Here is a 144,179-nt window from a genome sequence, read left to right on the forward strand (position 1 = left end):
TCAGATTAGGGTCCAGTCACATTACCACATTTTACTCTATTCTCTTTAAATATCTTGCTTCCGAATTCTGTCATGTTCTGAGTTATCTGAGTTATAGAATCACTGTGTATACCTGTGACAAAGCTATTTGAGAATAGTTCCACAAAACTCCAATAATGTGGCTATCATATTTGATTTCATGTGTCTTTTGCTCCCCTTGGGCTACTTTATCAACATTGAATCTCAAATAATGCGTAGGACACAATGATATGTTAGAACTGAAAACAACCTAAGTCTTTTATCACTTCAACCTCTCCTCCATAAGTTTCTCTGACTCTTGAACCTGACATTCCTAAAGCTTTTCATCTTCCGATGACTAAAATTTACTTTAGGGCCGAGTCATTTAGGCTGACTTTTATAGCAGGGACAGCTCATTTTCAGAGAGTATATTAAAGGTCATGGAAATGCAAAGTATCAGAGACAGGATCTGACTGAACTAGTTTTAGTGCTAAGACATTATAGTTCTAGAATGCTGTTTTTGCAATCCCAATATTTTGGTCCTAGTTTTAAAATATTTTGTGCAATCATATGTGTCAAGACTTGAACTTAAGATCAGAAAGTAAACACTGACTTTATAATGAAGCTGTATAATTGCAGACCAGTGTGGGAAACTTCCTGAGGATATGATTTTATTTTCTGTCCTGTTGATATCCTGCAGTTATATGAACATTACTAAATATATATAGAACATGACAATTGTTAATTTCTAGAAATGTTATATTGTAAATATCAGATGCTTCACCTACAATTTGACAAATAGGGACTTAGAACTATCTATGTGAATAGAAGTATTACTTTTCTAAAATGACATTCACATTACATATAGTTTCCTTTAATGTAGTCTATAACTTCTAACATAAGTCAACTACCCAGGAATACTTCTCTTTTATTTTTATTTTTTTTCCAAGAATACTTTTCTTTCCCATTTTCTGTTTAATTTATTTAAAAATGCCAAATGTAAAGTCACCTTGAGATTTGTAATTTGTCTTTAGAGATCTGAAACAATATATTTACCAATTATGCAAATAAAAATTTGGCCAGGAATTTTAGAAAATGTAAAGATGCAGTTTATTTTCTGACTATTTTCTGCTGGAGAAATTTGATACAAATGTAAAGGTGAAATTATTATTTTATTTATTTTATTTTATTTTTATTTTTATTTTCATTATTATTTTAATTTTTTAAAACATCAAACACACAACTTCATGCCTACTAGGAAGGCGCCGTGCCTCTGAGCTACATCCAATCCTAATATTTTAAATATAACCAGAAAAATAATCTGATAGGAGAGATTTTTAAACAATATTGATGGTACTGGTGACTCACCATCAGTCAGGCAAACTCCCAAGTTTCTTACATGTATTTACAGTATGTACTTATAAGAGAGTGATATTCCATATTATAGAGTGGATAAAACTCAGAATGATAAATCAGTAAGTTCTTCAAAATAACATTGTAATTAAATGGCGGACTTCTATTAAAAAAGTCACTTGTAAATATAGGTTAATATTCAGATGAAAACCATCTCCTGTTGCTTTCTTAATTCTGTATTTGAATGAAGTAAATATCATGTCTATTGTTCTACTTATTACTAAACAATAATTTATAAAATCGTCACATATATCTGGAAGTTGAACACAACCTACCTCTCAACGTTAGCATATTTCTATCTCGTCAAGTTTATTTGGCAGCTTCTTGGATTGGTTTTCATTGAGGAAATTGTTAAAGCTCAGGATGGGTCTGCATGGGTGATGGAAACATCACCTTAGTATCCATATCTGGATCTTCACCGTTTCCTCCTACAATGATGTCTGCCCAGCAACTTTGCTCCATCATTCCTGCTTTGGAGTTAATCAATATGGGCTGAGTGAAGAAAACAATAAATGTAATATTACTGTAATAACCTGTTTTGAAACTGTTCTATTTTATTTTTATATTTTCCCTTTAAAAACAAATACTTTGCCTAAAACAAAACAAAACAAGTAGTTTATGTGGCTAGACTTTATTATATACTAGATCCTTATGCAAAATAGACACCCCCCCCCCCCCCCGCGCAGCCTCTCTAGCATTTGTTGTTGGTAGTTTTCTGTATCCTGGACTTCCTTTCTGGAGTGAGATGGAATCTCTGTGTGGTTTTAATTTGCATTTCTCTAATGACCAATGATGGTGAACATTTTTTTCATGTATTTATTTGCCATTTGTAATTCTACAGAGAACTCTGTATTCATATCAGATGCCATTTTTGCATTGGGTCTTTGAATTTCAGGGGTCTGATTTTTTAAAATTCTTTATATGTTCTAGACAGAAGTCCTTTGAGGGAGAGTTCCTTAAGATTTTCCCAAATTTGTGGGTTTTCTTTTCATTATGCTGGAGATTTATTTTGACATGCAAAAATTCTTTAATAAGACATCATCCTAGTTATTTATTCTGTGAAGTATTTCACATGCGGTTTGATTCTTGTTCATGAATTCTCTATATACCCCTATGTCTTCAAGATTTCTACCTACTTTGTTTTCCAAAGGTGTAGTCTTTCTGTTTTAATGTTTAAAGCTTTGATCCATTTAGACTTTAGTTTAGTACATGGTGATAGATATGGGTCTAGTTTTAATTTTCAGTATATGGATAGTCATTTTCCCAGCACCATTTATTAAAAAGAATACCCTTTTTCCAGTCCCTTTATCAAAGACAAGGTGACTGAGTGTGCTTGTAGTTGTAATCGTATCATCTAATCTATTCCATTGATCTTCAGGTCTCTTTTTATTCCAGTGCCATGCTGATTTTATTACAATAGCTTTGTAATACAACTTCAAATCAGGGATAGTGATGCCTCCTGCCTTGCCTTTGTTGCTTAGAATTGCCTTTGCTATTCTAGATCTCTTCTGGTTCCAGATGAACGTTAGGACTGATTTCTCTAGATCTGTAAGGTATACAGATGGCATTTTGATTGGAATTGTATTAAATCTGTATAACAATTTTGGGAGAACTGCCTTTTTCACAATGTTTGTCCTTCCTATCCATGAACAAGGAATGCCTTTCCATTTTCTGAGGTCCTCTTCAATTTTTTTTTTCAGAGCACTAATAACTTTCCCTGGATAGATCTTTTGCTTCTTTTATTAGATTAATTCCTAAGTACTTCATTTTGTTGGTTACTATTGTAAAGGGTGTGGCTTTTATTTGTCTCTCAGTGGATTTGTTGTTTAGTGTATAGAAATGATATTGATTTTGAGTGCTAACTTTGTATCCAGCTATACTACTGAATTTATTTATTATACCTAGAAGTCTTTCAATGGAGTTTTGTGGGTCTTCTAGGTAGAGTAACATGTCATCTGTAAATAATGATAATCTAACTTCTTGTTTTCCTATCCTTACTACTTTTATTTCTCTGTCTCATTTAATTGCTCTGGTCAGTTTTTCCAGCACTATATTGAATAAGAGTGGTGATAATGGACATCCTGGTCTTGTTCCTGGTTTGGGGGTAAAGGCTGTCAGTTTTTGGCCACTTAATATATTGCTGGCTGTTGGTTTGTCATAGATGCCTTTTATCATATTGAGATAAAGACCATCTATTCTAATTTCCTGATAGGTTCTTATCATGAATAAGTGTTGGATCTTATCAAAAGCTTTTTTTGCATTTATAGAAATGATCATGTGATTCTTATTTTTGGCTCCATTGATACAGTGGGTTACATTTATTGATTTGTATATTTTGAACCATCCCGGCATTCCTGGGATGAATCCCACTTGATAATGGTATATAATCGTCTTGATGATTTGCTGCTTCTGTTTGCCAATATTTTATTGAAAAGTTTTGATGTATGTTTGTTAGGGAGATTGGCTTATAGTTCTCTTTTTTGGTTGGGTCTTTCTCAGGTTTTGGTATAACAGTTATATTTGCTTCCAGGAATGAGTTAGGAAGAACTGCTTCTCTTTCGATTTCATTGAAGAGTTTGAGGAGTGTAGGCATTAAATCTTTTTATAGAATTCCAAAGTGAATCCATCTGGACATGGGCTTTTCTTTATTGGTAAGAATTTAATTATTCAATTTCATTAATTGAAATTGGGTTATTCAGCAGATTTACATCTTCTTGATCCAGCTTTGGAAATTCATATGTTTCTAGCAATCTGTCCATTTCTTCTGTGTTGTCAAGGCTATGAAAATATAGGTTTTTGAAATAGGTATTAATCCTCTGTATTCCCTAGGGTCTGTAGTGATTTCACCCTTTTCATTCTTTATTGCATGAATTTAAGTTTTTTCTTTCATTTTTAAAATAAGATTGGCTAGGGGTTTATCAATTTGATTTATTCTTTCACAGATCCAATTCTTTGATTCATTGATTCTGTGTATTGTTTCCTTAGTCTCTAATGCATTGATTTCTGTTCTGACTTATAGTTTCCTTCCTTCTTTTGGCTTTGGCCTGACTTGCTTTTCTTTTTCTAGATGTTTGAGGTGTGGCATCAGGTCGTTCATTTGTGTTCATTCTGTTTTCTGATGTGGGTATTCACTGTGATAAATTTTCTTTTGAGGACTGCTTTCATTGTGTTCCACAGGTTCCAGTAACATGTATTTGTATTCTAGTTTACTTGCAGATGTTGTTTAATTTTTTCTTTAATTTCCTCTGTGACCCAATGATTGCTCAGGATAGCATAATTCAATTACCATATGTTTGTATGATTTCTACAGTTTCTTTTGTCATCAATTTCTAATTTCCTGGCACTACGATTTACATGCATGGGATAATTTCAATTCTTTTGCATTTACTGAAGCATGTTCTGTGATTAACATATGGTCTATTTTAAAGAAAATTCCATGTAATGCTGAGAAAAGTGAATATCCTGATGTTGTTGGGTGGAACACTCTTTATAGGTCCACCAAGTCCATTTGTTCACAGGTGTGATTCAGTTCTTTTTTGCTAATTTTCTGTCTAGTTGATGTGTGTCTTTGTGATAATGGCATGTTAAGATCTCCTGTTATAATTGTGTTATTGCTTCTTTAATTTTTCATTCTGTTAATATTTGTTTTATATAGCTGAATCCTCTCAAATTTGGTGCATATATATTTAAGATAGTTATCTCTTCTTGAAGTTTCCCCTAACTGGTATGTAGTGACCTTCTTTATCTCTTTGGATCATTATTGGTTTGAAGTTCACATTGTCTGCAAACAGAATAGCTACCCCTGCTTTTTTTGGGGGGATCCTGTTACATGGCGTATGACTTTCAGTCTATGAGTTCCCTTTTGGATTAGACAGTTTCTTGTATACAGCACATGGTTGGATGTTGTTTCTTGATCTGTTCTGCCAGTCTGTTTAATTTAATTGGTGAATTGAGGCCATTTACATTACTGGCTATAACTGATACAGATTGGTTTACTTTGACATGCTGTCTTTCTGCTGTTATTTACCTTTCACTCTGTTTACTTGTTTAGTAGTTTTTTACTTGTTTTTTACTTGTTTAGTAGTTTACTTGTTTTACTTGTTTAGTAGTTTTTTTCCCATGTCTGTCTAGAATGTATTTCAGTATTCTTTGCAAGATTGGTTTGGTGATCATGAAGTTTTTCAGCTGTTCTTTTTCATGGAAGTATCTTATTTCTCCATCTATTTTGTAGGACAGGTTTTCTGGGTACATCAGTTTGGGTTGGCAGTCGTTTTCATTTAGAATCTGAAATACTTCACTCCATGCTCTTCTTCTTCTTCTTCTTTCTTTTTTTGTCCTTTTCTTTTTTATCGGTACCAGGGATTGAACTCACGACTGCCTGCTTGCAAGGCAGGTGCTTATGCCACTGAGCTAAATCCCCAGCCTCTCCATGCTCTTCTTAACTTCATTGTTTGTGTTGAGATGTCTGCTGTGATACTGACAGGCTTTCCTTTATAAACGATCTGTGTCTTCTCTCTAACAGCTTTTAATATTTTATTCTTATGTTGGATTTCTGGGGTAGTAATCATTATATGTCTGGGTGTAATTTTATTTTGGTTATGGCTATTTGGGGTTCTATATGCTTCACTAATTCATATGTCAGTTTCCATTGTCATGTTTAAGAAATTTTCAGCTATTACTTTTGTAAATAACCTCAATAATATTTATGTTTTCCCCTTCTTTTTCATTTATTCCTATTAATTTTACATTGTTTTTCTTTGCATCATTTTGTAGCTGTTGAATTGTTATTTCCTGGTTCCTTTCTTTCTTTCTTTCTTTCTTTCTTTCTTTTTTTTTTAAGATCTTTCCTTTCCTATTCACTAACTACAATCAGGTCTTTGGTGTATGAAATTTTATCTTCTCTTTAATTGAGCAATTTTGACAACTTTCAATGGAATTTTTGATTTCTTATATAGCTGTGAATCTGCTTCATGAATTCTGTTTGTTTCTTACATTGTTCATTCAGAGTGTCCTCTTTCTGCATTGTTCCTCTAATTTTTTAACTATGTCTTCTTTAGATGTGTTCAGCATTTCTTTCGTTACATTTATCATTTCTTCTTTTACTTAGGAGATTATTTCTGATCTGAATTATTTTATAGCTTCCCGGAGTTCTTTCTTTACTTCAGTGAATTTCAGGTGTATGGCTTACATTTTCTTCTGTATCCATGTCTCCTAGGCTTACTTGGGTTGGGCTGGAAGTTTGAGACTTCATTTTGCTCTTTTATATGGTCATTTTCCTATATTTCTGTGTTTTGAGTGATATTGCAAATCTTTCACCATGCAGTGGGAATCACCTGACCACTTTTGGCTCCTGGGGCAGACTGTAGGCAACTGCTAGCCACTTGGAGGTTAGGCCACTGGGGAACTCCCATGTGTCTTCCTGTGATTTGAGATGTTGGGCATGGTCTTACCAGATAGGAGTGACATTCCAAAACTTCCCCATATGGTGACGTTCAACTTGCCCATGTTCAGGCCCTGGGACTGAATTCAAGCCCCTGCTACCTGATTGCAGGTCACTGGGCATGGCACAGTTAGACCAGTGGGGACCTCCTATGTGTTCTGGTTATTTGGAACACTGGGCATGGTCTTACTGGGTTGTAGCAATGTTACAAAGCTTTCCTGTGTGCTGGAACTCAACTTGCTCACTTTTGTCTCCCAGGTAATATTTATTTACTAAATCAAAATATTCAAAAATTATGTAGAAAACAGTAAAATATTGGTAGTTTATATTTTAGTTTTTTGAGATTTTTGCCATTAAAAGACAATTAGTAAGCTACATCATCACATCTTTTTAAAAATATTTTATTTTGTGACAAGTTTGGATTAAATTACCCAGGATGCACTCAAACTGGTAGAACTTGAACTTGTAGTCTTTCTACCTCAGCCTCCCCAATAATTGATTAATTATAGTTGTTTGATTTTGTTTCCTTTTTTAAAAAATCCTTGACTCTTGGTCACATTCAAATACTCCTAGACTCAAATATCATTCAAAGAAATATAACAAAATATTATAATTTATGCTTTGTTGAACATTATTTGCATTATAAACAAAAATAAATAAATAATTGTAACAGTGCAAGCACTTTTTCTATAAAACTATTGCTATTTAATAAATATTTATTTAGAATATTTGTGGCGCTGTTCAAAAATTGACTCACCATATGTCATTGTATTCCTTCTTAAATAGAATTGATAGATTCCCCAATCTGAGAGACAGCACAACCATCATGGTGGTTCAAAACTGTACCATGATAATGCATAATGCCTTCTTACCAGAAGCCCCTATGGTTTTTTTCTTCCAAAAGTCTCTGTCAAAGCTCATACATGTAAGGATTTGCCCAATCCCCTGCACTCTCACAAAATAAATCAGCTCACATCAGTACCTATAGCTCTTCCCCCATCAGAGCCTATAACAGTCAGAACCTGCCCTTTGTCTGCAGAGAGCTGTCATAGCCTTTGTGGTGACTCCCTCTGTGCCTTCATTAAACTCTTTTTCTATCTAATTATCTCCTCTTTTAATATTCAGTGCCACTTTAAATTGAGTACAAAGTTTTAAGTTAATAAGAATAAACATATAATTTTTGTAGATGGGGGATACATGCATTAAAGTAACTGGAAGATAGTGAAGTAGAAATTGAGACTAGATTGCTAGTTATTTTATGATCAGGATACCATACCTTATATTTAGAAGCTATAATAGGGCTGACAGCAATTCTGAGAAAATGGCTCATTAGAGTTTTCCAAAGGGATATCATTGCATAGATGGAAAAGCTAGAAAAATATTAGAGCTGTCTGCAATTACAGATTTTATATTGAAATCTAAATAAGCTAAATTAAATTCTTAGAGAAAAATCAGAAGAACATTGAATAGTATGAACAAATGAGAATGTGTTTCTAGTATTTTGTTTTGCTAAATAGAATAATCATAATTCATATAATTTTGAAATTAATATTATTTTTAAAAATATCACTGCAGAGGTGAAATTGATTTAATTATATGAAAGTGGACTAATATCGTCCATAATTTTGCATCAACCTTGAATTTCCATATTTTTATTTTTCACCATTTATCTCAACTGCTTGGGGCTGGGGAGTTAGCTCAGCAAAATAAGCACTTGCCTGGCAAGCGTGAGTTCGATTCTTGGTATCGATTAAAAAAAAAAAAGAAATAAAGAAAGAAATCTCAATTGTTTAAGTGTATTCTGCTGCACTATCCACTATTTTTCTTTCTTTCTTTCTTCCTTTTGTTTTCTTTGTGCTGGTGATCAAACTCAGGACCTTGTGCTTTCCAGGCAGGCACTTATTCTGTACTTAAAAAAAAAAAAAAATCTGATATCATTCTGCTTGCAGAAATTATTCCCACTATTATTGCATAAAGTTAATTTGAACACCTTTGATAAAATATACTTAAATCTAATTTTAGCTGTTTAAGCTATACACTATAGGCCAGATATGAATCACTGCAACACATGAGGCCACAATAAATTCGTTCAAAGACTACTAAAAATACGCACTACAGCATCAAATTTGCAGGTTTCATAGTTTGCAGAAGCCATTTTATTTTCTCACCACTTGTGTTAACTATTTCTCTCTTATACAAAATCTGGGCTAAATTTTAAAACTTGTTTTAAAGAGGGATTATGAACAGTTGACTTCATCAGAACCTCAACAAAACAGTTATTTGCAATTACTCAATGATACTCATATCATTGCCCTCACAACATTTCTGGGTTAAATTCTTATAGTCAGAAAATGTCAAGCTAACTCAGTTTCCATCAGTAATCCCTTTGGATCTTAGCAGCCACCTGAGCCCAGGCTGGGTCAGATAAATCAACAGGAAATCAGCAACATACAAGTTTTTGAACCAAAAAAATGTTTATGGAATGTAATCAGTAATACTGGCTTCAATACACAATAAAACTGAACATATTAAGATAAACAACTGCTAAAAGAAATGATTTGTCACTTTTATTTCATATTTGTTTTAAAGTTCTAAAATATTTAAACATTTTAGCAAAATACATGTATTGTTCATTCATATCATGAAGAAAATAAATACAAATTACCCTATATAAGTACCTTTTATTAAATCATTAGTAAATGTGATTTTAAAAATCTTTGTGACAATTAGTGCTGCTAAAAATATTAATAAAATAATACATTATATACATTCAGTGTCATGTAAACCATCATATTCTTTCTAAACAATTAAATTTCAAAATGCTTATAAATTTTAGACTGAAGATAAGATGATGTATGTCAGTATTTGATTGCTTTCAACAGAAACAGAAATTATTTTTACCGAAGTAAAGAATGTATATCTAAATTATATTGCACATTTGTTCAACCAAGGACAAAACCCTGACAAAAACAAACTGAAAAATGATCTTCAAACTCATTTAATAGATATGAGACAATCAAAAGAAGTCAGCATAACTTTAGAAAATCAGAATATTCTACATTAGCTTCCTTTCTTTTTCCAGTACAAGCAGTCATTTACTGGTAGATTAGACAGAATGTGACTGTTTTCAGGATGTTTTAAGCCCTGCCACTTTGTTCGTTAATGACATCTGATCACAAGCCTCGTGGTTCCTGGGCAAGTCTTGGTCAAAACAGGGAATATACCTATTTAATTTCAGTTAAACTTCACAGATTTCAGGTTGTAAAGTTAACCACAATTTTTGTGTTTTCAGTCATCCTCTACAGGTAATAATCTTAACATTTTGTTTTCCAGATACAAACCTCCATACAATTCCTAATATAGTATAAATTAAATTCAGAATTAGATACAAGTGTGTATGGGAATTTATTATCTGGTGTGTCATTTAATCCACTGGACAAAAGGTGAGCTAGCCTCTTAATGATTGTCACTTTTTAAATGAAGTAAAAGTGGGGACTTTCTTTCTTTTCAATGTTACTGCCAAACCCCATTATAGTTTTGCTCTGGTATGTGTAATATCTATTAAACTATATCTATACCTAAATGTATTCAGTTTACACAGACTGGATCGGTTAAACAATAAGAGCACATTTCCTGGGGGAAGAGCATCAAGGAGAAAGCTGTTCCATCCATGGTAGCCCGAAAACAGAAAGACTGGGGACAAGAATCCTGTCTTCCAGGTCACAGTAGTGCATGGGACTTTGGGGCACATTTTTAATCTAGATCCGAGTCTCACATCAAGATGTTAATGAGGCTCCTGTCTTCAGAAACCTGTCTGTTGAGCTCATAGGAAGCCACCTTCCATATTTTCATACATTCTTCCTCATGTAGGTGGGTGCCTGTGTCTCGGTCTCCTACTCTGAATGCTAATCAGATGGCATCAGGATCGCTATTAGTCATTATTTTGCCTCCTTGAAGGCCCTGTTTTCAGTCACTGTCATACTTGCTGGTACTGATAGCTAGGATCTTAACATATGAGTTTTGAGGAGGTAAGATTTAGCTCATGAAATATAATAAGATATATGAGGAAATACAACAAAACGTCTGACTTTGAAAGAATAAAGAGAGCCTAGATTTTACAGACTGAAATATTCATATTTTATTTATTTATTTATCTTTTATTTAGAGAAAAATAGCAAAACAGAAAAAAGGGTAGAATTAGTACAGAATTTAAGAAAAACAGTAAGAAATCACTGGTTGATAAACTACATATTGTTATCTTAGAAGTAGCTGCTCAAGTCAAGTGTACAAGAAAGAAATATTCATATTTTTAACTTAAAGGTAAAAGGAAAAATCTTTTCATGGCAAAATATTTTAATATAAAATGGCTTAAATGCAGTAAGATTAATACAGAAATTTTATATATCACCTAATTAATGTTTGTTTCCCTAAAAGCCTTCTAAGACTAATATGAAGAAAACAAAGATTATTGTTAAAAAAAAAAAAAGTTGGTGATACAATGCAAAAGGAAAGTGGATGTATTAAAACATTTATTTTCTGGTCAGCCATACCTGCACAAGTTTCTATTTCCTTGGGATATTGTACGAAATAATACCGAGCGTCTATATTACCAAGGTCATTTTATCTTATGCTTTCTTGGATGCAACATTTCATTCTGTAGAGATGAGATGCTGACTTTTTCCTTTTCTATCCAGTCGCCAGTATTTAAACTTCTGGAGTGTTTTTCTTGACATCTGCAAGGTGGATGCTAGTATTGTTAGAGGAAGAAATCTCAGGTTGGCATAGGTTAGTTTACATTAATTCTATGGCTGTTATGCCTGCTTTCTCAGATGCTTGAGATTGTTATATCACTGATCTGTGTACATACACCAAGAAATACAGGAGTCCTTTGTGGAGTCTTTGTGAAAAGGCTATGAGTCATCATACTTTTTTTTTGTTTTTTTGTTTGTCTTTTTTTTTCCTTTTTATCGGTACCAGGGATCTACCCCACGACTGCCTGCTTGCAAGGCAGGCGCTTATGCCGCTGAGCTAAATCCCCAGCCCCAAGTCATCATACTTTTAATTGTGCACAAATATTTCATTACCATTTGAGGTACATCCTTGAATTGCCACCACAGCCATAGATGGGATGATGAAACTGATGTCTTACCATTACTTTGTTCTCCTTCATGAATCTGTAAGTTTTAATTTTCTTAAAACCTTGTGATCTTATGAGCTCTTTATATTATAGTGTAGGCACATGCAGAATTCTCTCCCACTTCATAGCAAGAAGAACAGAGTTACTGTTCAGCAGTGTGAAATTAGGCACTAAAAGGAATGTTACTCAAGTTGTTTCAAGGATTATTGATATTGATAGATCATAGTCATGAAAGAACTGTATATAAGTCTTTTAGGATATAAATGTAGAGAGTGTGAAGCCTACAAACATGTTAAATTTGTATGCTAATATCCTACATCACCTGCAAAGTTATGACCTTTTTCACTATCATATTTTTAACAGTTTAGGTTGAAGTATAGGTAATTCTTTCTTAAATATTGTATTATTTTCTTCATGGTTTAGTCTGTGACACAATTTTTAAAACCTAATAAGATTCTTCTGTACATAATATAAACATATATAAATATCAACCTTCTCAAAGAAATGGAGAATTAAATATAAAAGCACTAAGTAAGTTTTGTCTGATAATATTTCATATTAAATAAATGTTTAAAAAATTCATTTTGTGTGTCATTGTGTGCCCAGAGTCCCAACAGAAATACAAAAAAAAAAGTATAAAGCAGTTGATAGAATTCTAGTAAGAATGGTTTCATTCCAAATCATTCAGACTTCTGAATCAGCCAGAAATTTTATTTTTTTCAATTCACTTTATGTAAGCTCTTAGTGAACACATTAGTTAATGACCTAGAGGCAAATCTCTGACAATGTGATTTTGTGCTAGTTGTGTGGAAAAATATTTCTAGCTTTTAAAAATGTGACTGTCTCAGTTGCTATAGGGAATTCATCTTCCCTTTTTGAGCTATTCTATTCAATCTTTCTCAAGGGCACTAAATCATATTGAATGAGTCATTCGGCATTCACATCATATCTGAAATCAAGGAAAACTGCAGAGGCAATGCTGGGGATTAAACATTGTTATTCTGTTTACATTTGACTGGCATTAAAATGAAACATGAAGTTACAAAATTAGCTTGGTTACTGTATGGACATTTTAACATCTCATTTTTATGCAGTATTGTTCATTCCTATTCTTAAAACACTCTGCATTTTAAATGCATCATCTTTAAATATTTTCTTGATTATAAATTGCAAAAAAATGTTACACATACTGTACATTAAAATACATGTATAATCCATAAGTATGCTTCTTAAAAAATAAGACTACTTCTTTAACAGCTTTACACTGTAAAATATTTAGCTGAAATACAATAAAGCATTATGTTTAAAGGTATTATAAATATTTGAGCAATATCTGCTGCTGACATTAATACAATTTTAAACATATTTCACAAATGTTGGATCTTCAAATTCATAGCACAGGATGGGTTTGAAAAGTTATATATTAAAAATGAGTGTGGTTTTATTTTCAGTTAGCTAGATATAAATAAAAACTCTCCAAACATAGAGAGATTAAACTACTTTGTAAGTTAAAATTTTTTCCATTTTGCATTTCATTTCTTTCAAGACAATAATTTCTGAAATTTGTCTCTCATTCAAATAAACCCAGAGCACTATATCTAATTTAAGTTTATTTGTTAACAATGCATCTAAAATATATTGATAGATAATAAACATGCTTTTGAAAATTCACATAAGTTTTTGTGTAGTATGAGTTTATTTTTGTAAGTAGAAATGCCTGCAAATCATATTGTTTTTGCTTATAGCTTTCAAAATGCTTTCAACTATATAATGATTACATTTTAGAACTACTCATATTCTTCAATGTAAAGAATGACATGCATACACTCTAAAGATATGTATATGAATACTTGCAAAACTTATGTTTGCAAATGTATCTCTCCAGTAATAGACTTATGAATTTCCAACACCTCTTTGCTACAAGGATCATAACATTATGATGAATATCTTTACTAGTACTGCCTTATTAGGAATATGCACAGCTATGAGACTAACTGCTGGGCATGAGATATCTTTGTATACATTTTTGCTAGATAATACTAAATATTTCTAAAATGTCTGTACAGGTTTGTTTCGTCTTTGAAACAAATGGAAAAATGTACTTTTCCATTTCTCCATGTGCTTTCGCTTCATAACAAGCTATTTCTAAACTTTTACCAAGCAGCTACTTGCAAGAAGCTATGCTATATTTGTGTCAATATATATTTCCATATTTACTATTAAGGCGATCTTGCATATTTTAGGTTTGTAGATATTTCAAAAGGAATGTAGTAAATTAGTATAAAACATAGATGCTACACCAGTAGTTTAGGATCAAATGCTACCTCCATGACTCAGAGAAACAGGAACACATTTGGGTGTATTATTTAACTCTTTACTCCTCAGATTCATTCTCCTCAACTGTAAAATGATGCCCACAATGTTTACTTCATAGACTCAATGAGTAAAATTAATACATATTCAACACATAAAACAATTCAAAGCAGGGTAATTGCTAAGTTAATATTGGCAATTATTAAGCATTTCAGACTAGTTTTGTAAATATTTTATTGCTGAGTAGAATGAGTTGTTTTTACAATGTAGAGTACAATCCTTTGTGTTTGACAAAAATAGCATAACTTCTTGCAAATACTAGATTGATAAAAGTTTAAGTGTAGGTTGCTATTAAATGTAAGCATATGGACAAACTGAAAACTTTATTGATCCCCTTCTTACTGAAGCTAAAATACAAAAAAAAAAAAAAAAAAAAAAACCTCGAGAATAGTCAAATTACCATATTAATGGGCAGATAAAAAGCATTTCACAAAAGACAACATTCACTCATGCCAAAAAAAAAAAAAACACTAGGCAGAGTGGGTGTGGTACTATAGATCTATAATCCCAGTAAACTGGAATGCTGAAGCAGGATTACAAGTTTGCAGATTCAAGCCCAAACTAGGCAATTTAGTGATTTAGAAAACTTTGTCCTAAAACAAAATTAGTAAAATGGCTGGAAATATAGCTCAGTGCAGAAGAACTTAAGTACAATCCCTGTTACTACTAAAAAATAAAATTCAAAATCGATTATAAAATATAAATGTGAAATCTGAAACTAATACATCTGTTAGACACAATTAAATGAAATAGAAAAAAATTTTGGTGCAATGATGACATTTTAGATAATGAGAAGTCAAATACACGAAAGGACTAATGAATGAGTTGCACTTTTTTTGAGTTGCATTTAATTAAAGACCAAAAGTGTGTTTTGTAACAGGCAGTATCAAAAAAAGAGAAGACAATGAACAAAATCAGAGTCAATAGGTTTAAATATGTAAGACAAAAACCACATGAACAGTATAAAAAGGACACTTCACAATAAACATTAAGAAAATAGCTTAATTAAAAAGGGCAAAGTTAAAAGGATGAATGACCCCAACAAATATATTTGTGACAGATATGAGAACAGACAAAAAAGCATATGGACAATGCTCAAAATAATATCTTATTAAATCATTGGAAGTTAAAAACAGTGAGATACAACAGCATACCTAGTAGAATGGCCAGGTTTTAAGAGACAAATAACACCAGTGCTGATGGGAAGTGCAGGCCTTTGGAAAAGAGTTTTGCCTTATAAAAAGTTGAATATACTCTTATATAATCAAATAGCCTTGTACCTTAGTATCCACCCAAATAAGCTGAAAATATGTCAACACAAAATCATTCATTATTGTTGTGTATAGCAGCTTTTTTTATAATTGTTAGTACTTGGAAGTAAACGAATCATTCTTTCATAGGTGAATGTAGAAATAAAATGGGTGTGAACATACAGTGGAATATAACTAAGCAGTGCTCAAAATGCATTATAGAGCTGTAAGGAAATACATAAGAAACTTAAATGCATGCTACTACTTTTTAAAAATTCAAGTATAATAATACATACTGTGTGATTCTAAATGTATCTAAGATATAAAGTAATGTGATAGTAGAAATTAATTTACTTAAAAATACAATTCCTCTATTTTATAAAAAACATAGTTTTTTCTGTAAAACATAATTGAAATAGTATAAAACAGTTTTAAACATTGACAATTTTATAGAGTTTGGGAACACAGTGTGATGTTGTGATAAATGTATACTTTGTGTAAATTAAGTCAAATTCACGAACATGAATTTTATTTAATCTATACTTTTCATTCCTACTTTTCAGTACTTTTACCTCTAGATGTTAGTGTTAAGAAAGACATTTTGTGTCTATATCACAGATTGTGTCACTGGCTGTACATTACATTAACTCTCTAAAATAGAAGAACTGGGAGGGAAAAAGAGTGGGTCTTTGGGGAAAGAAGGCCAGAGAGTTGTGCAGATGAAAAGTGGTTTCCCTAAGAGCAACTGTGCTCTTATCTGGACAAACACAGTTTACTTCTCTTTGAGTTTTAGCTGCCTAAGGCTTGAAAGTCATTTGTCTGAAGCTCTGCGTTCTTTGTGATGACTGTAAAAATGTGTAATTCCATTGTCCCTAGAAAGTATTTGACCTCAAGGTGTCATGTACTAAGTCACTTGTCATTGCTGTCAAGCCACTGTGTAATGCACAGTGGTATGACTCAACAAAAATAAGTGTTTATGTTCTGCTCTTTGTCATAGTTTTAAACTTTTGTATTCATCAAATCAGTTTAGACTTTTGCATCTATATTTTAATAGGTGAAAGTACATAATACAATAAAAAATTGTTAAAAATATGTTAGGTCATTGGTATTCCTTGAAGAGTAATTTTTTTTTACTTTAAAAATTTCATTTTAGGGGTTGGGGATTTAGCTCAGCGGCATAAGTACCTGCCTTGCAAGCAGGCAGTCGTGAGTTCGATCCCTGGTACCGATAAAAACGAAAAAGACCAAAAAAAAAAAAATTTTGATTTTAATTCTACAAATTTATAGGGTACAGTGTGATGATTTGATTCATATGTAGTAATAAATATTAAATTGGAATAGTTAACATAAATTTCCTTAAATGATTTAAAACATCTTTAATAGATAATAATCTTATATATTTATGGAGTACACTGTAATAGGAATTCACAAACTCTTTTTTTGACCTTTTTTTAAATTTGAAGATAATAAAACTAAATGAGACAAAACAAAATAGAGTCAGCCAAAACAAAAGGATGGACATAGTACATGACTTAACCATAAAATAAAATACAAGATCAAAATAAAAATAAAATTTGTTATTTTCAGAAGAATTGCCCAAATTATCAGGCATGATAAAATTGAACACAATAGTACAGAACAAAACCAATAAAAACAAAACAATTGAGACATTATAGGACTTCAAAAAAAGATAATAGTCAAACTAGAATGGGTATCATAGTGAATCTTACTGTCTTCAAAGTAGCTGCCTATATACTTCGTCTCGATACTAGCAAACAAAACAGATTCAAATAAAATCAGTCAAAACAAGACAGTGAAAGCAATACAGGGCTTCAGATCAAGTTAATAGGAAATCAAAAATGGTTACCATATTATATCCTATTATCTTTGGAATAGCTGTCATTGCCATCAAATCTAGTACAAATAGACAAACTGGATCAGAATAAAACCAAACTAAACAGAACAATGAAAATATGGGTTTCACATCATGATACAAGATTAACAATGGTCACTGCATTCCCTTTTTAAACAATTCCCCCTCTTTCACTTTCACAGGTTGTATTGTACATTTGTATCCCACTAACTCCTTTAGTTTTTAAATTAGGGAGACAACTCACTATTCACCTAAGTGATTGTCAACCTTTTTATCTGTAAGCACGATCTCAAGTTGTATCCATTTACCTACAAGAGCCTCAAGGGTTTCTTTCTTTATAGCTGAGTAGTATTTCATGTATAAAAGTGTCATGGCTAGAAACCAATCTTCAGCTGATGGATGAGCTGCTTCTACTTATTTTCTGGTTCCCTGTCACAAACAGCATTGTTTTCTGGTCTTTAACTTTCAGTCTACTAACCCACTTTTGAGTTAAATGTATTTCTTATATAAACCATATTGTTGGACCCTATTTCTTGATCTACTCTGCCTGTGTTTCTTTTTATGGTGAATCTGGACCACTGTGTTAGTAATTATGGCCGATCTTCTCTGCCTCATCTCTGCCCTGCTATTTTTCTGCTATTGGTTGTGTACTTTCCCCTTCATTTCAATGTCTTCCCCATTCAGTGAGCCCACTCTGCCACTGTTCCTGAAACCATGGTCTTTTTCCTCTATTTCTAGAATGTCCTTCAGCATTTTTTAGGATTGGTTTGATAGTCATGAATTCCCATAGTTCCTCTTTGTCATGGAAGCATCCTGTTTCTCCTTAATTTTGAGAGATAGTTTTGCAGGGTACATCAATCTGGCTTGGAGGTTATTTTCTTTCTTTCAGGACTTGGAATATTTTGCTTCAAACTCTTCCTTTTTTTTTTTGGTGCTGATTATTAAACTCATGACCTTGTACTTGCCAAACAGGCACTGAGCTAAACCCCCAGCCCTCCAAGATTTTCTTGATTTGTGGTTTGTATTGAGAAGTCTGTCGTGATTCTGAGGGCTTTTCCTTTATAGGTGATCTGTTTCTTTTCTCTGACAGCATTTAATATTCTGTTCTTGTGTTGAATTTCTGGGATCTTGATTATTATATGTCTGTATGTAGATCTGTTCATGTTACAGCTATCTGGAGTTTTATATTCCTTGTTTATCTGAATATCATTTCCTTTTCCTATGCTTGGGAAGTTTTAATTATTTCTGTAAATAGCCTTTGTATTTCATATGTGTTTGCCCCTGCTTCTTCACTCACATTTTTTATTCTTAAGTTATAGATTCTCTTGTCGTTTTCTAGCCTTTGTATTGTTACTTCCTGGTCCTTATTAATTTTTAAGAGATCTTTCCTTGCATGATCGCAAGCTGCAAACCTGTTTTCAAGGTGTGATAGCGTATGCTCAGTTTATTTTAAGCAGTTTTTTCAGCTTTCAATGGAGTTTGTAATCCCATAGTAATGTCTTTGAATCTATTGGATGTATTCCAAATAGTTTTTTTTTTTTTATATTCTTCATTTAAGGTCCCTTCCTTTTTCTATGCCCCTCTATTCTTCCTTCTGTGTCTTCTTTAGACATGCTTAGCAATTCTTTTATTACGTTTCTTATATCTTGTTTTACCTGTAATAGTAGTTCTGTTCTAAGTTCTTTTATAGCTTCATGGAGTTGTTTCATTATTTCATTTGCTGTTACTTCAGAAACTGCAGGTGTGTGACTTTCAATCTCTTGCATGTTTGCATCTCCATTACTGCATGGTTTGGAGGCCAGAGACTGCCTTTTGCTTCTTCCTCTTGTCATGTTCCTGGTTTCTTCTGGACACGTGGATTTTGGGGTCTCTGGTACCTCCTGTATTGTTTATAATTACTCTGAAGAATGTTGGCTAGGGATTTCTGCTGTTTGCTATTTTCCCAATCTGCTGGTGATTACTGGAGTGAAGTACGGGCAGACCAAGCTGACTCCTCCCTTCTAAGATGGTTAACCACAGGGAGTCTTCACCACAATGGCATGTGCTGGGTCAAGCAGGGTTGGTTAGGGATAGTTTTATGGAAATCTGGGTAGTGGCTACTGGACCACGCTCAGTGGCAGGACTCAGTCCAAGCAATTTCCTTCAGTCTGCTCTGCACTAAGAGTGGCTGAAGAAAGCTAGCTGCAGTTCTGGTTCCGTGCTTATACAGTCCAACTCCCAAATGGAGCCTGGCTAATTGCCCACTCCCATGGGAGGACTGAGTCCCTCACACTCGCCACCAGCCAGTGCAGTTCTTTCGTCAACCACTTCTCTTTGCCATTGCATCTCCCCACCAAGGCTTTTGGGCTTGCCAGCTACCAGCTTCACTGTGACCATGCATCTCCAGATTCCAACAGAACTTTCTGCATAGTGAGATCGGCTATGGTTAAAGCACCACTGGCTACCATCTTCTGTTTACATTTTTTTAACTCCCTCTGTGGGCTTCAATTCTATCTATAGTTTTTTCCTATGTCAAAGGGATCCACTTCTTTCCTTTTTATCTTCTGCAGAATGCTATATTTCAGCATCTGGGCTATTTCTCTCAGAGAGGCTGTTTACTCTGCTGCTTGCTGTTCTGCCATCTTCCCAGACTCACCTGCAAGGTAAATATTAATGACAAGGTCAGCCCAAAGAATGGAGAAGAGAAATCCATCAAATGAAAATGGATTCTTAATTCAAATATATATATATATATATATATATATATATATATATACATATATATTTTCTCTTTTTGTCAGTACTGGGGATCCAACTCATGACCACCTGCTTGCAAGGTAGGTGCTTATGCAACTGAGCTGAACCCCCAGCCCCTAAATATAGATTTTTAAGTAATACTCTTTTTTTTTTGTCAGAGAAAAAAGCAAAAAAAAAGCCCTTTAAATCCCTTGGAAAAAGGACTTGATAAGATAAATATGTTTGAACCCTTGGTCAATCACCTTGTGTGTGGGTGACTTGTATTATTATTGGGCAGCTCTTTCTAAAAGTGGCTCCACAACCAAGCATTCCTGGTTCTAGAGTTAGATTCCAGGTTCATCTCATCTCAAATAAAGAACTGCATGAAATAGTAAAAAGCAGTGGCAAAGTTTATTTGCAACAGTAAAAGTGAAGAATGAGAAAGAAACTGGTTCTTCTTAATAAACTTGGGCCAGGTAAAGAGGAAGATAAAATTATACCTTGCAGGAAACAGGGCAGCATAGTATGAGGAAAGGGTAGCCTTATGTAATACTCTGTAGCATTTACTAGAAAATGCAAAATTTGTGTTACTACGCTGAATTTTCCCTGTTTCTTTATGTCTACCTTGAAAACCATTATATCATTAATTTAGTTAAATTTTGTTGTGTTTTATCATTGGCACAAAAATTTATATCAAGGAATCAGGAAGATAAAATATAGCAATGCTTATTACGTTCTTGTCAAGGGAAAGATACATTTTAGCATATATCAAACTGTAGCATATCAATTACAAGACTATGAATAGAAGTCAAAATTTATCATTTTTATACAATAAATGGATACATATATTTTTATATTTATAATTTTATAGCTGTGATTGGCTACTACCTGTGAAAATTATAAAATTCAGGATAGACTTTGATTATACTTATAGTATATTACAGTACTTTTAAGTCTACTTCTAAAATAAAGTATATTTAGTACACTGATGAAAATACATGAGTGCCGTTCAGGATTTCTTTAAACTTTTTTTCATTTTAGAGTACTGAAAAATAGTAGAATAATTGTACCTAACTATATGAATAGATAATATCATTTTTGTATTAGTTTGGCTCATACTATGTCGTAACGGTTCCATGATGGGGCATTTTTACTCTAAATGAAATGGACAGAAAACAAAAATTGTTATCTCCTTTACAAACATAAAAATAGCACCATTCATAATATATTTCTTTAGGTTGTTCTGGTTTTAGATGTCTGCAGTGAAGTTTGTTATTCCCAAATGTGATCTCCATGCTAATAGAAAGAGAATTACCTCTCAGTTGGGAGGAGAACATTCTGAATCTGTGTGATCAGTCTCTTTCTCTTTCTTATCTGTGCCCCTAGTTTCACTATTAGAGGGGAGTGCTAAAACTTCATTGTTTGATTTACTCATTTTCAGCTGGAAATATCTGCATATCTATCACAGCTATAAGAATTCAAATTATGTCACAGAATCAAATTGCAGTATTTAACTAATTATATTGAAATTAATAAAGAATTACATATCCAACTTCTTGAAAAAAGTATGGTAATTTTAAAGCTATCCATTTACTATATAGTACTATGCTGGCCTTCATCGTCATCTATATTTTTTAGAATATAAAATAAAATTATATCATTCTATGTGTCTATTTGAAACAATGCACAGCCATCCCACTTCCCTTTGCTCATTCCTGAAATACAACATAAATATACACACATACACCCCTAGTAAAGCAGCCAAATAATCAGGCGACAGATGGGAAATTCAGAGCCCATGTGTTCACATTTCTGCTATGCCAATAACTTGCTGGGTGATCTTGGGCAAGCTACATATCTTCAGCTAATTGCCTTCTCTCTAAATGAACAGAACCATAGGACCTGAATATTAGCACTCAAAAGCCAAGCAATGAATTTGTCCCACCATCCTTTTTAATATGGAAAACATATTCAAGTAATAAAGAGCTGGAATTGATCTTATTATTATTGCATAATCTCATTAGGTCTTCCCTGCTGTTCTAAAGGATATAATAAAATGCTTTCTAATATGCATTAAAAAAAGAACTTTTTGTAGTGCTGAAACAAATAACAAAAGAAAAACTACACACTTCTGTCTTCTACAAAGAAGATACACAGTTGGACAAGAAATACATAAAATAATTGTGAATATAAGTCACTAAAAATGAAAATCAAAAATACAATGAGGTCTCATTTCATGCCACTAGGATAAAATAAAAAAGAAAGATGGAAAATAGCAAGAATAAGCAAAAATGCTGGAAAATTGCTGGTGGGATTGTAAAATGATGCAGCTACAAAGAGTAGTATTTGAATCACTAACCATAGAGGTAACAGGAATTTCATGATCTGTTATATATACAGAACATTAAAAATATATTTTAACAGCCTATCTACCTATCTATGCACACAAAAACACACACAGTAATTCAGAGCAAAATAGCAAAATTATTCAGAATAATCACAAAATGGAAAATAAATCCAATTACTCATCAACATAACTCAGCCATAGAAAGAAATGGACTACTAAAATGTGCCACAGTATGAATTGGTATAACTTGGATTTACAATATAACTTAAAGGCCAACGCATTAAAAACTGTTACTGGGAGAATATGATAGACTGGTATTGGGGTGCTGTTATTTGGAGGTTGTAGAAATTTTAAGAGTTGGAACTGAGTGATAGATCTTTAGATAACAGGCGACATCCCTGTTAAGGCGATTATGGGATCCTAATGTCCTTTCCTGTTCGCTGCAGCTTTCTGACTACAAGATGAGCACTTTTGCTTCCACCAGATGTACTGCCTCATTGTTGCTTTAAGGCAGTGGGGTTAAGCTGAAGACTCAAAACTTAGAAAATTGTTATATGCTCTTTATAAGTTAATTATTGCAAGCACATCAATGGAAAACAAATACTACAGTAGGTATTAAAAAGTAGTCAGAAAATGTCACGTAGTATGTGATCCCATTAATATGTAATTTTCAAGATACAGAAATCTATAGATTTCTATAGGGTCACTATAGCCGACCCAGTGAGCTTCAATGTTACCACTGTTTAACCTTGTGGATGTCAACAAGTAAATTTCAGCAAGATATTAGAATGTATGAGGCTGTGTTTTCCAGAATTCAAAGACTGAGTCTTTTGTTCAGACTGCTAATGTAATAAAAATGAAGAATGTAATATCAACTAATAACAGACTGCATTACCAATCAGTTAACCTTGTAGACCACCTTCACTTATTTTTGGTAAGGACATGAACACTTTATCTCTCACGTAGAGTTCTAGGTGAATTGTAACTCAAAATTAAGTTTGTGGAAAGAAAGGCTCTTTATGTGTCAATTTCCACTACAAATTGATGAAAGGTTAACATATTGCATGTTACTATGCACATTATTCAGCCTTTGGGTACTCAAGGAATTAGCACTTCTCACAGCACAATAAATTATTGCTCCAGAGAACAAGAGATGCAAGCTACAGATGTGGATGCATGCTACGACTTTACACATCCTTGTTACACTGTACAGTAGTGCCTAGAGAAAAGTTATGTTAAGAGACTATCTGGTAAGCATAAGAAATATATAACATAGAATTTCTATCCATTTGTTACCAGTTATGTCCTGTGGTGTGTGGAAACCATCTATACTAATTCATGAGGCCTAACTATCTATGTCTATATCTATATCTATATCTATATCTAGATCTATATCTATATCTATATATGTTTCCAGTTCATGAGTTTGTAACATCCTATTGATAGCTCTAAACTGGCCATGGTGGTAATACTTACACAGTGGACTCAGGTAAACACTACTAACAGGCTCTTATTTTCCTTGTTAACTGGATACTTAATATTTGCCAGTACATCCTCTATCCATTGCGCTTCCTAATTTTTATGAACTAAATATTAAACTAAAGAAACAATGTACTAATACATGCCTAGAAATAAACACATTCTAGACCTTCTTTGGTCTTTTTGAGACCAAAATCTGAGGACCATGAGGGAGAGGAAGACTTCTCAAAGATATGAATTTCAACCATGACCTCATTGCAGTTTAAAATCATACTTTTATGTATCATGGTAACCTTTTTTGGCCATTGGTACTATTTTTTAGACATTTATTAAATGATACAATAGTCATGCAACAATAGCAAACTATCTGTGTTATTCCCGTTATTGCTATCAGAAATAAATTTAGAATTTTACTAGATGGATTTTTTTTATATTTTTATAGATGATTATATAGAGTCTATTTCCTTTTTAGGGAATTTGATAAATTCCACTGTTAAGTTCAGTCATATCAATCACATTGATATTTATGAATTATTATTTGGTCAGCAAGAATAAAGATTTAGAGGAGTAATCATAATTATCCTGTTGTCTCAAAAGAAATATGAACATTGATAACTCACACTTTCGAGTTCTAACTCTTTTATCACCCAGGTTATGTTATTGTTCTGTCTTTAGAGGTCAGAACAATCAGCAGTGAATATTTGCCAGTAGGTAGAACTGTTGTAGAATTGTGATGTAGTGAATACAAGCTGATATTATTACTGCTTTTCAACTTCCTTGTTCCCAAGTTTGTTGTTCCAAATAAGAGAATGGCCAGTGTGTGTACAATAATAATTATTCTTTTCCTAACCATGTTGATAGTAAGTTTAACTATTTTCAAGCTCCAAACTAAATAAATGAGGTCCGAGCTGAGCATGGTGGCTTACACCTGTAATCCCAGCACTCGGGAGGCTGAGGCAGGATGATTGTTGCGAGTTCGAGACCAGCCTGGGCTACAAAGTGAGTTCAAGGCCAGCCTGAACTGCATAGTGAGACCCTATCTCAAAAAGACAAAATAATAATAATAATAATAATAATAATAATAATGATAATAATAATAAAATGAGGCTCATGGTTCAGGGATCAGTCTGTCTTAGACAATTTTATTGCCTAAGTGTGAAGAAATATGCCTATATTATTATAAACTTTATTACTGGGGATGTACACAGATCAGCTTTTACATTAATTGCATTATGCATAAATTTATCTGAAATTTAAATGCAAGGATGCAAAAATAAAAAGAATGAAAAAAGGAGTTTTCTATTAGCTAAATTATACTTCAATTAGCCCAGAGTATCAAGAAACTGGGTGGGAAAGGGGAGAAAAGAAAAGGTATCAAAAGTATACAAAACCCACAAAAATGATAGTTTATTTTACACTGGGCATAGAAGAAAGGCAATTTCCCAAATCTAGGCATTACATTCGTAGAACCACTTCCATGCTGACGTTAATCAGAGATCAAATGAGTACCTATAAAAGGAGCAAGGCCTTGTGAGAAGAACTCAAGACTCTTGAGTGGCAGAACTGATATTCCGCAAAAACCTGTTGCTGTATTCCTCCTAACCCTAACCCTAACCCTCCAGAAAGCATTTTTATTGCAGTAAACTTCCTTCACCTAAGAAGATAGAAATATATATAGGCAGATTCTGTGACATTCATTAATAAAACAATTTTTGCTATTCTGTTTCTAGTTTTGTGCCCAGTTACACAAAATGAGACATTACAATAAAAACAAACACTGCAAAGATTTCCTCTAGTTTGCTATGCTGGGAAGAGAGAAAGGTTAAGACGTTGCCTGGCAGCAGCTTGGGCTTGGCTTCCTCCACATTGCTTTCCTCTGTATCTTGCCTGAACAGCATTCATGACCCAGAGAACAGCTGCTGAAGGGTCATCTCTGCACACCTTGTTGCATAGCTAGAAACTCTGGAGTCATCCTCCCACACAGTGTTTTCAAACTGCCTTTGACATTCCTCCAGATTACAATGTGGATTTCAGGAACCCCATAGTCTGAGGGTAAATCAACAGCAAGGTGGGGGGGGGATTGTTCAATGAACAAATGAGAAACATAGATTTCACTCCTTGAGATTTTATCATCAGCTAAGCTGAGCAGAAGAAAAAATTGTAATTGTTATCAATCCAAGGGTGAAGTGATAATTTAAAAGTGCTGTTCTTATAACTTTTTGTCAGCAGGATTTCAGGTAGCACAAAGACAGTGGAGAATAAATGAGTTTTAAAGGCACTCTTTTTTCATTTCCTTTTTACTCTACTGAAAGAAAAAGAAAAAGAGGAATGTTAACTTAGTTACAGAAGAAAAGAGACTTCTTCAGAAAATGATGAAAGACAAGTAGAAATTTGTAAAATAGAAAAGAAGAAAGATAATGTGCTATGTAACTGTTTTAAAAGTCAAAACTAGCAAAAGTTGGACTACTTTTCTTCTGGACTATAGCTTGAAGACATTTAATGAAATTAAAAAAAATAGTCAAAATCTTAGGAGAATAGAATAGAATAGATAGAATAGAAAATAGAATAGAATAGAATTCAGAAGTGCACAATAGGAAGTCTGAGAGACAAACAGATTTATTGTATCACCCAATAGTGTTCTTTGATTCCTGGTACAATTTCTTTATTTAATTAGGCTAGATTGGACACAATTTAGAGAAGAGGATTTAGAATATCAGCATAAAATTTAAGATTTTATTGATTTCCTAGTTTAGGAAATATAAGAATGTATATTACAAAGTGTATTTATTGTGCTACAACAAAATACAGATTATGAGCAGGACTTTTGGAAGATGAAATACCAAGTTAGGCTCAATATGAATTAATAAATTGTGTCTAACTTTTGGAATTCTGTGTGTCAGGTGATGATTTTTCCACTTGAATTATCCTATTTCTAAAGGCAAGAATTCTTTTCAAAGAAATGAACTGTTTTTCACATTCCAAAATTGAAAACTGTATTTTTTTCTCCAAGAGGTGCATAGGTAGAATCAGAAAAAAATTCACATTAAATAAGCATGTCAACACAAGTCAGAGTGAAAATAAATGCAAAGATGGTCATTATTATAAGTAGTTTTTCCTGCATCAAGTAGAAAAAATGAAACTTAAGTTAAAGTTAAATTCAACAATTAAAAAATTGCCACGCCCTACTTGAGAGGTAAAGGAAACTAATAAATAAGAAGTAAAATAACCAATTCTAGTTTTGTACCCAGTTGCATAAAACGAGACATTACAATGAAAACAAACAGATTTCCACTAGTATGCTACTCTGGGAAGAGAGAGAGTTTAGGACATTCAGTGACAACTGAATGGAGCTTGGTTTCCTCCACATTGTTTTTCTCTGTTTCTTGTCTGAACAGCATTCTAGTTATTCTCAGTTGTTATATTAGTATTATATTGTTGCCCTAATAAACTATTAAAACTCAGAAGCTTAAACAACAAAAAAATATTATCTCAAAATTCTGGATGCTAGAAAATTCAATTTAAGATGTCTGCAGGATTGATTTGTTCTGACAATGATGAGTACAGTTGATACATGCTTCTGTCCCAAGATTTGATAACCTTCAATATTTCATGGCATGTAGATGATGGTTTTTCTATAACTTCACATAGTGACTTTTCTATCCATTTCTCTCTTGCATCCTTTGCATAAAGATATTCAGTCATTTTTTATTAGAGCCTACCCTAATGGCCTTTCATCAGAATGATATCATAATGATCCTATTTCAAATAGTCACTCGTTCACAGTAACCTTGGTTAAATCTTTAATAACTACTTAGATGGTAAAAATAGAAATAAGAAGTATCAAAACCAAGAGAAAAAATGTAAACTAGCAAGAAATGTTATATAAGAAAGAATGTAATAGCAGTATTTCTGGTACCTCAAAAAATTAGTTTATCAGTATATATATTTTACTACAGACAATGATTTCTTTCATTACGTTATTTGGTACATACACGTAACATATTAATCCCTTCTACAACACATTCCCTTCTCCTCAAATCTCTTGGTCCTCTTCCTATTTGCACAGACCTATATCCTATGTCCTTGTTTTTTTCAATCTGTCTTTTATTCTGGTTCTTAATTTATTATAATTTAGATTTCTCATATGAAACCATATAGTATTGAAGCTTTTGAGTCTGATTTACTTCATTCAACATTATAGTATCAAGGTGCATTCATTTCCCTGAAAATAAATCAAATTTACACTTTTTACAGCAGAGTAGTGCTCTATTGTATATAAATACCAGATTATGTCCTTTGATGGGCATATATGCTCCTTGCTATAATTAACTATTATGAATTGTGCTGCTATAAACACGGGTGTGCATGTTACTATAATATGCTATCTTTAATATTTTAGGTCTTCTACAAATCTGTAAATAATGATAATTTGATTCCTTTTATACATATATTAATTTTATTTCTGTCTTTTGCTTAATTGAATGGCTAATACTTTGAGTACTGAATTGAACAAGACTAGTGAAGTAGACATCCTTGTTCTTGATTTTCAGCTTCTTCACAATTAATGATGTTAGCCATTCATTTGTCATAAATGGTTTTTATCAAATAGAGGGAAAGCGCTTCTATATTTGTTTTCTTCAGAACTCTTTAAAAATCATGTTAAATTTTGTTAAAACGGCTTCTTTATCTGTTGATATGGTCGTGTGATGTTTTTGCTTAATTCTGTTATGTGGTAGATTAAATTTGTTGACCTTTGTCTGTTGAACCATTATTAAAACTCTGGGACAAAACCTGATTCGTTACGTTGTATGATCATTTTGAAGACCCTTCATTCTATTTGCTAGTGTCTTACTGGAGATTTTTGCTTCTACCTCATTAAAAAGATTGATTTGTAGATTTTTTCCAGTAGGCTTCTTGCTTTTTTTGGAAGTGATTTGATGCTGAATTCCAGGGATGAGTTTGCAAGACCTCCTTCTCTTTCCATTTCCTTAAATATAAGAGGAATACTGGCATTAGATCATCCATACAGTTCTTGTAGAATTCAGCTATAAATACAACAGTTCTTGGGATTTTTCTTAGTTTGTAAGGTTTTTTTTTTAAATTTTAAAAAAAGCAAAACAGAAAGAAGCATAGAAATGATACAAAATTTCAAAAAGATAACATTAGGAAATCAGCACTAGTTGATATTTTACATATTGTTATTTTAAAAATAGTAGTTCAAGATACAAAATCAAACCATAAAAAATGAACACTCAATGACAGCACAAACTGTTTTATTTGATGAATTAATTTTTTTCTTATTTCTACCTTAATTTCATTATTTAACATTAGATTGTTTGGAATTTTCCTATTTTCTTGCTTCATTTTGGCAATTCATATGTCCATTCTAGGAACTCTTTCAAGATTCTCCAATTTGTTTCAGTAAATTTTTTTTAGTAGTTCCTAATGATTTTCTTGATTTTGTTTGTGGTCATTCAGATTTTACCTTTTCGTTGGATTGATGCTAGTCTTTTGTTCACTTTTGGTAAATTTGACTATGGATTTGTCCATTTTGTTATTTTTCTTTGATTCATTGATTTTTGTATTTTTAAATTTATTCCACTCAGATTTTTATGATTTATCTTCCTAGGTAGCACAAAATCTATATACCTCCTAAAAATATTAAAAGAGAGGGAAGATTTTGCCATGCATATCATACTGTCTATAGAGGCTCTCATTAGACTGATGAATAATGAGCTACTGAATCTCAATTTTAATTTTGTTTTTCAGTTTTTTGGTGGGTATTCAGTGCTAGGAATGATTTTCAGTGGGAAAAATGATAATATGAAGGGGAGATACATTAGAATGTAAGAATAATAGAGCTTAAATTACTCTCTACACACAGTATCTGCAGTATTTTCATGTATACACGCAAACACGTACACACAAAAAAAGTGATTTTGGATTCACTCTGGAGAATAAAATCCCTCAGGGAAAAAAAAATAAAAAGAAGGTTTTGGAACTCTGAGGAGCATTCTGTGCATACCCATATATTTTTGTGTTCCAGGTTCAGGCCTCTTCATGATAGAATTAAACGCAGCCTGTTTCTCCAACTCATTCTTCGTATTCACTTGAATTGAGGAAGCTATTGAAATAAGTGTATAAAGAAATATTAAATAGTGCATGTTTGTAAATAAATGAGGTGGTAATCAAGGAACGCAGGGACCTCAGGGAAGGAACTAAAAAAAGAATAATCATCCTTGAAAATTCTCCATCTGAGCCAAAGTGAAACCATTTCCATGCTGAGAGGGTAATCAGACTAGCATGACATTTTAAGAAAGGCGAGACAGTTAACATTTTGCTAGGTGATTTTTATCAAGCAGATTGTAAATTTTGAACAGTTTGTGAAGTGCTGACTCACATTGAATAAAAGCTGAATGCTAATTGATAGTCTCTCCTCTCATGTTTTTCTTGTAAACTTATTTCTTCAAACATGTAAACATTGCTTTACGCTGGAAATGTTATTAACTGAGGTCACACTGTAATTTTTTAGGTAATGAAGCTTACCTGTTAGAATTGGTGAACTATGAAAGATATGAGGAGTTCAAAGGTGGACTATTTTGATTTTTGAGGTATTATTCCTTTGATAAAAATTGCCAAAAAAGTGCTTGTAAATCTAATAGGCACCAAGCAAGATCTTTATGATTAGTCAAGGAGAAACTTTCAGTTAAAATATTCACCTGTGTTTTCTCCTACAAAATTATTCATTTTACTTACATGAGTCGAATTTGCTACAGCAGTTCTTCATAACCAATTACCTTGGAGCTATGTATACTACCAGCATTTATTTTCTTGCACGTGGTTCTGCATTTGAAGTGGAACAGTTTTGTTTCACGTAGAAGATAATTTATGCTTGTCACAATTTGGATTAGGACTGTGCTTGCTCTGTGTGTCTCCACATTTATAGTGCTTTAGCTCTTATCCAGATATATTTTTCTCGTGGTTAATCTCTCACACATGAGGGAACATAATAATCATGTTTAAGCCTCTGATATCAATACATTTCTCCATCTTTGCAAGCGAAAACAATTTACATGACAAATTCAATGGGACAGAGAAGTACATAGCAATTTACAGTGTTCCTTTAATATGTCACAAATGGCATTATTGTGGATATTCAGGCTGAAAGCAAATAGTGCATTGAACGTGTGGATGCGTATGTTCCTGTGGATTGAACTCACAACTTTTGTACTGACTATATCTAAAGCCTTTTTTTTTATTTTATGTTTTTGACAGGATTGCAATAATTTGCTCTTCTTCCCATTCTGAGCTGAAATTTTCACAGTCCTAGGATTACAGCCCGCTCCCTACTTGGCTAAACAGCTTTATTTGTAATTAATTGTAATTATTCTGCATTTTCAAAACTATGTTCTATAACACTTTCCTTATTTTCATTCTAGTCCTATTACAAGTTACTTGTTGTTTTCAGTTGTGTATTTAACAATAAATATGCTTTATCATCTTTAAAGCTTTACTTTCTAGAATTTCTTACTCCTTTGTGATTCTTACTCCTTTTTTGTGCTTTCCTAGTTCAGTTTTTACAGTTCACATTGGTTCACATCTTATGCTTTAGAATTTTAGAACATAAATGTTCGAATTTTATTCTCCTCAAATATCTGTCATACTGTGTTTATTTACTCATCCTATTCTCCTCTTTGAATATTTTTCATTTCATTCTACATTCTATTTATAGAAATTCCATTATAAAAAAGCTTTTCCTACAAAAATGCTGCCTTATTCATCTGAACTGACTTTTTTTTCATTTTATTTTATTGATCATATTTTTCCTTGAAGTGTTATATAAGACAGTTAATTAAGTTTGGGTCTGTGCCAATAATAATAAAAACAATAATAAATTAGAATTAATATATATACAAAACATAAAGACTCACTGATTAAAGTATTTTCTGAAAAATTCTTATGATATTCAATATTGAAATCACTCAAGATATTTTCCAGAAATAGAAAGTGTATTGATTAGTTTAACAGAGAATATATTGACAATTTATTGACCAGCATAATATCCTTAGATTCAGGGATTGACTGCCAATAAATCAAGAAATTATTTGTTATGTTAAGCCATGACTCTCCAAAGTTACTGTAAGAATATATTAAGACAAATATATTACATTTATGTGGAAAATTATACCTGAAATTGACATAACTTACTTTAAGAAAGTAGAGAATTAAGAGGGCTGCATGGCCTGTACTGGACTCAGACTCCATGAGTTATCATTAAATATCCCAATCCAACAAAATGCCTCTTAACATAAGAAATGACGTCAAGTGATTTGCACAAAACCTCCATTATAAACAGATATAAATGTGGTCAGGTCAATGTTACACTTAAAGGATTTTAAGAGTAAAGCAGTACTTTCCTGAAAAAGTTCCATTAGTTCGTCTTGAATGAAGTATAATGATTTCACATTAAATAATTTCAAAGTACTGGAAAATTTTGAGTACCAATCATAATGCAAAGCTAAATTTAATATTAGATAATTAAAGAGCTCTAAACATCATTTTACTGCATAAAAATTCTATAATGAAGAGCTATAACATTAAAGGCACTGAAGAAGAAATAAAAGAGCTAGAAAATAATACACCTTCAAAGTACTTAAAAAATGGAATGAATTCGTATGAATGCAGACATTAAGTAAAAATTGTTAATAGAATACAAGCTAATAAATATGACAATTGTGTATTCTTCAGTGTATCATTTTCTTCTATAGGCTTTCAAGACAGTAGAATTCTTTCAAAATGACTTTAATTACTGATCTTTTATTAGAAAATTTTTCTTGTTACATTCGACATTTTGGAAAGATTATTATATTTAAAAAATAATTCAGTGTTTCATTTTCAAACATCAACTATGGAGTTTTAAAAGTTAATTTAAAAAATAATCTTTAATAATTGGAGAATACTCACATATTATTATGAAATACTAGATGCTATGATAACCACTATTATATATTAAATTTCAAGTGCTTTCTTACAAGCTAGAGATTACAACTTTGCTTAAAAAGAAAGCTTGAAAGCAAATTATATAAAGCAAAAAATATAAAAATTTATTATTGTTTTAAAGAAATATACAAAATTAGATTCCTGGTATCACAAGATATTTATACTTACTGGTAATCTTAAATCTCTATAGTGTAAACTCTCCAAAAATATTAAGAAATTACAGAATTAGCTGCTATAATTATCTCAGTCCCTTAGAGCAAAAAAAAAGGAAAATTTTAAATGAGAATATTTATAATTAAATGACATTGAATTCAATCTAGCTTTTGTAAACATATCAAATCAGAATGTAAAGGAACATGTTAAGCTATGCATAGGAACAAAAACCATATCAACTTCACAGTCAGTGTGGTTCAGTTTTCTGTAATTAAATCATAATTATGATTTCAGTATGCACAATAATTCTTTTACAATAGAAAATATTTGTAAAACCTTTTAACAAATAATTTAATTCTAATTCATCAAAGAAACTGCCCAATTCAAATAACAACCCAACATTATCATTTTCTTTAATTGTGAAAAACTTAAAGTATGAGTCATTTTAAAATTAAATTATAAAAACATAATTTATAATAATTTGAGATTTCTTCACAAACATATACAAAGAATTAAAAAGAAGGTGAACCATGAGTTAGAGAAAAGAGTTTAAAAATTTGGAAAACCTAGAATTAGAAGAAATGAGTTGAGACCATTAGCCAATGATGTGATGAATGTTTTCTTATCAAAATTAGAATATATTGTTAGAGACTAGGAACCTTTAAATTTAGTACATTGAAATTTGGCCAAATGATCACATCAGACAATCTTGCTTGCAGTTAGATGTGGTCATGTATCCTCTTTATCACCAACGTCATTTGAGTGTTGAGTAGAACTCACACTTACTATGTGAGATTGAAAAGATGGAAATACCTTGCTTGTATTCTCTTTGCCACGCTACATAGAAGGTGGATACAAAGTCCTAAATATATGAAACCATTCTAAAAATAACTTGTCAGTTACATAAAATACTTTGAAAGACAAATTTAGAGATTGATTGTGAACAAGAATTCTAGATATCTATATTAAGTTCAGAATAGATACTTAAAAATCACTTCTGTTGGGATTTTTTGCCTTTTTATGTTCTAAGGCTCATTTCCCATGGCATACACTGCATTGGGTTAAAATGCATTAGGACCAATAAGAATACAGACATAGATATAGATAGATATACTACTAGATTTGGACCCAGAGTTGGTTAGTCTACTGGCATCAAAGTAGCATAGTAACTCAGGTTTACATTTAAACATTATTAATGTATTGAATTTCTGGAATTTTTATTATTATATGCCTGGGTGTTGCTCTGTTTGGATTGTAGGTAGCTGGGGTCCTGTATGCCTCATACATCTGAGTATCTTTACCTTTTGCTAAATTAGGAAAATTCTCCGGGATTATTTCTGTGAGTAGCTTTTGTAGTTCACTTGTTTGTGTCCCTACTTCTTCTTTTATGTTCTTAATCCTTAAGTTATGGATCCTCTTATCATCTTCTTGTCTTTGTATTATTGCTGTTTGTTTCTTTGTTATTTTTAAGAAGTTTTTCATTTCATTCTCCCATATTACAAGTCTGCCCTCCAGTTCAGATAGTCTGTCCTTAGTTTCTTTCAAGCTGTTATGCCAGTCTTCTATAGACTTTTTAGTATCTTGGTAGTCCCTTTGAATCTGCTTCACGTATTCTATGCTTTCTCTGTTTTCTCCATCAAACAATTCTCCCCTTTTTTTCTGTTCTTCCATTCCACCGCCTGTTTTTTCTTGGGTGGTACTTAGCATTTCTCTAACTATTCTGCATACTTCTAGCTTCAGGTCATTGATAACTTCATTCCTGAATTGGTCTATGAGGCTCTCTATATGGTGCCTTATGTGTATTGGTGCGGTGTCTGCTATTGCCTGTTAAAAGCTGTAAGAGACAAGAAACAGACCACTTACAAGGGAACACCCATCAGAATTACAGCAGATTTCTCAGCACAAACCATCAAATCACGAAGAGCGTGGGGGGAAATAATTCAAGCTTTGAAAGATAATAATCTCCAGCCAAGATTGAGATATCCTGCACAACTGTCCCTGGAAATTGATGGAAAAACAAGGTGCTTCCAGGATAAAGAGGAACTGGGGGAATTTGCAACCACCAATTCAACTCTACAAAGAGTATTGCAGCATATTCTAAAAAAAGAAAAATACAAAGAATCCAGAAATAATGGCAGAGAGGCCACAACGAATGGAGCGGAGAACAAAATGAAGAAGACAAACTGACAGCTACTGACAGAAAAAGAGCTCAACAGAAATGAGGCAGAGAAGATTGGATGATAGGAACAGCTATTTTGGAGAAAATGACATCTTAATAGGTAATACTGATTTAGTATCATCTTGTTTTGAAGTCTCATCTAGCTTTTGTCCTTCTGTCTCCAATGGTCTAAATAGGCTGTATCTTATTGGATTTTATTATGTACGATAGTATAAGCAAAAACCTTTTAAAGACAAGGAGATTATACAGAAACCATTGTTCATTTTCTGTTAGTCGATTCTAAATACTCTGTAATGCTGTCATTCTCTTGAATGGTTTTACATTGTTTTGATATACTTAATGCTACAGTATACGAAGTTGTACTCAAGGATTTCAAAGAAAGAGACAATATGGTAACTACTTTTAGGTTAGGATTATCTGGTGGTGAAACACTATTCTGCTTAAATGGTTATGTTTTGATCTGCGCTGTTTTGTTGTTATGCCCTCTTTTATCTCAATCTCCACTCCATTAATTACTTTTTTATCTTTATCCTTTTAATTAAAGGAAAAAAATAGCAGGATATATTATAGTAACCCACTTTGACTTTTCATTACCTTGATTTAAAGCCCTGTATTACTCTCACCATCTGGTTTTTAACTGATGTTCCCCTATTCTGTTTTGCTGGATAGTATCAGCAAAAAACTTTCATTCGAAAGTTTAGGCATCAGCTGTGAAGATAATGAGATTCATTATGACGCCCATTCTTGTTGACTTTTATCTACTTTTGAAGACCTACAATGTCTCCAATGTTTTGGTTTTGTTGGTTTTATTCTTTACTGTTTTGTTCAATTGTATTATAACTAATGATATAGGCAATTCTATTAGAGATAGCGGGAGGCATTATGGTAACCATTGTTGATCACCTTGTATTATGTTTTTACATTATCTATTATGTCCATCCTTTTGACTTGACCGATTCTGTTCTGTTATGTCACATTTGGTTTTACTCTCTTCCAAAAAAGTAATAAGAACCGTGGGAGCAATGAAACCCAAAATGTGTAATAGTCATGGTACAAAAGAGAGGAAAAGAAAGTGCTCCAAACTATATAAATGCATGTATATTTAAGTGTATAAGATAGAAAATGATATCACAGAGTTTTATTGGATCAATGAACAGAACTGTTTGCAGTATCATTGATGGAATGTCCACTTTACAAGCTTTAATTTTGTGACTTGAACAATTATTTCTAAGATGACAATATGTAATCCATTAACTAGTGATTTCCTACTGTTCAATTTTTTTCTGTAAATCTGTATAACTTGTACCCTTTCCCTGCTTTTTTTTCTTTTCTCCTTAAATAAAATTTTAAAAAAATAAACATTATTAATGGCCATATATATCTTATTCTGTTACAACAGTAAATATTATGATTATATATACATTAAATAGGAATACAGGAATTACAGTATTATCTAAAACTGAGAAAATGTACAACAGAGAAGATCAATGAATAATGAAATAATACTGACAATTTTGAGAAATAAGTTTCCTCCTTTCAAATGCTTTTCATAGTACAACAGTTTAAAAATAACCATATGCATATAATTTTCATGAATGTACAAATAAAATTTGTCAGGTTTAGAGCATATATTAAAACTATTTTAGAAATAAACTGTCAGTGTTATGGTTGATACATCATTGTGTCAACTTGAGAAGTTTAACTGAAAGACTCAGCAGGGAGCCGAGGTTCTTACTTTGTAAACATTCTCATCCTGTGCAAGAGGAGGGCGAGGGGATTTTGTGAGTGCTGTACCCGCCATGGGGTAGTGGGTGGCCTATGTACAGTTCAAGCCAGAAGAGTTTTGTTTTCTCCTTTTGCTCTGCTGCAGCCCTAAAGTGCTGCTCCTGTGTGGTTCCGTCCTTCCTTGGAGGCAACAGATTACAGACTGAAACCTCCAAACTGTAATATAAACAAACCTTTCCTTTCCTAATTTAGGATGTCAGGTATTTTGTCTCAAAAAGGAGAGAAAGCAACCAAAATAATCAGTAACCATAAAAACAGTGTAAGGTATGTGGAACAGTACTTAATCCAAAATATTATGATAAATTATTATTTATATTATAGTTATTACTTTCATTGATACTTTTAAATTATAGTATCAATGACAAATATTTTAAAAAGCAATTAAGCGGAAAAGAACTCCTGAATCACACAGAGGAAAGAAAGTTAGAAGCCTGAGTCAGTTGTCTCCAAAATAAAGAAAATAGACTGTTCAAATGATGACAAACTGAGAAAAAGTGAGAAATAAAATGCAAGAAATATGAATGACAGCTAAGAGATAAATATCATGTGTCAAATTTACTACTATCATTTTAACCTCACAAATTTACAGTCATTAACTTCACTAAGAAATTTATTAGCTTTAATTTTCTCTTTGACTCTCTTTTAAGGCTGTGAGTTCATATTTTCTTTTAGTCAGATCTTCCTACGTAGGTAATTTAAAATTTTTATTTAAAAATAATTATACATTAAGTATTTGTACCATCTAGCACTTGTGTGGTATTTTTGTATTATGCTAATATGATTGTATGTCACTTTGACACTTAATAAATAAAATGGGATCTATATTCAAATAGTCTCCTTAATCTATTGATGTAATTCACTAAAAGTATAGACATCAAAAAGTCTAAATGTTAGTAAGCAGCAAATCAGGACAAAGAATATTCTTTTAACTTAAATAATTTTTTCTCTGAACTAAATCTTTGTATCATTTATTAATGACAATCCTAGAAATACTACATCTATTTAGTCTTAGGAAAAATAAAAATTGTTTATAAATCCTACTGAAACTCATGCAAAAAAAAGTATTTTTAGAACCATATTCCTCCAAGATAGTTTCAAATTGAATTTTGAATAAACCTCAGGATTAATAATGAACTTTGAAAAATAAGAATGTGGCACTAAAAATAAGGATAGCCATTCACAATAGCCATTAATTTATCATTTAATGATTTAAAAATACAAAAATCACTTCTACAGACATTTTGAAAAATGCCCTCATGATGTAACAATGGTATTTTAAGATTATTTGGTGATGACTAAATTTAACCTATACTGTATAAAAAATTTTTATTTTCGGTTTTTAGAAGTCCTATAGTGATTGGAACATTTTTTCCTCGTTAGAAAATGTTGAAGCTTGGTGGGCAGTTGGGAAATAACTATATAAATTCTAGAACTATAGATATTTTTATCAGTACACAATATACACATTTTTTGAGTGGGTTATTGCTCTAGATCTCAAATATACCAGTAACCTAGGAAAAGTAGTATCTGTATCTTTCTCCAGTTTAGATGAGTATAAAGACATTTGACCATAGCAACACGTATTGCTTATCGATACTAGTTTGAGATATATAGGAATGCAACATGCCAATTATAAAGTACAGCAGTAAAGTGATAATTTAACACATCTGGCAAATGAATATATCTTTCAACTGGGTAAAACAACTCATATATATACATATACTATATATATATACATATACATATATATATATACATATACATATATATATACATATACATATATATATATATATATATATATGAACAACTGACCATATATTGATGTTATTATCCATACCCGTTAACATCGGAACATCTGTGAAAAAGGCATTTTGGAAGTATCTAGATGAATGTTCAAGTATTACTGCTGTTGCTTAGAATAAAGAAATGCCAGTTTTGGGGTTGTATGCATTGTTTGTGGGAAAATTAATAATAATTAGTGACAAATTTCTCCTCATATCATGTCATAAATTAATCAAATGAACCCTTCCAGGTGGTACAATTAGTGTCCCATCTGTGCTTATTTTCATGTTTTACAACTAGCAAGAAGAACAAAGCTAAATAGTTTCACACATTAAAAATGTTTCTAAGTGCATTTACTTACACAAACATACATATGTTTATGATAAAGACAAGTATGGTTCGATAATTGATTTAGGTATATATGTTTATATAGAAAGACTATTATAAACTTGATTAATTCTTATTAATAACATTAAGATTGTCCTTTTTATATACTAGTTATCTCAGATTTATTTTTCTCATTTATATATTTATTGATTTATTTACTTATATATTTACTTTTCAGTACCGGGAATTGAACTCATGACCTTGCACTTGCCAGTCAGGAGCTGTGCCACTAAGCTATATTCCCAACCCCTATATTACCTTTAATTTAGATTGACCTTTTTCAGTTTTAATAATATATAAAGAGCTTATATTTAAATGCACTCATGTAAAAGAATCAATTACAATCCTATAAAAAAACCAACAGTAATTGCTAAAATTTTTGTTCTTTCTTTTTATTAGTTCAGTTTTATCATTAATAAAAAATATTAAAATAATACTTAATATATAATTTTATATCATGTATATAAATTGCATTGCTATAGACTATTTTCATGAATATCATTTTACAAAATGTACACATCCATTCATAAAAAACATTTCATAAATTTGCAAAAAATATTTTTTTATTTTACTGACAAGCATAAATCTCAAAACTCAATTTTAATTTTGTGCTCTAAATGACTTTACAAGATCTCCCTCCTCTGGCTGAAATAGTTATTACATTACTTTTTTCTATACTCTTAAAATGTATTGCAAAATCTATTGTAATTTATACTAATCTAGCATCAAGAAGATAAATAGGCAATACTAAACGTGAAAAACAGGGCACTGTCTTCAGTATCTGTAATATACATACTGCTCTATAAAAGCCTGTTTATCTAATTTCATTTAAGTTTCTGCCTCACTGAGAATTCATATGCCAGGCTTGGTAATAAGTTAATAAATGAACTGAATGCTTGAGGTGTTCCAGATGGGCTTAAATTGCAAACATTGTCATTCACAAGAGAGACTGAAGTCACACATCTGGAATGCAAGTTTCTAAATGCAGACTTACCTGTGCACCTCCAGACAGAGTCAACAACAAGCTCTCTTCAAAACTTATTCCCTCTCAGTTTTGCAACTTGGGTAAACATAATACCTAAGAAATATTCAACAACAAAGGACAGAAAATGTTTTCATAAAATGTGGCACAAAAATACCTCATTCAAAGTAATTGTATCTATGTGTTCTTAAATAAAAAACATGATAGATTTTAAAACAATAAAAAAAATTCTTTAGAGATTTTGGGGGGGCTTAATTCATCATTTCAGCCTCTATCCTACAATTGTAGAAATTTATCGTATGTATGCTTCCTTTTACTTTTCATTGCAAGTAGTTTATTTTTAGTGAATGAACATAATCAGATTTGTGCGTTACACTGAGTAAAATTTAATTACATACAAGATCTTGGAAAATTTTGAGACAGCATAAATTAATATATTAAGTTTGGAGGAACAATGAAAAAGTTATTAATTTTCAAGTATTTAGGAGAAGCAATTAGAGGTTTAGATACAAATAAATAAATAGACAAAGGAGTTGTTGAAAATGATTACCAGAGTTTTAGTTCGGCGATTGTGAAGACAGTTACTCAAGATTTCAAAAAATGATGAAAAGCAAAGCATATGTGGGTAATGACAAGAAACACGCAATAAATTTTGCAGTGATGTGGGCATATAAATCCAAAAGGTAAAAAGATTATATAATAATACAAATTATTAAATATTTTAGTAAAAATAATGGATTTGATGGATATATATGATAGAGATAAAATCTTAAAAATGTCCCATTACTAATATGACATTAAAAGTTGGTTGAAAATCTGGCAAATTTCTCGTACATCTGTTATATAACCAGAAGTCTGGGTGTTTAGCACATACATTATATATAAGAATAAACAAAGGAAATATCACATGAAATTATCTCTGCTCTCTGTTTTGTAATATTTTAGGAAGAATTGTTCTCTCAGAATGTTTCTTTCTCTTTTCATGTGAAGAATATATCATTTTGGTGATTGTTTGCCAGATTTCTCACTTAAACTTTTCCCTCATAATAGATTTATTGAGAAGAAATAAGGACATGATACATGTAAACCACAGAGTGCAATGTGTGGCGTGTAATTGTACACATCATCAAGAAAAGTCTACATAATTTTAAGTACACATTGATATACCTAAATTTCATATATACAGCACATGTTTAATCAGTTATCAAACAATTTATGCCACAAAAGTTATAGAAAGATTTTTTTTCTGTGTCATCTGAAAAATCAGCTTAAGGATTATTTTGTAACTAATATTACACTGAGTACACTGGAAAAAAATAAGTAGTAGAAGATATCACTGTTCATTTTTGTTTCATATGAATACAGCATTAGCATATTCATGTAAGTTTTTATAAGGAAACTAATATTTATACCTCCTGCTGATGTAACCAAATCAGCAATCACATGGGTAATTAGGATTTCAGAGTCATATTAACAACTTATTTCTTAGCAATCGATCAAATTAACTACACTATATTTCTAAGAGCCAAAAATAACTGAAATTTGGTTATTTTCATTATCTAGCTTCCACACATAATTGATCATTTTGTTGCAGCTGCTGGATATAGGATGGGTGAGGGGACAGAGCAGACCTCAGAGTGGAGATTAAATTTGGGAAAAGGCTAAGTATGTTTCAAGATGCATGATTTCAATCTATCCAGATTTCAAGGTGCAGAGTTAGGTTGTGTATGATTTTGTAAAAAATGCTGAGTTTCTATTCACCAGCAATTCAAGAAGCCCATTGGCTGTGAACACAACTGTCAGCACCTTTTTGCTGAATTTACAGCCCTACTTCATGGCAAGGAAAAACCACTTTCCTAACCTTTAGTGGATTCTATATGTTCATTACGACCTCTCTGTTGCATTTATTTTCTACAGCAATTTTTTACTCTGCATGTCACCTGATGTCTCTTTTTACAATTCTGTGTTCCTTCATTTGCAGCACCAATTATACCAGGTATAGTTTGATTTAATTGTAACCTTAAGGGTCTGAGAAAACTCACATAATCTTCCCTTAATCAATACCTAAACACCCTTTGGATTCCAACTAGAGTGAATGCTATAATGAAACTTTCTCCAAAAATGATTTCAGGAATTTCTAATTTTAACATAAAAACACTGTTGAATTTTCAATATGAGACAAAATTATGAAATGGAGCTGTACTTAAAGATCCAAAATAACTTTTCTTCCTCAGACTACTTGACAATGTAAGTGGATTAAGCCTTATATGCATGTAATAAAGATTGGAAAATAGTGACTTTGTAAAAAAACCTGTGGAAATGTTACATTTACACTAGTACTAACCTTAAAATAATAACCAGATGGTTTAAATAGTTATGTAAATATGCATGTTATTAATGCATCCATTAAGCCTAGAAACTTTAAAGTTAATGGGTTATTTCTGAATGATCTGCCTTCCAGTAAGAAATATTAAAGCTTTCTTAAAATAAAACATTAACTTTGCCTATAGTAAAAGACCTGTATTTAATAATAAAAAAAATTACTCATAATCATGTCTAATTTCTTCAAATATATATTATGCTTAGAAGTTTCAAGATTATTTCCATCAGTCTTCATTTTTTTGATTTATTGAGTTTTTTTCATACTGGAATTATAACTTCGGACCTTGCCCCTGCCAACCATGTGCTATGACACTGAGCTATACACTCAGGCCTTTCTACCTGTCTTTGAATATAATATCTATTCTCCATAATTAATGTCATCAACAAAATACTTTAGAATAAATGTTGACCTATTTTTATCACTAGTTGATTAATATCTGGATCTTCATTTTCTTGTAGACATAATCAATTTTGAATTATCCACACATAAGGAATATCAACTGTTTGCATATTAGTAATAGATTAAATTCAGTATATTTGTTTACAAGCTTATTTTTCTTTAAAATATTTGTTTAGGTCTACAAAAAATCCTTAAATTTCTGTTAATATTCATTTCTGGTAAATTATTTTATTTATTCCATCTAGGGAAATATTAAAGGTAATTGTTGGAACCATTAGAATTTGGTCACTGGGGGGCTGGGGATTTAGCTCAGTGGCATAAGCGCTTGCCTCCCAAGCACATGGTTGTGAGTTCAATCCCCGGTACCGAAAAAACAAACAAACAAAAGAATTTGATCACTGGGTAGAAGAAGTAGTAACTAACTAAATAGTAATAGTGTACAGTGGTTCTTCATCACTATTTGGACCCTAAAATCTTCAAAATTAGATACATATTAACAAAAGTACTATACTGCAAGCAATGTCCTCATTATATATATATTAATATATATATATATGTTGCATTTTTGACTTAAGTTTGCTATTTATCAGTCAAGAATATTAAGCTAACAAACACAAAAGCTTTGAATTTTGGTTTGATACTCAGATTTAGAAGTAGAATCCAAATGCCTAAAGAATAATAGAAAAACTAATAGCATTCTAAAAAGATAAGCAAGTTTCAATACACATCATTATTGTATACTGGGAATTAAGTGAAGAATAATTCACTGCCTTTTTTCATATATGCATCTTGCCTCTCTAATTATATGATAAATCTAATGCAAACATAAATTACTAGTTGCTCCATGCACAAAAGGCTTCAGTAATGTTTGGTTTTATTACATTCTCAGACATATAGCCAAATTTCTGCAGTGTTTTTTAATCCTTTAAGAAGGAAAAAAATCCTTTAAATAAATTTATCACATGGATAAATCATAACAGATATTCCAAACATCTCTTTCCTGTGTTAACACATCATAATTTTCATGCTAACTTCAAAGTGAATTTATTTACTAAAATTTTTCTCTATAAAATTTGTCTAAATTACATAATTTAAGAATTGGAAGAATAACTAAGCAAAGCTAAGTCAATTCTTTAATATATTTATAATAATAAATGTTGTACTTTAAAGGCTATGGGAACTGTGGTGAACAAATGACATAAAATTCTAATTTTCATAGGAATTGAACTTTGGTAAACTGATGAGGGGCCTAACTGAAGTGCAGCACTTAATATACATCAGGCTACATTATGTTATGAGCAAAATAGAAAAGGAAAAAGAAAACTTCTGGGTTGCTAAAAAGTTTACTGATGTGTTAAAATTTAAATAAAACATAGAAAGAAGTGAAGGCACAAGTCAAGCAAGTTCTGGTGAAGATGTTTGACACTAGAAAAGTTAAATTCTTATAAACTGAAAAAAAGGAATGTAAGTGTAATCTGAGTATACACTGTCGTATCATAAGAAGTTAGCAGAGGGTATTAAAAATCATATATATATATATGTAATATAACATGTTTATCTCAGTCAATTAACAGTCTAAGTGAAATGCTACTATTAGAATATTTTCATGGAATTTTTCACTGCTTATCTTACATGATGAGTTATCTTTTTATATTACATGCCAATCTTCATATATTTTATATTATATTGGAAGCATGAGAAAGGCATGAGAGCAAAGGGAAATGTTGATTATAATGCATGATAGAGGTAGTCAAGACAGTCATGTAGAGAGAATGTAGGAAATTACAGAAGAATGACTCCAGCCAAACATGAATATCAATTTAGACTTCTTGGTAGATACAGAAATTTTTGTTTGCTTGTTTTTGGAGACAGAGTCTCACTGTGTAGTTTAGGCCGGCATTAAATTTATTAAGTAGCTCAGGCTAACCTGAAAATCTTCTATTTAAATATCCAGAGTACTAAAATTACAGGCATGCATTCCAACAGTTGCTTTGGACATAGGAATTTATGAAAAGCAATGAGAAAAGTGAAGCATATACATTGAAAAGCATCTTAATCTACATCTGTGTTGCATACAACCTGTATTTGATATTAAAGGAAATCATCATTATTGTATTTGTCTCAATTATTTTTTTCTCATTGCTGACACAAACTATCCATCACCAAAACTTATGGGAGGAAAGGTTTATTTAGCTCACAGCTTGTAGAAGTTTCAGTTCATAACTGACTGGGTCCAAGGCAGAGAGGCTAATTGCAGAGGACAAAGGTTCTTGGCAGTGGAATGCAACAAAAACAACATGCGAAGAGGAAAGGGGAGTAAACCTCTTCCCATTCCTTATATTGTGTGCAGACTACCCACCCTAGGGCCAATGTAGCACTCATACTCTTTTTTTTTTTTTTTTTGGTCTTTTTCCTTTTTTTTTTTTTTTTAATCGATACCGGGAATCAAACTCAGGACTGCCTGCTTGCAAGGCAGGCGCTTGTGCCGGTGAGCTAAATCCCCAGCCCCAGCACTCATACTCTTAATGTCAGCACTAGATCATGAATGAATCGCAAATTCTAGATGGGGCCTCTTCTGAAAAGTCTTCCACCCCCCAACTGTGACCACATGAGACTTCAGGGTGTGGGGTGCATCCAGACACAATCCATAACAGTATTGTAATATATAGGCATTGGTTTGTAAAAGATTGCATGTTGTATATGTCTGGTTGAGGAAAATAGGATTTATGTCAATAACGTGGAGCCATTCAAAATATTTATATATATTTTTACACTTTGCATTTGTAGATCATTCTGACATATGTGAGGAAAAATGTAAAAAGAACAAGAAAGGATGCAAAATAATATCATACAGTTATTATGGAGTTTCCATTTGTATTTGTTTTTTTGTGATAAGATAAACAGAGTCTAAATGAAAGCAAAAGTAATAAGGATGGAAAAGATAATTTGCTAACAAAAGTAAACGGGGAATCAAATCAGGAAAACTGATTATAAATCAAGAGAATACAGGAGGAAAAATATGAAAACTAACTTCCAGAGCCTTGAGTTAATAGAGTGAACACAGTATTTACAGTACATATTGCAAACAAAGAAATAAGCATGGGGAATAGAATATCTGTTCAAATCTAATATTTTCTAAGACTCTGATGTGCCTGTTTGTATAGCATACAAACAGTTCAGTTAATTAAATCCTAACTACAAAAAGGAGTCTAGAAAGACAAACAAATTTGGAAGGAAGGATAAAATTAGAAGTTGAAATCATCAACAGCTAGTACATATATGGGTAAGGAAAGTAAGAGATAAAGTAAGTAAAGAAAGAAATAAAAAGTTGGGGTGGTTATTAATAATAATTACTCAAAGAAAAATAGGGACTATGAGACTTTAAAAATGGAAAGAATAAAAAAGAGAAGCTGAGTGCGAAGTGGCAGGAAGAAGAGACATTGTAAACTGCACTGTGATAGTTGAAGAGCAAGAATTTGCATATGTTTTGTATCTGTCAAGTCCTAGCAAACAGAATGGCAAAAAGAAAGTGCTTAACATAAATATGGTAGCATGAATGAGAAAAAGAAAGCAATGTTTGTAAATCTCTTTGTCATAATGGGGAAAAATACTGACATTTGCAACTTAAAATAGGACAGGTTTACTTTAACTTGTGGTTTCACAGGGTTCAAACTGAGTTTGCCCTGGTCTAAGACATAAATATGCTTGTAGAGAGACATGATGAAAGAAAGGTGCTCACTTCCTAGCAGCAAAAGAGAAAGAAAGGAGAGATGGAAATAAATATAGTCTTCCAGGTTATGTATACCAGTAACCCCATCTTTTGTGACCAGAACCCATCTCCTGATCACACATTCAGCTATGAATTCCTCAGTGAAGTAACTCCATGATACAATCCAGTCTACCGAAAGCTACATGTGAACAACGTGGAACTTGTGGTGGACATTTCAGATTTAAACCATAAGAACTCCACTCACAAAAAGGTTTCTACACATCTAATCACGCAAAATACATTAGTTCATCTCCAAGATGATCAAAGTTGAAGCAGTTCTACCACTGCTGAAAAATCCAAGCCCAAAGTCTCCTTTGAGATTCAAGAAAAAACTCTATCATGAGCTCCTATAAAAATCAAAGCTGGGGTTTGTGGCACATGTCTGTAAAATCAGCAAGCCAAAGCACTGCTACAAGTTTAAAGACTGCTACCTACTGAATTCAGGTCATTATTGAACCACATAGTGAGATCCTGTCTCAAGCAAAAAATCAGGAAAAAAGTTAAAAACTTCCAAAATACAATGGTACAATGTGAAGTTTGCATTGAAAATGGGAGAAATAAAAGAACAGAAAGAAATCAAAATAAAGCAAAACAGAACACAAGCAGGGGTATTACAATGCCCTACAGCTTCATGATCAGCCTGTGGAATAGGTCAGGGTGAAGTATGAATTTCAAAGGACGTGGGAAGTACTGCACCTCTTATCCTGTTGGCTGTAACCCACAAGGCTTTCCCCTTGGAATGGCTGTGCTCACTGACTAGCGCATTTCTCAGTGCGTGTCGTGTTACTGATATCTCTAACTCCTTGGGTTCTTTATTGCATCTCTATTTTTATTTTTACACCTTCATACATGACTATCTCCGGTGCACATTGTCCATCTTCCAAGGTTTCACACTGAAATTTACTTGGAAGCCTCTACGATACTATAACTATTATATTCTTCATACCTGGAAAACCATATCAAATGAATAATGTGAATATCTGTAACCAGGTGATACTGTGACCAGGTCCCCTTGGATGGTGCCTGCAATGATTTCTAAGCACTAGAATGGTTGAACTCAGGGATATTCTTCTCTAGGGAATACGGAGTTACCAAGGTGCCCTGGTGTTCTCTACTCAAAGCCATGTCTTGCAAAGAAGTTGGTCTACATACACATTCGCGCCTCTGATAAGTGGGCTTTGACTTATTCCTGAGATGTCCTTGGCCATTTTTCTTATTGTCTGTTCCAAGTTATTTGTCTTCCCTTTAATCAAGCTAATCTTTTCAGAAATGATATTTTACTGGCTTAAGTTTAAACAGGCTTCCTTTCTGAACAGTTTATAAAATCTTCACATTTTTGGCTCTGCTTTTTTCTTCTGAATATCACTATCAAACTTGCTGTAATCTTCAAGCAGTACTCAAACTGAAGTCTAAATTTTGGGCTTCCGTGAATATTACTCAACCACATCAGTGAGTCTGGGCTATAGTTAAAACACATGACAACGAAACACACAAAATGAATAAACAAAATGTCTATCCTTGATAAAATTTTTGTCTCCTATTACGTCAAGTCTCACGTTAAATCGTGCATGAAAACAATTGTTTAGAGCACAAAGAAAGTGTTACCTGATAACTCACCACAGGTGTAGTAGCTAGGAGATTATTGTGTAAATAGAAAACACTACTTGACAAATTAATCAGGTAAATTCAGTTCCAGATAAATTTTTCCAGGTACGCCTTTATTAAACACCATTATGTGTTTGCATATGTGTCTTGATTAATATAACAAATAAGAAAATAAACTGTGTAGATTTTATCATGGTTTTAATTATTGAAATTGATGATTTAAAAATCATAACTGTGGCCAACATTTCATATGTAATTTTTCTTAAACTCCTATCTGCCATTTGCAATAATGCTGTTTACAAAAGAGAAAAGTAAGCTGTGGGTTTGAAATGGTTAGAGATAACTATGAAAAGGCAGAAGGAAAGAAAGGGAAGAAAACAACACAGAAGAAAAAAATTTTAAAATGTTCAAAAAATACACAAGTAAATTCTGAAAAGAATATAAAAATGTACCTTACAAGATGTTTAAAGACAGATAAATTAATTTAATAACTAGGGAGTACTATATTGGCTCTACACCCAGTTCTGGATAGTGTGAAATTGAAATATAGATAAAGAAATGCTTGAATAGATGATTTGTGAGTTTTCTTATATTGGGAAACTATCATAATTATTGAACTTGATCACAATTTGATCATATTGGACCAAAATTAAGAGGTTTTATACGCTAATGAAATTTTTATCCATTGCAAACCATACCCCGAGGCACAAAATCACTTCATATTTGGAAATGGGTGTGAATTGTGAATTAAGTTTCAGATTTTTTTTTCAGAACTCACAAACAAAACTGTGATAAACACCAAGGATCAAGAAATATTAAGATGTGTGTATTCTGAAAGTTATATGCTGGGGAATGCAAGAGGTTGTCTAAAACCAGCATTTTTCTTTTGTTGGCTGAGGAAACAGGAGTCACTGTGGGCCTTTAGATTGCATGTTTTTCTTTTTTAATCATAAGTAGATGAAACTAAATCTTGTCTTATAAGCATAATTCCAGCCTTCATCTTAATAAATACACTACTTCCTATGTCACATTGCCAACACAGAAATAAGTAACTGTCTTAGTTATTTTTTATTGTTGTTGAAACAAAATCCCTGATGACCAAAGTTAGGGAAGGAAAGATTTATTTCTTAAAGTTCTTGGAGGCTTCAGTCCACACTTAGTTGGCTCCAAGGCAGCTTGGCATGAGGCAGCCTTTCATGCTTTTGCAATCTGCAAAGCACAAATCGGCAAGATAGACATGCCTTCTTACTGTTATATCATGTCCTGGCTCCACCCCTGGGTGGGTGAAACACTCACACCACCAATCCTAGTGCTAGACAAAGAACCAATCATAATGCTAGATTTGGTCCCATCCATAATTCCATGAGGCTTGGGGGTCACTGACCTAAACCATTACAGTAGTGTTACAAAATATTACATTCATTAGTTATCTTTTGGTTACTTCTTGAGGTCTGCATGAAGCAGATCAAGCCACTCAAAAGTGAATTCATTGTTTGAATATTCTCCTTGTTCAAAGATACAAAAAAATTTTGTGTTCAAAACATTAACTAGTAAATTTCCATAAGAATATAAAAATGTACTTCAAAAGACATTTACTAGTTTAGAAATTAATTTAATAACTGGGAGGCAACCCTTAAGAACATGTTACGTTGATTTTTACTTTTATTGTATATTGTGAAACTCTGTCATCTGACTTCTCCTCTACTTTCCAAGGTTTTCCTAATTTAACAAAACACTCCTAAAAAAGAGAATTGATATTTTCTTACTCAATTTAGAAATACTTAAAAACTTTAATACTATAAATGTATCATTTGGGTTGGCCATTTAGCTCTGAGGCATAAGCACCTGCCTTGCAAGCAGGCAGTCATGAGTTTGAACCTCAGTACCGGAAAAAAAGAAAGGAAAAACAAAAAGACGGAAATATATCATTTATACCAGTTTATGAAAATATCACAAATGCAAACATCTGCAATGTACAAATCACTGTATTAGACACTAAGATATAATCATTTGTATGTGATGACTTTAAGCATGCTACAAATAGAAAACAAACTTCATAGTAAATTTTTGAAGAGATTCAATGCTGGGCATGGCGCACATGCCTGTCATTGCAGTATATTACTGTAATCCTAGAACAAGGTGGGCTGAGGCAGAAGAACTACTGTAGATTTTGAGGTCAGTCTGAGCAACAAAGTTTGTGTAAGGCCAGCTGGACTACATAACATGACCTATCTAAAAAAATGAAATAAAATAAAGAGCAACTAGCATAATTGTTATAATTTTATATTTAGTTTCCCATGATAAGTCAAATATACCTTTTTCTTAGTTTAATACATTTAAATAAAATTCATTACTGTATATTTTATTTTCCTTCGGAGTACTTTGGAGATACTATACTGAATATCCACCAGATGTCAGTACATGCCTGTGCACTTTTTACATTGAAGCACACACTAGAAAAGCTTGTATAAAAGGTACAATTGAAAGATATGTAAAGAAAAACTATGTAACAGAAAACTTAAAAATCAAAATCCTTACATATGTAATTCTATATTATTACTAAAAATCATCTCTAAAACCATACTTCTTAATATCAGTTTTGAAAAATTTAAAGATCTTTATCAATAATAGTATTTACTTAGAAAATTATAGGAAAGCTTACTTTAAAAAGCAATACTCCTGTTCTCATTTCCATTTTGTGTACACTGCTACCCTATTTATCCATCATCCACCTGTCATCTACCTATATATCCATCAGTCGATTTCCTAGCTTTCTCTCATCTGTTTAGTGGTACTAAGATTAAGCCCAAGGCCCTTTTCCTGGCCTGAATTGTTTGTTTAAGATTGTTTTCACCAAGTTGCAGGTTGGGGTCTTACTTGCAGTCTCCTTGCCTCCGCCTCCAAAAGTGCTGGCACTGCAGGCAAGTGTCTAGCTTGTACTAGCCCTGTTATAAACAAAAGTAGGCGGAAACATCCCTGGGTTTAATAGTCAAATCTGGACCACCTTCTTTAACAATTTCCAAAACTGAGATTTCAGGAATTTTTCCTCTTCACAGCTTTGTACTCATTCTACACTAGCAATTTACTGTGACTGAACCTACCGTTATGCAACATTTATGATTCAAATAGGTCGTATCAAAACCTCAGTAAATATTTTTGCTCAAAAGAAGCATTCCTGCCTTGGAATGTTTAATATTTTCACAACACACATTCCAGAAGGAAAATTACACACAACTGGTAACTAAAATTTTTCTTTCAAAATTTAAATTTTAAATCGCATTTAATGGAAATATTTTTATTAAATATATTCCCTAGTTTTTAGTCTTACTGTTACCCTGATATCTGCATAGGACATAGTCTAGACAGTTATGCAGGGATTCTACCCTCTGTAATATTTTTACTATTTCTACCTTTTCCATCCTGCCTCTGTCTTGTCTTTCATTATCTCCTCTATGAGACTATTCTTTTTCTTTGTTAAAGCATCATTTGCCATGTCATAGATTTAAAATTCTTCCAGAGTGTCTAGAAAACTATTTGATTAATTTAAATTTAATCTTTATTTTTTTCTTTATATTCCTAACCATAAGATATATGTCCTTACAATAAAAAAATTGCTATTTTTAATTTTAAAAACTCCAAAATATACCATATAGGAAAACAACAATCCCTGTCATACTTTGAATATTAACTCTCCAAACACTCTTATGCTGAAGCGGTCTCTAGGTCAATGAGGATGTGCCCTTGAAAGTGACCTTGGAATGTTGGCTCCTGCTTTTCTCTCTTTGCAACCTGCTGTCAGGAGGTGAGGAGCTTTCTTCCACCAGGATATTTCACTTTAATACAGGCCCCAAGACAGAGGGGCCAAGCAACCATGGACTGAAACCTCTGAATCTGTATGCCAAAACCAATGTTCAAACCTTTAAGTTGGTTTTCTTGGGTATTTTCTTACCAAAACTGAATGCTAAACAGCAAACTAACCAATATACTTTATTTTCTTGTAAACTTCATATGTTTATTTCCATATAATGTTTTTAACCAAATAGCTGTTTCTGTACTCACACAGAAAAACTATTTCCCCAAGGCAAACTGGAGAATAAAAATGTATTCTTTATATTTCTACTAAGCAGAGAAATTTTTTAAAATTTCATTGAGTACTAGCATGTTTTTTCTACTATAAAATAACTGCTTTTGCATTTGTCATCATTTTATTTGGGAGAAATAGTTTGAGATTCTCAAGGTATTCTGTGCACATTTAAGTTTGATGACTTAAATTCTGCACCCAAATTCCTTTGCCCACAGGAAGTATTTCTTCATGATTGTATTTTATTTCTTTTTTTTTTTTTTACTTTTTAATTAATTTTATTTATTTATTTTTTTGGTGTCAGATATCAAACACATGACCTCATGCTTGCCAGGAAGGCATTTCTGCCACTGAGCTAAATCCCCAGCCCTATATTTTTTTTCTTTTATATTTATATTTGATAATTGGATTTCTGTAATGAACAGTACTTTTTTGTATTCAATTATTTAACAATAATAGCATGACTTATAGCATGTATTACTTGATTATAATTCATTGTTATTTACTAATTTCTTTGTTGATGATACTGTTCATATTTGGCCACTGGGAGCTCTTCTGGGTTTACTTCTGTGCCCTTTCAGTATGCTGAAATGTTGTCTTTATTGTTTGACTCTGCTTTTATCATAGGTGCTCTAAGATCATAACACATAGTCTCTAATTCCCTGGGGACTATCAATGATCCTCTTTAATTTTTTAAAGAATTGTTCTTGACATCAAAATGTGAGAACTTATTTCTCTCATTGAGATAAAACTATATTTAAGCACTTTCAGTGGGTAAGGCTGGGCATCTGTGTATACTATCCATGCATACAAATTTGTATTTTCTTGTATCTAGTATCTGCTAAGGTAGCAGTAGTTTATAAAATGAGTACATAATGATACTTTCTGACATCAATTCAGCACAAGTTTCATTCAGCACTCTGCCCATTCCCATTCTTTATTTAAATATCTTTTAATGGGGAGAAATCTGCTTCCTTCATTATCTCTACATTTATACTTATTTATTCAGTGCATGCTAAATTTAGAGTCAATCACAAAATGGAAAGGGTTGTTGTGTGGGTAATGTTTACCATGGCCTGATTTACTCTTCTTCACCAGTGTGTCAAAATGGGGAGAAGGACATGATTCAGTATGTACAATATTACACAACTCCTGTACAAAATAAACATTAATTGTGAAATTCTAAGCAATTCTGTTTTAGGAGAAAACAGTTTAAGTGTTTTGTTTATAAATCATTTATGTATTTAATCTCATGGATAGCTTAGCCTTTTTGTTTAAGAGTAAGATTTAAAGATAATTAGGTGCTAGGACTTCAGGGTGATCATTTGGTTGTTGGGCTGCTGGTGGCTTGAATTTTAAATTTTCAGTACAGAAACCAAAAAAAAAAAAGTCCCAATAAATTAAAAACTAATGCCTTTATTATTATTAAAAGGTACTTTTCCATTTTATCAAGTTTTATCAAGATTTTGTCTCTGCACAGTAAATTTTTCCAATCAAATGTAACTTAATTACAAATTTTATTTGAAATTAAAGAAAATTATCCAATCTCTGTAAATATCTTCTTATCATTTCTTTGTAAGTGCTCTATAACAACAAACATGGAATATTATTTAAAAATATGCATAGAAAATTATATATAATCTAACAGCTTCTGTTCTATATTATTCTTGAAAGTCAATCTATTTGGTGATACAAATCTGCATTTGGGGTGCAAACATTTCAAATTAAAATTCTATATCCATTACAGAAATACATAATATTATTTCTGTTCTACAACTGTGTGTGGAACAATATGCATTAACTATATTTTCTATAATTATCTATTTCGATGATTATGGATACCTATATCCGTATCTATCTATATCAAGCGAAAGAAATTAGTAGTTTGTATAAACCGAAAAGAAAACAAAGAAAAAAAAAAACTCAAAGAAAGATTTTTTTACCTTACAGAATGAACTCAGTTTGATTATTCATTTTATAATTGTAGGATTCAGAATTTTGAAATAATAAATTGATATTATTTTATGAGAGTAAGTTTGTGGCTTTTTTTACAGAAGCACTGTAAAAATGATACAGGCATCTTAAACATACCCTCCACATCATATATGAAACATTACTATTTCTTTTCTCCTCTGAGCTGATCTTACAATTTTCAAGAACCTGGCAAATATTGACAAATAAAGGAAAACCTGTCAAACAATTTTAAGGTATGAAAGACCAACATGCTGCTTGTATGAATGTTTAGGCTTTTTTTCTCTTTTAAAAGTTATTTTGATATAATTGATAAGAATTGTCCCGAGATTTCAGCAACACTTTTATTTTAAACATCTAAAGAGTTGTTTTATTTTCTGTTTTTATTTATTTTTTACTGTTTGATGTTTTATAACATCTGTTTTTCTTTATATGCTAAAGATATTACAGGTTTCTTTTGTTTGAAGATTTTGTATTGTTTTGAGACAGGATTTCACTATATGATTCAGGCTACTCTTGTACTTTGCAGCCCAGGCTGGCTTTGAACTCTCAGTGATCCTTCTGCCTCAGCCTCGCAAGTGCTGGAATTACAGGCAAGCACCCTCGTGCCTGGATTTGTTTGAAGAACTTTTAAATGAAAAGTGTAAATGTTATGAAGTTTAACAGTTGCTAAAGCATTCATTGAATAGTAATCTGATTAAAATATTAATTGTCAAAAAGATACCCATTGATGATAAAGAAAAATATATTATAGAGACCACAGTACATATTTATAGTAAGAAAATGTTACAGAAATATATATATATATATATATATATATATATATATTTAAAATAGTTACTCTCAAAATATTCTTTTTTTGAACACATTTGTCTGTGATTCTTGCCATTTTCTGAAACAGTTCTGGAATTCTACTCTGAGTATAGCTAGTTGTATTACCATGATTGCCTTGATGTCCTGAGTCATTTTAAATCATTTACTTTTGAGGTTATTTTGTTTTTGCAGAATAGTTAGAAGTTGTATGTTACCATACCCAGTTAAAGAGATCGTTAAAGACACATCATAAAGTTTTTACTACCATACTTGGTTTGACTGGTATTCAGCAGTAGTATTCACTGTATATCTAAACAAAACTTGTAAAGACACAAAGGAAGACTGCTGAATAAATTCAAGAAATGAAAGAATAGGGTATTTTGAAGCAATTGAGAATATTTGAATAGTAAATGCCCATGTGGTTTCAATGTAACAATTTGTTTAAATTTAAGCATTCACCGTGTACATAGATCATGCTACACACACATGATGGAACTCTATTCAGCCATAAGAGAACATAATTCTGCCACTTGTGAGATGGAGAGTACTGAAAGACATTATATTCAGTGAAATAAATCTGAAACAAAGCAATAGATACTGTATTCTTATTCAGTTATAAAAACAGCAAAGTTTTATTTCACAGACATTATAACAGAATACTGACCAGTAAGGGACAAATAGAACCACGCATTGGGGGAAACAATCAAATTTGGGTTATTGTTATGATACTAAAAGGCGCTTAGTTGAATTCTAATTATTTAATTTTTTCTTGCCACTGTTGTAAATAGCACTGTTTTTCTAATTTTTTGGCAACTTTATTTTTGGTATACCATTGATTTTTATGTGCTGACTTAATTTTGATATATTCCTTCATTTGGTTATTAGGAGTTTTTTTGGTGGAAACTGTTGGATCTTTTACACATAGGATCATGTCTTTAACAAATAGTGGTATTTTCTGTATGCATGACTTTTTTTTGCTTCTTTTGGTTTGGTTTCTCTGGCTAATGCTTCAAACACTACGTTGAAGAACTAAGGAGTAATAAAACCCCAAATGTGTAAATTTTGTTGTAAAAAAGAGAGGGAAAAAAAGAGCTCTAAAGGATACAACAGCAAGAGTGTTTAGGGGTGTTAAATAGGTGACCATATTAATGTTTTTGGTTGGATCATTGACACAACTGTTTGCAGTCTCATTGTTTGAATGTCCACTTTGTGTGATTTGATACTGTGATTTGAGCAACTATCTCTAAGATGATAATATGTAATCTATTAACTGGTGATTTCTTACTGTTTTTTTTTTTTTTTTGTAGTTCTGTATTACTTGTACCCTTACACTGCTTTGTTTTGCTTTGTTTTTTTCTCTTTTTCCTTTTAAATAAAATTAAAAAAAAAAAAAAAACACTACGTTGACCAGGAATGGATCTTGTTCCTGATTTTAAAGGAGAAGGTTTCACCTTTTCCTCATTGGATAATATTGGCCATTGGTTTGTTATAAACAGCTTTTATCAGACTGAGATAAAGTCATTCTATCACTGTGCTTTTCAAGGTTTAATCATGAGCAGCTATTGGGATTGTTCAAGATTTTTTCTGCATCTAGCGAGATGACCATAGGAGTTTTTGTCCTTTCTTCTTTCATGTGATGTATTACATTTTGTGTTTTGCATGTGTTCAACCATCCTTTTGTCCTCTGAATGAAGCCCACTTAGTCATGATGTATATTTTTGATGATTTTTTGCATTCTGTTCGACAGTATCTTTCTGAGAATTTCAGAGTCTATGTCATCATTAAATAGATTGAAAAAGTTTTCTTTTTTTTTAAGGTATGACTCCACCGGGTTTTGAAAGTCCAAGAAAGACTTTCAAACATTCTTTCCTTTTTGGTTTCATTGAAAAGTTTGAGGAGGATTAATACCAGGTCTTACCTGAGGTATATTTTATCCTTTATGCTCAGGACTCTTCGTTTTATAGTTGGGTCTATGCATATATTCAACTGCTGAATTAACAAGGAAGTAAAAGACCTATACAACAAAAATTTCAGTATTACAAAAGAGAGAGAGAGAGAGAGAGAGAGAGAGAGAGAGAGAGAGAGAGAGAACAAAGAGGGCATCCAAGAATAGAAAGATATCTATTACTGACCGTGCAGAATCAATATTGTTAAGGCTGTCATGCTTCCAAAACTGGTATTTAGGTTTCTTGCAATAACAATCAAAATACCAAGAGCATTACTAACATTTATATGGAACCAGAAGAGATCCAGAATAGCAAAAGAAAGATACAAAAAAGAAGCAGACAGTGTCACAACCTGGATTTCCAGTGACATTCCAGTGCTATAGCGGTAAAAACACCATGATACCAACATAAAACCTGACCTGCAGACTCATAGAGGAAAATAGAAGATGAAGAAACAATTCCAGCCACATGAACTCATTGGGTCTTTGATACAGAATCCAAAAGCATATGCTGGATGAAAAATAACCTCTTTAACAAACAGCGGTGAGAAAACTGGTTATAAACATGCAGAAGAGTGAATGTAGAATATATACTAAATTCCCCATCCAGTGTGACCCTCTAATTTCCCAGAGGAAGGACAGTGGAGGATAAAAAATAGAGATCAGAGTCGGAATGTGGAAAGATGAGGTCAGGGGAAGTCTCGGGTGAAAATGATCACCCAGTGACAACACTGTGTTTGTTTATACACTCAGGAGGTGATGCCAATTGAGACCCCTCCCGACTTGCTTGTCTGCTTGTCTCAGGTGCTTCATGCTCTTGGAGCTGGAGCAGCTTGTTCACATGGTCACCTCTGGTGCTAATTGTTCATGGGTCTGACCGTGTTTAAGCCCTGCACGTGTGATTGATCTCCAGCTTCAGCTGCTCCCCACAGTTAAACAAAAACAATTCTCTGCAAAATAAATTAGTAAAACTCTATGAAAGACAGGCACATGGAATGACTCTCCAAACAAAAGCAATTGAACAAAAGGTAGTATTAAGATTAAGAAATGGGATTGTATGAAAAATGTTCTGCATGGCAAAGGAAATGACTGAGTAAAGAGACATCTACAGGATGGAAAAATCTTTGCTAAGCAATCCTCTGCAGAAGAGTATGATATAAAATTTAGAAAGAACTCAAAAAAGCAGACCCTTAAAAATAAGAAACCTACTTAAAAATAGGCGATTGAAAACAAGTATTTTTCAGAAGAATAAGTGGACAATAAACATGAGAAAAATGTTTAACGTGGCCAGAGGACAATCAAATTAGTGAAAATTTTTAAAAATGGAAACTCCATCTTACTTCAAAAAGAATGGCTAGAATCAAATAATCAAACAATAATAAATATTGGAAATAATGGGAGTGTAGGGGAGTGATATATTTCTATATTATTCCAACCACTATGGAAATCAGTATGGAAATTTTTCACAAAACCAGAACAAAATCTCCATTTGACCCAAGCATTGTCCAGATAGGTATCTTCCCAAAACAGTTATATTTCATATTTCAGTGATACATGCATACACATATTTATAGCATCACAATTCACATTAACTAAATCTTGGTAATAGCCCATATTCATCAGCAGATGAATGGCTAAAGAAATATGATATTTATATGTAATGGATTACCAATCTGCCATGAAAAATAGAAATAGGATCATTTTTTTTTATTTTATTTTATTTTAATTTATTTTATTTTATTTAAGAGGAAAAAGAGAAAAACACAAAACAAAACAAAGCGGTGTAAGGGTACATGTAATACAGAACTACAAAAAAAACATAACAGTAAGAAATCACCTGTTAATAGATTACATATTATCATCTTGAAAATAGTTGCTCAAATCACAGTATCAAAGAATACAAAGTGGACATTCAAACAGGGAGACTGCAAACAGCTGTGTTCAATGATCCAAAAACATTGATATAGTCAGCTATTTAACACCCCTAAACATACTTGCTGTTATATCCGTTAGAGTTCTTTTTTTTTTTCCCCTCTCTTTTTTACAACAAAATTTACCCATTTTGGATTTTATTACTCCTTAGTTCTTATTACTTTTTTGGGGGGGAGAGAATACAGTCAAATATGGCAAAACAAAGCTGTCAGTCAAAACCAAGGATAGACATAGCACATGGTGTAGAACAGAGTACAAGGTTATCAACAATGGTTATCAACGTTGTCTCTTGTTTCCTTAAAAAGAATAGTCTATCTCATTAGATATTATAAAGTTGGACAAAACAGTAGAGAACAAGACCAACAAAACTTAGGCATTGTAAACATTACAGGACTTCCCAAGAAGACAATAGTCAAACCAGAATGGGCATCTTAGTGAATCTTATTGCCTTCAAAGTAGTTGCCTATATCCTCAAACTTGATACTATCATACAGAATGGAACAGAGTCTAATCAGTCAAAACAAGATCGTGGGAGTATTACAGGACTTCAAAACAAGTTAATAGGAAATCAAAAAGAGTTACTATTATATATCCTAATTTTTAAAATTTTTTCCCTTAATTAAGACAAACATAAGAAATAACTAAAATTTTTTAAAGAATAAGGGGGAGATTGAGATAAAACAGGACATAACAATATAACAATAGAGGTCAAAGCATGACTGTTTCAGCAACCTAGTACTTCACCACCATATAACCCAACTTAATAGTAGTTACCATAGTGTCTGTCTTTTTCCTTGAAATATTTGGATAAAACTTCATATACTCTAGCTTCAAATATTTCCATATCAAGAAGCCTAGAATAAAGCCTTTCCAATTAATAAGTGAAAACTTTATAAGGCTTCAAGGCCACATAATAGGGAATCATGATTACCATGTATTTTTATATATTTGAATCATTATTTACATTAGGGAAACTATTCAGTATTCACACATGCGAGATTGATTTATTTCACTTATGAGTATGGTCTCAAGCTGCACTCATTTATTGATAAATATCTCAATGTGATCCTTCTTTATAGCTGAATAATACTCCATTGTATAGAAATACCACAGCTTTTTTATCCATTCCTCAGTTGATGGACACTTGGGTTGTTTCCAAGATCTGGCGATTACAAATTGTGCTGCTATAAACATAGGTGCACATATATCACTGTGGTATGATGCTTTCAGTTCTTCTGGGAATATGCCTAGAAGTGGAATAGCTGGAATAAATGGGACTTCCAATCCCAGCTTTTTGAGAAATCTCCAGACAGATCTCCACAAGGCTGTATCAGTCTACACTCCCACCAACAGTGCAGGAGAGGTCCTTTTTCCCCACAGCCTCTCCAGCATTTGTTGTTGGTTTTCTTGATCCTGGCCATTCTTTCAGGTGTGAGATGGTATCTCAGTGTGGTTTTAATTTGCATTTCTCTAATGACCAATGATGATGAGCATTTTTTCATGTATTTATTTGCCATTTGCCTTTCTTCATCTGAGAATTGCGTATTCATCTCAGTGCCGATTTTTGGATTGGATCTTTGAATTTTGGAGGTCTGAGTTTTTTTAATTCTTTATATGTTTTAGACAAGAGTCCCTTGTCTGAGAGAGAGTTCACTAAAATATTTTCCCAGTTTGTGGGTTTTCTTTTCACTATGCTGGAGATTTCTTTTGACATGCAGAAACTTTTTAATAAGAAGTGGTCCCAGTTATTGATTCTGGGAAGTATTTCCTGTGCGGTTTGAGTCCTGTTCATGAATTATTTACCTACTCCTATGTCTCCAAGGTTTCTACCTAATTTGTCTTCCAATAGATTTAGTGTTTCTGTTTTAATATTCAGATCTTTGACCCATTTAGATTTTAATTTAGTACATGGTGATAGACATGGGTCTAGCTTTAGTTTTCGGCAAATGGAGAGCCAGTTTTTCCAGCACCATTTATTAAAGAGACTGTCGTTCTTCCAGTGAACCTGCTTGGCTCCTTTATCAAAGATAAGGTGGTTGAGTGTGTTTGTAGTTGTGGTTGTATCTTCTAATCTATTCCATTGATCTTCGGTTCTGTTTTGATTCCAATACCATGTTGATTTTACTACTGTTGCTTTGTAGTATAACTTCAAGTCAGGGATTGTGATGCCTCCTGCTTTGTCTTTGCTGCTTAGAATTGCCTTTGCGATTCTAGGTCTCTTCTGGTTCCAGATGAAATTTAAGAGTGATTTCTCTAGATCTATAAGGTATGTTGATATTATTTCTATTGGGATTGCATTGACTCTGTATAACAGTTTTGGGAGAAGGGCCATTTTCACAATGTTTGTTCTTCCTATCCATGAGCAAGGGATGTCTTTAAATTTTCTGAGATCATCTTCAATTTCTTTTTTCAGTGTATTATAATTTTCACTGTATAAGTCTTACACTTCTTTCATAAGAGTAATTCCTAAATATTTCATTTTTTTGCTTGCTAATGTGAATAGTCCACTTTCTCTTATTTCCATCTCTGTGATTTTGTTGTTTGTGTATAGGAATGCTGTTGATTTCTGAGTATTGATTTTGTATACAGCCACATTACTGAATTTATTTATTGTATCTAAGAGTCTTTCAATGGAGTTTAGGGGGTCTTCTATGTAGAGTATCATGTCATCTGCAAACAATGATAATTTAACTTCTTTTCCTATCTTTACCCCTTTTATTTCTCTTTCTTGCCTAATTGCTCTGGCTAGTACTTCCAGTACTATATTAAATAGGAGTGGTGATAAAGGACATCCTTGTCTTGTGCCCGATTTTAAAGTAAAGGCTTTCAATTTTTGACCATTTACTATGATGCTGGCTGTTGGTTTGTCATAAATGGAATCGGATCATTTTGTAAGAAAATGAAGGCACATTAAAATCATTACATTGAGTGAAATAAATCAGACACAAGCTTAAACATCACATAACTTTTCTTATGTTAGAAAAACGAAAGTTCAAATAAATTTTATGACTGGAAGGTTATAGGAATCAAGGGTATAGATCTTTTACAATAGAGGGGAGATTTAGAACTCCTCTAAATGGGTAGATGAAACTAGGGCAGAGGGGAGTGAGAGGAAGTAAAGTGGAAAGAATTCAGATGTAGTTTGCACATGTATTTATTCCCTAAGAGAGATGCACACATTGTACATTGCAATCGTGTGTAACACAAAACTAAAGAAACATAAAATAGAATGTAAATTTTGGGGGTAAATATTCTCTATTTTAGAAACTTAGATTGGATACTTAAATAGCATGATTTTTCTTATATGAAACATCTAAATTATAAATAATTGGAAAAACAAAATAAAACATACATAATAGTAAAGAGAAAAGATACGAGCTTTGTAAATGGGAAAGAGATTTAGTGATGGAGGGAAAAAGAAGACAAGTTGAGTGGCAGATCTATACACATATTAACTCCCTATCATGAATGTAACCATTATGTATCACACAAATGTAATAACATATCTTTTAAAAATAAAAACTGTCAGGAAGGACTAACTCTAGAACCCTACAGCCCAACAGCGTTACCATAGTCTACAGATCATTGTTAGATATTTTTGAGATAACTAGAAGAGTTCAAAGGTTCCCAATCTATAAAAAAGTGAATGAGGTGGAAATGCTAATTAGCCTGAAGTGTTCATTAATCATTATATATAGCAAATTATTATAATATACCCACAAACATGATATGTCATTTCATACTTTAAGAAAAGAGTAGTTGGCGTTAATTTCCAAGAGTTAATAATCTCAATAAAAAGATTATCTTTGAAATGTATCTATTATTGATGATTTGTCAAAAAAGGAAAAAGAAACACACGTTGAGATTGGACAATAGGAAAAAATTATCTAACCTAGAATGCCAGAGAGAAGATATCCCTGTGTTTCAGCTCATAAAGTACAGAGACAAACTGCTCCATTCATGAAAAGTATCTTAATAAGGGTGATTAAACTCTATAAACAACAGCAGATTATTGAAGCATGTTAAACAGTGAAATGGTATACACATCATTGAAGAGATTAGTCTATTAGTTTATATTCATCTTAGAATATAAAATACTGATATTGGAACTTAGGAGCCTGGGAAACCAAGCAAGCAGCTCGCCTCCCTGGTAAGCAATAGTGAACCTCCTGGTGCACTGCCTAGAATCAAACATCCCAGTTCCCCTACCCTCCTTCCATTGCCCCCCCCCCATTAGCAAATGGGAACCAGAAACCTGAGCATCTCTCGGGAGGTTGACCATAGGAAATAAGGGGGATTTCCTTCTACCATCTCTTTGAAGGCAAATATTTTTATTACTGTTTTGCTTTTTTCTGATTAATGGTACTTCTCTATTCAATATGTTTTGATAAGTTCTGTAATGTTCTGTATCTCACTTTATTTTGATATACATGAATGAAAGGACAACTATTGTAAAGATAACAAAATATACTGTGATACCTATTACTGATTTTAAAAAAGTAAATAAAAGTACTGAATCATAATGCCTTCCATTCATTGCTTCACTAAAACTACTACATTTCTCCTACTCTTGGATTTTAACTGATGTTTTTAATCGAAATAGTATCTGTGTGTGAGTGTGCGTCCATGATAATTTAGAGATTTTAAAATATTTCTTTTCACCCATAATCACATCTCAGTTTTTGCAGAGCTCTTGTCCTCATTCCATTGGTAACTTTTTCCAGAAATACTCTGCAATGCAAATGGAAACCAGAAAATTAACGTCTTCAGTCAACAGTGGCGTCCCAGTTCACACACTTAATTCATTACAGTATTCTAAGGAAGACAACAGTAATTGAGTTCTTCACTGGATGTGGAATGCCTAAATAGAAGCAAAATTTTTCCAAATGTTTCTGTTTGCAAACTGAATTATTCAGGAACAATAGTGTTCATGAATTCACATATTACTGCATTACAAACGTGGGTAGAACAAGTGTGAGTAGATGACAAGCAAACACTCCTGTGCCAGGTATATGGAATTAGGGAAACCTACTCTTCTTCTTGATCAAATATATTACCGGTCTATGAATCAAGCTTTTGTAGAGTTTGAACTTGTTGAAATTCTTTTATATGAATGACTAGATATGAAATTACATATTTCCTTCCATCTATCCATAAAATACACATTCCTAGCCATTGCACTCTCAAACTAATATATAGATAATGCATGATATATTCCTATTTGTATATTTAGCTTGTTTCTATGGAAATTATATATTAGCTTGTAAACATAGATAGATGTGCTAAATAGTAACAGCTTTATAATCCTAAATCTTAAACTAATTGCAATGTTATAGTCAGAATGTAAAAATCATTTCTTCTGAATAGGCAGCTATTATAATCAGAATGCATGAAATTAGAAATGACTTTGATGATGCAAATAAAGATGATCTATGTAAATGACTATGAAATGATATGATTTTTGTATTTATTATAATGAAATTCTCCAGTATTAAGCATGTGCATTTTCTTTTGTATTTCTAGAAAATTTGGACTTGATGAATTTTTATTTTTTTAATATATAAAGTTTAACATGTGTTATTTTTCCAATGGGAAGTTCAAATAAAGTGTGTATTCCATGGCGAGCTACATTTCTTTCTTATGTTAAAGAAATATGAGTGACCTGGCAATCTTTTCAGCTTTTCTTCTATTGAAACGTTTTTCACCCTGGGAGTAGTAGTATTAGCTCAAAATTTCTACTACACAAGAGGCACAGGCAGGAGGATCACGTTTCAAATTAGGAAGACCTAATCTAACTAAGCACACACACACACACACACACATACACACACACACACACACACACACACACACACACAGAGGCGCGCACAAATGCACTATTTTTATCCTTCTAGAAATGCAACTTTTAGGGTTTTTAAATCAAATTTTCTTTATTATTTGATTCTTATCTTTACCCTGTAAAATCATTTTTTCCATATTATTTGGCCAAGAAATAACCCCTGATTGTCTTTTCAAATGCAGTAATACTTGAATAAATTTACAATTTTTTGTGGGGGTGAGTTAAGAAAGGGATCACTATGTGTAATTCAGGCAGGCCTTAAGCTCACTATGTAGTCCAGGCTGGCCTTGAACTCCAGGTGATCCTCCCATATCAGTCTCCTGAGGGCTGGAATTACAGATCTGTGACACCACTCCATTGGTTGAGTAAGAACCAATGTCTTACTCAAAATTCTGAAATAAAACCTCTATTCTTTAATATGCTCTGTATATGCATAGTCATACATTAACACTTGTTAATGTTACATTAACAATTGGTGCACCTAAGTTCACAACTATTTCTCATTAAACACTGGAAAACAGTCTCTATATCTTTGTCTTTGAAACTCTCAGACATGTAGAGTACATTTAAATCATTAGGTAATATTTAGAGCTTGAATTTCATTTCATGTTTAAAATAAGTAATGCTGATCTCAATATAAATTACATAAATATACAGAAATAAAATATTATAAAGTTTTAGATGACTTAAGAACAAAAATTTCATGCTACCTAGTATGAAATGAATATTGCTATATGTTTTATGTTTGCTAATACTCACATTATATAATAAATCATTACATATCAAAACTAGACTCTAATTTGGTGAACAACATTGTATGCCTTCCCTGTATAACCTAGGGTGGAATGTTCATGAGTGTACATGGATATTTGTATATACGCATGTACATCATTTTTCTATGACTGGGCTCTAATAATGCTGTCAGCATTTATAAAGCATTTATAAAATGAAGATATGCATAAGTTTTAAAATAGTTTTATTAATTTGTACTATCACCAATAAAGTATAAGAATTTCCTTTCCTTTATGCTTTTAACAACCCCTTTGAAAAGATATCCATCTTTTCCAATAGGTCCAAAGGCCCTATCTTGTGTGGGAAATGCATTAAAAAGACCAATTTTTTTTTTTTTTTTATTTAAGAGGAAAAAGAGAAAAACACAAAACAAACCAAAGCGGCGTAAGGGTACACGCAATACAGAACTACAAAACAAAACAAAACAAAACAAAACAAAAAAACATAGCAGTAAGAAATTACCTGCTAGTAGATTACACACTATTTTCTTGAAAATAGTTCCTCAAATCACAGTATCAAAGAACACAAGGTGGACATTCAAACAGGGAGACTGCAAACAGCTGTGTTCAATGTTCCAAAAACATTGATAAAGTCAGCTATTTAACACCCCCAAACACACTTGCTGTTATATCCGTTAGAGCTCTTTTTTAAAAAGACCAATTTTGGCCTTATGCACAAGTTATCACAAGAGTGATAACATATTATATTTGTATCTTTATCTAATTTCATAATTACTCCCTAATTATTTGAAAACTGGAATTTTAGGTGTCTGAAAATTATCACATTCAGCTCAACACATGGGGCCTTGGCAAGGAAACTTGAGAAATTGGCCAAAGGACTGGCATTTGAGTATTAAAATTCTCCAAGGAAAGCATAAGCCTCTTGTTGCAGCTGTCAGCGCAGCTGTGTTCAGGCAGGTAAATGTTTGTAACAGGTGCGGGTTGAGCAAGGCAAACTGCACGGCTTCAGTGAACAGATTGTTCAGAACTCGGTGTCCAATGAGCCCCAGCTCTTGGTGCAAACAGCTGGTGCCGAAGGCTTGGAGGATGCATAAAGCAGCGTTCTGATGATCATATAAAAGAAAGTTTTTATGCAAAGCTAAACTTACCTTAAAAGTGACGAGTGTATGAATATATGTGAAGTTTAGGTGGGTTGAACAATTATTATTTATTTCCTTGTAGTTAGCATGGGTCTTGAAATAATTTAGATTATGTATATGGATAAACAACACCAGGCTGTATAGTTTTTATTCTACTTAGTTTTATTTTTAATATTTTTCTTATGCAACATTGTTATATAAAGTATGTAGTGCTGAAATAACAAATCTATTTACATTTATTATGGCATAATTATAAAATCACTCACTTTAAAACATTGCTAAATTTTAAAATATTGCATATGTGCACAGCAACAATCTTAGGTTGGTATTTGAATTTCACGTGTGTTACCATCTTGCCTTCTTTCTGTATTTCATAATGTATATGTGGCTATATATATATTTATACATATCTAACACATCAATCCTTTTTGCATTTTAGAACCTAATAAAATAGAATCACACGGAAAGTACCATTTTGTGAATTGTTTCTTAAATTTCTTTTATCAACTGGCACAATTCTATGTGTTTATGAAGTTCGGTGCATACAACATGGACTGATCAAATCAAGGCAGATAGCCTCAATATCATCTCAAATGCCTGTCATTTCTTCATATTGAGAACAATCAAAATTATTTCCCTATATATTTTGAAAGGGACAACACACTATTTCTAACTGTAATCGCACTTCTGTGTGATAGACCAGAACTCACTCCTCCTATGAACAGTACGTTCATTCCTATTAACCAGTCACGACACATGCTCTTTACCCCTGTCCTCAAACTCTCCTAGCCAGGATTTGACTGCATTTCTGTGAGATCAACCATTTTGTAATCTACACGAGTAAAATTACGCAGTTTAAATTTTTTGTAAAATCAACTTATAATCCTCAAAACATTAGTTCATTTATTTCCACTCTTTATATGGTTCCTTTTTTCTGAAAATATCACATTTTTTGTACTTTCTTGTTCACAGATAGTGTTTCTAGACTTTTTCTATTGTGAATAATTTTGATTACTACTGTTGTTACATATTGCTTTTTAAGCCAAAGTTTAAGACTGTTTGTTGATTTTGTAACTAGGAATAAAACTATTAGCGAGGACATGTTGAACTTTTTATTATTTTGTGATTATAATAGCAAATTGTGTTTAGTCATTTGTAATAAATTGATACCTATCAGCCCATTAATTTTCTCAATAATTTATACTTTTAACTTTTTAACTCATTTCATATAAAAACTGTTAATTTGCATTTTAATTTTTACAGAAGAGATCAGAATGTTTAGAATATTTTAAATGTGGTATTGATTTCCTCATATATGCAACATTTATTAATTTTTTGCTTACTTTATATTAGGATTAATTATATTTACTTCTCTGGAACCAGTAGTTTTGTAATAAACCAAATTTTCTGAGGAAGAAAAATAATGTAAGATAAAACATATTTCTGCTTGTTGGTTCTTTTGATCTGCGGATCAAACCCAGGACCTTACCCTTGCCAGGCAGGCGCTTATGCTGCTGGGCTATATCCCTGGCTGCTTATTGGTTCTTTATACATCAAGTTTACTAAACTTTTCCAACAGTGAAGTATCCATAAATTATTTTCTGTTTCTGGGTGGTAAATTGTACATTATATGCACAAGCTCGGGTAGTATCACAGACTAAATTTTGTTTTCCCCTTAAAAATCAAATATGAAAACTCTAAGCTTCCAGGGTGGCTGCCTTAGAAGGTGGAAATAATTAAGATCCAATAAGGTGATAAATGTGGAGCCTGATTTGACAATTCAGTGTCTATAGTTTGAAAGACACTTGCTGTCCCTTGCTACCTCTACCTCTAGCTTCTCTTAAGGAGGACAATTGTGAGGACAGGGCAGAAAAGGTTGAATCTGATATGCTATTCCAATAAATCTACATCTCCAAAGCTTGGCCTGGCTCTTCTAGTCTGCAAAATTGCAAAAAAAATAAATTGCATTTATCAAGACACTTAGTCTATTTTATTTTGATAAGAATTCCCTGGCTTAATTCCTCCAAATAAAAGTTCAACTAGGGACAAGAAATAACATTCACTGTGAAAATCCCAGAACTTGTGAGTGAGGCTGAAACACCTGTGTATACTGGACAATCAGGAAAAGATATGCTCAAACAATCAAAGAAATAAATGGTTCACTTTGAGTGTTGGCATTCACACAAACTAGCACAGTGTCACAGAGTAGGAGACAGACAAATTCCCTACCATTCTGGAAGTCTAAATTTTAATTAACCAATCATTTGTGCTATTTTAAAAATCTTTATATTTTATTGCTGTCATTATTTTTGTTAGTTTTTTATGTAACTATTAAAGAGAGACATGGAACACATCTTATGGCATATAGAGTAGTCAGACTGATTCTGTTGTTTTAGTTTTTGTTCTATATTCTGTAACACTATTTCCTTTTGTGAATACAAATTTAGGATATCTGTAATTGCTTTGATGCCTTGAGTAGCATGGTTGTCAGTATTTACAGAGAATAGATTTAATTCAGTACATAATCTACAGAATTATTTTACAATATCCGCCCAAGAAGTCAAATGAGGAAGAGTGAAAGCAATCTGTAATGAACTACAAATCTGTATCAAGCATCTGCATTGGGGAGGCCCAAAGGTCAGTGGTGGATGTTAAAAAGTCTACACCAGCAGAGTGAAGGAACTGTAACAGCAGGCTGAGAGATCTAGACTGGAGCTAGTAAGTGACGCTCAAGGTAAGGCCCAGAGCTCTCCCAGAGAGAAACACAGCCACCTCAAGTGACAGCGAAGAATCAAGCTCCTCTGAGGGTAGGAACAGCTGAGTTCATGTCAGGAAAACATTGTGAGACGCTTCCCCTCTAGTTCTCCTGTTATTCTGCTGGCAACAATCCTCAGGTTGACCCAGAACTGTACTGATTCAGTTCAACCAAGTGTTACAAGTTGACCATTTAGTTAATCCACCACAGATGGAGACAAACAAACTGGGAGACTGAGCTCACCTTGTAAGTAATGACAATAGGTAAAAATATTTCCCTTAGGTATAACTCTCATTTCTCCCCAACCCTTAACCCTTTTCTTTTCTCTCCTCCTCCTCTATCCTTCAGCTTTCTCTCTGTCTCTCTCTCTGTCTCTCTCTCTGTCTCTCTGTCTCTCTCTCTCTCTCTCTCTCTCTGTCTCTCTGTGTGTGTGTGTGTGTGTGTGTGTGTGTGTGTGTGTGTGTGGTTCTGGGGTATCAAAGATCAGGCAGAGCCTCTAGCATCCCTGAAAGCACTCTGCCACTGAATTACATTCTCAGCATCCTCTACTTAGCTCTTTTAAATGTACAGTATAAAATACTTTCAAATGCCAAATACCTTTGCCAGTTTTATGACTTGGGAATATTTTTTCCTAGAGGAACTTGGGGCCATGTATTTGAAAGGCAAATACCAATGGAAATGGCACCTTATCTCCAATTCTGTGGAAATGTGAAAGCCTAACTCAACTAGAGATTATACTACAAAACATAAATCTGCCTATGTCAAAAAGATATGCCAACTTTGTTTTTTTTTGGATAAAACTAGTCAGCTAACACAGATGGTCTTGCAATTACCAGGTAATGTTAGGATGAATTAGATGACAAATGATAACAAATGAGGCTGTCAAGTTTTCTTACTTCAGGATTCCTTATGCTTAACTTTGATAACATACATGTAATGGATTATTTCTATGTGGCTATATAGAATGATGGAATTTCATTATGGTTGGACAGTGTCTTAGAAGACTGTGGCATGATGGGCAAAACAATGTAGTTTGATATTTATTTCATAATAAGAGTGTTCTCTTTGCTGCCCTTGAGGATTATGGAGTGAGAGACTATTTTATTTGTATTTCCTCAAGACTTTTATTTTTTATTTTAAAAAGAATCAAAAAGGTGATACAGAATTTCAAAACATAACAATATGAGATTAACACTAGCTAATATAATGTGTATTGTTATCTTTAAAGTAGTTGATTGGATTACAAAATGAAGGCATGAGAAAAGTGATCAAACAGTGAAAGCACAAATTATTCTTTTTAATGAACTAACACAAATTATTAGTACAGTTATCTATCATATGTATGCATATATAGGAATGAATATATATAAATAAATATGCATGAATGAATATATATATACAGATATATAATCTAAATCCTTCTTTTTTTCTCCTTTCCCCTATGCTAGTTATTGTTTCCTTTTGAGCAGTTTCTTTCCCTTTCACTTGCACAATATCTATTTTACATTTTGCACATTATTTACTTTTTCAATTTTTACACTAGGGAGACAGTACAATATTTACACATATGAGCCCGATTTATTTCACTTATGAATATGTCTCAAACTGCATCCATTTATCTATAAAAGTCTCAAGTTTACCACCTTCTTTACAGCTGAGTAATACTTCATTATATAAAAGTACCACATCTTTTTTACCCATTCCATGGTTGGTGGGTATTTGGGTTATTTCCAAGATTTGGCTATTTCAAATTGTACTGCTATATTTTCAGTTCTTCTTGGAAGATATCCAGAAGAGAAATAGCTGGATTGAATGAGACCTCCAATGCTAGTTTTTTGAAGAATCTCCACACTGCTTTCCACAGTGGTCGCAACAGTCTACACTCCCACCAACAGTGGAGAAGCATTTCTTGCTCCCCACAGCCTTACCAGCATTTGTTGTTGTTTGATTTCTTGATGATAGCTATTCTTCCTGGAGTCAGATGAAATCTCAGTGTTGTTTTAATGTGCATTTCTCAAATTATTGTGATGATGTGCCTTTCTTCATATATTTATTTGACATTTGTATTTCTTCATTTGAAAAGTACACGTTCATCTCATATACCCATTTTTGGATTAGGTCTTTGAATTTGGGAGGCCTAATATTTTTTCAATTCTTTAGATTTCTACATGAAATTTCTTTGTCTGAGGGTTGGTTGGCTAAAATTCTTTCCCATCTTGTGAATTTTCTTTTCACTCTGTTGGAAATTTCTTTTGACCTGAAAATTCTTTTTAAGATGAAACTCAGTTGTTGATTCTATCTTCTTATAACTTCTAAATTTTCCATTTTGTTCCTCTGGTTTATTTATTCTTCATAATTATCCTTGAAATGTTAGTATTCTGGATTTAGAGTACAATGTTAAGTTTACTATTTTCCTTAAAAATGCATATTTTAGAGAAATTTAACACCAAACATCTCCTAATTTATACATTATTGTTTTCTAGAGTTATGATTTATATTGTTTTAAAACATACAATTATTTACTATACTTTATCATCATTTCCTATACTTTTACATGATTAGTTTTTATATTACACATTTTTCTTTTTAATAATTGTCATTTTTAGAACTGAGTTATGGCTCAGTGGTAGAACATTACTTAATGTGCATGAGGCCCTGGTTTCAATTCCTAGCATCAAACAAAGCAAAATACAAAATAAAAATATACATATTTATCTACATATACTTTTGCTTTTCCTTATTTCATTTCAAATCCTTTCTTTTTCTAATACTTTACTTTCTTCTCAAACTGAAATTACTTTGCTAATAAGCCTCAAATTTTGTTTGTATGAACATCTCTTTCTTTGTATTTATCTTATTCTCCAAAGATATACAAATTACAGAAAAGTATCCAGTATAGAAGATCTTAATTACAAAATATTCAATGGAACTGGTAAGATGGAGGAGTGGGGGATTAAACATCCCCTAATGACAATAATTCTTTGTTGGTCACTGACAAGTCCATATCAAAACAGTTACTGTACATATAGTGTGGTTAATAATGATCAGTTAATGTAACAAGATGATGTCAAGATAAATTGGAGGCTATGAAATCTATCCTTTCACTACTGAAAAAGGAAATAACTATCATTGAAATAGCAATGTTATTGATGCCCAGAAAATTTCCAATCAGGGAAAAGGATTATTTTGAAGAAAATGAGCCAGCTGATATTTATTCTCCTTAATCTCTCTAAATGTAAATAGTGACTGCAGAAAATTGGCAATGGCTACTGTCATTGAAATTAATTTGGCATGTAAGAAAAATATTGAAGCAACAAACTCTAATGGTAACCAATATCAAGGATACATATGCTAGGAGCTTGGTCCTCAGTGTAGCAGTGGAGAAATTGATAGAAGTTTGAAGGTTATGGCCTGGTTGGAAATCTCTAGTGGGTGGGTGGGCCAATGAGTGCTCTGCCATTGTTGAGCGTTACAATAGTTCTTCTACTACCCTTTACTCGGTTTTGCAACACTATTGTTATAAAAGCCTGAGTCAAGTCCCATCTAGCCCTCCAACTTCCTGTACTAAGATCTGATCAATTGCTCCTACATAAGTACTCTCTGGACTAAATCCATAGTCCAGGGGAACACTTGCCAAAGGTGTGCCCGTGCCACCATTAAGCAGTTTGAACTTTGTCTTCAAAACTTTCATTTAAGTGAACCTCTTTACTTTATGACTTAGCCCATCTCAGTATTTTGTTGTGATATCAGAGTAATATGGTCTTAGATTGACATGCTGAGAATGCAACTTTGCTCCTCAGCCAGCCTGCTGTAGGTGTGATATTACTACTATAGTGAAAAGAAAATTTAGAAAATAGAATGCAAACCTACTTTAGAATTTGGTTTCAGGCACACAAGATTGAGGGTGATGAAAATTATGAGATTTTAAATATATTGGATTAGGACATACAATCTTCATGTTTGTCATGGTTTATGTCAGTGGCCCCCAAGTCTCATGCATTTGCATTGTTCATTTGTGATTGGTTCATTGTCTAGCGCTTGGATTGATGGTGTCAGTGCTACACCCATCTAGGGGTGGAGCCAGGATGTGATGTGATGGCAGGAAGAAGGTGTGTCTTACTCTCTTGCCGGTTTCTGCCTTGCTCTTTGTAGCTGCTATGAATTGTGGCCCTCCCATGCCACCCTGCCTTGGAGCCAACTGAGTATGGACTGCAACCTCCAAAAACTTTAAGAAATAAACATTTCCTTTCCCAACTTGGGGCATCAGGCATTTTCTCTCAGTGACAAGTAAAAATAACTAAGACAATGTTTAATGACTTAGGTCCAATCATGATAAATTTATAAATATGAAAATAGATAAACATATTCAAATTCTAATTTCTATAAACAATGGTAAATCATACTCTCTCTTCACATGCCAATAATTAAGCAATTGATTACAGTTGGTAATTTAGTTGATCATCTGAAAAATTATCCTTTGTAATGGTTAATTTTTTGTGTAAATTTGGATGACCGATAGTGCCCAGATATGGGAGTGAAGATGTCAACATTAGTTTGTAAGTTTCTCTGAGTGTTTTTGGTTGGCACTAAAACTTAAGTTGGTGAGATAGTCTTTTTTTTTGGACTAAGTATCAAACTCATGACCTTGCACTTGCCAGGCAGGCACTTAAGCTGCTGAGCTAAATCCCTAGCTCCCAAGGAAGTCTTTTAAGAGCTCAGTTATTGTTATGATTTGCATCTGGATGTCTGCCTACAGCCTCATTGTCACTAGGAAGTGGATTTTTGGGAAGCAACTGAATTTAGTTTGTGATTTATTAATTGCTAGTGCTGGGACTGGGGGTGTGAGTGTTGCACACACCCTGCAGCAGGTAGCCTGCATACAAGAGAGGTAAAATTGTTTTCCCTCGTCTTGTGCTGTTTTCACTTTTACTGTCCCCCTTTCCCCCTCTGTGATGTGTCACCTTGCCTTAGAGTCATCTGATTATAAACTAAAACTTCAATGAACTGTGAACTAAATAAACCTCTACTCTTTTAACATTGTGTGTTGAGTATTTTGCCCCAGCAACAAGAGAAAGGTAACTAAGAGAGGTACAATGTCTAATAAGTAGTAATACTTTTCAGGAACAAATTTTCTTAAGGGGCTATAATTACTTTGAACCAATATCCAATATATGTGTTAGTTCTTATGTAATCAGGATATACAATCCTGATTACAGATCAGAATCCTTTTTATCCCTAGTGATGCAGCAGCATTGCTCTAGTGACTATATTGGCTTCATGATTTTATGCTCTGTTTTCCTAACAGTTCCAGTAATAAAGCAAGGAATATTTCTATGAGCAGAAGCAGCAATGTTTCTTTGACCTGGAGGATTATATAATGAGCCAACATGTTTGAAATTTTCGTGCTTCTTGAATGAATTAAGATAGAAGTAACTGTTTACTGAGGTCACTGACCCTAATTCCCAAAGGGAAATTTGACTATCACTCCACAAAGGAGGAAACAAAGAGCATTTATGTTATTACTTAGGATTCTAGATATATTTTAGGATGTCCCTTTGTATTAGTAATTACAATTAATAGAAACTAATACCAGTATCTTTGATACCTGTTATTAATTGGTTTCAGATTTTGTCTTGAAAGATTAGTGGGACATAAGTCAATCAACACTGTCAAAGTCCAACTAGTGTTACAAGTACTAAATAATGAGTAAGGAGATGGACAAAGTTTTCTCATCAAAGTGTATTAATATCAAATCAAGTACCAAAGTATAACTTTACAACCACCTAATCCAAGCAAGTCTAATAATAGACCAGATTTTTTAGGAATAAATATGCTGTTACACTACAAAATAATGAGCTAGAATCACCTGAAGTGCTTGCTATAAGCAAGAATAGTATGGAACAGGTAGGCAGAAAATTCAGTTATAAATACCAGCAAAAGCCAATTACAGAAATGACAGTCATTCTCATGAGCATTTCTGCTTTATATTGTTATGTGTATTCATATGTGCATATCTTTTTTCTTCCATTGTTTATTCCTTTATCATATAGTGTTAGATATTTTGCCTCCAGATTTATATTTAGTAATATATGTTAATGATACATCATGTTATTTAAATTGTAAGACAGAATATAAAACAGTAGAGTCAAGGTTCCTCAGTCTTGTCAATTTATTCTGGGAAAATAGTGCATTTTGGGTTGGAGCCGGGATAGTTGTATCATATTAAGTGAAAGAATAACCTTTATATTGTCTTTATTTCAGTGTATATTTGTGATAATTTAATAAGCTTTTGGCCTTGCATGTCAACTTGTCTTGGTCACTGTACCCAGATATGTAATCAAACATGATTCTAGATTCTTCCATGTGAGTATTCTTAGGTGAGATGTGCATTTAAATTGGTGGACTGTGATACAAAAATGTGTGCTGCATCCCATCAGTCAAAGTCTGTGAAAGAGGAAAAACCCAAAAACCAAAAAACCAACTTCTAAAGATATAGAATTCTGCCAGATTGCAATCTTGATGCTCCAGCTATAGTATTTTCTTTTTTCACTGGGGTCTTCATCCTAACAGACTTTAGCTGTAAAGTATGTCATAAGCTCTGGCCCATCTTGATTTTGTGCTTTCCAGCATTCATAGTAGTATGAGAGAAATACATTTCTTTCTATATCCGCTTGTATTCTATTGATCCGGCTTTTATTGCTTCATTTTTTGGGGGTACAAGGAATCAAACTTAGGACCTCATGCTTCCAGGGAGGTGCAATGTTCCCTAGCTATATCCCCTGTTTCTTTAGAGAACTGACTTGAAAAACATAGTCTAACTTACTTTTGCAGAACGAACACTAAATTCTAGCAAAATGGTATATATAACTTGTAACTAAAACAAACAAAACAAAATATTAGAAAAATTTTGAAGCAACATCTAGAGATTTAATATGTAGAAATAATATTTCTTTCTGAATTGGACTATGGGTATTTATTAATGGTAGATTAAATATTAATTGTATATTTGCATTACTAATATTCTATTTTGAGGAATTTTGTAGTAACAGATAATGACCTGAAAAACACTTAGAAATAACAAGGGTGAAGGCAATAAATGCCCAGCCCACAGTGTAGTGGGTCTGGGGGTTCACTGTTTTAAATTATGAAATCCTTTTAGACCAATATTTGTTTATTTTTACTATTTGGCTTTTGTACATGCTAGGCAATATCTGAATCACTGATCTACAACCCTAGGTCTGAGGTCTCATAGGTAAAAGCAGAACTATTCATCACTGGCCAAAGACAGATATTTGTTGGGCATCAGTGGGTACCTTCCAAAGGTCAAACCAGAGTATCAAATTCCTCAATACTTATGCAAAAGACTACTTTTATATAAATCTTTGTGTTGGCTAACATACACGTAACTTCTACTTTATTGAAATGTTTTCAATGCTTTTCTTGTATCTATTAAGATAGTTACATATTTTTTCTGTTAACATACTAATGTGATAAATCACATAAGTCTTTTTAATACTGTGACTTTATAGATTTCAGAAAATCTCAAATCCTACGTGATTTATATATATTTATGCCCATCTATTTATAGCTCTCTATGTATGATAATAATCACTGTCCTGGTTTGCCAATATTTTGTTTAGAATTTTTATCATTACCAAATTTGATTGAAATTAGTAACACTACTAATTAAGCCACACAAAATTATTGTCAATTGAAACTTTTACTCCATATCTACTAAAACAATTCATTATATGCATTCAGGCATTAATTTTATCATGTCTAAGTTTTATACATACCAGAAAGGGAAACCACAAGTATAATAAGCTAGGTAAGAAGTTTACACTTATATAATCATATATATGCTGATATACAGATATATATGTGTATCAATAAATATGTGTATAATATAAATAAGTATTACAGTTTTAGTTACAAGACAGGTTGTATGTCAAAGAAAATTTTAAGAAAACTTATAAAATATGTCCATATCATAACTAATAAGTAGAAAATTGGAAACTAGATAAATACTCATTAACAATTCAGAAATGAGAAAGTACTGTATTAATTCAATAAAATACCTCACAATAATTAAAAAATACCTGATATCTGTAACATTATTTTCTGACAGATTTAATGATTAGTAAAAGATAGAAACAAAAATGTATTTATTGCACAATCATCTGTGTATAAGCCAAAATAAAAAAATAAATTAAAGAGCTGAAAATCAGAATAATTTTCATCCTTAAAAGGAGTATAAAATACAAAACCAGAATAAGAAGACTTCTAGGGCAGTGGTATATTTTATATTTTATTTTGAATTTAAAAACAGTGGTATAAATATTTATAAAACTTCATCTGCATATGCATTTAAAATTAGTGTCCTTTATCAATGTACATTTTCTAATTCAATCAAAACAGCAATTTCCTTCCACATATGTAAACACATGTACATGTTCATATACACATATGTATGTGTATATATTTATAGAGTTTTATTTAGGATTTTCAATAACATGACTTTCATGTCTATTTGTGTGTGTGTGTGTGTGTGTGTGTGTGTGTGTGTGTGTGTGTGTTAAAGACTGGTGGTAAATTTAAACACCAACTAAGGTGAATGAGCATGGTGCCAGCATAAAAAGGTAATCTAGAGAGGAAAAAGAAGTATTTTGGGTTTTCCTACGTGAATTTTGTTCTTTGGAGCTGTTGATTCTTGGGAGCTGTTGGTTCTCCTGGAGAAGCTTGCCATTCTGGCTTCTTGATATGAACTCATCTGTTACCATCAGAGGAGATCAGGACCTCATCATGGAGAATGGCTGTGGTTAACATTGGGAGAGCTCCGGTTGTTACTTTAAGCATCATTTTCGCTCCAAACGGGAAGATGGTGTGCTGTTCAATCTCCAGGAGAAGCTGGTCATGCTGGCTTCCTGATATGAACTTGACTGTTCTCATGGTTGGAAGAGCTCATGATACTTGTGTACTTTTGTGGGGAGCTTGTCACTCTTTTGAGTGATGCTTCTTGGCTCCAGTGCAGAACCCTTGGGCACAGTTCTTTCACCCACTGACATAGACTTTCTAGTTTTTACCACTGACCTTGGGGCACTCCAAGCACAGACCCATGAAATAGACTTACTTATATGAGTCAGTGTCACTGGCTCTAGGTTTTCAGCTGAATTCATGCAGGTAATTGCCGTGGGATCCAGGCCTTTTGCTGAATTTTCTAGGTCATTAGTGTGTGGACAGATTTCCTGCACTTTCTTTGTATTTGACTTCTTTGGTAACTATTATAAATAATACTATAAATTACATGTCCTCTATATAGTTGTTCTCCTTGCAACTCCTGACTATAATACAGTTACAATAATGAAATTTCCAAGACAGGCAACTTTTTAAAGAAAATATGTTTATTTTCTCCACAGTTTTGGAGGTTAAAAGTCTGAGATCACATGTCCCCAGTGGTTCAACTTTTGTTAAGATAACAAAGGATATTTATTTAGATGACGATTTTGAAGACTGAAAGTCCAGGATCATGTATTCTCATTGGTTCAGCCTCTGATGAGGATCTATAGATAGCTGGTGTCACAAGACCTAAAGCATATACGGAAGGAAATGTTCAGATTCCAATACAGCAATCCAGGAAGGCTGAGGCCCCACAACAATGTTCAAGGTTGCACCTCCGCAAAGCCATGGCTTTCCCACTGGATTCTACTACTGAAAATTCCACCTCACACCACACTCAGACCCAAGCCAAAGCATCATTTATTATATGCCCAAAAAGATTAAATAACTATTGTCTGTCAGGTAGAAAATGCTTGTTATCAGCACATTTATTATGGAAATGGTTTTAAATTTAATTTTTTACTATATGAGAAAAATAAACCTTTCCCAATATTTATACTGAATATTTTGTCCTTTATTCAAAACTGGTCCTGAAAAGTATAGGCATCCTGCCGTCTGTCAAAAATGAAGTTGAAATATCTAGTGATGTGAAGAAAGAATTTGAATCTTCAAATACACCATCTGAAAGCAATGCTTATTAATACAGTCAGATAGAATATCTAGCTCAAAATGTTTCCTACAATTGATCACTACAGTGTAGTTTGGCAACCTGTAATCATGTGTCGTGCTGATTTTCAATTTACATAGCAAACAGCTATGAAGAAATAATTAGAATGTCTTCAAATGAACTTATTTATAGATTTTAATACAGACTATCAAAATAAAATTAGTGTCATAGAAGCGTCATTGAAAACATGATTTTACTGAAACTATCACTCTTTCTAGTCATGTACATAGTGAAAATAATGTTCAAAAGGAGGTATATTTGCCTACAGACAAACTCAGTGGAAATGAGTGGCAGGTCTATTTTAATTAGCAGTGCATACTCCTCTATGAAAATATAACACAGAAGTGGAATTTAATATCAATATGAAATAAAATTTTATCTAGATAGTCCCGGCAGGAAATAACAAAGAATAAGCAAGACAGAATTGTTATACAAAGAAGTAGAAAATAAGTTAGAAGTACAACTTTGCTAAAGAAACAAGAAAAATACTGAAAATAAGAAACTAAAAAATGACGATTTTCAAAATAGAATCTGAAAATGTCTGCAGATCACATGGATCTTTCTGTGGTCTGTGGGAATAAAATAATTTTATTCTCCTGAGGTCTACAGCATTATTTCTCACAAACACTTCATTGTTTCTTCTAATGACATATATCTTTCATCATTCGACAGCCACATTTTCAAACATTGTATATACTTAATATGGCTAGAGATATTATTTCATTTAAAAGTTCAGTTCTTACAATTAATTATTTAGAAATACAAATAAACATAGCTTTTTGTAGTTTCTAGAGCTATTTTTGTATTAGTTGTTCATCTTGACAATATCATCATTCTTAGTGATAGAAGATAATTGCAAATTGTGATCCTCAGATTTCTGCATTCACATGTCCTATGCTTAGATTTAACTTTTGTTGGATACTAACTGTATGTGCAAAATTTATGTAACCTCTTTAACATGAATAGAGCTTTTCCCCCAAAGAAGTCTGTGGAAAATGTATAAATCTGCAACTCTTAGAATTGTATGTGTATCTAAGTTTATGAAAAGGTTAAAAAAGAAAAAAGACAGACAGATAGAAAGATATATTTAGAAAATTAGGCAAGCAAAAATATGACACTAACAGCCTAAAGCCTGATCAGAGTAACAATTCAACAAATGTAGCCTTTAATATTGTAAGTACTATCAACTGCAATTGTTTTTGAATACAGAAAAGATCATATCAAAAGGAGAAAATTAGACACCCTGTGGCTATGTTGATTAAAAAATATCCAACCACGCAAAAGCAGAATTGAAGATGCATCTTTTTTTTTCTGCTTTGTAATTCATTATAATGAAGTGGAAAAAAACTATTCCTTCAAGCTGATTTGATTATACTTCCACTGATTATTATCCCATATACAGAAATAGACCAAAGCTGAAATTCTTTTTAATCTGCAAACAACAAATGACGCTGCAAACCAAAATCCAGAAGCTATAATTTTATTTGAAATTTACTTATTCAGTTTACTGAAGCTGAAAATAACTAGTTAACTTATACTATACTGAATTTTCTTATAAATGTTTTAAAAATTCTACTCTTGATCTAAACCATCATTTAAATATATACATCACCTCAAAATTCAAGATTGCAACTTAACCTTTAGTAAAGATTTTAAAAAATAGGACAACTAGGGTCATGATTAGGGATCAATAGCTCTGCCTTTGTGAATGAGTTTAGCACGTTCCTAAAAAGACTTGAGCAAGACAGTCTCTTTTGCACTTTGGCTTATCTCTGCATGTGAAGGCACAGCATTTCTCCCATTCACACAACACAGCAGAAAGGTGGCACTGTAAAACAGAGAGTGCATATTTACTGATGCCCAAGCATCGTAATTTGATTCTGGGTTTCCTAGCCTCATAAACTGTAACTAGTAAATTTCTACATTTTGTACATTACTTGATATAAGGTATTTTGATAAAGCCACAGAAACACTCTGAGACACAAATTATCCCCCTGAAGTTGGTTATGATGATTATCTACATCTGTGGAGTCAATTTTGGTACTGGATAATGGACAGAGATTGGAGCATAAAAGTTGCTTTACTGTGGCCTCACAGGAAGAGAGTGGCAGATACAGATTTTTAACTTTCATAGAGATCATTTAAATAACTATGAATACAGTATCAGTGGAAATATGGATGCAAACGCATGTTAGCTGAGGTGGTAAGTGAAAATGAAGAACATGGTACTAAAAATTAGAGAAGAGTTTATTGTAAAATGGTAAAAAATGTGCCTTAATTCTGCCCATACCTTTGTGCTCTGTGGAAAGCAAAATTTTAAACCCCTGAACTAGTTTATTGTAGGAAGAAATCTCTAAGCAATTTTTAGAGTGCTATGTGGCCTCTGTCTCTGTCTCAGTCTCTGTCTCTGTCTTTCTCTCTGTCTCTCTTTCTCTCTCTCTTTTTTCTTTTGTGGTTTCTCTTGACTATTTATATTAAGATGTGAAGAGAGAGATGAGTAAAGACAAAATTCATAATCAAAAGGGAAGCATATATTAGATTTGTAAAAAAAATCTCACTTTTGTTAGATTGTGAAAAAAAATTAAAAATCCTTAGGATTTTTAATTGCAAATATCAATCAAACATTTGATGAAAGAATGCATGGTAGAGGCTATTCCACAGCTCATTGAAAGAATAATCCCTAAAATATCCCTGGGGTCTGTGTCTATATCCCTGACCACAACATCAGAGTCCTAGGGCATTGAGCACAGAAAGGTTTCACAAGAGGCTCTTGCGGTGCCCATTGGCCCTTAGAGTTTACTGCCTGAGGCCTCCTCAGGTTTTGTCCGCTTCATTCTAGCACAGTTCTCCTTGTGAGACACTGGCACAACCCAAGCAGGCACAGACCCTGCTTGGGCCACTGTTCTGGAAGACACAGGCAGTGAAACTTAGCAGTGTCCGAGTGCTGCTCACTGCAGGCACATAAGAGTGCAAGCTGTGGGAGCCTGGCTGTCTCCATCTCCATTCCAAAGGGTAAACCTAAAAACCTCAGGGACTGAGGAAGGAAATGAAATGACATCAGTAGCTTTTCAGGAAGCTCTCCCTGTGGCAATGAAAGGATAAGTGCATGGTCATCTTGGACACCTTGAAGCAATCTATTCAGCCAGCCTGAAATTCCAGCATAAGAAAGCCACAGCATGAAATTTCAAGCTATAAGCTATGGAGTAAGTTATGCCCAGAAAACTCATGAGACTCAGGGTAGCTGAAGCCCTGATGAACTACAGACACCAACAGAGCATTTGATAAGATAATAAAACGATACTTGTAAGTACTTAGTTATTATTCAAGTACATATGAGAGGTTTATAGCAGCACAATTTGTGATAGCTAAATCTTGGAAACAACCATTAGCTGCAGAGTGGATGAAAAGGATGTGGTACTTTTACACAATGGGATATTACTTAACCATTAAAAAGGACTATCTTGAGGCCTTTACAGGTAAATGGAGGCAACTTGAGACTATCCTTATGTGAAATAAGTAAGTCTCACATTTGTAAATATCACATTGCCTCTCTAGTGTAAAAAAATTATAAAAACTGGAAGAGTAATGAGATCCAAAATACATATCAGATCTTATAAAAATGAAAGGGAAGGAAAGTGCTCTAAGGGATAAAACTATATGGACTTCAAGTGTGTAAGACAGATGACCATATTACTAAGTTTCCATTAAATCACTGAACAGAATGGTCTGCACTGTCAATGACTGAGTGTCTATCCACTTTTTATGCTGTGATTTTGTAACTTGAACAACTATTTCTAAGAGGACCACATATAACTTATCAACTAGTAATTTCTTAATGTTAATATTTTTCTTTGAAATTCTGTATTACTTCTACTCTTTTTTTCTGTTTTGTCTTTTTTAATAAAAAAATTAAAAAGATACATTATGGAGACATTTTATATTCCCTTTGAAGATTCTTCTTATTGTTTCAGTAAATTCCGGAAATTGTGAAAAAAATTTTATCTTTCAGAATGGTAATTAATGGCTTTGCCCATTTACTTTCTTGGTTTCTATGCCATATTTCATTCAAGTCAAGCTTAATTTTCATTATTTCTTTCTTCTACCAGCCTTGCCTGTAATAAGCTCCTGACTCTTTTAGTTCAGTGGAACAAGTGCCTGCCTGGCAAGCATGAGGTTGTGAGTTCGATCCCTAGTACCAAAAAAAAAAAAAAAAAAAAAAAAGAATTTTTAGAGAAAAAAAATCATACCTATAAATACATATACAGTTTTATATAATATCTTACATCACATTCACAATATCTTATATCTGTACCAAAAATTTATCATGATAAAACAAAAAGTCATGAGTAGCTGAGTGGAACAGAACCTCTTATTCTAGTGTGTTGAGGAATCTCCACATTGATTTCCATAGTGGCTGCATCAGTCTACACTCCCACCAGCCGTGGAGAAGCGTTCCTTTTTTCCCACAGCCTCACCCACATTTGTTATCAGTTGTTTGCTTGATAGCAGCCATTCTGAAAGATATTTTTTTTAAAAAAATTAAATATGATATCACTATATTAAAATATATTAAATAAATGAGAGTTGGTAAAAAGAAGTTAAAACATAAATAGTGTGCTCAGAGAAATAAAAATATTATGAGAGAATGCAATGCATATTTGCACATTAACAAGCTAGAAACTCTGGTGAACTGTAAAACTTTATAGAAGTACATAGCTAGCTTTGATGACAGCAAGAAAAATAAAAATTCTCAATGGACTTGTAAGATCACAGAAAGATGAATTATTCAAAAGCTTCCAACACAGATAACTTTTAAGTATTTTATTGATAAAGCTTACTGTCATTTAATTCACCAGAAATATTTTATGAATTATTCCAAAACATAGAAAGGAAGAAAATACTTTCCCTCATTCTATGAAGCATATTTTAGAAAGTATAACTAATTCATATACATCATCCACTAGAAACTACATGCTAATCTCCATAAATTTGACATGAAACTCATATGTCATATATTCATGGCTCTGCCAACAATGAACAGCATGCATGTTGGCCATCCCAGAAAATTATAATGGATGTGATACATTCCTATCACTTGTGTTAGAGCCACACTAATATAATGCAATGCATTGCTCAATGTTTGTGGTGATGCCAGTGTAAACAAATCTAGATGGTGTCAGGTGTATAAAGGTATGACATACACAATTATGTATATTACTCAACATGTGATAATAAATGGCTATGTTCCTTGTCTAAGCATTTATCATACTTTAATTATTATTTTACAGTATATTTACTCTGCACATAAAAAAGTTTCTGAAACACAGCGTGCCACACTATGCCTGAAGCACCTTCCTACAACTGTTTTCTATATATCTTGGTTACATCATTTTCACTTGTGTTTGATTTTAACTCATAATTGTTTTGCTCACCATTGTCCCTAAATCTGCACAATCAATGATGCCATCAAGAAACCAGGTATAGTTTACCTGGAAATCAAAATAAAAGTGATTAAGTTGAACAAAAGTAGAAAATCAATGATTTTAAACCATTACCATTTATTTCAGCAAGCCACTCAAAAATCAGTGTATTCTTGAAGAATAAGAACAAAATAAACACATGGGTAAAAGACCTGCTTTGTTAAAGGCACCAAGAGATAACAATAATCTATAAAGGAGCAATATCTGATATTGAGGAAAATTTAAAGACTTGTATTGAAGATCAAAAGCAGAAGTGCAATCATGCTCAGTACCATGATGATCACAGCCAGGAAAAATGTTTCTTTGAAAGATAAGGCTGCACCCATGCATAATGTTGAATTTATTAGATGTGGGCAGTTTAAGTGATTATAAAATAGCTACACATTGCATAATGTAAAGATAAGTCTGTGAATAAAAACATGAAAAAAATGAAGAAGATTTTGAAACATTGGGTAAATTGATAGTGGAGGAACAATTCTTAATAGAGCAAATCTTACAGGAACAAACTAAACTGAAGCACCAAATTACAGATATCTAGTAGAGTAAATTTAGCAGATAAATATGTATTCTAGGGGGTATTTAATAAATTATAATCATCAGGTTTTTCTTTTAGTTCACTGTATGATGCTCTTGCAATAATGAAGTCACATTATAAGGCATGTCTTAGAATGTGTCTCCACCACTGAGTGTATACACCACAGTGTATAGATCCTAAAAAAAAGTCATGAAACCAAACATAGCTCTATGTAAAAGGGACTATGCAAACCTGGCCACATGAAATTTATCCCCAAAGTATAAGGTGGCGAAGCATAATAAAATTTAATATAGTAAATCTTGTTAAAATAATAAAGATCAAAAACTGAATGAAAATCTCAATAAATACAGAAAAAAAACCACAGAATAAAGAAGGAAATTGTAGAATTGATGAAAATATTTACCATTCATCCATGGATTAATATCAAGAATATGTAGGAATTTTGACAACAACCAAACATAAAAAATGAGGCAAGTAATCTAAGTCATATGAACACCCCAAAAGTCTATGAAAATGTGATCAGCACCACTAACCATGAAAGCAATGCAAATCAAAAACATGAAATATTATTGGGATAAAATGGCTCTGCCCAAAATCCACAAAAATAACAAAGGCTAAAAATCATGCAGACAGAGTAATACTTTCATAGTATTATAGAAGTTTATAGAACTATAAATCATTAAAGTTATTATAGAAAATAGTTTGCAGTTCTTTAAAAAAATAAAAATAGAACTACCACATGATGCATGAATCCCACTAAAGGAGATTCATCCAAAGGAGGAGGAACAGTATGTTGAAGACGTATTCAGACTTCCATGTTTATTGAGCACTGTGCATAGTAGACTAAAACCCGAATCAATGTATGTGTCCATCTGTGGAAGAAAGAATAACAAAAATCACAATAGGACATTATCCAATGCTTAAAAACTAAAATCCTGATATAGATATATGAATGAACCTGGCATGTAATAATACAGAAAAATAAAAATTACATGAGCTCACTAAGCACCCTCCTGCTCACATAGACAGGAAGGCTGAGTTATAGACCTAGATGGAAAGAACTTTCTTGTGCTTGAATTAAGAAAACACTAGAAACTCCAAAATAATTCCAGATGATAAATATCCTCTTATGGGGTGCTTTCTGACCTAGGTGACATTATTCAAAATTAAACAAAATTACATAAGCAAAAGTTACTTAGATAAAGAAAATTCAGAAAATTTAAATTAATGTAAAAGAGACTAAGTCAGTAAAATATGAAGCCCATGAAATATAAATAATTAATATTAAATTGTGGTATAACATATTGAGGTACAATGTAAAATTTTCATCAAAAAGGTACTAATTCCATTGAAACTCAAATAAATGGTCATCTGCAAAAATCCTAAACAAAATTGTAGCATGCTGAGTTCAAAATACTAAATGATCACTCACCATGGTGAAGTGGTATTTCATTAATGTCAGTTATTTGATGATACATGTAATGTATTACATTAATATTAAAGAACAAAATGTTGCAATCATCTCAGTAGATGCAGAAAAGGTAATTGACAAAATTAAATTTATTTTAGTGATGAAAACTCTATCCAAACTAAGTATACAAGTAATGAAAACTAACATTACAGCTATATATAGCAGGAGCAAGAGAAGGATGTCTACTTCATCACAGGCGTGGAAAATCAGACAAAACAATTGAGGTAGCAAAAACCAACATATACTCAACTTAGAAAATAAGTTAAATTGTGCTTGTTTTCAGGTTACATATTTTAAGATATAGACATAAAGACATATATACATAAAGACTCTATCAAAAATATTGCCTACCAACACTCATAAAATTGAATAATGTAACAGGACAAATATCCAAACATCAGTATCAGTAAACTCTGAAAGCAAAAGGTGGGGAAAATTTCAAATTTCAATAATAGCAAAAAATTAGAGATAAATTTAACCAAGGAGATGAAAGAATTCTATATTAAAAGTTATAAAGTACTGGAACAACAAATAAAGACAATGCAAAGAAATAGAAAAATATCTTCTGCTCTTGGAGTGGAGTAATCAATAGTGATAAAATGCCTACATTACACATTGCAAACCACAATTTTAGCATATGTGCTACTGAATGAGCACATAAAGTACTGATTTAATGAAATTCTTATCAAAAATCCAATGACTTTTTCACAGAAATAAAGATCAACAATCCTAAAATTCATAGGGAACAACAAAAGATTTTGAACAAAGTAATCTTATCCTTAAAGAACAATCTTGATCTTTTATGTGTAGAAAGGGCAGACATCTAGACTGAGAGATCCACACTGTTGTATGTTATCACATCATTTTAAAATTTACATTGTATATACAAAACCATACAGAGGTATGATTTGGATATTTAAGTTAAAAAAATGTGCTTTCAGACATTCAGTAGACAAATCGCAAAAGAACAAAGGCAAAACTAATTCTTATAACATAATACCTAGATAGAAAAATTGATTTCCCAAAATAGATGAACTTCCTGATTGATTGTGTTATTTAAAAACAGTGGCTGGCAGAGGGCTTCAGCAGCCCAGGAGCTAATCAGCTATCCCTCCCCCATGCAGAGAGCCTCAAATCTGAGTCATCATTGCTCAACCTTCCCCCCAAATGGTGGAGCACAGCAGCTGGTGGGAGGGTCTACCACCCCTCCCTGCACCTGCAGTACCTCAGTGAGCTGGCAGAAGCCTTGACAGCCTTCGCTTACCAGAAGGAGCTCAGCAGCTGGCAGGAGCATCTGGGACACCTCCCCGCAGCCAGGAGACTAGCAGATGATGAGAGTTTCTCACCATCCCTCCCCCAACCTGCAGTACCTTCCTAAGCCAGTGGGAGCATTAGTGACCTCTACCCTTAGTGAAGGACTTCAGTGTGTCAGCAAGAGGCTTGGCCACACAGCCCCACCCCAAGCTTCTTAGCTGCAAATGGGATGTTCTCTAAAATAGCACATACAACAAGCTTAAGTAAATGCAAAGGAATTGAAATTATCCAATGCATATTATCTAACCATAGAGTAATAAAACTGAAAATTAACGGCAAAAAAAACTGCAAAAACTAAAAAAATCACTGAGAAATTTTTTAAAAAACTACGCTCCTGCTCAATCAGTGGGTCACAATGAAATTGAAGAAGAAATTAAAAATATCTACAATAAAATGAAAATGCAGAAACCTGTGGGATGCAATGAAATTGATCCTAAAAGAGAAATATATAGCACTGAATTCTCACATCAGGAAAGCACAATGAGTACAAATAACCAACCTCATTCTGCACCTCGCGCTTTGAAAAAAAGAAGGACAAGTCAAAACCAAAGTTCTAAAGGGGAAGAAATTATAAAGATCACAGCAAATATTAGCACAGTTGAGACTAAGAAAACAATACAAGGAATTAATAGATCAAAGAGTTGAGTCTTTAAAAGAACAAAAAATCTTTACTCACATAGACTGAAAAGCACAGAAGAAATAGACAGATTCCTAGAAATGTATAAATTACCAAAACTGAATGAAGAAGGTATAAAACTTTTGAATAAACAAATGTTGATTACTGAAACTGAAAATGTATTTAAAAACTTACCAACAAAAAAAAGGTCAAGTCGTGCTGGATTGACAGCTGAATTCTACAAGGAATTTAGAGAAGATTTTAATGCCAGTGCTCTTCTAACTCTGTAATGAAATTGAAAGGGAAATAAATAGTCTTTGCTACTTCATTACTGGAGGTAAGTATTATTCTGAAAAAAATCAAATCCCCGAAATTCAAGGACCCAACTCGTAAATGGGCATCTGAGATGACATGCACTTCCTAGATGAAGAAATACAAATGGAAAATAAATATATGAAGAAATGTACAACACCACAGGTCATTAGAGAACCGCAAGTTAAAACAACAGTAAGATTCCATATCACTCCAGTAGAATGACTGTCATCCAGAAATCAAACGATAACAAATGCTGGTGAGGCTACAAAGGTAAAAGCAGCCCTTCTCTAGTGGTAGTGAGAGTATAGCCTGGTGCAACCGCTGTGGAATCAGTGTGGACTTCCCTAAAATACTAAGATTGGAGGTTCCATTCAATCCAACTCTTTCCCTTTGGGGTATTTTCACAGAAGAACTGAAAACATCATATTACAGTAATATAAGTACACCCACATTTATAGCATCACAATTTGAAATAGTTAGATCTTGAAAACAACCCAAATGACCATTACCATGAATTGGATTAAAAAGGACGTGGTACTTTTATACTATGGATTATTATTCACCTATGAAGAAGGATAAACTTGAGTGTTTTTTAGGTAAATAGATACAATTTAGGGCCATACTCATAAGTGAAATAAATCAGACTCATAGTTATAAATAGCATATTGTCTCCTCGGTGTAAAAAACTGAAATGTAAATAGGATCCAAAATGTACTATAAATAATATGGGAGTGAAAAGGAATTAAATTGCTCAAAAGAAAAGTACAACTGGCATAGAAGAAAAGAAAAAAGAAAAAGAGAAAAGATTGACACTTCAAAAGAAACTGATCTGTGTTGGTTCAGCCAAAAGAGCAGTTTGTTTTTTCATTATTCTACTGTGTGAGCATTTTTTTCTTGTAATCTGAACAACTACTTTAAAGAGAAAAGTACACAATGTGTTAACCTGTGGTACTATTTTATCATTTTTGTTTTGAAATTCTGTATCACCATTTTATTCTTTTTTGTTTGTTTGTTTAAAAAAAGAAAGAGTAGCTGGAAAAATTATAGAACATCTTAAATATGATGATTTTGATTTTCCAATATAGAATACTATTATTTGGACCTTACCACTTGAGGGACTATATTTCAGAAATACTAATGAATATAAAATATTAGTGACACATAATTGAATTATTAAAAATTCTTCCAAAATGATTAAATTTGTAAAAAATGATGACAACACAAAGAGCAATATCATAGTATTTTATTTTTTATTATTTAGAATCTTTATTGTTTTTTGGAAATCTAAGCATAAAAGGTTAGCTCAACTTTAAATTTGGTATATTTTAAAATGTTTACCTTTAAATAATTAAGAAATACAAATTCATTATAAATTTTTGGGAAGGAAAATAGAATTGTATGTGATTTATGCAATGCATTTTTCTATTCCCAGAGAAATTTTAAATTGTTAAAAAAGGAATATTGGTTTATATTATCTGCTCTTGTCAGCCACACAAAGAATTTTAGAATTCCATTACTTAGTTAACTTGCAGGAAAGAAGTCATCAGTTTTTTTTTTTTTTTTCTGTACAGAATAAATGCCAAAATTTGTTCCTTTTAGACGATAAAAAAGTTGGTCAACTATTTAAAAGAAGAAATAATGTAAGCACAGTCATTTTATTACATTGGAAAATACTTATCATGAATGTAACATTCCAGAGTCATAGCAGAGCTTGTAAAGAAATCATTAAAGGGTGAAAAATAGATATCGAGTGATAAATTCTGCCTGTCGTGCCAGTTTATTTTTTTTTTTTTATTTTTAAAATTATTATACCATTCACTTTGTGCTGTCTTTTGTTCATAATATTAGGAAAATAGGAACAGAGCTAAAATCATACGGAATTATATCAGTGAGTTTTTCCCAAGTTTATTTTCTGTATATCTGAGCCCCTAAATTTTTAATACATTGTACTAGCAGCATTCCGTGGAGCAGGGCTGCATGTGAAAGTCACTCACACTAGAGGGCAACATTTCCTAACCCAGAGCTTCAGATTTGGTTTTTACTCCGTATCCATTTTTGTGTTATCAGCAAAATGTCTTTCTTTCCTCTAGTTTCTTCCTCTTCCCCGGACCAGTTTCTCTGTCGGTTTACTAAAACCCTCCTACTGTTCAGTGTTTGGAAGACCAAGATCTACCTGTATTGAGGACCTTGCTGCAGGTTTTGTGCTTTCATGATACTTTTCCTTTGTCCTCGGGAATTAAATGTGAAAGCTGCCGGGAAAAAATATGCCAGGATATTAGAAAAGTATACAGTGCGACAGGAATTATTCATGGGCAAGAGGAGCATTATATTCAGACTTGAAGCAGATATTAAGTCGGTTGTTAAATGCACGGCATGAAGAGGCAAGACAATGAAACTTGCCGCGCTAATTTTTAAATGTCCTTTAAAGTTTGCTTTATGTTCTATCAAAAAGCTTTCATTAAATGTTTAAAACATTATTAGTATGTGTGTCAAATAGATAATAATACATCTTTCCTGGGATATTGTTACACACACACACACACACACACACACACACACACACATATACACACATATATATATATTCCTTTCATCATTCACATCTCAATTCTTTTAAATAGTAATATAAGTATCATGCATTTTGAGCCTTTTCAGTTTATTTAACAGATCAGTAAAGTTTATCTCCTAATGAAATACATTTTTTTCCAGTTTGATCTTGAGGTCTATCTCTGTAGAGTGGTTATAAATGCCATAGGAAGGAACCCCATGGGAGACAATTGCCCAGAAGTGCACCTTCTGTGAGATGTGTTGTTAACCTCCTCAAGGGCTTAACACATGTGTTTGACACATGATCAGGATTCTGTCTCACAGAAAGCTCATTTATGTGAACGGACCTTTTTGTGATTTTTTTTTCTGACCTATATCTAATTTATTCCTGCCAATATAACCAGCCTGTATGATAATTCTGACAGAGAGCAAAGTTAAGGTTATATATATGACATTCAGGAGTGTAGCAATGGAGAGGAAGCAAAGCATAGCACAAGAAGTAACAGAAGCATTGCATTGTTCACAGGTACTTGAGGTAGGGAGTGCCTACCAATGCCAGTGGGAAATCTGGAGAGGGTGACGGTGTCAGCTAGCAAGTGGGGATCAGGCCAAAGGTCAGATCGTGGGTTCAGCAGTTTGGGTTGTTGTGGTCAGCATCCGCAGGATTGTCTCTGTTCGAGGTACACTCAATTGCAAAATCACAAAGACAAGAGATGCTTTAGCTAAGTCAAAGGGGATGAGAAGCAGTTTGTTTTAAATAATAAGTCAGTCTTGAAAACCAGCACCAAGGAAGTAACTGTGCCCAAAAATATGACTGAACTCTGATGCATTTATGGTATGTTTACCAACTGTAAAGAACCTATGCGTACCTGGGAAGACATTATTAATATTCTCTAGTGTAAAAAGGTAAACCCATTTTCTTGTTACTTCTTATTTATCTCTTAATTAAGCCACCTAGGTGGATAGAAATATTCTAGTAGCTGAAATATGGACAGATAGATGTCAGCAGTCAGAAAATTACTCTTTCAAAGAGCAATCCATGTGTTAGAAACTGAGGTTGTGGGAAAAATAGATATCATTTTTGTTATGTCTGTCATGATCTTACTGCTCAACATTGACCAGGAACTATGTTTATATGCTTTTTTTTTTCTTCTAATAATTAGCCTTTCTCACCCGCCTACCTGGGGGGAAAATGTATTATTTAAAAGAGATTTATTCAAGGTGTTCAAAGTTCAAAATGATTTTCTTGTTCAACTGACTAAAAATGTTATTACAAAAACAAGATCATTTGTTAGATGGGAGATGGAGTAACACAACCAAAATCATTACCATACCCTGAGTGTGCTTGGAGGAAATTAATATAACAGAGAGAGGATTGCATCATACAAGCGTCAGCGGATTCTCTATTTGTAAATAGGTATTAACATGTCTCTTGCTCATTTTGTAGGGTAAGAGTTCAGCAGATAGCTACTCTTTCTGTCCCAGCTCTGTTCTCAGGAAGATCTCCCTCCCTCACTGTTCTTCATGGCAATGGAAAACCAACAAGAAACAAAATCTCAGTTTGGAGCCTCTACTAGTTGAGCAAGCTTCATTTATACTAGTAGAACTTTAAAGACCCACAATGGATTAGAAGTAAAATGCTACAGCACTTCATTTGATATTTGTTTTGAAATATTTCTGAGAACATTTTTATCTATTTCATAAATATACTGAATCCAGAGACTTAATTACATAAAAGCTCCTGTATAGAACAAATAGTGGATGTAGTGAATGGAGCTAACATCTTCCTATTCTATTTTTTATTAACTACAATGATTTTCATACCTTATAGGTACACGTTGAAAGAAGAAAGCTGCCGAGGAGCGCTGAGCATTCTGCAGTGTGACCTGACTGCTCATGTGATTTTCTTGCCCCTTCAGATCCTTTTACACCCTTAGTTTAAACTCCTCTTAGTCTGCAGTGTAATTCTGCTAGCATTGTACTGTAAGGCCTGCCTGATTATCAGATAACCTTACTAAAGTTCAGCTAATCTGTTACTGTCCTTTCCTATTTTTCTTTTAATTTTCATTTGGAACTCAGTAACATGAGCTTTTCCGAAATAATGTTCATGATTCTTATATCACAGCAGGGCCCATCTTCCATAAAAGAACTCATTTTGCCAAGATATATCCAACTCTCATTAATATTTGCTTGCTTTTATAGTTGCAAACTTATTAAAATAAAGTTGGTGGCAAATTCCTGGAATCTTAGCACCCTGAAGTCTAAGGAAGCCTAAGGCAGAAGATTGTGAGTTCGAGATTAACCTTGCAAGGTAGCAAAATCCTGTATTAAAAGTGAAATCCTTACTCTGCTGGGTAGCCTATAAGGCAGTGCAGAGGTTTTTTTGTTTTTGTTTTTGTTTTTTTCCAATGTATACTCAAAAACAGTAGACTTTTTGATCACTTGGCAAGTGAATTAAAAAGGTAAGCATATGGGGCAGGGGATTTAGCTCTGTGACATAAGCACATGCCTGGCAAGGGTGAGACAATGAGTTCAATCCTGGGTACAAAAACAAACAAACAACAAAAACAAAAAATCATAAACATAGTTAACTGAGTTTTATCACATTACAATTATTTCAAACTACCTAAGTTGTGATTTGTTGTTATTCTTGCTTCTCCCTTACATAGGGATATAGAAACCCTTGCTCATATTTTGAAGGTCTGTTTTGTTTTGTTTTGTGGTTCATTTATCTCTGCCAAATATTTAAGCACAGTTAGAAACTCCTGAATATCAGTCCGTACCCTGAAGTGATCTATTAGGAACTTGAGTTCCTTTTTTCTTTCTTTAAATTCTCTGATGTAAATAGAAGTCATTAGACCTTTACATATACTTTTTCATACTCTGATCCCAGTAACAACTCAGTGCTCCAAAACCTTTACTAATGTCACTGGCTAAGCTTAATCTGATACTTTGCAGATCACCTCCTATCGCAATCTCAATTTATAATATTGGTTAGATATTTTATGTTTCTGTATCTCTATGCAATTAAATCAACTTCTGATTCCTCAATTTCCTAAAAGATCTGTTTCAATGTATGTCACTTAGAATTCTTACTGCCGAGGCATGGCACTGAATTAAGACTGACTTTAGAAGAAAGAGAAATAATAAAAATATTTTACAAGTTATCTAGGAAAATTGGACAAAAACATTCAAAGTATGAGTGTGAGGAAAGAGACTGTGAAGGCTGAATCAAAATTCTAATCACACTACAGAACCAAACCAGTGAGTTGCTACTGCAGAAAGCTGGATGCTACTGTATCTCCTGCAAACACACTGTACTGTTATATATTACTTTCCTACATGTAAGAAGTTAGCTGTCTGTACTGGATTGTTCATGCCAAAGCCTCTGGCCACACGTTAGCATCCAGGTATTTTAATCTTAGCAATTGAAGGCTTTTTCGCCTGCCAGCATTTAGAAAATAGAAATTCACTTCTGCCTAATAAGAAAGTTCATCCGACATGCAACCAAATAGTGTATATGAATTATACTCACCTAAAATCTCTTCAGCAACCATCAACTTTCAAAATGAATTCCATACTTCATGAAGGCCATTGGATGACAGAATTATCCTCTTGTGGTTATATTTGTCATAACAACTACCATTATTCAATAAAAGCATCCAGTCTTGATTTGCAACAATCTCTTGAACACATAATTGAGAATTTATGGAGCTGTTCACTTTCATCTTGCTTTGAACTCTGGGAGTATTCATATTGTATTTCTTTTTAAGTTATGTTCATGGTTCTGCGAGTTTTTAATAACTTGAATCTGACATGTAAACCAGGACAATAAAACTTCATTGTTACTTTAAGCTCAGGGAATTTGAAATCAGACTAAAAGTTTTGATCTTCATTTCTTCATTTATTAAATGCTTGTCATTTGTCAATTTGCTTAAGGTTTCTGTTCATCAAATTCCTCACTTAAAAATTGGAATATTCATTGTATCTGTCATATGATTCTTGAAGGAAATATGTTATTACATGCATTTATGAGAACACTTATATAGTAAAAGTGGTCATTAATGGTTTTGTGCTTGTTGATAATGATAATCCCTAAAATTTTGAAAATTGTAACTCCTTGCAACAACCCCGCTCCGTTTCATTAACATATGAAGTTATACACATTAAATATAATTCTGTCCCGTTTTGCCTGGATAAGTCCAGTCTTGCATCTCTTGTCTTAAGTTTTATTAAAGCATTTAATTTACTATGTTTCTTATTTCACACCAATTACATAGCATGCATAGCAAAATAATTCTGAAATGATAAAGATACAGGTGTTTCCCATCATGCAGTATATCTCTGGGAGAGAGAATAAAATATCACTGCTTTTTGTGTAATACAGTACACAAAAATGATACATACTCACAAAGTGCTATAGAGCAGAAAAGAAGAACACTTAAATCACTCAGGTATTCTTAGAAAATAGCAAGTGCAGCTATGAGCTGAGAGACGAAGAAAGAGAACTCTAAAGGTTAAAGAAAAATGTGGTACCAACGTTTCCTTCAGAGGAGGCTGTATGAATAAAATAATAGAACCGTGAAGTGATACATTGTGTGAAACGGTTTGTAAGAAGTGTGCGGAGTGAAATAGCAAAAGGATACAGCCTCTGTAAAAGGACAGTGCTAGGAAAGCACAAGCAGCGCGCTTACAAATTTGAACTTGACTCATTTGGTGAAGGAAACAATTGAATATAAGTAGAGAAATGAGAGATCCGGGCATTTTGGGTTTTGAAATAACTATTCCTACCAAAGGGACTTGAATGAATAAGCTACTTTCAGTCATTTGTTAACTGAAGAATGTTGGGAAGTTTGTTTAAATTCTTTGCATTTCACATTACTCATTGCTAAGAGGGTTAAATGAGAAACATTTTATTTTATTTATTTTATTTTTTTGACAGGGTCTCACTATGAAGTTTAGGCTGACAGTAGTTTCGGCTCATCTTGAACTCACTATGTAGTTCAGGGTGGCCTTGATTTCCTGATGATCCTCCTTCTTATGCCTCCCAAGTGCTGGGATTACAGGTGTTTGCTACCACACCAGGCTGAAATATACATTCAGGCTGAAATATACATTTTCCATAAAGTTTAAATTTCTCAGAACAACGATCTGAGATGAGACCTGATAGAATTTTGGATCTATATAATGGTAGAGAAGAGTTATATGGAATCAATAAAAGCACACGATAATTACTGTATGAGGTCAGTATTCAGAAGAGGAACAATTGCAGCTACTCCATCTGCAAATGAGGACCTATGTTTTTGTGTCATAACAGACGTGCAGGGGCTTGCTCTCAGGGTGAAATGTCATTACATGATACATACATCATAAGACAGACCAATGAAGAATTCTTTGCAACACTTGTGGAAGATTAGGTTAAGCATACTATGTTTAAAGGAAAGAACAATAAAAATGAATAGCAATGCTGTGATTTTTTTGGTAATAGCAAAGATATGAGACAAGCAAACAAACAGAGAATAATGAAGATAACATTGTGATCACAGTTTAGAGCAGAAAGAAAAATCCAGACAATATCTTACAACAGTCACTGAGAATTATTTCCCTTCTAGCAAATGCAAATTGAAATATTCCATGATTGAGGGCAATAGGAGTGGAAGCTAAAGGGAACTAATCACTAACAATGGCAATGACAACCGGTCTTTAAGAAATGTTTATTTTTAAGAAGATGAGAACAAGAATTTGACAAAAGAAAAAGAAACACTTTTATTCATCTAAAATTTTTAGTCATTTATTCTGTTCAAATTTACAACATTTCACATTTGCATTAAAGTCACCTACATTCAGATACATCATTTTTTTTTCTGCAGTGCAACAATCATGGCAAACGAATTTAGGCAAGAGATAATCTATGCCAGTCTTGGATACTTGCAAAAACTCTCAAAATTTCCAAATTCAGGACTAATAATATCAGAACAACAACCACACTATGCCATACAATTAATTTAGTTTTTTTTGCATATTTGAATAAATTTCAAGGAAAAGTTACGGTTTTTATCTTAGATTTATGCTCAAGGAAAGTGAAGGTTTTTATCTTAAATTTTTGCCCACAGTACTACTTAAGTTAGTTCAGTTGCTGAAGTCCTATAAATGGCTAAGAGATTATTTTGTGAAGCAGCATAAAGATACTATTAACAGAAGCATAGACTAATGTAATTTGATTAAAATTGCTACGTACACATAATGATAATGTGTTAAGTCTTACAAATGATAGCAAAATGATGTTCTTTGTTGTTTCCATGTTATACAGGAATCTACCTTTCGGAGGAATGTATACTTTGTTCAACTCATTGGTTGTTAATGAGTCCAGTACTTGGTGCAATATTTAGTTAATGTGTGAATTTTAACAAGTAATGACATATATAACAAAAATAAAGTTTATGATTTATGATACAATATATCATTTATCTGTTTCACAGAAAAATCAAGCAATCTTACACTAATACTCTCTGTGTTAGTCACCCATATATAATTTTTAATCATTCTTTATCACTAACATTAAGTAAAAACATAAATAAAATTAGGTAAAAAAGAATCATGGATCAACTCTCTTTGCAGCAACATCACTTTGTCAATCAACATGTTTTGACATTTTAAAAATATTTGTGGGAAAGTTATGATTTAAAATTAACATCTATCTATATCTATCTACCTATCTGGATATTTCCTATTACTTATGATTGCAAAATGCACCTGTCATAGTTCCTGTTACTTTTATTTCCACATGACAATCTAAATACACATCATTCTCTCTATAACCTTTCATCTGGGCAATGCATCCACCTTCTTCTCTCACCAAAATGTAATCTTTTCAAGTAAATGTGAGATGTGTCTCCATGTGATCTGAAGACCTTTGGGCAAATGTCAGTTAGCCTCAATTGACACCATATAAAATGAAATACAAAAATCATCACATTTTTACAAAACTTACTGGGAAAATGATTTAGTAAGAAACATAGGATACTGGTCATTGTTTCTTTGCTCATACTCTATTCCTTAAAACAGCATCGCTTTTGATCTAATAGTACAATGAGTCTTGGATATTTTTCTGGAAGGATATTTTTTGCCAATTACTTTCACCTCAGTGCCTATGTCTCTTGGTTCTGGCCTGTGAGAGGAATTCCTTTTTAATATTACCCATAGAAAAGATGCATATAGTATCAATCCCTGTTGGTTTGTGTGTGTCCCATATGTGTAGAAAGAAACAGCTATGAAGGGTGTTGTAATTGTTAAGCGTAGAAATATTCACTAATTCTTAACCTTGGACTCTGGTAAGCAACTCCCTTAAAGCCAGATACCATACAGAGTCATGTTTCCTGATTCTAGAGCTGGAACTTGGAGATCTGTTTCCTAGCAACAGTGCTCAGTTACATGTCATTTCACTAGACTTAAATTTAATGACTTCCATTGAGGTATCTGCTTTGGACAATTTGAGACAATGGTTTGGAATGTTTGGAAGCATTGTTAATCTGCCATTGTCTTTGCTATCTGCACATACACAATAAAAATAATTGTCTCCTGTGTCTGCCTGACAGGATATAACAGGAGATTCATAGAAGGACCTGAGGGAAATCTGGCTTTTTTCATATCTCAATCTTATTGCCAGTTTTGTTTCTGATTTCTTCAACTTTGTTTACACTAACAAGCTTTTTTGTTAAATTTTATAGCTTTTTCTTCCTTACAAGACTTCAGGTTATTATAGTCGCAATCACCCTTAAAGGCTAGCCAAAGGTAAAATTGCTTTAGATAAGCCTATTTCAACTTATATCTATCTTTATTATAATTATTACTGGATCTACAGTAAAAAAAAAAAAAGAAGAAAAATCCAGTGATCTTCTCTAAAATGCTAAATTTCCTATAGTAAATGCTGTAATGCATAGTAACATGAAATATATTATTTAATTACAAATTAGAACAGATAACATTTTGTTTATGTTTGATGAACTGTTATAAAAATTACAATGTTATTACTTTTGATCATTTTGGTTTTCATTTTCTGTCATAGTACTTTTACCCAGGTAACTTCAATTTTACAGTCTTTCATTCCATGATACTAAATTTCAGTATCAATTATGATAGGTTCTGACAGTTAGAAGTTAGTAAGAAATGGCCAGCAATAACAATGCTACCTACTGTCTTAGTGTTTTAGGACTGCTACAACAAAATTCCATAAAAGCAGTATCTAATATAAAACATATGTTTATTATAATTCTGGAAGCTAAAAATTCATTTATGAGATATGGTCAAATTCTGTAAGTGGTGAGTTTGTTTCCAGATTTACAGTCAGCATGCTGTCATTGTGTCTTTATGTGGTATAAATTGCAGAGCAGTTATCTGAGCCCTTTGCATGTGTGTGTGTGTGTGTGTGTATGTGTGTGCATGTGTGTGTGTGTGCATATTATGTGGGCTTTCACATTCAATATCACCAGCCCATTTATGTATGCATGTATGCATGTATCCGTTTCTGTATTTATTTTTATCTTAAGGCTAGGTCTTCCTAAGATTCCCAGGATGAGTTTAAACTTTCAACTTGCTTCACCCTCCCGAAGTGTTGAGATTACAAGTTTGCATTTCCACACCCAACTCTGAGCATCTTTACTATAGCACTAATCAGATTCATGAAGATTCTATGATCTAACTTCTTCCTCCCAAATCTGCCATACTCTAAAACTACCGCCTTTTGGTACAGAGTTTATTACAGCTTAGGTCTCCAAAATCCACATTATCCTGGAAAGTGATTGACCATAAAAGTGGCTTACTACTTAGTAGATTCACCCATGAATGAGTTCATGGCTGACTTCTTGTTAGGAGGTGGTAGCTCCTTGGAGGCTGGTCACTAAGACCATTACCTGGAAGGGAACATCTCCTCCCTGGCTTCTCCACTCACTCTGATTCCTGACCACTTGATGGGAAATTTCTGCAAGAAATTTCCACCATACCTTTCATGCTTTGGAGCCAGCCAAATAAGGACTGCACCCTCTTTAAGATCAAGGGGCACCAAAATAAACCTCTTCTCTTTAAGATAAGGTGTTAAGTGTTGTGCCTTTGTGATAAGAAAATGATTTAAGAGTTTCAACACATGAGTTTTAGTGAACACAAATTATAGCATATACTATAATAAGTGTTTCTTCTGTACACTGACTATGTAAAACTTTTTGTTCATAATTACCATTTATTTCAGGATTGTAATTTCTTTAATGAGAAATGTAAAGTAGTTTTCCACATAGTTTTAGTCAAAGAGATTTTGATTTCTATTATAAATATGATACTAACATAACAATGACCCCTTCACTTTCATGGAAATAGGAGCTTGTATTTGATAAAGAAGCTAGAAAACACAGAGAAAATGAGAGGGAGAGAGAGACAGACAGACAGAGAGAGAGAGAGAGAGAGAGAGAGAGAGAGAGAGAGAGAGAGAGAGACTGTCTTTGTTCTTGATATTATTCTTTGACCCAAGAGCCAAAATATTTTTAAAAATCAAGCAATAGTGTCAGATCAAAACTTCATGACACTAAATATTCATATGTAGTCCTTTTTGCTATCTCTTCTTTTAAGCAAAGGAAGAGAAACAACAATAGTGGGACTCTGTGGAGTCAGTTAGGGTTGCAGATTTATGTTCATCTACTTCACAGGAATATTTTCAGCATCTCCTTAATTTTATGACCAGTTGGTGTGTAATACACCGCTCGGAAGCTCTCTACATGAAGCTTGAAAAGTGTAAATTACTGAGAACTTTATCAACAATTCTGACTTTCATAAAAGAGATAGGTCAATCTACAAATACTATAACCAATGGAAACATATTTTAAAATTTTCTCGAAGTTCAAGACTATTTAGTTCGGTGCTAAAATTAGCAGATGTTATAGAAAGATACTTTCTTTTTAATGGTACTGTATCTAGAGTAACTTGTAAAGAATTCAAATGTCACTGCTGACACTGAGTACTTTTAACTATTTCTATCAGATGGCTTTATATCTATTGGCTTTAATTTTGCTTTTATGATTTTTAACACAGCTTAACACACTGTTGTGATTATGGGTTGAAATTAAGTAGATATTTCTGTACTGTTTACTTTTTCTACTGTATCCATACTAGGATAAATTCGTCTTAAAAATGTCAACAACTTTTACAAAGAGAACTGAAGAAAGAACAATAAATCAATATAATATTTAATTAAATAAAAAATACAAAAATAAGTAAAATTAGAATGTAAAAATCTAACTACTATCAGAAAATGGCATACATAAACTGAATGTGGTTGCAAATGCTGATAATCCCAAGACTCTGCAAGCCTGAGACATGTGGATTACAAGGTTTTTTGTTTGTCTGTTTGTTTGTTTGTTTGTTTTAAATTTCAACCTGAGATTAGTGAGTTTTAAAAGTTTAGTGAGCTGTAAAGGGAGAGGTGGAGATATTGGCACTAACATTTTACTGCAGAGTCCCTGGTTTTAATCCCAGCATAAAAAAGATTTAGTAAGAAAGAAAGACAGAAAGAGAGAAAGAATAGAAAAAAAGAAAAGGAAAGAAAAAGAAAATTACATTTAATGTCAATTTCATTTTTATTATTTTATGTATTGAGTCCTTCATACTTTGCTTAAATTATTAAAGAATATAAATTTTATGAACCCTTGTTCTGTATGATCAACATGGATTTCTGACCCAACACTATTAATTGCTCATTATTTGTTTATTGAAATGACCTGTTATCAAAAGAAGAGAGATCTGTTAAACTTTGTATCTTGATGTTTGTTTCTTGATGTTGAAAAAAAGTACCTCATGATCAAATTTAAATAGGAAAAGGTTTCTGGGCTCTCAATTTGTAGAGGTTTCAGTCTATAATCGACTAGCTCCAAAGCAGAATGGCTTTACAAAAGAGAAAAATTGATGGCAGGTAGAAGACAGCAAAAGCAACAATGGGACCTAACAGCATTGTTCTGTCCCTTTAATGCTCTAGCTGGGCTATAGGGGGAGGGTAGTGCCAAACAAATCAGTGGATTAATTTAAAAATCATACACATTTACACTAGCATTGCATCATTAATTAATCATACACTCTACATCCAACCACTTCTGGAAAAGGACTGCATGAGGCTTTGGGTGTACGTCTAAACATAAACCGTAATACTCTGAACAAATCTACTTTTTCTATCTTCTTGTATACAAGAATACTTTTCTGTATTTCCTGTAGGGTACTGGCTGTGAAGTACTTGGAGAGGCAGTGTGTATTGGGTTCATATGTAACCTACAAAAGCATTCCACTCTGACATATTTTTGCTTTTCATCATGAATTTAAACATGCATTGAAGACGTCAAACTAAACAAAGGAGGTACTCTGAGTACATAAATATATCCTGGAAAGAAAGGTGGCTTTTAACCAGGCACACTTGCATCAGCAATTATGAATGAGAAACACTGTTTTAATTAATTTGCAGACAATATATATTTTTGGTATGCAACAGGAACTTTTGTTACTTTTCCTAGTGCAGACTGTGTTTTAACAAAGAAGAAGCCTTCTTCCCTTTACTAGAGAAAATACATAATGCATCATTCTTCGTAGCCAGTGTACTCATTGCCAGTCCTTAGCTGTATATGCTGTGCTCTGTGTGAGTAAGAGTTGCATAACTTTCCTTTTCATCACCTGGACAAAATTGCTTTGCTAAACAAGTGTCTTCACACAAAAGTTTCTTAAAATATGAATTTGCAATAGTTTTCCTATGGCTGCTGTAACAAAAATGTCAACCCAGGTGGTTTGCAAAATAATGGATGAATAAAAGGAAACTAAATAATTTCTTGCAAGTAGACAGGAATCCAGGAGACTGAGAGTGAAAGGAGAAGAAGAAAGTAAGGGAAATAAACAAAATCAAGACATGTCATTTAAGAATACTATATTGCCACAATGATGTGAACCTTATATGTCATGAACATGAGCTAATGATAATAGTAACAGCAATAATGAAATGGAGAAAGAGATTTAGAGGCAGGAGGGAAGTGGATTAGAAGTAGAAAGAAAGATAAACTGTTTAATGTACATGAACCTACTCCCCATGATGAATCTAAACTTCACACACTGTAAACATGCACTAATAAAATAAAAATTAAAGTTGAAAAATAGAAGATACATTGTTATAAGTTTGGAGGCATGGAGTGCAGAATCACGGGTCTACAGTGTCGTGCTTCCAAGTAAGACTCAAAGAAATAATTATTTTTTGCCTCCTCTAGTATCTCATGATCATTAGAAAATCTTTAGTGTTTGGGATACCAGATGCATCACTCAGGTGTCTGCTCTCTCTTTACATTAATTTCTCCTATGTGTATATATGTTTCTGTGTTCAAATTTCGTTGGCCTCTTAAGGATACCAATCATTATGGATTGAATCCTACCCTAATCCAGTATGGCTTCACCTTAGTTTAATTATATTTCTGTAAATGTTATTTCTACAAAAAGTCTCCTTATCAAGTTCCAAGCAGTCAAGAATTTTGAGGGAAACATATTAACTCAGTACAGAGTGAGATAAAATATAGAGAGGTCCTTGTGTATTTCGTATTCGTAAAGAACTCAAAATAAATTTCTACACAGAAATAATGTCATGAAACTTTTCTATGTTCCATAAAATAAAAGCATAAATGAATATGTATAGTATAAAAGAACTACTTTACAGTCAAAACTATGCTTCCCATAAATCTGTATTCAATTCTAATTTTGAAAAATTTGTATTTATATTTGATCAAAGTTTTGGAATGTAGGGTTACTATTTATAAAACACTCAAAATGGCAGAGTATATATTTATTAGAAGATAAAATAATATCAGTGATTAAGTTCAAAATAAAAAGTATATATGGCCAGCAAATAATGCCACTCAAAATTGGGGCCAGGGTTATAGCTCAGTGACAGAGTGCCTGCCTGGCAAGCACAAGGTCCTGAGTTCAATTTCTTGTACAAAAAATAAAATAAAATAATACACCCTTATCACCTCATGAGTAATTATAAAGTGTGGAGTCACTTACGAGACTTCAGATTAGATGAAAACAAGAGATATACCATTGTTGACATTCCATTTTCCCAGCACTCCTTGTCTCCTAACAGTATAAAATGTATATTGTCTCTTTTGGCAATAATTATCCCAGAAACTGACCCCATGAGTTTTGAGTGAAGTAAAATAAGCAGTGATGTGCACTGATGTCTGAGAAGGTAAAATAAGTATATCCTATAAATATTGAATCATCTCACTCAATGTAGCATGACCTTGGCTAGGCACTAGGGATATAATATTGGGAGTTATAAATTGATTCTAGGGAATGTCCACACTTGTCCTTGCCCGCCTTTTGAGCCAGATTGGAGGGTGTAAACTCCATCCTTGTTTAGGGCTAATGACTGCTGTGATGCTCACTGGATGAGACCCGCAGAAGAGGATAAAGCACCTAGGAAAACACAGTTTCCTCATTGTCTCCCTGTCTCATCCTTGTCCTTGCAAGAATGCTTTGCTCTTCATACTAGTCCAACTTAGTTGCCATTACTGTTTCTGGACACACCACGACATTTCATTGACCTGGACTCACATGTAATGAATAAATACCAAGGTTCTGGGTGTCTAGTGGCCTTTTGTTCTCCAAGAACTACTGGTCATCCCAGATCTTTGCTGCCGCCCTCCTTTGTCTCTTGCTCTTTCTTTCCATCTTGCACTTTAATTCTGAGGGTGGGGGATTTAGGGATCAGATTCACTGCAGTGGTGCCTGATAACTGGCACCTGCTGTGGAAAGAGTCTTCAAGAATATAATAGTGAAAATATTTTCCACTGTCCCTGTTTTCTTCTTTGACTTGCCATCCTTTATCCAAAGATGGATATGTGATACTAGCTAAAATTATCTTTTTTACCAGAGAAGCACCTTAGCGTTCCCAGATATACATTGGAACTAGAATATTATCTTATCCTGCAATGTACTAAAATTTTCTTCTGTTTTCAACTTCAACTTTATAACTTGATTAATTTTTGTTTCTGATATTTTTAGTCCCAATTTGGGCATAATTAAGTATTTTGAATTCTAGGACAGCATTAAAATAAAGAATAAATTATTTTGATATTTTAAAAAATATATACATTAAGCTGTAAAATCTGAGAGTGATCATAAAACTATGATTTAGAAAAGCAACTTAGCAAAAATTATCATCTGCAATAATTTTTCTCAACATGTCAAAACTGATCATAATTTTTAAAAAAATTATCCATTAAAATATAGACTGAGAAAAAGAAATCTTAGGGAGTGACAGTTTCACTAGAGGGAATACTAAATTTAAGATCTGCAAAGATCTCAAGGGTCCGACAAAATGAGTTTTATATATAGGAAGGAGTAAACAAGACTAGAGAAAACTAAGAGATTGAGATGAGAATCAAACTGTGATTCTGAGATTCATCTAAGGTTAGCTGATTCCCAGGAAGGGTTCCTTAGCCAGCTGCTTAGTGAGTTCTGGAGCTAGAAGCACGTTTTAGTCATCAGTTTCCTATGAATTTGATCTATGCTATCCAATGAAACAAATAATTTAGCTGGATATTTATAAGACTAAAAATGGGAATTTGAAGTGTCTATGTTTTACTGCATGATAAACAAATGAGTCATCCAGGAATCTAAATTAAAAGAGATAGTTGCTGATTCACAGATTCATATTCTAGAAAACAGAATGGTGGGCAAGGGGTGAGCTTTCAATTAGTTATGGTTATTTTCCAAAAAACTGATATTGGAAAAAGTGGACTTTTTCAGGGTACAAAGCTAACAGAAGAAGAATATCAACTAATATAAGAAAATAATCTGTACAGCTAGCCAAACTTTAGACATGTTTAACTGTGAGAACAATTAAAAGTATTTATTTCAGAAGGTGATTCATAAACTCAATGCAGAAGTAACTGTTAAATACAAAGTTTAAAATGCCATACATACTTGCATTTATTTTTTCACAGATAATCATTAAAACATATATCTTCTCTGTAATATTACCAGATAAATCAGATTACTAAAGACAATATTTACCTTAGGACACACAGCACTAATTAAACAAAAATTCTTTCTTCTTTAAATTTGTATTCTTGGACCTATGGTCAGAAATAATTTCACATATATTGTGACTAAACTTGCTACCAAAAATAATACATGAAATATAAATCTAATAAATGAGATCCGATTTAGAATTGTATTTCTTCTAAATCTCATATTATTTATTTCCAGGAACATAATTTTCTGATATTAACTGACCTTTAATATAATGGGAGGGTTATATATAAAACATTTTAAAGGAAGTCTTTCATATGTAGTTTTCTACGTATTAAGTTTCAGGAAGTTAAATATTTCATTATTTTGAGTATTTTATGAGGTTTATAACAGTTTTTATTCTGTGTAGTTCATTGAAAATTTTAAAAGTATATGTAATATTATCTATGCATATGTCTATATTGTATACATTTATATATGCATTTGAAATATATCCAAGGCTTCCTGTTTGCTAAACAAGCAGCCAGCACCACACCACTGTGCTTCACCTTCCACTTCAGAAGATAAACAAATTACAATACGTTATTCAACCACTGAAAAGGGATGACAGTTCAGACCCAAGACAAATAAAATTACATTGGAAGCCTAGGAAGTGTACAACTGTAAGTAAAGGAACAGTGAATTTACACTTGACAGGTGGGGGAACCAAATAGGAAAAAAAATTTCCATGTCATGATTGAGAAAGGATTCCCCATGAATTCTGCACCACATATCCTCTGGACATCTGAAATAACTTATAAAGACCTGTTTTAGCAATTATTTTCCCAAAATTACAATGTATCATGAGAAAAAAGTCATGCATATTAGAATAAATAATTTAAGCAACAATGACAAACTAAACAGAAGAGGTAACAATATGAAGAAGAATTATGCTTTCATTGTCTACCTGGAAAAGAGCCTGGCTTTCCTTCTGTTTATCACTCCATGCTCGACAAACTCTTCCCTATTGTCCGTGACCACTCTATTTCTTTCTTGAATGAATGTTTAATGAATATATTGTCTGCTGTTTCTCCTCTACAGTGTAACATGATGAAACAGAATGGGAAATAATCAACTAAGTAACCAAAATCAAGGCATGTGCAATGTATTTTTTAATTTGGCAAACACTAAATCAGGCTGTATGATTGCCATTCTTGTATAATTCAGTAATATAAAGTTAATATTTATAATATTTATAACTGGTCTGTGTCTGTGTTATAAATTCTGATTTTTTGTGTAATTGTGACAGCAATTAAACCATTAATCATATACTATACTTCTTGGTATATACACATTTAAATTACGCTGGGTTTTGTCATTCCTTCTAGGTGGTGTGAAAGACTGATTGAATATTATATTTCTGAAAATATTTTATAAAAATTGAGCTTAAAGGAAACATCTATAAAAGAAAAAAACTGATATATCAGTAGCCAAGTGTAAACTTCAGAAGGCATTGTGACTCTGTGTCTAAGGGTGCAAGCGTATACACTTTCTGACATAAAATAAAACAATAAAAGCACTAAAAATGTCAAAAACCCTATAAATAAAGCCCACTCCAGCACCTGCCTTTATTTTCTTTACTGATTGGGGTAAATTGCTCTATATGAAAATCCTTGATTGAGATCAACATTTATAAATGACACAAGCTGTGAAATATTAGAGACAATTTGCTTACCAAATCAAATACATACTAGGAAAAAATTATCATTTATCCAAAAAATTTTTAAAGGATTTAAGATTTTTAAATTTTAAATATATAGATCTGTATATTAGATATTTTTTTAAAAAGGAATTTAACTTATAGCTTTAAGTAGAAATTAGAACAAGTAAATTAGACAGTAAGGAATAAGCTCATAGTGTTAGAATTAAATTTTAAAAAATCCAGAAGCCAAGAACCAAGCACTTTGTGTTCCCATTGTGCCAATTTTAGGAACATTGCTATTTACAAATTTACTTCATTTTGGGAAAAGTATCAATTCATTGTTCATAATCTTGATATAACAATCTACCTAGTTGCTTTTGAGAACTCAGAGTCAGAAGATAGCCCATCAGCAACTCATTTATTCATGTATATCATAACATTTAACTAATATATGTGCAACACAATATGGTGATGACACAATGATATTTGTATCTGCACTTTGAAGGTTCTTAGGGACAAAATTTTTAAATTTAAATCTTTTTTAACCTGCATGCTAAACTTAAAATAAGGATATTGTAATAATACCACTTTCAATTAAAAATTCAATGCTTTACTTGTGTTGCACAATCAAGCATAATTTGAAAGAACAAGATGTTTTTCTGTAAAATATATATGATTGTATATGTGACTATATAGTTTTCATTCGTGAAACCAAACAGTACTCAGGTTTTGCTTTTAAATTTGAGTGTGAATTTTTATTCTTCTGTAGCAATCCTCTGTAGTCTGCAAAAATAGATGAGTTTTTATTTCCATAATCCTTGTCTTAAAAAACTTTATAGTAAAAACTTTGCAACTTTTAGTTGTATCATTAGCCTGTTAAATTAAAAGACTTTCCTGGCCAGCCAGATATTTTTTTGGAGTTTTATATCCTTATAAAATGGTTCATATAAAATTTTATTAAAGTATGATTTTTTTCTCTCTTTTTCTGAGGAAAAACAGCTAATCTATGTGTCTGCCACAATACCCGAGACCATAAAATCACTGTGCAATTGCACTGAAATTTTAATATTATTTTTTTGTCACCCAGGCTTCTTTAGAAACTGCCTCTAGAAAGTTGTTATGGATTATTTTAATCTGGCACACATGTGCCATTATCTGAATCAGAGGACACGTGTGAAAAAATCAGTACAGGGTAAAGCATAATGAAGATGTTAGATTATTTCCACCTCACAATCACAAGTTTAACAAATTTCCTATTAGTTGAGTGGCAGCTGAAGCAGGAGGATCCTACGCTCAAAATCAGTTTGGGAAACTTAATGACTACCTGTGTCAAAGAAAAATTAAAAGGGCTGGGGACATAGCTCAGTGTGAAAGTTCAAAGCTTCAATTTCTTTTTTTTTTTTTTTTTTTTTTTTTAATCGGTACCGAGGATCGAACTCACGACTGCCTGCTTGCAAGGCAGGCGCTTATGCCGCTGAGCTAAATCCCCAGCCCCAAAGCTTCAATTTCTAATGTCAGAAAAACACGAGGAAGTTAATTTTATCAAAATTTAATTAAAACTATGTCTTGAAAGAAAAGCCTTGTGAATAAAACACAATCCTAAGAAGTACTTGTACAGCACATGTCTAACTACTGATACAAACTATCAAAATATATTAAAAATATACATGAGTTTATAAGTGAATAATATAAAACTTTAAACATACAGTAAAAATGAAGAAACTTGAACAGAAGCTTTATGGAATTAAAATGCAAATGATGAACAAATATGTGAAAAATATGCAGGACATTTTTATCAGAACTAATGTAAATTTTCTCATCATAATAATGTAAATTAAAATCACAATCTGTTACACTTACCTACTTACTAGAATTTACGGATTTAAAAAGTTGACCAGAAAGTTGTTTAAATTATAACACAGCTGGAATGCTCAGACTCTGTTAGTGAGATTGTGAAGAGAAGTAGCTACTTTCATGAGATAACACATTAACCAAATATTCTAGATTTTTGTCCTTAGAAAAAGGCAGTAAAATCTATATTATTCAAAACCCTTACAAAATATTTTCACCAGCCTTATTTATAAGCATCAAAACCTGAAATGAGTGAGTTAATCTTTAACACAAAGAAATGTAAACAAATGATGTTGTGTTCGAAACCTGGAAGATTACTCAGCCATTAAAAATATCAAGAACCAATACACTCAAAATTTTAAAAGTAAGTCTTAATTTTTAAAAAGTCTAAGACTGACATCAAGAAACAAATACTGCATGAAGGACTTGTGAAACTCTAGTGACGGGCAAAACTAGTCTTTTGTGATAATTATATGGGGATAATGGAGAAAAAACATGGAATGGGTGAGATATATTGAAGAAAGACAAGAATTTTGGAAGGAAAATAGAAATTTTCTCTAATTTTAAAGGTGATATCTACAAAAGTTTGAGCAATATCAATAAATATGATACTAAACTTGTAATATTTAATTTAATAAACATCGTATTTTAATCTTTACTATAAAAGCATATAAATTATTGTGGAAGCATTAGTCATGGCTCCTGATCTTCAAAGCATAACAGTTTAATTAGTAGGGGGTATATTTATTTCAAGAAAATGAATGAAATGAAGATGATGCTTAGTTTTTGATTTTATCAAAAAAGAAAAAAAATGATAGAACAAAAATATACAGTGAAATAAAATTATTTCCCTTCTCCCAATATATTCCTGTATAGTTTTGTCATACTGCTTACATACTTCTGGTGCTAAACATATAGTAATAAAGAATTTTATAATCCTCTTTCTATGCCAAATGTAAATTTCAGAATAGTTATGCAATTGTACATTTTTATCCTGGCCCTACATTTATGTCTAGATTTAAAATTGTTTCCCAAAATTGTTAGAAGTCATGAATCCATTGTTTTCTAGATAATAAACTTTGAATCTGTGACAAGGTTATAGATATTCTTCTCTAATTTCAAAATAGAAAAATCAGTCTTTTCAGGGTAATGCTTTATTGGTTTAAGTTCAGAAGCAGCATCAAGTTTGAAGAGTTTTGTTTCTTTTGAATGAGTTAGCACTTCTTGGACTTCCATCTAGAATCAAAGTGTTTAATACAGGTGAAGTTTTCTTCAATTTTTATGCTTCTTTTCAACATTCTAACAATTTTCGCCCAAAGATATTGGAAATTCAGGACATTTTCTTTTTTTGAATTTATCTTTTACAAGCACATACTTTTATCCTAATAACATCTTAAAAATCTACAAGTTATTTACACTTTACTAAATGCTTAGCATTGCCTAGTCTTATGATGAATCTTTAATGCAATCGTCTTTGAAGTAGTTATTTACATTTAAAGTTAACTTAACAAACACTCAAGCATGGTGGTGAATGCCTGTAATCTGTGTAATCCCAGAGAAGCTGGGAGGCTGAGTCAGGGACCTGCTATGAGTTTGAGTAGACAAGCCTGAGCTAAATAGGAAGATGATGCCTCAATAAATAAGTAAATAATTACATAAACAGTTGTGATATGAATCATGTTAAGTGATTTGCAAAAATTCATGTAACTTAAAAAATAATGTTTAGAGCTGGGTGTGGTGGCACACATCTTAATCCCAGCACTTGGGAGGCTGAGACGGGAAGATTGTTGGGAGTTTGAGACCAGCTTGAGATACAAAGTGAACTCCAGGCCAGCCTGACCTGCATAGTGAAACACTGTCTCAGAAAGTATAAAAATAAATAAATATTAATGGTTGACACGATGTGTTATATGACTTGTTACTTTTTCTTTCTCTTTTATTGTAGTATATGTGTATATATTTAAGCATATATTTTCTAAAATTTTAATTTTTATTAGTCAAAATATTTGTATCCATATATATTAGTAATCTTTATTTTTTTTTGAATTCTTTGCTTTTTCCTTTATTTCCCTTTTACCTTTCTTTCTTACTGTTATAACGTGGGCCCCGGTATAAAGTCCACGGAAACAAGAGTCCAAAACTTAAGTGGCAAAGGCTTTATTGAGCCAGTCCTGGCGGCACAGTCTCTCCTAGATCAAACCAAAGACTGCGCGCCCAAGACTGGGGAAAGGGGTTTTTAAAAGTAAGGGAAAGTGGGGAGGAAACCTGTAAGGCCATTAAACCTGTTGACCCGCATCTGGAAACTGTATTGCTGTCCACTTAGCTCTGACAGTCCCGGGAGTTCCTGGTGTTGCTCAAATTACTCCCATCCTGCAGACTGACATTATCTCAGAGTGGCACATCTGCAGCAATATTTGGGGAAGAAAGTGGAGAGTTAATTATCCTAGGACAGCTTGTCTTCGCCAGTGAGTGCGAAGGGGTCACGAGTTATGAGATGCTGGAACTTAAGTTTTACAAAGATCTGATATCTAACCCATTGGTACATACAGAACAAAAGGAAAGCACCGATCGGGGTTTGGGCCACAGTATTTCCCGGTAATTTCTTTGAAGCTAAACAGTTCTTAAAATTGGGGCAGGCTCATTTTATGACAGATCATCACCAGGTCGGGGAGAGGTCACCAGAAACCCAAATTCTTTATGGCCCAGATAGGTGGGTGGGGGGAGGCAATAAGGCGCGCTACAGAACAGGAAAACGGCGAGTATCTATCTTGTGGGAAGAGTAACTAAGGTTAGGTAAAAAGGTTAAACTCATGGGCAAATCTCCCTGCATATAAACACACTACTTCAAACAATGTGTAAATTAGTGGGCCTTCTTGTCTTCTTTAGTTCTTTAGCGAAGACTAGAGGCGCCTACCCGTGATTAACAGCCCTTGTTAGCTTGTTTTAGCACCACTCTTCTTGTTTGTAGAGGGCCGCTCCGTGATTAACATTTCAATTAAGTGAAATTCTTGCAATTCTTTACAGGGGAGAGTATTGCTCAACATATCAATTGGGTCACTTAACATATCAGTTAAGAAAAGAAAACATTTAGTAAGCCGCGGTACAGGTTTGCTATAATACACAAAATGATGAAGCTACTTTCTTAGAGTACAACATTCCCCTCTGATGTTGTGACTTCTGGGCCAAATCCTTGGCCGTACTTAAGGTCTGCTGGGGACAAGCTCATACGCTTGTTGCCTGACCATCATTAATTTTATACTTTGTACCTGACGCTTGACATATGCAGTCAGCCTATTTACTATGCAGGGGCCCAAAGTGGCTAGCACTAGAATCACAATGATAGGACCGGCTACGGTCGCTATTATGTTGGTTATCCACGGTGGGAAGGAGAACATTTGCTCCGCCCACCCTAGAGCTCCTTGTCTTAGTCTCTCTCTTTCTTGTATGCCTCTTTGGAGTTCCGCTAAGTTTTGTCTAACTACCCCAGACTTATTGGCGTACAAGCAGCATTGCTCTCCCAGGGCCAAGCACAGTCCTCCTTTTTCAGCAAGCAAGAGGTCTAGTCCTCTGCGATTTTGGAGAGCTACTTCAGCTAATGAGTCCATTGAACTCTCTAAGGCCTCAATAGCATTTTGGACTCTTTTTATTTCTTCATCTACCTGTTGAGATAGCATATTGTATTGGTGTATGCTAACTCCCATGGACGCAGCACTCATCCCGAGGGCTGAGAATACACTGATCCCAGCCATAATAGGGAGGGCTGGACTTCTCTTATTGATCTGGTGACTGGCTGAGATGAGAGCCCGGTTCCCTTCTTCCTCGGAGTGCCAGTAGATTCTAGGCAGAACCTGGGTTAGTACACACACCTCATCCTGGTCAACAACGAACTTTTTTGAAATCATACAAGGGAACCATCCTGAAGTACAAGCCCACCAATGGCTGGCCGGGGCTATTAGGGGAGTAGCGTCACCAGCTCCTGTGATGCGATAAGAGTGAGAAAGGTCGCAATACTCAGGGGCTGTGTGGCTAAAATGATATATGCAGGTACCAGTTATCCCCTCTAAACTGGTGCCTTTCCATAGCGATTGGGGAAGGAGCATTTTGCATCTAGAGGGATCGGAGGCTAGTTTATCAGTGACCGTGATGTAGCCCTCATAGAAGGGGGGCTCTGGGGACATGCACAGCCAGCATGGGATTTTTAAATCGCTATCAAGGGAACTGTTAAGTAGCTCAGCTGCTACTTCCAAAGGTTGGAATATTTCCGCTATCATTGAAGGTGGGGCGGAGGCTTTGGGCTCAGTCTGTGCCCGTCTAGACCTTCTCAAACCAGTTTTTGTAGCCCTCGTTGAAGGTTGCATCGAGGTTGGATCGAGGCTAGGCACTCTAATCTCTATCCAGTACGGGATGCCCCCTTCCCCCCTCCATTTACACAGCTTTATCTGGGGCTGGTCTGTGTGGTAAATGCTCCCATTGTATGTGGCCTCAGTCACTTTAGTCGTCGGAGTGTGCCTCCGGGGTCGACTGAGTGGGAAATTAATGGGTGCCTTCTGAGTGGGGGCTGTCACTGGGCGGCGTCCTCTCCTGTAAATGACTACAGGAGGCTTTCTAGGTGGCTTGTATAAGATATTGATACTAATTCCAGGATCATGTCCAGATTTATAAATTTTAACAGCGTAAGTAAGTCCCTGCCCCAGCCACCTAAAATCCGTTGGATTTAGAAAGGTCAGCTGGACTGGGTTACAAGTATAAACACCATAACAGTTTTTGTTTCCTATGTACTTGACAGCGAGATACTTTTCAGAGTTATAGTATCCATCTAGGCCTCCTGTGACACATGACCACGAATAACAATATTGATGTTTTGGATCGGAGGCACAGTACACATTATAATTGGGGTCAGGCTGGTTTTTAGGACATACATACAGGGATGCCTGCTTGAGTTGGAACATAACTTGCAGAGCTTTAGGCCCACGGCCCGAGCAGAGGTTACGGTGGACCGACCCACCTACCCTGCCAGTTGGGCTGTCATCATTAATTATTATCCCATTGAAAAGTATACATAGGTCAATGGTGACTTGATTTATCGTGCCTTTAGCTCTCCCTAGTTCCCTTTTAGTTTTCTCGTCTGAAACAATCCAGTCCCCATTCCCGGGGTTTACAATTATAATCGAGCACCAAGCCAAATACCATAGTACAGACATAATTTTATGGCTGAGAGTCCTTTACAAACTTTAACTTTAATGGGTTACCAGTCCGTTGTACTGTCCATCGGGGACCCTTTTCGTCGTCTGTAGCTTCCAGTGGTTTGACTTGTGTGTGGTGGATCCACGCAGTCTTTCCTGCTACCTTGACGGAGGTGGGAGTGCTGAGCACCACGGTGAACGGTCCCTCCCAGCGCGGCTCAAGCGAATCCCGGTGGTGTCGTCGCACCAGGACCGACGTTCCTGGCTCAATTGACGCTTGGGGCAGCGTTCCCAAGGGGGGGTTCGGATGTTTTTGTCTGAACAGCCGGTGAATTGAGGTCAGTACAGGCTGGAGACTCTGTAAGGACTTAATGAGATCTTGGTTAGTTACTTCGGCTAATTTGTCTTCTGACAACTTAGGAACTATAGGTGGGGGTCTCCCGAACATAGCCTCAAAGGGGGAGATCCCAGAAATATATGGGGTGCATCTGGCCCTCAGCAATGCAAAGGGAAGAAGGCTCACCCAATTGTCACCAGTTTCTAAAGACAGCTTAGTCAAAGCGTCCTTAATGGTCCGGTTCATGCGCTCTACTTGTCCCGAGCTTTGTGGCCGATAGGCACAATGGAGTTTCCAACTGATTTTCAATACTTGGGCTAACTTTTGAGTAACTTGGGCTATAAAAGCCGGGCCATTGTCGGACCCCATTGATAATGGGAGGCCAAATCGGGGTATAATCTCATGTAGTAGCTTTTTAACTATAACCAGGGCTGACTCAGACTTAGTGGGGAAGGCCTCTACCCAGCCAGTGAATGTGTCTACCATCACCAGGAGATAGCGGTGTCCCTGCAAGCCAGGTTTTACCATATCCGTGAAGTCCACTTCCCAGTGTTCTCCTGGGGAGGTTCCTCGATACCGGGTGGTTTCCAGTGGAGGTTTCCTGGTTGGGTTGACCAACAAACACTGTGGACATCTAGAGCTCAGAGAGGCAGTTAGTTTGGAGAGCTTTGGAATGAAAAATCGATCTCTGAACAATTCTGCTAGTTTAGTTCCTCCTAAATGAGTAGCCTGATGAGCTTGCTGCAAAAGCTCTCGTCCTAGTGCTTCGGGTAACAGCACTCGCTTGTCGGGCAGCTGATACCAGCCCCCTGGAGTGCGGGGTTTGGCTCCAAGTTGAGATGCTAGCTGTAAATCTGTCTTCGAATAAACAGGCTCTGACAAGGCTTGAGGGACTAGCATCAGGGCAGTCATTTCCTCTGCAGGCCCCTCTGATGTGGTTGCTATTTTTCGGGCAGCCTGATCGGCCAAATTGTTTCCTATGATGATGGGGTCATCTCCCACTTGGTGTGCCTTGCAATGAATAATAGCGACTTGCTGAGGTAGCCAGACAGCTGCTAGCAAGTCTAGGATCTGTGGGGCATTTTTAATCTTAGTCCCGGCCGAGGTCAAGAGACCGCGTTCATGGTAAATAGCTCCATGTACATGTACAGTAGCAAAAGCATATCTGCTGTCTGTGTAGATGTTTACCCTCTTTCCTGAGGCTAGCTTTAATGCCTCTGTCAGAGCAATGAGCTCTGCCTTTTGGGCAGAAGTGCCAGGCTCTAACTGCTTAGCCCAGAGTACCTCTTTCTCGGTGGTCACTGCTGCGCCGGCCACTCGCCTCCCGTCCTGAATGAAACTGCTTCCGTCGGTGAAATAATTGTAAGCGTCCTTAAAAGGCTGGTCGGTTAGATCAGCTCGCAAGTTCTGCTGTAACTCGAGAATGTCAGCACACTCATGGAGAGGCATCTGTTGGTTTTCTGGGTTATCGTCGGGCATGAGAGTGGCTGGGTTTAGAGCTGAGGAGGTCTTGAAAACTACTGATTCTGGGTCTAGAAGCAAGGCCTGATAGTGTAGAATTCTGGCATTTGAAAGCCATTTTTCTGGGGGGGTTTTAATAAGAGTCTCTAGGCTGTGGGAGGTTACCACAGAAATCTTTTGTCCAAAAGTGAGCTTCTTAGCCTCTTTGAGTAGCATTGCCACAGCGGCCAAAATTCTCAGGCACGGAGGCCACCCTCCTGCCACTGGGTCGAGTCTTTTAGAAAGATAGGCTATAGGTCTCTTCCAAGGGCCAATATCTTGAGTCAGAACCCCTTTTGCTATGCCTCTGAGTTCATCTACGAACAAGGTGAAGGGTTTAGTAACATCAGGGAGCCCCAGGGCTGGAGCCTCAGTCAGAGCTCGCTTGAGCTGTTGGAAAGCCTGCTCGCACTCATCTGTCCAGTCGAGCGACTTTTGAGTCTCTCCCTTTAAAGAGTCATACAATGGGCGAGCGATTTCAGTAAAGTTTAGAATCCATAGTCTGCAGTATCCGACAGCTCCCAGAAACTCCCGCACCTGTTTCTTAGTTTCTGGGGATGGGATTTGTAATATGGCCTGGATTCTTTCTTTTGATAAAGTCCTCTTTCCTTCTTGTAATTTATAGCCCAGGTAAGTCACGGCCTGGCGACACAGTTGAGCCTTTTTAGCCGAGACTTTATAGCCTAATCGTCCCAAAGTCTTTAACAACTCCTCAGTTGCCTCTTGACATGTTTCTAGGGACGTTGAGGCTATCAACAAATCATCTACATATTGAAGGAGCACTATCTCGGGGTGTTCCTCTCTAAATCCTAAGAGATCTCTTGCTAACGCCTCGTCAAAAAGGGTGGGAGAGTTCTTGTAGCCCTGAGGTAAACGTGTCCAGGTCAGCTGTTCCTTTACCCCTGTATCTGGGTCAGTCCACTCGAAGGCAAATAGGGGTTGACTCACCGGAGCAAGAGGCAGGGTGAAGAAGGCATCCTTCAAGTCCAGGACAGAGTACCAGGTGTTCTCCGGATTAAGGAGGCTGAGCAGGGTGTAAGGATTTGGCACTGTTGGGTGTAGAGTCAGCACTCGTCTATTAACCTCTCGGAGATCCTGTACAGGGCGATAGTCATTCGTCCCCGGTTTCTGAACTGGGAGCAAGGGCGAGTTCCAGGGAGAGACACAAGGAATGAGAATATTATTGTCTCTTAGTCTCTGTATGTGGACTTTAATTCCTTTCCGGGCTTGCAGGCTTATTGGGTATTGCCTTAAGCAGATGGGGCGTGCCTGAGGCAAGAGTTCTACCACATGGGGGACTTGGTTGACTGCTAGCCCTGGAGGGTTGTTTTCTGCCCAGACTTCTGGAATCTCCTGTTTCCATTTGTTCAGCAGTTCTAATTCTAAGTCAGTCCGTGACAACTCGGGTGCACCAGACAAACTTCCCAGCAGGCGGTAACTTTCTCCTTCTGGGACAAGAGCCAACACTCTAATACCCTCTGATTTTGAGGGGGTATCAGTCCCTAGCTTCAGTCTAGGTTCATTCGTAACAAAGTCAATTTGCACCTGTAATTTATGTAGAAGGTCCCGCCCTAAAAGGGGATCCGGGCACTCAGGGACCCAGAGAAAATCATGTTGGACCAGTCTATGTCCAGGTCGAGCCAGACTAGCTGTCACCTTTGGGTACGATTTTCGGCCCCCTGTAGCTCCTATCACATTGACAGATTGCTTGGTCAGTTTTCCTAATGGTTGAGTCAGCACAGAATAGGTAGCTCCTGTATCGACTAGGAAGTCCACCGGTTGCCCCCCCACTTGGAGAGTTATCCGGGGCTCGGGGGGTGGCGGCGAGCCCTGACCTCCTCATTTCTGAGACAACAGGGCCTTAGTCTCTCGTTCTGTCTTAGGCTTTAACTTTGGACAATCCTTACGCCAATGTCCCATCTCCTTACAGTACGCACATTGCTCTTTGTCTAGAGGAGGTCGCTTACCTCGAGCTTCCTTTTTCCTAGGGTTAGCTGACCTCTTGGCTTCTTTTTCGCAAAGTAATTCCAGTACTTTAGTCATCCTTTTGGTTGTTGTTTCTTGCAAGGTTTCCCTATTGTTGAAAACCTTTTGTGCGACCTCGACCAACTGGCTGAGAGGCATTCCCTCGAATCCCTCAAGCTTTTGTAACTTTCTCCTAATATCAGGGGCCGACTGGGACACGAAAGCAATATTAATTGCTCGTGCGTTCTCGGGTGCCATCGGATTGATTGGAGTATATAATCTATAGGTCTCTAAAAGGCGCTCTAAGAACACCGCTGGAGACTCATCGGCTAACTGCTGCACTGCACTCACTCGGGAAAGGTTGGTGGGCTTCTTAGCAGCCGCACGAAGTGCATCTAAGAGCCTCAGGCGATACTCATCGAGAGCCTTCTTACCTGCATCCGTGTTAGGGTCCCACTCGGGTCGGGAGGAGGGGAACAAGTGCTCAATTCGTTGCCGATCAGTGGATGGAGATCCATCCGGTTCTCGGACTCCCTTTTGCCCCAAAGCGCAGATTCGCATCCTTTCCTCAGCCGTGAAAAGGATGCGTAAGATCTGCTGGCAGTCATCCCAAGTGGGAAGGTGGGTGGAGAAAACAGACTCTATAAGGCTAATCAGAGATTCTGGGTCCTTCGAGAAAGGGGGGTTCTGACTTTTCCAGTTATAGAGGTCAGAGAAAGAAAAGGGGGTGTACACAAACATGGAGCCCCCACTCGGGGCTGGGACCTCCCGCAGAGGACACAGTGGCGCTGCCTCGTGGCCCTGTTCCAGAGGTCCCTCTGGTCGAGCGTGGCGGCGGGTTCGAATGGGCCGAGGCGGGGAGGGCGAGGTGGAGTCAGGTTGTGGCTCAGGGGCAGGATACGGGGGAGGGGGTAAGGGAAGGATGTCTAGCGGGTCGGAGAAGTCTTCGCTCGGAGGTAAGACTGGAGGTGCGTTGGGCTTGGAGGTCTCCTCTTCAGCCTTGGATTTCGGTTTGAGGGCTGCTAGGACTCCATTCGGAAGTGGCTCAATCCAAGGGGGAGCATCATAGATTGTATCTATCCAAGCCTGGATATAGACAATCTGATCGGGGTGAGCGGGGGGCCCAAATACATACTGGCGGACCGCTCGAGCTGTCTCCATATCAAAGGACCCAAAAGGGGGCCAGACTCCTTGGGTCCCCAGGGGCCACTCCTGTGTGACAAAGGTTGTTAGTCTGGCTTTGCGAACCCTTTCCCCATATCTCCCACCTCGCCTCTGGAATTCTTTAAAGTGGTCAATGACAAGGCTAAGGGGAGTGCTGGGAACAGATTCGTTCCGACCCATAATGGACTCGTTCTGACCCATAGCTGGTGGTGTCGCTGGTTTTGCTGGAAAAAAAACTTAAAAGGCAAAGTTAGGGTTAAACAGAAAAACTACAGAGACTAGGCAAACGGTCGGAATCACCTTTGCCCACTCCGAATTCCAGGAAGGAGCTCCTAAGAAAGAAGGCTCTGTTAGAGTTAGGTGACCAAAAAGGGGAACAATTAGAACAAATGAACACACAGACCGACACACAAGACGAGACAGGACAAGACAAGCTGCAGCAGAATGGCCTTTGCTCAAAAATTAGTCAAATTTTGGGATCTGGAGGAATTAACAAATTTAACTAATGAAGTGGTTCCCCACCCAGGCGGAGTCACAAATGGCAAAAACCAATTGACTTCATCCTCGGGGGCTTCACTTCCCAAATTAAGGGCGTCCCCTTCCGAACGGAGTGGTTCCTCACCCGGGGCAGATTCACAGATGGACAGAATTTGTCCGACAAACCAACTGACTCTGTCCTCGGGTGGTTCCCACTCCCAAATTGAGGGCGTCCCCTCAAAATTACAAATTGACCGCGGCCCAAACAAAACCTCCAGAGCACTTACTTTCAGATGTTCGGAAATGAGTCTGGAGTCTTGCTTCCATCCCGGACGAGCCCCCAAATGTTATAACGTGGGCCCCGGTATAAAGTCCACGGAAACAAGAGTCCAAAACTTAAGTGGCAAAGGCTTTATTGAGCCAGTCCTGGCGGCACAGTCTCTCCTAGATCAAACCAAAGACTGCGCGCCCAAGACTGGGGAAAGGGGTTTTTAAAAGTAAGGGAAAGTGGGGAGGAAACCTGTAAGGCCATTAAACCTGTTGACCCGCATCTGGAAACTGTATTGCTGTCCACTTAGCTCTGACAGTCCCGGGAGTTCCTGGTGTTGCTCAAATTACTCCCATCCTGCAGACTGACATTATCTCAGAGTGGCACATCTGCAGCAATATTTGGGGAAGAAAGTGGAGAGTTAATTATCCTAGGACAGCTTGTCTTCGCCAGTGAGTGCGAAGGGGTCACGAGTTATGAGATGCTGGAACTTAAGTTTTACAAAGATCTGATATCTAACCCATTGGTACATACAGAACAAAAGGAAAGCACCGATCGGGGTTTGGGCCACAGTATTTCCCGGTAATTTCTTTGAAGCTAAACAGTTCTTAAAATTGGGGCAGGCTCATTTTATGACAGATCATCACCAGGTCGGGGAGAGGTCACCAGAAACCCAAATTCTTTATGGCCCAGATAGGTGGGTGGGGGGAGGCAATAAGGCGCGCTACAGAACAGGAAAACGGCGAGTATCTATCTTGTGGGAAGAGTAACTAAGGTTAGGTAAAAAGGTTAAACTCATGGGCAAATCTCCCTGCATATAAACACACTACTTCAAACAATGTGTAAATTAGTGGGCCTTCTTGTCTTCTTTAGTTCTTTAGCGAAGACTAGAGGCGCCTACCCGTGATTAACAGCCCTTGTTAGCTTGTTTTAGCACCACTCTTCTTGTTTGTAGAGGGCCGCTCCGTGATTAACATTTCAATTAAGTGAAATTCTTGCAATTCTTTACAGGGGAGAGTATTGCTCAACATATCAATTGGGTCACTTAACATATCAGTTAAGAAAAGAAAACATTTAGTAAGCCGCGGTACAGGTTTGCTATAATACACAAAATGATGAAGCTACTTTCTTAGAGTACAACACTTACTTCTTTACTCCCATCCTTCTTTATCTTTGTCTTTGGAGTTTTATTCTAGTCATCAAAATAAATAAAAGCTTTTTAACCGTAACACATTTAACAAGAGTATAAAATATAGTATTAAATTTTCTTTTTTACAATGCAGGGCAATTACTTGCATTTTTATTCAATTTTATTCAACTTTAAAGAACTTGTGTCATTAAGGAGAATCAAAGATGGTTAGGGTGAAATGAGATCCTTTAGAAATCTTTGGTGCTTCTTGTTTTTCTTCTTTGTTTTTTAAAAATAGCTCAATGAAGTTAGGCTTCTGTCCAAAACCATAAATCCATCACTGACAATGGTCACTATTCCTAGGACTTGAGTTCCAATGTTTGCGCGTACCCCGGACTCACAGCAGGAGTTGCTTTATTTCTGAATGAATTTTCTTTTCAATAATAAATAATAAATCCTCTATTGCATGGATTGTAAGACAGATGCAATTATTTCTAGATTATATTCTTGAGTCTATGACAAGGTTATAGAAAAATTCTGCTATCTAGTAAGTATTCTAATAGTTTCTATTGTGTGCCAATCTCTTTCTGAAAAACAAAAGATAAGAAAACAAAATATCCTAGAATTGTCTGTAATATGCATAGTATAATTAATACTTGGAATGCAATATTGCCATCTGGTATTGCAACATTTCTTGGTATTTTCACCATTGCAACAGTTTGCTATTTACGTGTATCACTTCACTCAACCCTCATCACTATCTCATGAAGATGACACTGAGGCTTAAGCAAGCAAGGAACTTGTTTAAGTCTCAAGATTTCAACTTGTCAAGAGATACTGTGAACTGAAAAAGTTTGAGTTGAGAGTCTGTGTTCTTAACTACAGCTTCAGAATCCTGGGAGTTGGATTGGTAAGGGGCCCAGAGTACCTCTGAGCTAGTGAATCATTTAAACATCCATCCATATGTATAAATGTAGTCCACAGTTTAACCGTGCATCCATCTATTCCCTCTTCAAAACTGCATCTTCCTAGCACAGCTGAACTGCTGGCAATTAAACATGGGGCTAAAAAAACCAAGCTCTTCTACGTGCTCTAACTACAAAATGTACTTTTCATTTAAATAAAATTAATGTATTGTAAAATATTTACTGTACAGTTTGATGGCCAGATTTAGAAAATGTAATGAATTCCAATTTCCTCATAGAAATTGCTCTCTCCTTTCTGGTCAATCATCCCAACACTAAGGTCTGCAGCTATTCTCATCTGTGTCAGTAAAGATGACTTTTTCTTGGTCTTACATTTTACACACAATTATAGACTATGTACTTTTTCTGTTTTTAGCCTGGGTTTTCGAGTAAGCTCTCTGTAAGGTTCTTTAGCTTTGTTTAATCCATCAATAGTATATTTAGATTTTTATTAGCAAGTATTTTAAATTTGTACAAATGAAGCACTGCTTATATATGCTGCAGAGAGACCTCTCTTTTTTGCTACCCAAAATAATATTTTATATACGTTTTTAACTGTATATATATATATATCTTCATTTCTCTTGGGAGAATATATTGAATTAAAGTCTATGTTGTAGATAAACATAACAGCTTTATTTTCAAGTTTCTATAATTCTATAATTTCTATAATCTTTCTAAAGATCCATTACATAGTTCAGTTGGTCAGATCAGGAAAAAACTGTTAGTGTAGATAATTATGCTAACTCTTATATCATCCTGGCAAGTTTACAGAAGCTATGTTTCAGTACTGATGTGAAATATTCACTTCATGACTAATTTTCAGCTACCAAAGAGAACACAGACTACCTTCTCAAAGTCTTAAAAATTTCACAATGCTTATCCCAGTGAGAGTGAGCCTAATGGAGAGCCTGTCAGCTTACTCTTGCAGTGGGAATACTAAGCTGTACAACACGCTGCACTTTGGCTTGCCTTTTCCCACAGCTTTCTGTACTATTTACATTCATGTCAGTACAAGGGGAAAGAACATTTACATGAAGAAAATGAAATACAATTAAGTAGCATGTTCTATTTTCCTACATCTAATAAAAAGTAGAACCAATATTTCAGTATAGATATTTTAGATTTAAAATACATATAATAATGTCAATATTACATAGTTTTTATTCTTTTATATACAAAACAAGATTTTGTTTTGCTGCTTTAGTATTATTTTGTAGACTGCTTAAAATCTTAACTGGAAGGATAGATTCTCAATACTGTAAGTTCTTTAATCAGATTTTAATCATTTTAGAGAATACACTTGATATATGATTTATGAATAAAGTTGAATGTGTAAATATACACAAAGACAAATGTGAAATCTAGAAACAATTGATCATGAGGAAAGACTCAATACTGTATTCTTACATATTTCCAGTTGAATTATGAGTATCTTAAGCCTCTTGGAAAAATGTTTGAAAAAACTAAAAAACAAAGATATATTTGCCTATTCTCAAAATTTTTACATGTATAAAAAGTTATTGTGACTCACACATTTATAGATCAGTGTATAAACACACATATATGTATATAATTATATATTTTATGTATCTATCTTTATTGCAGAATAAAAATTCTGTCTAATGTTCAGTGTAGTTTAGCTCATGGACAAAACTGAAATGTCAACAATCTTCAAGAAGAACTGACCCTTAAATGTCAATGCCCTAAGCAAGTCTGACTTATACACGATAGACAAAAGTAGCAGCTGAGTGGCTGGCATTCTCAAAAGAATTCGTTGGGTCCTAAGAGTGTCAAGGAGACATCTTTCTGAGCTCTCATTACTTTAAATCACATATATGAGAAGTGTTCATTTAAAAGGCATGAAAATTGAAAAATCTCCTTGATTTCTTAATACTGATCAAGACCTTGCAAAGCTGAAATATGACAAAAGCGTTCTATTTATTTTTGTAGAAGAAGCTCAGAACATGTTTCTGAATTGTACGCTTCAGTACTATTTCATGTTTAGTACCCTTTTCCTACCTTCGACAGCACTTTTACAATATTCTTTTAGATAAAACCGCACATATTACTCTCCATTGTAATGACTGGTGATATTTAAAATTAATCACATGATAATCAATCTCCATGACAAATTTTTTGTCTGATGATTTCAACATAAAATAACAACAATTTTACATGGAACACAAATCCCATCTTAGTCAAGATCCGTTTTCCTCTGGCCCACTACTCTATTTCAGGCAGAAGCTCAGTTTACTCTGGGCCCCTGCCTGGTGCATTCTTGCACAGTGTATGCTTCTGGTGTAGAACTCCCAATTCTTCGTGGCTGCGCTCTAACGGAATTCACTGAGTCACCCCAGGTGTTTATTCTTCTCTCCTGCCTTTTCCAAAATTACCGCTACTCTCTGGTGTGTTTTCCCCTTAGTAAAGGTACCAAATACAGTGATGCATTCTGATCTGCTCTATTTCTGTCTCCCTGGTAAACTAGAATTCCTTGAAGGAAGAACTACTGAGCTTTATCACCCTACTCATACCACCACCCATGGTCCTTCTCTTTCTTCCTCCTTTTGCCACTCAAAACAATTAGCAACAGTACCGACAGTTAAGGATGTGCTAATATATTATCATAAGCTAGGAAGTGTTTTATTCCCTAGATACTCACTAAAATAGTAAATGTCAGATACCATGAACATGCAACTATTATAAATGAGAAAAATGAGAAAGAGATGGAGTCACTTGTTCATAGTCACACAACTAGTAACCTCTAGATTAAAAGTCCAATTCAGACAATTCAATTTAGGAAACTAGCTTCCTAATCACTGTAAATTACTAACCTAAACTTAACCACTAGAGAGTAAGTAGTTTTTTAAAAGTTGTACAAATATTTGAAGTAAAACTCTATATATTTAAGACCACACTTTATTTATATAAACTGTTAGTTAATTTTAATCTAAATTAATTACACAATAAATCAGATCTAGGTTAAAAAGAGCCATACGCAAAAGTGAACAATTATAAGATAAATATTGTTAATGAAGAAAACTAACTTTTATGGTTTTTGTCTCGTGTCCCCATAGATCATAATACTAGAATCCGTGATAAATAAATATGCTATCATAGTAGAGCAGACAACTAATAAAATGTATCCAAGAGAGGATGAATACAGAAAATCCTCACAAGACAGATGATACTGAATTCGGGCTTCTGTAAGAAAGCCGAATTTAAGAAATTCTTAAATTAAGTAGCCACATGAATAAAAAAAGGAGCTGTGAAAAAGATACATATGAGGACAAGAGTCTTAAACATAGATAATACTAAAGCTGTGAAAAGCAGTGATTGTTAAGTCTTAAAAGAGGAGAGGAAGACAGTATTGGAAATAAATTGTGAAGCGTATACATAAACATTCTGTGAAAGTGTCTCTCTTTTATTTTGCAGGAAAAAATGCGAATGAAAAAAGCAAACTTCATTCAGTTGTTTTCAAATGGATAATGGTAATACTTGTTCCCTAATAATGCTCTGATATTTCTACAAGAGAAATAAATAAATCTGATGTGATCATTTTAATAGCTTAGGGAATAGAATGACTGTAAATAAGAACTTGCTATTGTTTGAAATATAACTTTATTTTCCTTATACAACAAAATTATTTTCTACTTTTAGACCCTATTTTGCAAGAATGACAGGAATTCAAACACAGTTACAGTACTTTCAAACCTTTCCTACATTTTGACTAACCTGAAACTATAGGAGACAATTTTTTTTTTTTGTCTTTTTCTCTTTATCAGTACTGGGGATTGAACTCACGACCACACACTTGCAAGGCAGGGGCTTATGCCACTGAGCTAAATCCCCAGCCCCCTATAGAAGACAATTTTAAGAGGGTGGGTTTTCTGCTCCTTCCTGATTACCCCAGAGATTACTCTTGGACCCATCCTCAATCTTGGGAACTTTGAATTGCATCAACTTATTTCTTTTATTTCTACACTTTGCTCTTTTGTAAAGCTATAGTTAATTTTTTTTTTCATTTTTTGATAATAGGGATTGGACCCAGAGCCTTCACACTTAGCTAAATCCCCAGCTTCTTTTATTTCTGTTATGTACACACATGTTATTCAATGTTTTATCCATCATTTTGGATTAGCATCAATCTGTTCATCACTGTGCCCTTGTACTAACTCCAATACTTGGAGTTTTAGTGCTTTTGTACACTATGATAATAATAAGTACCATAAATAAAAACCAAATGGTCAATTTTTACTCAAAGTCTGTATTAGTGGGAGGAAATATTTCTGGGTCAGACAATATTTAGAGACCTTTTGTATACTTAGAGCTTTAAAATAAAACCATTCTTTCATTTATTTGATTAAATTTCACTGAGAAGATAAGTTTTCATTGTCACAGTTTCTCATCCCTAAATGGCTAAGATAAGGGCCACCATTAAAGACTACTGCCAGTCCACTTCCAGGCCTATAAAAATGAAGACATTCCAAATGACTAGGAATACATTATTTGTCACAGCTTGTTATGTCAAAGGAGTCAGTCACCAATATTTATGTTTGACAGACTCAGGGACCTGCAAGTTAGTGAAAACTTGTGAGTGTAAGAAAGGAGACGTCTTCTCATGTTCTGGTTGGAGGTTGCTGGAATGGTGTAGCTGAAGACTAGCTAATGATAAGCTACCATCTTAGCAGCTCGGTTTCATAATCAGTTTTGGCTTTTTCTGATTAGAAGCAGAGAACATAGTAGAGAAGTGGGAAATCATTGAACATTTCTCACTGAAGTCAGTTGGAGGTTGCATTGATCTACCTGCACTGGTCATTTTGGAAGTTATGGATCACAGTATTACTGCTGTTTACTTTCTGTCAATTTTGCATCCATGCACTTAGTATTCTATAATTGAGACAAACTTTATGTTGATTGGGTGATAATATCATAGTCACTGTGTTAGTCACCATTCCATTACTGTGACAAAATACCTGAGAACCAAAACTCAAAGGACCAAAGGTTTATTTTGCCTCACAGTTTCATAAGACTCAGTCCATGGTCTCCTGGTTCTCACTATAGAAGGGATGGTTGAGGACGCCTACTGACCTTATGGCAGGCTGGAAGTAGAAAGTGAGAACAAGGATAAAAGAGAATGAGACAGACAGAAAAAGAGAGAGATAGACAGTGAGACAGACGAGTAAAGGGGCCAGGATAAAATATATCCTTCAACACTGTGCCTCAGTGAAACAGTGACCTGTTCCATCAATGAGACCCCACCTCATAATGAGCTCACGGAGCAATGAACACTGACAGGATTAAACATTCGATGAGTTCAAAGCTCTTATGACCCAATCACACCTGCCAAAATTCCGTAAGTTGACAAGCAAGCAAGTGGTTTGGGGTAGTATTTCAGATGAAACCATGAGGGTCACATTATGAACATTTTATATTCAATTGTAGACTCATTGAACAAACATTTTTATGCACTTATCAGATTTGTTGAACAATGTAAGATAAAGAGGACAGAGCAGTACAACAGACAGGAGCCTTCAGCCTATGAAGCTTTCAAGATCTACTTTCAATTGTCGAAAACAGGAGTGGGCCCACACTATCCCCGGAGCCCAGCCTGTTGGGACTCCCGCACCTAGCCATCAGTGTGCAGAAAAGAGGCTGGGCAGATCTGGGGCGCCTGCATCAGCCTCCCCATGTGTCTGGAGGACTGTGGATATTTCAGCAAGCAGGGAAGGATCACAGGTTCCAGAGGCACTGTGGCCTGTGGTGAGTGCTCAGCGCACTCTGCCCAAATCCCAGACTGTTTGGGTCCATCCAAGCTTCCAGGTGCAGTGAAGTGGAGAGGTGGGTTTGAGGCGTCTACATCTGCCTCCACATCCCAGCTGCACTTGGAGAGCTGTGGAGCTTCCAACGGGCAGGTGGACACACAGTGTCCCTGAGGCCGAGCTTATCTGGAACTGCAGAGTTCTGAACAGGCAGAGGAGGGCCATTGGTTCTGCAGGACCAGTGGCTGGGGGTAATGTGGTGCCAGAGTCTCAGTAGCTGCAAACATAGAAGGGGATTTCCAACAGAACCTGAGGAAGCTTTCAAATAACACTTGAAACACAGAAATATAGGAAAATGACAAAATGAAAGACCAAATTACAACCTCAAACCTCCAACCCATCTCAAGCAACCATAGGAGCAATGTATATAGAAGAAAATATATGCCATTCCCTCAAATATCAGACACAATAGCTACTGAAATTAACAAGCAACTCCAGGAAGCTTTAAAGAAATTCAAACTCAAAATAATCTCCCAGATAAAAGAAGAAATGATAAAAGAAATGAAAGATATTCTGAATATATCTAAAGAAAACACAGATAAAAAAATTGGAGGAACTAAACAAAAAGATAGAATCCCTAGAAGAGCAATATAAGAAACAAACAGAATTCATAATGCAGATGCAGAGATATAAAGGAAATAAAAAACTCCACTGAAAGTTGTAAAATCCGCCTTAATGAAAGTAAAGATAGAATTTCAGACCTTGAAGACAGGATTGCAGCTAGTGAACAGGAAAAGAAAGATCTTTTAAAAATAACACGGAATCAGGAAACAACAATTCAACAACTGCAAGATCATGCAAAGAAGAATAACATAAGAATGATAGGGATTAATGAAAAAGAAGGAGACAACATAAAGGATGTCAAGAGGATATTTAGAGAAGTAATAGCTGAAAATTTCCCAAGCATGAGATCAGAAACCAACATCAGGATCAGTGAAGCATATAGAACTCCAAATAGTCATAACCAAAATAAAACTACACCCAGACATATAATAATCACCATCCCAGAAATCCAACACAAGAATAGATTATTAAAAGCTGTCAGAGAGAAAAGACAGATCACTTATAAAGGACAACCTATCAGAATCACAGCAGACTTCTCAGCACAAACAATAAAGTCAAGAAGATCATGGAGTGATCTTCCAGATCCTAAAGCAAAATGATTTCCAACCTAGACTGATGTATCCTGCAAAACTATCATTCAAAATTGATGGTGAAATACGATACTTCCATGACAAAGAACAGCTGAAGAACTTCATGAACACCAAACCAACCCTGCAAAAAATATTGAAAGACAGTTTAGATACACAAAGGAAAAAACCACTAAGCAAAGCAGATAATTAAACAGAACAGAAAAATAAAGATGCAACATTAAAGAGATAACATGTCAACAATAAACCAGCATTTAACAGTAATAACCACTAATGTAAATGGTCTCAATGCACCAATCAAAAGGAACAGACTAGCAGAATGGATCAGGAAACAAAATCCAACCATATGCTGTTTACAGGAAACCCATCTAACCCAGAAGGATACTCACAAACTGAAAGTCAAAGGATGGAAAACAATACTTCATGCAGAAGGACTCCAAAAAAAGGCAGGAGTAGCCTTTCTGTTTGCAGACAAGGTGAACTTTTAACCAACAATGACCATAAAGGACAAAGAAGGTCACTACATACTCGTAAGGGGAAAACTCCAAGAGGAAGAGATAACTATCTTAAATATATATGCACCAAACTCCAGAGCACCCACTTATATAAAACAACTATTAACAGAAATGAAAACTCAAATTATCAGTAACACAATTGTAACAGGAGACCTTAATACGCCAATGACACCAAGGGACAGATCAACCAGACAGAAAATGAGCTAAGAAATAACAGAACTGAATCACAACTGCGAACAAATGGATTTGATAGACATATACAGAATGTTCCACCCAACAAAATCAGAATACACATTCTCCTCAGCAGTACATGGATCATTCTCTAAAATAGACCATATATTAGCTCACAGAACATATTTAAACAAATGCAAAAGTGTTGAAATCATCCCTTGCATGTTATCGGATCATAGCGCTCTGAAATTAGAAATTAATGATAAAAGATACTGCAAAAATCCCGCATACACATGGAAACTGAATAACACACTCTTGAGTAATCAGTGGGTCACAGAAGAAATTAAAGAAGAAATTAAACAACACCTAAAAGAAAATGAAAATGCAGATACAACTTACCGGAATTTGTGGGATGCAATGAAAGCTGTCCTCAGAGGAAAGTTTATTGCACTGAGTTCCCACATCAGGAAAACAGAACACATACAAATAAATAACTTGATGCTACACCTCAAACAGCTAGAAAAAGAAGAGCAAGTCAAGCCCAAAGCCAAAAGAAGAGAGGAAATTATAAAAATCTGAGCAGAAATCAATGCAATAGAGACTAAAAAGACAATCCAAAGAATCAACGAATCAAAGAGTTGGTTCTTTGAAAGAATAAATAAAATCAATAAGCCCCTAGTCAACCTTATTTAAAAAAGGGAAGAAAAAGCTCAAATTCATGCAATAAGAAATGAAAAAGGTGAAATCACTACAGACCCAATAGAAATACAGAAGATCATCAACACCTATTTCGAAAACCTCTACTCTCAAAAGTTTGATAACACAGAAGAAATAGACAGATTCTAAGAAACATATGAAGTACCAAAGCTAGATCAACAGGATGTAAAACTGTTGAATAACTCAAACTCTGTTAATGAAATTGAAAATGTAATTAAGTCTTTACCTACAAAGGAGAGTCCAGGCCCAGATGGATTCACTGCAGAATTCTACAAGAAATACAAAGAAGATCTAATGCCAACACTCCTCAAACTATTCAATGAAATTGAAAGGAAAGCAATCCTTCCTAAGTCATTCCTGGAAGCAAATATTACTCTAGTACCAAAACCTGAGAAAGACCCAACTAAAAAAGAGAACTATAGACTGATCTCCCTAATGAACACAGATGCAAAAATCCTCAATAAAATATTGGCAAATAGGATGCAGCAAATCATCAAGAAGATTACACACCATGACCAAGTGGGATTCACCCCAGGAATGCAAGGATGGTTCAACATACATAAATCAATAAATGTAATCCACCATATCAATAAAGCCAAAAATAAGAATCACATGATCATTTCTATAGATGCAGAAAAAGCCTTCGATAAGGTCCAACATTTATTCATGATAAGAACTTTACAGAAAATTGGAATAGATGGTCTTTACCTCAATATAATAAAGGCCATTTATGACAAACCAACAGCCAGCATCATACTAAATGGCCAAAAATTGAAAGCCTTTACTTTAAAACCAAGCACAAGACAAGGATGTCCTTTATCACCACTCCTATTTAATATACTACTGGAAGTACTAACCAGAGCAATTAGGCAAGAGAGAGAAATAAAATGGTTAAAGGTAGGAAAAGAAGAAGTTAAATTATCATTGTTTGCAGATGACATGATACTCTACATAGAAGACCCCCTAAACTCCATTGAAAGACTCCTAGATATAATAAATGAATTCAGTAAAGTGGCTGGATATAAAATCAATACTCAGAAATCAATAGCATTCCTCTACACGAACAACAAAATCACAGAGAGGGAAATAAGAGAAACTACACTCTTCACATTAGCAAGCAAAAAAATGAAATATTTAGGAATTACTCTTACAAAAGAAGTGAAAGACTTATATAGTGAAAATTATAATACACTGAAAAAAGAAATTGAAGATGATCTCAGAAAATGGAAAGACATCCCTTGCTCATGGATAGGAAGAACAAACATTGTGAAAATGGCCCTTCTCCCAAAACTGTTATACAGAGTCAATGCAATCCCAATAGAAATAATATCAACATACCTTATAGATCTAGAGAAATCACTCTTAAATTTCATCTGGAACCAGAAGAGACCTAGAATCGCAAAGGCAATTCTAAGCAGCAAAGACAAAGCAGGAGGCATCACAATCCCTGACTTGAAGTTATACTACAAAGCAACAGTAGTAAAATCAACATGGTATTGGAATCAAAACAGAACCGAAGATCAATGGAATAGATTAGAAGATACAACCACAACTACAAACACACTCAACCACCTTATCTTTGATAAAGGAGCCAAGCAGGTTCACTGGAAGAACGACAGTCTCTTTAATAAATGGTGCTGGAAAAACTGGCTCTCCATTTGCCGAAACTAAAGCTAGACCCATGTCTATCACCATGTACTAAATTAAAATCTAAATGGGTCAAAGATCTGAATATTAAAACAGAAACACTAAATCTATTGGAAGACAAATTAGGGAGAAACCTTGGAGACATAGGAGTAGGTAGAGAATTCATGAACAGGACTCAAACCGCACAGAAAATACTTCCCAGAATCAATAACTGGGACCACTTCTTATTAAAAAGTTTCTGCATGTCAAAAGAAATCTCCAGCATAGTGAAAAGAAAACCCACAAACTGGGAAAAGATTTTAGTGAACTCTCTCTCAGACAACGGACTCTTGTCTAAAACATATAATGAATTAAAAAAAACTCGGACCCCCAAAATTCAAAGATCCAATCCAAAAATGGGCATCTGAGATGAACACGCACTTCTCAGATGAAGAAATGCAAATGGCAAATAAATTCATGAAAAAATGTTCATCATCATTGGTCATTAGAGAAATGCAAATTAAAACCACACTGAGATACCATCTCACTCCTGAAAGAATGGCCAGAATCAAGAAAACCAACAACAACAAATGCTGGAGAGGCTGTGGGGAAAAAGGAACTCTCCTACACTGTTGGTGGGAGTGTAGACTGGTGCAGCCTTTGTGAAGGTCAGTCTGGAGATTTCTCAAAAAGCTGGGATTGGAAGTCCCATTTATTCCAGCTATTCCACTTCTAGTCATATTCTAGAAGAACTGAAAGCATCATACCACAGTGATATATGTGCACCTATGTTTATAGCAGCACAGTTTGTAATTGCCAGATCTTGGAAACAACCCAAGTGTCCATAAACTGAGGAATGGATAAAAAAGTTTTGGTATTTCTATACAATGGAGTATTATTCAGCTATAAAGAAGGATCACATTGAGATATTTATCAATAAATGGGCGCAGCTTGAGACTATACTCATAAGTGAAATAAATCAATCTCGCATGTGTGAATACCAAATAGTTTCCCTAATGTAAGTAATGATTCAAATATATAAAAATATGTGGTAATCATGATTCCCTATTACGTGGCCTTGAAGCCTTATAAAGTTTTCACTTATTAATTGGAAAGGCTTTATTCTGGGCTTCTTTATATGGAAATACTTGACTCTATAGTATATGAAGTTTTATTCAAATATTTCAAGGAAAAAGACAGACACTATGGTAACTACTATTAAGTTGGGTTATTTGGTGGTGAAGCACTAGGTTGCTGAAACAGTCATGCTTTGACCTGTATTGTTATATTGTTATGTCCTATTTTATGTCAATCTCTCCCTTATTCATTTAAAAAATTATTTAGTTATTTATGTTTTTTTAATTAATGGGAAAAATTATAAAAATTAGCAGGATATATAATAGTAAGTTTTTTTGATTTCCTATTAACTTGTTTTGAAGTCCTGTAATACTCCCATGATCTTGTTTTGACTGATTAGACTCTGTTCCATTCTGTATGATAGTATCAAGTTTGAGGGTATAGGCAACTACTTTGAAGGCAATAAGATTCACTGAGATGCCCATTCTGGTTTGACTATTGTCTCCTTTGGCGTCCTGTAATGTTTACAATGCTTAAGTTTTATTGGTCTTGTTCTCTACTGTTTTGTTCAACTTTATAATATCTAATGAGATAGCCAATTCTTTTTAAGGAAGCAAGAGGCATTATGGTAACCACTGTTGTTAACCTTTTACTCTGTTTTACATCATGTGCTATGTCTATCCTTGGTTTTGACTGACAGCTTTGTTTTGGCATATTTGACTTTATTCCCCCCCCCCCCAAAAAAAAGTAATAAGAACTGAGGAGAAATAAAACCCAAAATGTGTAAGTTTTGTTGTAAAAAAGAGAGGGAAAAAAAGAGCTCTAAAGGATACAACTGCAAGTGTGTTTAGGGGTGTTAAATAGCTGACCATATTAATGTTTTTGGTTGGATCATTGAACACAACTGTTTGCAGTCTCACTGTTTGAATGTCCACTTTGTATGCTTTGATACTGTGACTTGAGCAACTATTTTTAAGATGATAATATGTAATCTATTAACTGGTGATTTCTTACTGTTTTTTTTTTTTGTTTGTTTGTTTGTTTGTTTGTTTTTTTTTTGTAGTTCTGTATTACTTGTACCCTTACACCGCTTTGTTTTGTGTTCTTCTCTTTTTACTTTTAAATAAAATTTTTAAAAAATTGTCCAAAACAGCAGGTAAGACTCCCTTCTATTTTAATTTCAATGTGAAAATACATTAAAATTTTATTTTAAAATTTAAGTATTTGGCAAAGGCATTTTCTTAATTGCTCTGCTTCTTACTGCAAATCATTGAGAATGTTTCTCAATGGTTAAAAAAAATACGTGGGTTTCTGTAATTGCAGCTGAATCAGTGTAGGTTTAAATGTTATTAGTTTGCTTGCTTTTTTTTGGTCAAGACTATAATAGCACTTTAATGATATATAATCATTTTAATCACTTACATTTTTCAGTTTTTAATTCAAGCTCATTTTAGTTATAATGGTTAATAGTTAAAATAATTTCATATCTTACAACTATGTTTTACAGAAAAAATTGTTACTTTTGCCATCAATCATACAAGAAAAACTCAAATACAGTGGTGATTTTACATTGTTTTTTACTGTTGCATAAATAAACTAACAAATTTAATGGCTTAAAATGATGCATATTTAATTTTTTGTTTTTGCTTATGGAATTTAGAATTGCAAAATCAGTTTTCTGGACTTAAGTCAAGATGTCCAGCAAACTGGTTTTTTGTGGAGTTCTCGGGAGATAATCAGTTCCTTGCCTTTTTCAGTTTCTTGAGGATTTTTGTATTTCTCAGCTTGCACATCCTTTTTTCATCTTCAGAGTAGATCACTCCAATGTCTTCCACCATCATCACATTACCAAACTATTCAAACTTGCACTTCCTGATTCTTGCTTATACAGACTTTTATAGTAAAGGTCCAGGTAAATAATGGAGAGTAATCTGCACATTCTGAGATCTTTAATTTAGTTTCACACATAAAGTCTCTCTCAATAACAACCACAGGTAATTAGACTCAGCCCACAAGCATATTTGGCAGGCATTTTCAGTTTGTCACACATCTCCAGCTTTCCTTTTCATTGTTTAAATCAATTCACCGAGACTGGAGGGATGTGATTAGAGAGCAAAGTCTAAATATGGGAGCATGATAAAATTCATTTCAACTGTTTTGCTGCCCACCATGGGCAGTTTCCATGCTGTATCGCTAGTTCTGTCCAATTCCTGTTGCCACCTATAAAAGTAACAGCCACAGAAACACCTGTCCCTTTGCATAGATACATTATCAAGGGCAATTCTCCAATAAAGAAAATTGGAGGGAAAGCTGAATCCTGAACTCAATGAAAATAGAACGACATCACTTATAAAGATGTTGTTTTATTGTTTTCTAGGAAAAAATGTGTGTGGACTAAGCCTTCTTTAGAATAAAAAAAATAATAAGCAGTAAGAACAAGGAAAGTAAGAAAGGTGGGGGATATAGGTGTGTACAAAAAAGTACTTTCTTGAATTTGTGTGTGGTAGTGAAAATTAAATTTAAAACATTAGAGGGAAAACTTAATTAGCAATATGGTGCTAAACCATCAATATGTGCTGCTTAAAGTAGATTTTTATCTGTCAATTAGTGTCATTGAGTGCTTCATAAAATAAGTCAAAGGTCCTAACATTTTATACCATGTTTAACACTGATGATCAGTCCTTCTGAGTAACAGCAGTAATACTTGATTTTTTCAAAGACAAGTTATATCTTAAAAGCTAGCCTTCATTTAACAAGTTCAGTTAAGATTTATTTTTATTGAGGAGAAGAAATTAGAAAGGAACAAAGTTGTCTACTAAGTTTATTGCTGCCCTCAAGGCAATAAAACATTTTAATTAATCCGTCACAGTTTTTGTGTGCCTATACAAGAATTCATTTTTCTTTACAGATGCCATTTTAAGGAATTGTTTCTGATATTTGAATCAACTATTTTCAGAGTGTTTAAGTAATATGTTTCCCACAAGCTTTATTTTTTAATTTTTATTTTAATTTTATTTAATTTTAGAGAGGATGGAATATAATTATGCACCATTTAACAAACTTACTCTTATACTCCTAAATAAAACAGTGAGTCTTAAAATGTAATATGAAGTTTTATAAGTATATAATTTTACAGCTCATACAGTCTATAGTTCACACAATTTTATGTTCAAATTACAGCTTTTCTGACTCCATTCCTCATACAGAGATGGACGCAGCAAAATTTTATCAAAAAGCAAAAATCAGAAATAACTTAGTAGAAATAAGACTTTTTAACAGCTATAAAAAAGATATGATAAATTTATTTTGTAAGGCTCCAAAATTAAATATTTCAAAATGATTGGGAATTTATTTATAAAGAAATAGTACATTGTATTTTTCAGGTAGCTTCTTTTATTTATCAAAATTTTAATAATGCAAATTATATGAAGGTCAAAATAATTTTGATTCTCATTGTCTCAATGAGAAATCTTATCAGAGGGTATTTCATTTCTGTTTAACACAATTATCACTTCCTCCTAAACATGTTCAATCTATAGAAAAAATTGTTTTGTTTTTTACTGCAATAGATTGAAAAGCGATGGTCAATTTAAACACCAGCTGAAATTAATCATCATGGTGCTGACTGTAGATGGCCCACCTGAGGGCTGTTGCAAGCGTAAAAAGGTGACCTGCCAAGGAAGAGTAGCACTGTGGGTTCTCTTAGGTGGTGTTTTTCTGGAGCTCTTGGTTTTCCTCGAGGAGCTTGTCATACTGGCTTCCCTGATATTAAATCAGCTGTTATCATCAGAGGACCTCAGGACCTTTTGGCTGAGAATAGCTGTGGCTCTGGTCCTTACTTCTTGGCTCCAGAGGGGAAGATGGTGCTTTCTCACACCATGAAGACAATACAATGTTTATACATATGAGTCTGACTTACTTCACTTATGAGTATGGTGTTGATTTACATCCATTTACTTATAAAAGTCTCAGGGTTTTGTTTTTATGGCAGAGTAGTATTCCATTGTATAAAAATGCCACGTTGTTTTTATTCATTCCTTAGTTCACAGGCATTAAGTCTGTTTCCAAAATATAGGTACTACAAATGGTGTTGCTATAAGATTGGGTGCACATATATTTTGTCATATAATGTTTTTAGTTCTTCTGGGAAGATACATAGAAGAGGAATAGCTGAGTCAAATGGGACCTGGAATCCCAGTATTTTGTGGATCCTCCAAAATGTTTTCCACAGTGGTTGCACCAGTCTATACCCCACCAAGAGTGGAGAAGGGTTCCTTTTCCCCCACATCCCCTGCAACATTTGTTCTTGGTTGTTTTCTTGATAGCAATTCTATTGATTTAAATATTTGTTTATTCTAGCTTTCCAGATGATTATCTTCTTTATTTAATTCAATTTTTATTTTTATTAGTGTGTTTGTGATACATGATAATCAAATTATAGGAGTTAATTCATGTATATAAGAAAAACATACAATTTTTCATTCTTTCCCTTTTCTATCTATAATTCCTTCATTTCACTTTATTTTATTTTATTTTCTGAGACAAAGACACACTATTCAGTTCAAACTGGCTTGGAACTTACAGTAATCTTCCTGCTTTAGTCACTTGAGTTCTGAGAGTACAAGTATGAACCACTTTAGCCATATTCCACAATTCCTTGATTTGGACAATTAACTTAGCATGTTCTAATTGTTATGGGCCACTAAGTTAGATAGAAATCTAATATGCAGAGAGATAGGGCTAGGTCCTAGAAGGAGCCAGTGGAAAAGGCCAAGATATCTTGCAACTGTGGGGGAGATACACACCTCCTGCTGTGGGCCAGGCTTACAAACAAAAGATAAGCTAACACACCCACATCTTAAGTGTTGATATTCTAAATAATTCTCTATGATGCTGAGGAAGCCAGGAATTACCATTCCACATCCCTAGGGAAAGAGTCACTGCTCTGTATGCATGCTTGCTTGTTATGTGACTTGCTTCTCCATTTGTCCCAAATTAAATCAATTTCACCTAAGCAATTAATCTTATCGGTTGACCATGGTTCTGTCCCACCTTATGCCCACCTTGGGAGTTCCCATGTTTTGGCCATCTTAATCTTGTCTCGCTTTGTGGTTTTGGTCTATAAAAGTCCCTAGGACAGACAGATCTTTGGCAACCCACTCAGGAGCCCTTCTGTCTGTCTGTCTCCTTCTCTCTTTCTCAGACAGAAGCTTTCTTTCTCTCAGTAAATATTTTCTGTTCTTAACCTTCATTGTTCTTAAAATTCATTCTTAAATTTTAGAAAGCATGAACTCGTACCAGACATACAGTAGGTTGGGAGTTTCATTTCCCTATAATAGTAATATGAGAGTCTTATGACTTTATCAAGTTCCATTCTGATTTATACTATGTATTTTATACCTCACAGAAGCTGAATAACGTAAGTTCAGCTAACTAGAAGAAATATTTAAGAAGTAATAAAAATTCCTTTAAGTTCCAGAAAACTAAAAGTATGACTTCAAAAGTGTGGTAACTATGCATGCTAACTATTCCTTAAAAATATATTTATCAGTTTCTATTTGTGATGAGAGACAATAAATCTGAAAGTTCCCAGACAAATTTTTTTAAATTTAATTTAATTTAATTTAAATTTAATTTTTAATTTTTAAACATTTTTTAATTGGAATAAACACATCTTGGAGGAAAAAGAAAAAAGAAACCACATTTTTAATCATTAAAGCCAAGATTTAGTTTTCCTACAGATAAATCTTCAATGTAGTAATACTAAAACTCTAATAAGTTATTTGTAGGGAAGGAAAAGGAGAAAAACACAAGCAGATCATTGCAAATGTTTACTCAAATTTGTAACTTTCCATGGCTGACAACTGTTTTAGAAAGAAAAATAAATGTAAAAGAGTGCACTAACTCACATACAGAAAGCATGCACATGCCAGTATTCCTGCAATCATCCAGTTCCTTCAGTTTTACTTTTCCATCTGATTATTTTTTTAAGAGTTCTTTTCTATAAGTTTTTTGTGTTACAGATTAAGTTGTGTCTCCTCAAAAAGAAATTGAAATGCTAACCTCTGGTAGGTCTGAATGAGATGTTATTGGAAATTGGATTCTTTGCACATCTAATTATGCCGCAAATTAATTTGAATACGTTGAGTATATAATCCATTATGACTGCAACCAGATTTTCTGAGGCAGGCACTGAAGTGATGCAAATACAAATCAAGGAATTCCAGGGATCACTAGTTGTCTAGTGAAGCTCAAGAGAGGAAAGGAAGGAGCAGATTCTGCCTTTAGGCCTCTGAATCAAGCATATCTCCTGAATCCTTAATTTCATGGGTCTCAACTCCAGCACTGTGTTAATCAATTTCTATTGTTTGAAGCCTCCACTACTGTGTTATTTGTTATAGGAATCTTTGGAAACAAATACTCTGTGAACTGGAAAACATGGAGATTCCACAGAACTCCATAACTTACTGTTGATTCTAATTCAGTTTAAAAAATACAGCCTATTTTGCTATTTAATTCAAAATTTAGGTATGAAATTACTACCAAAATTCAAAATTATTAATGATTTCTGGTTGAGGTGAGAGATACAGTCTAAAACTTTTTATTTCAACATTTTTTCTTAATATACAAGAAAGTAAATAATCCTGAAAATGTTTTGAATCACTGAAAATGTTAATATGTGAAATACTCATCAGATTTTAAAGTTAGTAATATATGATTCTGAAATTGTTTGGCTTGTTCATAGCTCTACTAACTTAGATTAGGCATTCTTATATCTTATAACATTATTGGTAGGTTAAATATCAGGTTAATAAGATTCCTCTGAAACTATGAAAGTGCTATGACTTTTCTTCACTATTGCTTTTCAATAAAAAATTAGGAAAGTAAAGACTTTTATTTTCAGTGTGGAAAAATTTCTCTTAAAATTTTCATTTTTAACAATTCATGTTAAATGATTAATATATCTCACCTAGGCAAGAAAAGATTCTTAATTTTCAGTAAAGTATTTTCCAACAAAAAAGCTCTTAATTGTTACAGATGTTAACATTGGGATATATTCACTTTTCTGGCCATTATAGCTAATATTTCATAACCCTGTGCCACTTTGGAAGGAGTATCAGGACCAGAATGAAACTTCGGGGAGGTTATTGCTTTACCTTGGCTTCCCAAATTTCACATGACACTAACGTAGAAAAAGATCACTGAAAATCAATTCTTCTAATTTTATTGATAGAAATTTTATTGTTTCTTACAGAAATGGTTTAATTTTATTAATGGCTCATGTTTTGGTGTTAAAACACTTGCAAGTTTCAGAAATCATAAGTCTAAACAACTCCTCTTCACATCATCTCAGTAAATCGTATTACTTTAGGGTATCAAGGAAGCATGGTGGAGAAAAAGAAGAATAAAGATTGTTTTGCCTTTAAAGCCCTTTGCTCTTGCAATTCAACAGTAAATCAACAGCCAACAGCGAAAACATTTGGTTTGCCTGAGGCAAACATGAAATCAGCTTGCCTATTTGGAGCTTATATTGTCTTTTTTTTCTTATCTGATAACTCTTCAAAATAACCAGAAAACACTCCTTTCTTAGAGACCCTCAATGGTCCCCACTGAGTTTGTTCATTTCATCAAAATGATGTGAAATTCACTTGCCTATTTTTGTATTCCTGAGGTATGTAGGAATACAGTTCAATCCACAATCTAGAAAGAAACAAAAAGAGAAGACCTTGAAAAAGAATGTATTGCAACACAAAGACAAATTCCCCTACTGGTAATTCTGCTTTTATTCAGACTTGAGATTTTGCATGCACAATACTATTGCTCTCTCAAGGAAGAGAGGAAAACCACCTGCTTCAATGAATATTTAAGGGGTCAGGCCAGGAAATACTTATTTGAGATGTTTTTTTACTCAAAAAAATCAATGTCCCCCATCATATATCTCTAATAACAAGTGAAATTTTCAGGAAGCTGCAGTATAGCAACAGTGATTCAAGATCATAGGAAACAGGAGAAGTAGGGAATGAACAGGCAGGGAGAGGTGTGATTTAGCCGATCACTGCTTCATGAAGTGTGATTTTGATGAATTAAAATGTATATTATATATATTTTCTTTTAGAACTATTTTGTTTTTTCCTATAAAGAATTTACTTCATATAACAGTGACCTTAATGTGTTTAAAAATTCATAGAGAGTGAAAATAAAATTAAATTCAAAGTATTCACAAAATTATTAAAGAAGTAACTATCACATAAATTGTGACATCTTAAATTTTTATTTAAAAAATGTTGACTTGGGCTTCTCTTTGAGTCCTCCTGCTGAGGATTGAGGGAATATTACCTCATTCTCCGTTTTATAGAGAGCATAGATAATGATGTTGAGCTAAAGGCTTATGGCAATATTCAGATCTCTGTCACTTCCCCCATAAGGAGGTGATTCCATGTCTTTTCTGTTGAACATTCAGGGTTCTGTATCATTATTAACCAATATAGCGTGAGTGAAGTGATGTATCAGGCACTTTGCACCAGCTGCCATGTTGTGAGGAAGCCAAGCAGCTTCATGGAAAGCATAGCAAACATTTTGGTATTTTTATCTTATTTCTACCTACTACTTAGATTTTTTTCTTTTCTTATATTTTAATTTCTCATATCAGGAGAACCGATGGCATCAGCATCTGAGGATAGTTATTGGGGTTTATTTGGCAAAATATTCTGATATCATATCCAAGGAATCCGATTACCAAACATAATATATTTTATTACTGTTACATTCAAATTCATCATTTCATAAGTCTCAAAATTCATTTTTAGTTAAGAATGAATATATCTAGCCTGATTTGCAATTGTGCCTAATGGCTAAGTTCTCTTGTTATTTGGTGAATAATCCCTTTCTTGATACATTAGAAATAATACCTCCCTCATTGGGCCATAGTGAAGAATGAACACATGTATGAGCATGGGAGCAAAGCAAGAGAGAAGAAAGTGTCATCATGATGCCTCTTCTAAGGTAAGATCTTTGGGTAGTTGTTAGGCATGAAGTCAGAATTCTTCCACAAGTGGAATCTGAAAGAAGAATTTACATTTACATCATTTACATCATTCTTTTGAAAGATGATTTTAAAAAATAGTATGGCTAAAACAATTGATGAAATATATTGATTTGAACAGTGTCTACAAAATTTTAATTCCATCTAAAAGACTACTTCTGTTTAAAAGAGTAACTTCCATTGCAAGTATTTTTGAGCATATTCTCAAGGCAAAGTCACACTCGTGCAAAGTGTGATGTACATCCAAAAACTTGTGTCTTTATAAGAGAAAGGAGAGAAGTCCTTGGACACAAGGGCAGTGATAGAGACACAAGGGAACATCCATCAGATGATAGAAGAAAAATTCAAGTGATAAGGCTATAAGAAATGAGGTGCCAATGATACTGAGTTAAGCATCAAAATGAAAAAGACAAGAAAGGATTCTCCCCTAAAGTTTCAGTAAGGTCATCACCCTGACCACCTTTCTAAATTTCAGAACT

The sequence above is a fragment of the Cavia porcellus genome, unplaced genomic scaffold (assembly GCF_034190915.1).
Source record: "Cavia porcellus strain 051 isolate PalLab524CR breed Dunkin Hartley unplaced genomic scaffold, mCavPor4.1 scaffold_4, whole genome shotgun sequence".
Taxonomy (NCBI): domain Eukaryota; kingdom Metazoa; phylum Chordata; class Mammalia; order Rodentia; family Caviidae; genus Cavia; species Cavia porcellus.